Source organism: Caloenas nicobarica, chromosome 17 (assembly GCF_036013445.1).
Source record: "Caloenas nicobarica isolate bCalNic1 chromosome 17, bCalNic1.hap1, whole genome shotgun sequence".
In the NCBI taxonomy this organism is placed as follows: Eukaryota; Metazoa; Chordata; class Aves; order Columbiformes; family Columbidae; genus Caloenas; species Caloenas nicobarica.
Window position 1 is genome coordinate 9,596,922 of NC_088261.1, and position 134,738 is coordinate 9,731,659.

A 134,738-nucleotide genomic window follows, 5' to 3' on the forward strand; every position below is an offset into this window, starting at 1 on the left:
TCCAACCACTTAATCTTGATATTCTTTCTAGATTTGAAATTCAAGGCCAAGTTTTCTGGCAGAAAATACTTTGATTTAAGTGCCTTGGTTTAAAGTATTTTGTATTGCTTGGCTTTTCCCTCTACTAGTTAACCGGCTGGCTTCAACTGCAGATTGAAAGAGATTCTCACACAACTACAAGGCAAGCAAAACATTTCTCTTAAACAGGGGAGCCAGACTGTAAAACTAAAAACATCGGAAGAAAGCAAGAGAATTGATGGTTATTTTTATCATTATTAAAAAGGAGAAATTCCATTTCAAGCTCATAGCCTTCTTATGAAGGGAAATTGAGACCAATACATGCCTTTTTTAAACTTACTTCGTGTCTTGCCATCTCTTTCTCAAAGTGGTTTGTTTCCTCTCTACTCAAACTTACCTACATGAATCCGGGAAGTGCAGAGGGAGAGGAAGGTGGAAGCCCCAACATCTCAGAAAAAAAAAAAAAACAAAAACAATGCAGAATTATATTGTCTTTTATATTTTGTGCAGAGATCAGCCTGTAGCTCCTGGCAGCTATGTGCAAATCTGTGAGACCCTCAAAGCTCACAGTTCCCTGCTGTGCACTAGTGCTTTTATACGTGCATATAGTATTTTTCCTTCTCCCAAATTATTTTTTAATTGCAACTCCCAAAGCAGGACAGCTCCACTGCAGCCCAGGAGCAGCAACATGCTCCTTGTGTCAGAGAACAGTAGTGACGAGGGACCACAACGACACTACAGCGATCCACATTTTTCCAGCATGCAGCTCCAGATAAGCTTATTTCATGCTCCTTTACCAATTTTCCTTTGCTCCAGTTGTCTAGATTCCTGTGCAGTTTTATTTCCCTGAGCTTCTTCTCTGTTGAACAGTAAATAAGGACATCCTGTATTTTTCCTTCGAATACTGTGCACGTGATCAGGCTGATGAACACAGAGGCAGCACAAATATTTGGCTAATAAAGGCATGGGCACTGTATTCTCCTGTCATTTACTCCACTGCCCTCAGTTAAGGATGTTTGGGGAAGTTCAGCAAGGAAGGATATATCAGAATGTCTTGGCTTTTCCCTCCACGTTCCCCCACAGGGATGATCTTAAACCAAGCACCTTCTGTTACTATCAGGTTTAATGACAATATAAGGTCTATAGAGCAGGCAGGAATTCTGCACTGGCTTGTGTACTGTAACTCTTCAAAAGAGGAAGGAAGTATTTAAAAATCATTTACCTTTTCTAAGAGATTATTACAGGGACAGCAAATACACATTTTTCCAAAGATCTGGAATTTAAAAACCAACCAAACAAACCCAACTTGATGCAATATCCAAAATTGCAGGGACCAGCAATAGGCCACAGCAACTCCTAAACGCATCTACTCATAGCACAAAAGAAGTTGCACTTTGAAAATACCCGGCAAATCTGAAGTAAGATGCTTATTTTTTTTGCTATTAGGAGGAAATTAGATCAGGAGTTTGCCAGCGATACCTTATCATCCAAGAGAGTGTTTGGGGGGTTTCTGGTTTGTGTTTTTCTTCTCCTCTTCATGCTCCACTCCAATAAATCTTTGCTTAGATCCAGCCATTGACAGCCAGACCAGCAATCTGGGCAGCTACGTATTTGATACAAATACCCATAGCACTGAAGACTGAAAAGAGAGTCTTGTTTGCAAGTGAAGAAGACAGACCTTTCTATTCAACCTAGATTTCTAGTAGAAGGGAGTTTGGAAGGGGTTTTGCTTTACATTACAGAATGATTTGTCAGTTAAACTGAAAAAAAATAAAAAACGGTTTTATAGAAAAGTAAAAAAAAAAAAGAAACAAAACCAACAAAACAAACAACCAACTTAGGGACTCACCTGTGTTGAGTTTATAGTTCCAGTCTGATCTTCCCAGACACGACCATCCCTTCTCCTTACGCACAGCAGTTGTGATGGGGACCATCTTGCTTCCAAGTTACTTCCAGCCTCCCCGGGAGCTCACACAAACTCCCCATGGCATCCTTTGGCACAGAGTTGCACAGATGCCTCCAGAAAACCTTGATGAACCATCCCTGCACCCTTCCCCTCCTCCTTTTGCCCTCAAAAAGCTCCTGCCCAGGTGCTTCTCAGGGAGGTGTTAATGTGTGGGTTAACGAGGAGCCTCGTTACCCTCCTGTGACCACAGCTGCTACCGGGGGAGATGTCCATCAGTCTTCTCTGCCACCATCTGCCTCCTCCCCGAGCCCACCAACGTCTGCGCTGGGTCTCCAAACCCCGTGGGCAGCAGCGAAATCCCAGCCCCTGCCATGAGAACCGTGAAGCCGTTTTATTAAGATGAATGATCTTGCTGGGGATTTGGCCTGTCCCTTCTAGGAGTGCCCATTTCATAATGTTATCGGGGAAAAAAGTTAATAGATAACTTTAATGATGGCTCATAGAGATTCATTCCACTTAAACATCACCCCTTAAAAAACCCTGCTCATGAAAAGATGTTAATCTTTGCATGAGAGTGCACCAGGTCAGCTACATCAATCTGCCTTTACCCCACAGGCCTGTTAATCTGGGTCGGAGACAGCTGTGTAATACATGCATTTAACAAAAGACTTGGATATTCCATCGGCGGCATCTTCATGAATTACAGCACCGCAGCTCTATCCCCTCGATTGACGCCGGAGCTTCCAGCATCACCCACCATTGCTCCCATCCAGTGGCATCAGTGAGGTTTCTTTCTCTGGATTAGCTAATCCCGATCAATAGGATTACCGGTTTAAACTGAACGGCATTAGAGCCAGTAACCGGAGAAAATAATCCAAGAAATGGCAAAGCGCCAGTTATATGTTATATACAAGTTATACCGGAGTTTTTTATATATCTATACACACACACAAGTTATATGGGGGAAGGAAAACCATGGCTGAAGGTCACACGATTTGCAGATAGATGAAATGCTGGACAAAGAGCCCGCACAGAAACCCGTGCCTGCTTCTCACTGGGACCGCAGGACAGTTTGGTGACAAAAAGCATCCGCCGGGCTGTCCCCCCCGCACCACGTGCTGCTGGAAGGGGCTGGTTGCTGCGGGGAGGCGTGAGGTGTAACAACTGGAAAACAGCCTGAGACTTCGGCATCAGATGAACACTTCAAAAATAAAAATAAGCACCCGAAGAAGGAAGCCAGACCTCCCGCTTGGTGCACTCCTAGTTTCCTGGCCTTGCTGTGCCATCAGGGGAAGGTTCCTCCGCGCCAGCCCATCGAGCTGCAGTCGACAACCCACAATCGCTTCGAAAGGGCTTGCAAAGTGTTTCCTCACAAATGCATTTGTGCTTGTGAATAAAAGCCCAGATGCTGTTTATGCTGTTCTCTAGCATCTCGGTGCACTATATTTTTTAAAAAAATGATGTGAATCAAAGCTCTCATTCTTTAATTAAACTTCATTTAGCTGCCATCTGCCTGGGATCAAAATGGCTTCATGTTTTGCAACTCTTAATGAGGATCGTTATTGGATTTGTAAACACATAAACAACAAAAAACCCCCACCAAAGTCTTTGAAAAGTAATAAATGAGGAACGTGGCTCAAGTGTTAAGATCTGCATCTTCACTTGTCTAATTGTAATGGAGCGGATCCCATTCAGCAGATAATCATGTTATACACAAAAATTGGGTATAAAAATACCCTGCAACTGCAGGATTGAGATTAGGGAAGCTGCGGGAATTACAGCTGAGGGAAAACAGTGACAAAAGCAATATCTGCCTTTTTTCCCCAGTGGGAAGCTCGGTGCTCCCGGGTCACGAGCAAACGCAGGCACTGAGGGCAGCTGTTTCCCAGCCCAGCCATGGAAAACGTAAAGTAGATGTTGCGGCCCTGGGATTCCCCAAGATTACAGCAGGAATTACCCCTATTCCCTCCCCAAAATATATGTTACCAGAACCCAGCGGCCTCAAAACCTGGGGATATTGGAGGTGCAGGGCAGCTGTGGAGCTTCCCGGGCGAGCAGACAGGACAGGGCAGGAGCTGCCTGTTGGCGAGCGGGGCTGGGGGCACACGGGGCTGCAATTCACGGATTGAGAAGCTTAGGGAAGAAAACCAGAGCCTAGAGCTTTGTGCTGTGGCGGCGCAGCCTGCCTGCCCCATCCCGCTCACCACGCTCCGAGCCGGGGACCTGAGCAGGGTCATCACCCTTTGCTGCCTCCGTCCTTCAGCTTCCATTCCCCCCGCCATTTACAGCCCCGCGTTCGGCTTTCTGAACTAAATCATTAGTGCCCAGCGTAGGACCCGTGCTCTAATTTAACTCCGGTGCCCGCGCTGACCCGGGCCTTTCGGCAGCAGCAGGTACAGCCCCAGCCCCGCATCCAGCCTCCCCTCCGCCCCCGGTGTATTCGCAAGGTGCCGGGACCGACCGCAGACCCGGGACAGCCTCGAACATCTCCACTCGTTACCGAACCACGCCACTGCCTTTGCTGCTACGGCATCAGACCTTCGTATTTTTAACGGCAAAAAAAGCCAAAATGTAACGAGCGCGCCCTCTTAGGAGACACCTACTCAGTGGCGTTCGATCTGTGAATAAGCTCATTTCAGACATTTGGGAAGAGAAAATTGTATTTGTACCTCCGAGTCATGTTTCTTTGTTTCCTAATTGGCGATGCCACAGGTCTGAGCATCAGGCAGAAACATGAAAGGCTTCAGATTTTGATGCCAGCCACTCAGATGTCAAACTGTCTCTCTAATTGGGGTCAGGGATACGGATCTTTGCCCTCCTTTCAGTTGCTGCCTTTGTGCCGTCTCCTATGTTTGTTTGGGCTTTTATTATCTCATGTGATCATTTGCATCTAACTCTACAGCAAATGCAAGTCCAGAGCCAGGAAACAAAACTGCAGCTGCCTTGAAACGCTTCCGCCCACCGTCAAAACCCTCCTGCGTCCTGAAAAGACCAGGATTTGAGCAGACCGAAAACCTGTAAAACCAATAAAGCAGCACGTTGCACCCAGAAAAACCATCACGAGTGACTTTGATCCTGTGTCTGCTACCGCCAACCCTCCAGCAGAACACGGCGGCTGCTTTCGGGGCAGGTTTGCTCTGCGAAAGGGCTGTGACCCGTTCTGCAGCGACAGCCAGCAATGGTCGCCCCATGGTTACCCCTGTTTGGGACGAGATCAAAGCCACGAGCCCCAGGGCATCTCCCTTCACAGGGGGTTCCTGCTGGGCTGCACGTACCTACACGCAAGCCAGGATGTTTCTTCTCGTTGGCTTCTTACGCCGCCCTCACGCCGGCATTAGCTCCCACGTGTCTCACCCGTGCACGGCTCTCAGGGGACACGAAGCACAAGTTAAACATGTGGTGGTCGGTAACGGCGCCATTCGCTTCTGCTGCCAAATTCTACACGTGGAATGGAAGTAAAACTGCAGGAATTTCAAATAAGGTCCCTCCATTTACTGAGGTGCTTCTTATACGGGGTGAAGCCGCCCAGGGCACGCGGAGGAGCCCAGGGGCTCCCCCAGACACTCTCAGCACCAACACAGCTCTTGGTCCAGCGTTATGGAACCGCTGGAGCATCAGCCAGATCAGCTTGTACTTACTGCAAGAGCTTCTCCCCATAAGGCATCAAAGCCTTGTAGAAAATCATAAACAGTGAAGAACTTCACCAGATGGAAATCTTTTCCTCGTTCGGAAGCTGATTAAACACGCGCAACTGAAATTGCTTCTTTCCTTGGGGGGGGCCTGGACCCTCCTTCCTGCTTAACCCAAACCTGCCTTTGCTCCAGAACAGCGCTCGCGGACGCAGGTCTGTGATGCTCCCAAGAGCTGGTTCCCTCGCCCGTCCCCGCTGCAGTTTGGTACCACTCCTCCTGCAGCTCCCTAAGTCAGTTTTTACACCTTTGATCTAAATGGAACACATCAGTGGCAAATGAAGCATTAAAATGTGTCAAACCTCTTGGTTCCGAGCACTGGTGGCACTAAGGATTTTATTGAGTAGCCAAAGCACGACAAGGTCCATCCAGGGGTGCACTCCTGCACTTACCTATAAATGCTATTTATCAATAATATACGTAATAAAATAAGTACTTTTAGAGCAAGGCAACACTTTTTATTTTTATTTAAAAAGGCCTTGATGGCAGGAATATAGTGTAAAAATCATTGGAAAAACTAAAAGGCATTGATACATATTGGAATATACACTTTTTACATAAATTACATTTATTTATTTATTCTTTCATTTGAGGTTCTTGTTCGGTATCGAGGTCTAATAGTTAATAGGTCCTGGGATCTGGACGTTTAGACCACCATAGTCTAACATGTACATGTTCATGGGCCATTGCTGAAAGAGAGGGAGAGAAAAAGAAGGCAAAAGTCTCTGTTAGGACACAACACAAAACCGTGCACACATCAAATCTCTGACACGTTCTGACACGGGTTGTTGCTCCCACTTTCCAAATAAGATAAAAGAACCAACCCCAAATCAAAACACCACTTGCAAACCCAACAAAAAAATCCTTCTAAGTTTATGTTCCTCTTGTGCGTTTTTTTTTAAAATTCTATTTTTTAAAAGCATTTGGTATCAGTCACGACCGAAGCCAAGCCCCGAGGGAGAGCAGTTGGATGCATCTCCCTGATTTTTGTTTCCTGTTTTCACAGTTTGGATGCACGTTGGAGCTCCGCATCGCTCCCGGGATGGAGCTGAAGCAACAGCTCAGGCCACGGGGGAACTGCTGGGTCCTGCTATGGGGCCGAGACGCCCCCAGCACCCACGTTTTAACGCCGCGGGGTGGGGCATTTGCCCGATCTGGTCTCGTGCGGCTCCCACCAACACCAAGCGCTGAGCATCCCCCGAGGGCTGATTGGGGAGAGCCCCGAGGGGCAGTGGGCGCTTTGCTCTGCTGACCCCCCCCAGACAAACCCGGCAGGAAAAAGCAGCCCCAAAGCCACGTCCCCTCCTTCGCCAAACCTGCTTGTGCCACTTTATGTCACACTTTACAGCGTTTGTCAGGCAGAGGGAGGTGGTGACGGTGCGCGGAGGGCAGAGCAGCATCCTGAAGCGGAAAGCTAGGTAGGCAGTAACCCCCCTAATATCTGGAAGGCTTTACCACAAGGGAGATCTGATTTGTTGATGATGTAGACTCCATATTGGAAGAGGAAGAAGAGGAAGATGAGGAAGAGGAAGATACCGAGTTCCCTTCGGAGATCCTCTTCCGCTTTCGTTTGGGGACGCTGGTGTCTTTCTCTGCAGGCAGAGGGAAGGCGTGAGGTGGCCGAGCTCTGGGAGCGCTGAAACGTGGGGACTCATCCCATGGCTCCGACCTTGCCTCCCGCTGAGCGTCCCCTGATCCCCTGCACCCTTGGTGACACGGGCTTGGCTTCCACAACCCGGCACAGAGCCGCCAGCTTTCCTCAGGCACCGGCAAAGAAAATCCCCAAAATAAGCAAATCCCAAACTCCAGCACTTACAGAGCCTGACATCGCACAGACTTGTGTCCATGCTGGATGCTTTGGGGCCGTCAAGGTGCCAGCTCTGATGACAACATGCCCATGTCATATATATATGATATACCCATATATACCTACATAAATAAAGTTCCTCCATCTCTTTTTACATCACATGGCAAGCATGCTCATGCTTGCCAGTTCTCCCTTCTCTACCTAGCCACCTATTTTCATAAAATGAATATGATCCTAATTATCTCTGAGGCTGCCAATTCTGACACATTTGATTAACACTGGCTGAAAGTTATTGGGGAGGATGGGACAGGGAGAGAAATGCATTCCCAGCGATCACAGAAACCTTGTCTCCTTAGAAGCTCAACTGCTAAACAATGGCTCAAATCAAGGGCTTTAACCAGTGAGTAAATTGCTAATGGGAAAGGGATAATCAAGTCCTCCAGAATACACTGTTTGATTCTAACAGCCCAGTCTCTGCCCAGCTCACAGAAGTGCAATTGTCTGAGTTGATGCTTTGCTCCTGAACAGAAGCGGAGCCTGACTTTCCTTTTTTCAGGTAGTATCTTCTCCCCAGCCTCTCCTGGGGATGTGGGAGGTTTCAACACCTCCCCACCACCCCCATCCATTTTGCCTGCATATTCTCTCTGCCACGGGGCAGGAAAACCCACGGTTATTAGCGCTCCGCTTACCTGTTTGTTTGGCCTCAGTGCAGATTTCGGCAAACGGCCTGTGTAAGAGACACGCAGGTCAGAGCTGGTAGACCCCATCGTTTCTCTCCTACACAGCCCAGACCCCGACACCCCTGCGTGGGGATGGGACATGGAGCCTCCCCACCCCTCCCCAGGGGGAAAGAACCCGAAATAACTCAGCTGGGTCTCTGAGCTGTCCCACTATCTGCCCCCATGCACCCTCCCAGCATCATCATCTCAACCTGCACAATGAAGAGGGGATAAACCGGCCCCGCTGGTGCTTCCCTGAGCCCATCCCTGGCCAAGCACGTCCCTGCGGTGCAGGACAGTGGCTGTTGGGGATGGAGCGGGTCCTCTGCGGGTACATGGTCCTGCTCCGGTGGCCCCGAGGTGACTTACCCCACTCCTAGCTGGAGAAGCAAGGGCAATACGAACTGAAACATTCCCCGGTCGACAAGCTGGGGGAACTTACTGGAGCTGGTTTATAATCACCATCCGGATGCTCTCCCGGGCCTTCAGGATCTTCTCCAGCCGATGGATGTCGTAGGTATTGGGGTTTCTGAAAGGGATATCATCTGGCAGCCCAGTGACCTCCACGGCGTCAGGACTGTCCCTGATGAGTTTATAGGGCACCATGACGGGCCGGTTCAAGCCCAGAGCCTCTCCTGTAACGGCAGAGCAGAGGACAACGTACCGGCTTTACCCCACAGGGCTCCAGATCTGAAGGACCAAGAGCCCCAGGAGAACTTTGGGAAGCCACAGCTGCTGTGGCAAATGGGAGAGGTTTGTCCATCTCTTGCCTCCAGCTGTTGGAAGATTTGGGGGTCACTGAGGTGGAGATCACGTCCATCGCTCATCATCACATCACATCGCTCCTGCCCATTTTTTAAATCACTTTATCCCTTTGGCCCTCACAATATCCTATGGCAGTGAAACAGCACAATTTAATTCTTTTCTGTATTAAAAGTACTTCCCTCTGCACGATTTAAACCTGCTGCCCATTCCTCTGGGTCCCCCTTTAGTTCCTGCAGGGTGGAGAGCAGCAAACATCCCTCCCTCCCATGCTGGTCCCGACTGTAAGAGCCTGCTCTCACATCGCGTCTCTGCAGCCCCAAACCTGAAGGTGTGAGCGGCCCCTCAGCCACATTTCTGGCTTTCCTAGCAGGGAGTTTGTCCCTGGAGCCCACCTGGCATCTTGTGCTCCACAAACCATGCCTGGACTATGGGAATGCAGGGATCTGCTGTGGGCTCAGCTCCCATGTAGGGAGGGCGCTGCTGAGCTGGGGTGGATGGGGATGCTCAGAGAACAGGCACCAGCCTCCCTGGGGACCTGCACCTGTACGCTGGCACCTCCAAGGGGGCAAATCCCCCCCCAGAGCAGCACAAAGCCTGCACTGCGAGCAGCACCCCGAAATAAACAGGGTTTGCAGGAAGGGTGAGCGGCCTTGACAAGGGGAGACTTGAGAAAGGAGGGGAATGACATTCCCCGCTGCTTTGCTACCATTTTGTCTATTTTCCCTCTCCATCGGGCAATTGTTTTTGGGAGGAAGGCGAGACGCCACACTGCTGTGCGGCCCTGGGGTCTCCCGGGTTGAAAAATAACTGGCCAGCACTCACAGGAGTCATTCCCAAATAGCCTGTACCTGCGGGGCTGAGGGGTGACACCGCTCGGGCTGTGCATCCCCAACTGGCTGCTATTCCTGCTGTGCCTTTTCCCAGCAACGGGGGCGAGGAGGGGTTTGCCGGGCAGCACAAGGAGCCTGCCAACCGCATTTTCAAATCTTCTTCAATCTCCTGACCTCCTTTCCCACTGCAGCTCCAGCGAGCTTTTCCCCGGCCGTGCCCCACGCCGGGCTGCGGCTCCAGCCGTGCTCCCAACCCAGCAGGCAGGGGCCGCTGCCAGCAGCAGCGCACACACCACAGCTCACAGACACCTTAAAAAACACATCAAAGGCTGATGCCAGACTGAAAAAATCCTGCTCCTCGGCTGCATTTTTCCATCCTCCCTCCCCTCGCTGAGGATGAGCTGTCAACAAGAAGGTCACGGTCCCACCTGCCGAGCGCGAGACACGGGAACGTCCCCAGGGACAGGCTGTAACGTGAAGCAGTGGGATGAAACCCGTGCTGAGCCGGCTGCCGTGCGCTCGGCCTATAAATAGAGGCCTTCAGTCGAATTAATTTTAACTATGGCTGCTGTCAGCAAAAACAAACCTGCTTGGCGATGCGTGCAGACGAGAGACTCACCGTATTTTTCATTGAAAAGCTCTTTTACTTGCTCTCGGAGAATCACCTTCTCTCCGAGCCTGTTGGCATCGTCCTCATCTGCAAAGCAAAAAAGGACAGGGAATAAAATACCCCGTTTCTGAGTCCCTGGAAAACCCATTGCGCTGTCACTACACACGACCGTGTCTCTGTCCCTATGCGGCGTGGGGACACCTCAGAGGCGGCGGCTCTGCGCTTACACCTCGTGTCACCTCTTAGAGCCGTGCAAAGTAGCTACAAAATGCTGCCAAATCTGCATTTGCCACGCGCTGCCACGGCTGAGAGCATTTTACATCCACTTTGTGGTGCGGTAAATGACTGCAAAATATGCAAAGCAACGGAGACTCAGGCCCTCAGTGCCACGAATGCTCCCACAAGTGATATCAAGGAATGAGATAGCACTTTTATAGCTGGGCTCCTAAGTAGAGTATTGTTTTATAATATGCCATATAATCAGCTTGGCTTTACTAGCTTTTTTAATTATCCTCATTGTGCCAAACAGTTTCTCCCCCATTCTCTCATTTCAAACAACGTGCCTATGTCAGTAGATTTTTCAGCCAGCTATTCAGCACCCTCAGGGGGCTCCAGGAAAAATGACTGGGGTCAGTACCGGTCCCGTTTGATGCTTTTTCACCCCGTAGGAATGAAGCACCATCTGAACAACTCTTCCCCACCTCTTGCCAGGGTCACCCCTCCAGCCCCGAGCCAGCTGGGGGGTGCAGTGCAGGGTTCCCCTCCCGCAGAGGAGTCACCACGAGCCTTGCTGCACCCAGCGCGGGTATTTTAGAATCATAGAATCGATTTGGTTGGAAAAGACCCTTAAGATCATTGAGTCCAACTGTTAACAATGCCAAGTCAACCTCTACCCCATGTCCCTGAGAACCTCATCTCCGTCTGTCCAACCCCTCCAGGGATGGTGACTCCAGCACTGCCCTGGGCAGCCTGTTCCAATGCCCCACAGCCCTTGGGGGAAGAAATTGTTCCCCAGATCCAACCTCAACCTCCCCTGGTGCAATTTGAGGCCGTTTCCTCTGGTCCTGGCGCTTGTTCCTGGGGAGCAGAGCCCGACCCCCCTGGCTCCAAGCTCCTTTCAGGCAGGTCAGAGATCAGAAGGTCTCCCCTCAGCTCCTGTTCTCCAGCTGAACCCCCAGCTCCCTCAGCCGCTCCCATCACACTTGTGCTCCAGCCCCTTCCCCAGCTCCGTTCCCTTCTCTCAACTCGCTCCAGCACCTCAAGGCCTTTCCTGGCATGAGGGGCCCAAAACTGCCCCCAGGATTCGAGGTTTGGCCTCCCCAGGGCCCAGCACAGGGACGGTCACTGCCCTGCTGGCCGCACGAGTGTTGGTACCAGCCAGGATGCTGGTGGCCTTTTTGGCCCCCTGGGCACATGCTGGCTCATTTCCACCCAGGCTGGCACATCACGGGGTGGAAACCCAGGGTGGTTATCTACAGCGTCAAGGTGAGCCCTGCAAACCTTGGCATGAGGGACCCGAGCATCCTCTGTCCTCAGTCTGCAGCTGTTTAATGTGATATTGAGCAACCACATGATGGTGATTTTGATTATTTTGAGCAATGGCATGATTTTAATTTTGGTTTTAAGCAAACACGTGGCTTGCAGCTTGTTTTAAATGTGAGCTGACGACCTGATGTGAATCCCTGCCTCCCTGCACGGGACCCCAGAGCCCAGCACTCAGCACCCCCAGAAATCAGACGCCTGGGTCACCCTGCTGCTGAGGGTGCTGGAGAGAACCTGGCACCCTTAAATCTCTGCACCCTGCTACTGCAGGGTATGGCCTCAAAAAAGCCTCTTCTCCACCTGGAAAACAACAGTTTTATCTGTATATAACTAGAAAAAAAAAAAAAAAAAAAGGGAGAAATTTCTTTGAAGGAACCTCAGGGCCACGTTGTGCTTCAAATCCAGAAATGGCAACAAAGCAGCTCGAAAGGGATGTAGCAAAAAAATAAATAAAATAGAAGAAAATAAAATAAACGTCGCCAAGGAGCTCTGATTTCTAGACCCAAGACCTTGTCTTGTTCTGCTGCTCCTGAGGCCGCGGGGGGGCAAACCCTACGGGCTCCCTCTGTGACTTCCTTGTCATCGATGCTCAGTTTCTGGGCTGTATACACACACCCATATGGATGTGTAGATGGTAGCAGACAAAGAAACACCAAAATCCAGTGTTCTCACTTGTTTAATTCTCTGGGACTGAAAAATGCAGCAGCTCTTTCCCTTCCACTCATGCCCCGAGCGACCCGAGTGCAAGAAACAAGATCCCAAGGGGGTTTTTTTTGCCATGCAGTGGGCAGGACTCCCAAATTCCCATCTGAGGACACAATCAAATGCCATGAAAAACCTGGAACTGAGCATGCATAACACAGAAGCCAGAGAGGAGGCTCTGGCCAGCAACACCGCTTCCCTGGGTCTGCTCCCCATCCCCAGGCAAGAGGGATCTCCAGCTACCTTGGACTTTATCATTTGGGTTTGGGCAATAATCAACTCAAGGAAGCCACTGGCACCCCTGCAGTGTGTTGAGTCCTTCCTATAAAGCAGGTTTATAACTTTCTGCTGGCTTCAGGCCTGTGTTATTTTTTTTTTTAATTAAAAAAGGCAGCCGGTTGATTGACTTATGTTTTTCCCAATCCCACTTGCCTGACGCGAGGACCCCTGCGCTCCACAGGCACTTCCATACAAGTGGTCATATTTTTAAAGCACCACTTGCTCTTTTCCAATCGGACTTGTCAGAGCTCAACGTTTCTTTTAGAAACACCGCGTCGTATTTAGTAGTTATTAAAGATGGGGTTTAGGCCTGTTCTTCTTTAAAAAACCACAACAAAACCAAATTGAAGGTGCTCCAGGCGATGCGTGTCCTCCTCCCGGCCATCGCGCTTGGAGTCACAACCTCCCGTTACCCAAACACCCGGCCTGAAGCCTATTAAAACCCATTTCCTCGGGGAAACGGCCACCCCCCAACACATCCCACGGGAGAGCGGCTCAGGTCCCTTCTCCGGGCAACCCCCATCATCTTAAGAGGATAAATACCCGCTTCCAGCTTCGGTGGGTGCAATTCAGTTACACCCCCGGGTAAACCCCAGAATAAACCTGCTGACTTTACTGAGGCCATTCCGCAGTAATTCAGGTTTAAGCACAGCTTGATTTAGCTCAACATATGCACGTTTTCAAAGCGGAGCTATAAACTTGCAGGAGCAGGCAGTTAACATCTAGACACACAGCCAGAATCCCAGCTGATGGGACTAAGGCTGGATCTGTCGGAGAAAAGCCATACCCAGCCGCAGATACAAGCAGGCGAGCTCCTCTTTACTCTGGTAAATTAGTATATATCATATTTATAAACCCCCAGAGCCTACGTGACTGCACACCGACCCTGGCCCAGAGTATGTGTTAAAGCAAAGCAAAAAAAGACCTCAACCCAAATCTGTGCAAGCTCTCCTTGTGAATGGCAAGTGGATTTTTATCAAATTAATTGCTTGGATGAGCTGAATATAACGTGGCAGGTTGGCGTGTCTGGAGCAGAACCGGCACTGATGCCAGCAATGGTGCTTAGAAATGCAGAGAGGGTTAATAACAACAACAAAATATTGTTAAACACAACTCGCATCATTCAGTTCTTGGTACCACAGGGAAACAGAGCAGAGAGGAAAAAAAAAAAATACCTGAAATTTGGGGGGTTTAAGACATTTTCACTCCCATATTAAAACGCAAATGCATTTCTTGTCTGCTACCATCTACGATGCATCAACTGAGCTACGTACCATTCAAGGCAGCGTAGGCTTTTTCCAATGACGTTATCCGTCTAGGGGCTACAGTGCAAGTTAAAACAAAAAAAAAGAGAGAGAGAAAGAAGAAGAGAGCCATGAGTGCTGCAGCTTGGTTCTTGGTCACAAACAAAAGCAAAACCCAGGATGACACCAGCCCTAGCAGCTCAGAATTCCTCCGGTCCCGAGGCCCCTTGGCACCGAGATGCTTTCAGTAGCTAAATAACCACTGGGTGAGCTGGGTGGGCAGGCTGGGCTCTTCCCTGGCCCAGGGACCTGTTTTGGGATGCCCTTGAGCCCGCGAGCATCCCTTGAGCTCCGCTGCACTCCTGAGCAGCTCCAGGTCCACGTGTGCCCAGGGACGCGCAGCCGAATCGCAGCGTTTCCAGCACATGCCAACACAGCCGCAGTTGTGCTGCCCGGCTGTGCCGGGGGAGAAAAAGAAAAAACACCTGAGGTTAAGGCAGGTGAAAAACAAACAGGGAAATTGTGTCAGTTCTGCAGCAACGAGTGTCCTGGTTTCAGCTGGGACAGAGTTAATTTTATTCCTAGTAGCTGCTATAGTGCTGGGTTTGGGGTTTAGTAGAAGGATGTTGATAACACACTGACGTTTTGCTTGTTACTGAGCAGTCAAGGACTTTTCAGCTCCTCATATTGGCCTGGCAGTGAGAAAGTGGGGGTGCACAAAAGGTTGGGAGGGGGCACAGCCAGGACAGCTGACCCAGACTGGCCAAAGCGATATTCCACACCATATGATGTCAGGCTCAGTATATATTTTGGGAGAAGAAGAAGGAAGGGGGGAGACATTTGGACTGATGGCATCTGCCTTCCCAAGTCACCGTTGCGTGTGATGGAGCCCTGGGATGGCTGAACACCCGCCTGCCCATGGGAAGCGTTGAGTGAATCCCTTGTTTTGCTTTGATTGCACACGTGGCTTTTGCTTTGCTTGTTAAACTGTCTTTATCTCAACGCACGAGTTTTCTCACTTTGACCCCTCTGATTCTCTCCCCCATCCCACCACGGGGGAGTGAATGAGAAGGAAAACTAACCTGGCTCCTCCATGGGAGTTAAACACTGGGGCTGGGGGGATGAAGGGAGAGGGACACGGACCTCAAAAAGCCACCTGGAGATGGAGCAAGATGCGCTCAGCTCCCATCACCACCCCATCAAGCGCTTTCCTCTTTTCTTTTTTCCTTGCTAGGAGTTTCCAATGCAAGGCACATCTCACCAAAGTCTTGAGGAGGATTGAGCTCTTGTGATTAAAAAAAATATATATATAAAGAAAAGGATGCCTGGATGTGTGGGGTTTTTAATTAAAGAACACTGCCTGCCCTACTTTATTAATTGGAGTACGGGAAATAATCTATCAGGGCGGTAGAGAGTTTGGGGAATAGGACAGATGGAGCTGGTGTACATTTTCAATCAAAGCACATAAAAATTAACATACAGAAAGATTTTGTGTGTGTGTGTCTGTGCTAGATTACTTATGCTTGATTTTTTTTTTTTTCAAAGGCTCAAATTAAGCCTGTTTTGTATCTCTGTGCCTCAGGAAAGAAGCAAAGAAAGGATAAGTGCCATGTTTGCAGCGCTGGCGCTTCACCCCTGCTCGCTCGCTTCTGTTTTAATGCCAAAAGATCATTCTGCTTTCAAAAAGGGGCTTGGAAGGTCTTTTTCACAGAGCAGAGAGCAGCAGTGGGAAAAAAGAAACTGGAAATCGAAAGGAAAATCTTAGGACGCCAGGAGGGTTGTGCCGCTGGGATGAAACCCCTGGGGCAGATAACACATGGGCAGAGGCACCAGTGACCTCGGGGACATCGATCCACCTTTGGAAATGGCTGTAAACCTCCTTCGGGTGCTGGGCAACACCGCCGGCTTTATTTTTCCAAAAAACACCCTTATTTTCCCCCGAAAACACCTTCTTCTGCAACCAGCATCCCTGCACACATGCACCCCCCTCTGCCTCTGCACCGGCATCCTCACCCCCCACACTGCGACCCATTGCAGGGGAGATACCATCTCGGAGAAATTACAGATAATCTGGAGAAAAAGCACGCTCGGTGCCCAGATTATATTGAAATCCTTTTATCCGTTTCTGTAGCACTTAAAAAAAAAAAAGCGGGTGTCCCCAAAAGAGAGAGATAAGGAGGCCGGTCCTCCGTGATGCTGCAGTTATCTGGGATGCTCTTTGCAATGCAGGAGATGCACAACTTGTTCAAAGCAAATTAAACCCCATAATTAAACCTAAAGTCAACTAAAATCACCTCAAAGTGATTTTTTTTTTTAAATATTATGTCAAATTTCCCTTTTCCCTTAGAATGTGCACTTTTCATCTAAGTTTTGGCCAAAATGATCCACAAAAACCACAACTTCCCTCACATTTTTACAGCCATCTCCTGGGCTTTCCAGCTTTTAGACGCCTTTGAAATGCCAACCTGCTTGGGAGCAACTATTGATTTCATTTTAATGCTCCTCTGCGAAATAAAAGTGATTTTCGTTGCCTTTGTTTTAACACCAAGCACACACTTCTGCTGCTGCTCTTCATTTTACACGGCAGGACTTTACTACACAAGATTGAGGTAAAAAGAACACTCTTCAATTTAAATTTTTAATTATCTATGGCTAGCTGGAAATCATTAATTTTTTTAAGGCAGACGAAAAGCCCAAGCAGTGAATGCACCACTGTGTTGCCACCATCCACTATGGTGTAATGGGGTGGAAAAGCAGACAAGAGGTTAATTGCCGTCAACAGGGATTTTGGGGGGGCAAAATACAAACAGCTTTTTCCTCAAGGTGACATTCCATTGGTAGTCTGACTACCAGAAAATAATTATAAGTCCTAAGATTGTCTCCGAAGATTTAGCAAAAGTAGTCTACAACAAATTGAGATGTCAAGTAAGAAAAACCCCTCACCTGCGACTGCTCTTATTTAAAACCCCCGTGGGAGAAGAGATTCTGCGACCTCCTCCCGAGCCCACTCAGGTACCACAATACACAGAATAAAATATGGCTTTGGGTTTGTGCTAGCACAGGCCAGCCCGTGGTGGGAGCATTCAGCGGGAGAAGGAAGAAAAAAAAAAGTCGTGCATCGAAAGGAAAATCAATTTCCTCTACATCTCTATTTATCAGGCTGTGTTTCCCAGCCAGCTGGCAGGTTGAAGTATTTGCCTTCTGATGTGCTCCTTTGTTAATGGCGCGATTTGTGTCAGATCAGCGTCTCTTAACGTAATTATACCGATTACAGCGGAGGAACGGGAAGACAAGATGCGGTTGGAGGAGTGGATACATCCTCGGCTTACTCTGGCGTTATAGCCATCTAATTTCGTGGAAAAGCAGAATTCTGCAAAACTTGCATTTCACTCAAGGCTGGTCTAAGGTCCAGCTGGTGTGAGCTGGCACCTTGCTGCTTAGGACCAAAAGATAACGAGTCTAAATCCAAGGTCTGCAGAGCTCTCAGGGGACTCCCCATCAGCTCGGCTGGGCCATACACAGGGATGCAGAGATCAGCACAAAGACCATGCCCTGGACTGAATTTCTCAGCTCGCCTTTTGTTAGAACCCTATTGGGTGTCTAACACCTTTTTGCTGTTCCCAATAAGGGCATATAAATGTTTTCCTCTCTGTCATATTTGTCTTCCCTAAATTGTGCCATCCCCACGGAGGCTGGCCAAGGAAACGGGAAGCCATCAATAAAGACGACAACGGTTTTCACACCCATCTGTGCTCTTCCAACAGTTGTAATTACAGACATTTAAAACAGAGACAGGTCTTTACCCACGTTTCTGACAGCAGCTCTCTTTTCTGGGCAGCCTAGAAGCGACAGACAGAGCAAGTGCAGCAACGCACAGGGAAGGACGCGGCCCTGGGATGGTTGTTTCTGCAGCTGGGTACAGAGCTCACCCCGGACACCCCGTCTTCTCCTCTCCCATGTCCCCAGTGTTTCCACATGCAGGATGCCCACGGGCCAACAAGGGCTTTCACTGCCACGCTGCTGCAGCCCGATGCGGACCCTGTGCTTAATCACCCCCTTCCCACGACACCAGATCTGCCAGCTCATTGCAGCTCCTATTTATTTTAAGAAAACGCTTAAGAAAGCGGGTTCTTTCTTCAATACAGAACACAGATCCCTGCCCTAGATTAGCTCTTGAAAAGTGCCAGCATTTCAAGGCACCAGCAGCAGTACCGATGGGTGACGCTGAGGCCAGCTGTCCCGGTCAGGGGAGCATCAGCAAATGCACGAAACAACAAAGCCAAAGCGGGAAGCCCAGGAATGTGAAGTCAAGGGGAACTTTCCTCCAGCTGGTAAAATTATTGCTTGCCATCCACAGCTTACAACTCCCTGACCACCACTAAACACTTGGCCAATGCATTGCTTAGGCGAAAAGAAATAATCTCTTACCGGGTTTGGGGATGAGTCCTTGAAAAGGCCTGCAAAAAATAAGGAAAAAAGGAGATTTAAAATGAAACACCATTGGGAAGGCAACACACCTGGACCAAGCATCCTCCTGCAGCCCCGGGGGATGAGGGATCAGTTTGTCCTTCTCTCGCTGTGCCACCACTTGTGCGGGACCACAGGAGCTCCGTGGGGACGGGGACCCTGCTTGGGGCAGCGTGTGTCCCATCAGTAAGCAGACAGATCGTGTGGCCCAGCGAGAGGCTGATGAAGCCACTCTTAAAACCATTTTTTCCCCCTGTCTCACCTTACAATGAAACAGTGATAAAGTGCTTTTCCCCTCCCACTTGTGTCCATCCCATTTGGCTGCAAAACGCACTGGACCTGCCCAAACAGCCAGTGCCCGGTGGCTCTCCGAGTGCTGTGGGACCCTGAGTGCTGCCTTACACCAGCAAAAAACTCAGCAATGTTTCTCCTATTTCAGGCCTCCTCGAAAAGGGGCTGGGATTTCTCTGCCCACACAACCATCACACCAAACACTGTATTTTCTCCCACCGACGCCTTCCCCACCACCTCCCCAGGCACTGGACAGGAGGAAAGAGCAGGAGTCTATTTTATGGTCCCCTCCTTTCTGTGAACCACTAGCTGCCAACTTAATTGCTGTCTTGGGGGCTGGAGGCATTTACAGTATGCACAGCCCTGCCTCCATGGGGTCGGCAGAGCTCGAGGTGCATTTATGTCGCTCCCTCCTCTCCCCTCCTGCCCGGTGGGGTGACCGACACCTTTCACCACGCACCTTGTCACGGTGAACTTGATTTTATCAGCCACGGCCAATATCCTCTCCAGGTTCTGCGAGCCGAAGGTGCACGGCTTCCTGAAGGGGATCCCAGGGGGCAGCCCCTCGATAATCACAGACCCCGGATTGCTCTTGATCCGCTTGTATGGCACTTGCACGGGGTATTTAATCCCCAAGGCCTCACCTGGGAGAGAAGTGAGCGGTAAGCAGGCAGGAAGTGTGCAGGATGCCAAGGATGCCATTTCTACCACGGCTTTGGCTCCATCCCCAGCCCTGACAAAGCACAGCGAGGCGTGAGGAGGCTGCTCAAGGCACCATGTCAAGCTTTAGATCAAGGACCAACATTTTTCACCTGTCTCCACGACGGAGCGGAGCGGTGCCGAGGCAGCCACAAGTGCGCAGCAGAGCTGGCGGGGCCAAAGAGAGACACCATCGTGTAGGATGATGCCCAGGCAGCGCAGTGGGAGGGACGGAAAGCTGCTGCTCTTCGCTTCAGGACATTATTTGGAGATAACTCCATAGGCACACTGCCTCTCTGAGGTCCGGCTGCAGGACTGAGGCTACGCATTTCCTTGCAAGTATAATAATTGCTATTGTGTGTACCTGGGAACCCGCGCAAGTGTTACCACTGCCTAGACAATGGGGATAACAGCATCTCCCTGCCTTGCTTGATAAAGAACAGACGCTGTGGCAGGCAGGTTGTGGGAGCACCCCGCAGAGACCAGGTAGGTGCCCTGGGGACAGGAGGGACAGCATCTACTTGTCCCCCAACCTCCTGCCACTGCCTGTGCTCCCACAGCTCTGCAACTCTCTGCTAATGAATTTACCATCATTCTTCTTCACGGAGGGGGATTAAAAGACAAAACAAAAGGTGCCCAAGGAGCCACCTACACGGCAAACACCTGCAGCGAAGAGCAGCAGTTCCCAGACCTCCCACTCCCCGGCCCCATGAGGTGCTGCCTGTTCAGGAGGGAGGCAAGAAAGCACCCGGCAAGGAGGAACCGGGAGGAGGCAGGAGGGATAGGGAGCAAAAAATGAGGAGGGGATAAGGAGGGAATAAAACTGACTCCCACCCTGGTTTCTCACCGTATTTCTTATTGAACAGGTCCTGGACTTGTTCCCGCAGCGTGTTAGCGATGTCTATTCTAGAAAGCCTGGCGTCATAATTTTCTGTAAAATAAAGAAACAATTATGGACTTCTGCTGGTAAATTAAAAGGCACTCTGTGACTTTTAAGTAATGCCATTTTCTAATTATAGGAAAGTCCTTATCTTGCAATTAGCTAATCTCTGGAGTGGGCCATTCAAAGTCCTTAAAAATAATCTAAACAGAAATATGGTTTTTTTTCCCCGCCTGTTTGCTAAGAATAAAAGCTGCATGAAATCGAAGATTCAGTTGCGATAATTACTGGCGTTAAAATAAAATGTACTCCAAAACCTCTCTGAAAAGCCAAAGCTTTTGAAAAGCCTCCGTCCCTCTCTGCAAACCCTCATGGGCTCCCACGGCCCAAGGAAAAGGATGCTCGAGCAGGGCAGCACTTGACCCCCAGCCCATGGGCTTCTCACCATTGCTCCTTCCCCCGACGGAGCCACCGTGTCGGGTGCTGGTACACGCCGGACGGGAACAGTGTTTATACAAACCTCATCCGGGCGGAAAAAACTCCAGAAAAGGCAAACTTAATTATGCATCTCGTGAGGTCAGACGGCAAGATAAGCAAAGCTGGTTAATTAGGGCACCATCCAAGGCACATCAAGCCTCTTCCTTAGACCTACGGGACTGCCTGCCCTGGCTGCGCGTCTTGTTTTCTGGATGTCTGTCCTTCCCGTCATCTCAACCCACCTCCTCCTCTCCTCTCCTACCAAGCCCTGACACCCTGTGACTGCTCCCTGCCCACACCTATTCGCTCTACCAGCCCCACAATGGGCCAAGGACCCCGTCTCAACCCCCCCGAGGTGCCTCCAGGCCCTCACCTTGGAAGCCCTGTCTCTTCACAGCGTCCTCCAGCAGCGCCTCGCTCGAGTCCCTCTCGCCGGTGGCTGGGACAAGGGACATAAGAGGAGTTAGGATTTGTGGTGCCGCCGAGGGGGATGCACAGAAAGGGTTTTCCGGCCAAAAAACGAGGTGGGGAGGGAAGGCAAGAGACGCGCTGGAGGAAAACGCTCTCACTCCTCTCCTACCTAGTCCTTAACGGCCCGGCTGCCGGGCGTCTCGCAGCCTACCTTTGGCTGCCGGGCTGTCCGACGCCGGCTCCTTTACACCCTCCGCCAGCAGCTCTGGTCTGGAAAACAGCGAGAAGCAGAGGGGACACCTGTGAGCTCCCCGGCCAGCGACACCCCACTGCTCCAGTGTCCCCTGGGCCAGCGCCCCGACAGCCACAACCCACTAACCGTGTCTGGCCAAAGCAATTGTGAAGCTCCTGCAATGCAGCAGGGGAACTTTGGAAGTCATTTTCATGCCAACAGACTCTAGTGAGCTGATGTGATGCAGCTGGTGATGGCTGAGCAGCTTAAATCAGCTGTTACAGGCTTCTAGGACACACGGTCCTGCATGTTTCTTGGGGATGGGAGAAGCTGTGAGCAGTTCCTTTCAACATACAGTTGGCTCCCAAAATTGTCTAATGCTAAAACCACACAGTGAGGTGATAGCAGGGCCTGTTACGAGTTGCACTACAGAGAAAAGGGTCTGGGAGGGGAACAGGAGAACCCCCAAAACGCAGTTGGGTTGGCCTGGGAGCTGCTGGTGTGATGCCACAAAATGTCTGCACTCCCAACGTTTATTTTCCATTTCAGCTGCCTGCCACATTGGTTGCATCAGCTCTCTCCTCTGCAAGGGAGGCTGAGTCAGCATTTGGGTGAGAAACGCCCCAAAACACCTAAAGACCTAAAATCCATCTCTGCTGGATCTGTTCCCTTTTTCAGGGCAATGCTGTTGTGTCACAGCAGTCCGGGCCTCTCACAGGCCCCCCCAGCCCCTGTGACACTCCCTGCTCCCCAGTGCAACGACAGCACCTTCCCTGATGCCCACAGCCTCCTGCTGAGGCACAGATGTGCACATCTGGACCTCGGCCAGAGCTGCTTCCCATAAGAAAACCCTCCAGGCCTTCCAGTCACATTCTTTGCCCCACACCTGAGCAGCCTGAAGGTTAAAGGCTCTGGCTCCTTCTCACCCACCCTTGGGTGCTCCCTGCTCCTGTGGCCAAGTCTTTGCAAAAGTGGAGTAAAAGCCCAAGAGACATCGAGGGAGAGATGACAACACTGCTGCCTCTCGTGGATGGTTCCAACGAGGCAACAACCCTTGGTTGCTTCTAATCAAACAAATGTATTGAAGGTGACCAAGAGATGGATGTTCCCCTGGACACTGCACAGCAGCAGGACCTCTGAGCAGGAACATTCTCCCCAAGGTACAGCTGCTCCACCTGCCTTACCTTTTAATGACAAACTGGATGTTGTTGCTCGCTTGCAGGATCTTCTTCAGCTTCGCAATCCCAAAGCAGTTGGGGCGGCGCAGCAAGATGCCCTCCGGCAAGCCCACGACAAACAGGTCCTCAGGGTACATCAGGAACTTGGAGTAGGGAACTTTGACCGGCTCCGATATTCCTATGGCTTTCGCTGCGTGGGGACCGAACCTCGTTAGCTTGCTGGATCTCCACGTCAGGTCAAAGCAGCAGTGCCGCAATGTATCAGTGGGGGGTTGGAGAGGTTTCTGGAGAGTTTGTTGTCACTCTGTGCCTGGTGGGATGTCCTGATGGCAGACACCAGCCAAGGGACAGAGCCAGGCTTCTGCCCGGAGCTGGCTTTTGCATTTGCTGCGTTAACACAGGCTGCCTTGCAGCAGCACACGTCAAAGGGGCCTCCTATAAAGGCTGCAAGCATCTCTCCACAAAGCCGCGGGACCCCGTGCCCAGCCCTCCATGGATGTTCCTCTGCCAGATGAGGGGACAAGAAACATGCCTGGAGCGCCCTGCAGCCTGTGCAACCCGCAGTGAGGGCTCCCTTTGCTCTGCTAAATATTGCTGATAAGCGACCAAGCAGCCAGTGCCAAGCAGAGCTGTTTGGCTAGAGGTGAAAATCCAGGACAAAATCTCATGAGCGTGGGCGAGGACCCTCAGTCTTTCACAAAAGCGTGGGGTGCACCCAGAGCCATCACGCTGCCGGCCGTTCCAGCCGCATCCCCAGCACCTCACTCTGCCCAGAGCATCCCAGCCCTTCTCCTTCCCCTGGTATCCTTCACCGTGTTTCCTGGTCCTTCCATTGGCAAAGATCTTCTGCCAGCTCTCAAAATGCACGTGTGACCTCACTAGTATTTTTTTCCAGGTTAAATAGCCTTTCTAAAAAGTGGTGAGCAGAGGATGCCAAGTGCCAGCCCCCAACACAGGGTCCCGCCAGCCTTCTTGAGCCACACCATGACCAGCTCAGGTGGAAAACCCTCTCTCATATTTCAAACAAGTGATGGGGGAAAACACTTTGGTCCTTGCCTCCATGGGAGGAAGGCTGAAGGTCATGGCAGCAATTCCTGGGCTGCAGCCAGATGAAAAAGCATTGAGGAAACGAAGGGGAAGAGCTGCGGTAACAAGGCCCAGGGAGATTTCAAATGCATTTGTAAGCCCAGCAGACAGCAAATGAACAAATTAGATTGCACCTTTACTCAGCTGCTGGTTTGGAAATGGTAGGTGACATTTCTGAGCAATTAGGAGCTCCCCACGGCCGAGGCCGGCACTTGGCATGATGAACACGTGTTAATTTTACGACCATCTTACCATATCTTGTGTTGAACAAAATTTCAACTTGTTTCCTCAAATGACTTAAAACATCTCCTATGCCATCTGCAAAAAAAAAAAAAAAAAAGAAAATAAAAAGAGAGAAATGCTCTGAGAAACCGGCTGCCTCTGGGGCCAGCAACACCCAGCACAGGTGAGCAGCCCTTGAGCCCCGGCAGAGCCGGCCACACGCTCTTCACACCTCTCAAACTGATGCCAAACCACCAGCAGCTATTCCAAGCTCATGCCTGAGCAAGGAAGGGCAGCCATGCACCAGCCACAGAGCTCTGCTAGCAGCAAGGAGGGAAAAAAAATGGGGAAAAAGTAAATCTGGGCAAGAGTAGGGAGGACAGAGCCCAGGAACAGGGCAGTGCCCTTCTGTGCTGGGCTTTTCGGAGGCTGAATGCTTTGCTGATCATATAGGAAGCCCACAAAACCCAATCCAAAATACATCTGTGTTCATCCATCTTTCAAAAAACTTGCAGTGATGGGCAATGCTCGGAGTTCATTGTACACTCACCTGAACCCTCCCTCTGCTTTTCTTCATGCCGTGACTCCTCGCTGGGCCCCTTCTCTGTCCCTGCTGAGGAAGAGGAGGGTTAGCAGTGGCCAGCACCAGTAAAACCAGATCGGACGTGGGCAGGAGGTCCCCAGGTTCCCTGCAGTCATCCAGCTCCCTCTCCCCTCACTAAGCTCTGAGCACACATCCCAGTGCAGGCTCGGGCTGGCAGCATCACGCCAGGAGCTGCACAGGCAGAATAAACCCATCACCTACATCCAAGAGATCTGGGAAGGAGCAGCAGCGCTGAAAAAGCCACCAGCTTGTTTGTCAGAGCTCCCAGCTGGCCTGACTGAGGCCACGACTCTGGAAGCAGGTCCCGACTCCATCCCCTTGGCTCATAAATGGTATTTACTCACTTCTGACACATGCACAAACTCCCATGCCTGCACAGAGTCTCCTGGATGCTTCATTTCTGGTACCTGCTGCTGTTTCTAGGATGTAGCTCGACTCCTCTGAGGACACGTGCGTGGGCGCCGGGTCGTGCATCTCATCCGAACCGGGCGATCGGTCTGTGGACAAAACCCCATGGGCAACTTTTGTTTCAATGATGGGGAGGACCATCCCCAAAACAGGGTTCAGAGGGCCCTGGCCCACCAGCAGGGGCTGAGCAAAGGGCTCCCCCACAACACAGCCCCACAGCAGGAGCTGCTCCGGGGGTGCATCTGCCTTCTTCCTCCCCAGGACCACCCGGAGCTCGTCTCCGAAACACACCCAACCTCTCAGCCCAAGGGAAAAGATCAAAAGCTCTTCCCAACCTCCATGGAAGGTAAAGAACAAAAAGAGTTCAAAACTATTTACTTGGCTTAATTCCATCTAGACACTCAATTTTGGCTTAAAAAGTTAATGCTGCTTGGCTTAGATACTCCACCGTGGGAAAACCATTCCAGCAATGCTGCTTTCCTCCCCAAAAATCACACCTCTTGGGCTTCTCTTACGTAACCTGCGTGCCCTCTTCATTTCAACCTGTCTCCTCTAATGCTGGGCTCTCCAGTGCCCTCAAAGAACTACCCAAATTTAGCTTTAAATAAACCTTCAGCTACTTTAAATACTTGAGTCAGGTCACTGCTTAATCAACCACCTCACAGGATAAATAATCCAAATTTCATCAGTTTCTCCCTGTAGATGAACGCCTCTTTCCTATTAATCCTCCTCCCTGCCCTCGGCTGTACTCCCTCTGATTGAACTCGATCTTCAAATAAGGTAAGAAAAGGTGGACTCTGGACTTGAAGTGTGATCCACCCGGCACCGGAGAAGTGATAACACCTCCTCCTCCTCCTCCTCCCACGCACCGCCAGCTTGCCACGTATTAGCTTTCTTCTCCTCCATTAGCTGCCAAGTTGAAAATTAAAATGTTTGATCTACCGCTATACCTTGTTCTTCTCCTTCCCTTATATTAACTGTACGTTAAGTCCATTCTACGATAATCCTGGTGTGACTCCCCAGATATCACTGTATTAAGGGGATGTTATAATTTGGGTGTGACAGAGATCACACTGGTGTGGCGGGGCTGGGTGTCACTGCTGTCCCCAGCCCCGCTCACCCTTGGGCATGGTGGGAGTCCTATTGCTCCCCTCATTCTTGTGAGATTATTAATTGATGTTTGTAAAGCACACTGAAAATGCAAAGTGCTAACTATCCACTCATTAAACCCTGGGGATCATCCTACCATTTGCTGCACTGTCCAGGTCAGGGGAATGGAAAACGACTCTCCCAGCTGCCCCTCAAGCACCCAACTGCTCACCTCCATCGCCACACATCGCCACCGACCTCTCCAGGCAGAAATGCAGAGATATGCGTCAGTACAACCGATTCCAACACATTTTCAGCACGTGCTTAACAGTAAACCTGTTCTTATGAACTCCTCATAACCAGGCTGTTTTTCTGAATTAAGGACCTCACCAAAAGCATCTTGCACTCGATACCTGGGATCCTCCAAGCCTGAGCGTGATGGGAAACAGCAGACCAGGCTCACTTTCTCTAGGGGAAAGGCAGCATCGAAAAGCAACGTAGGAGAGACAGAAACAAGAGCAAGCCCTAAACCAGCCTGCACTGCCCCCAGGAAACCCACTGATTTTTGATATACCCCTTAAAATGACCTTCAGAGAAGAAAGACCAGTGCACGGGCACAGGGGACCTTCTGTGCTGTGAAATATCCCAGAAATGCCTCTTCTCAAAGCAACACGCTGAGATGCCAGGCAGCAGCCCGGCCTGCACAGAGGCCACCACACCAGCCGGTACCCCGGTGCCTACCTGGGACAGTGATCTGGATGATGTCCAGCTCGTCCGGCTCGATTTTGATCTGCCTGATCCCACCCAGATCTCCTGAGGTACCTACCGGGGAGAGGCAACAAAAGGCGATTGCCAAGAGGAACGGGCCATGCCACGTCTGCCCAATGCAGGCAGGGAAACCACAGCTGTGACTTCAGTGCCGGCCGAGCATCCCGCAGCAACCAGACTTCGGCCAAGTGGCATCAAGGCCATGGCATTGAGGTACCTGAAGGGCTCCCACGGGCACAGCCTCTGCAAACAGCTTGGCTGGCAGGAGCTGTTGGTGCCCTCAAACCGGTCGCTGGCTCTGGTTATGTGCTTGTTTCCCGGCTTTCTTCACTTAAACTGAGTCGCCCGTAAGTGTCGGTGGGGATCCAGGAGGAGCCATCTCCAACAGGCACTTCTGGCATTTTTAATGCTCCCAATCTCACATTTTGGACAAGCCTCTCTGCAGAGCCATGCTCTGGGAGGGCTGATCACAGCCACATCACACTGGGGCAGGACCAGCTGAACCCCAGCAGAATTCAGCGTGGTCTGAACCCTGGCAAGTGGGGAACCCACACCAGCCCATGGAGAGGCTGCCCTGGGGGATGCTGCTCAGCCCGGCTGCCTCTTATCTCCAGATAAATATCCTCATTTAGAGTGGGACTGATTCACTGCAAGGGGCTGGGGCAGGCAGGACAGTGAGGCTCTGCATAGCTTCACCTACTCAGTGGTGATTTAAACCCCTAAAACTGGGGAAAAGTGTTTCCTTCTTATTTGCAGTGTGCAGAGCACCAACATTGCTGATTTCTGGGTGATCCAATCGTGGCAGCTTTTAGGGAGAAGGGAGCGCTGAAACTGAAGACTTCCCTTAGCATTGCATTTAAGCATGTGCTTAAGTCTCGTTATTTCAATTTAAGCACTTTTGGGACCCAACTGAAATGTCATAGGATAAGACCCTTTATCTCAGTACCTATTGAATGGGGATAAAATCCTGAGAGAACTGTCCCATGGGGCAAACAGGTAACTGGTTACTACACAGGCAATTTTCTTTAGTGTTTTCCCCCCCAATATTGCTATTTTGCAAGAGAAAATTAATTATTCCTCACCTGGTTCACAGCTTTCAGAAACACTACACTTCTCAGACCTGGAAGGGAAAGGCAGACACAAGAGGTGGTCAGGGAGCAACCAAAGGGAAAGTTTAAAAACTCAACAGTGCCATAGCATCCATGGCTGCAAGGGAAACCCCCGGTCTGCGAGTTTTTCTGCAACCCGAGCCCTGTTCCCAACCTCTCCCTCGGTGTCATCCCTGCCGCTAGAGACCGACGGACGTGACCGCAGCAGAGAACTCCTGAAAGCAAGAGGGGTTTTAAGCTCAAAAACCTGGTTGACTCCATCCCTTTGCGGCAGCCAGCAGTGCATAAAGCATCATTACAATGTGGTTACTCATGGAGCTAAAGCAAACAGGGAGAGAGGAAAAAAGTCAATTGATTTGATAAATATTTATTCTGCCCAAAGCTTTTCTCCCCTGAAAACTGGGCGCTATCCCAAACTCACGTCTGCAGTTAACTTTGCATGCTCAGGAATTTACCCAAGGTGTTCAGCATCCAAATGAGATTACTTTGCATTTCTCAGGACACGATTGCTTTCTGTCTCTCTCTTTCTTAACCAAGAACAACCGCGGCTCTTTGGCAGTAAGGGACCCAGGGAGGCACTGGAAAACGCATTCCTCCATGACGCTGGTCCTTCAGGGGGAAGGAAAACCCTTCAGAGCCAGCACCACATCCCTGTTGCCTCAAGGGGGATGCTCAAAAGCACTTCTCTCACCTAAATCCACTCAGCAGTGTCAGCAGAACAAACTACAGGCAATGTGAAGGAAGCCAGGAGTGCTCTTGAAATGTTCTTCCTAAATGTGGTTATGGGTAAGAAGGATCTCTGGTCTAGAAAGTACTGTATGTATTAGCTAGGAGCCATGGGAAGGGTTTTAAACTCTCTCATTTTGGGTCAAAATCAACCTTTCACTGGGGAAATTTGGGAGGAGGGCTTCCCCAGGGGGTGCGTTACCTCTCGCAGCATCTGGTGCTTCTCCCTGGAGTAGAAAGATAGGGACAGACTTTTGAGCAGGGCCTCTTATGACACGAGAAGGGGTGATGGTTTTAAACTAGAAGGAGGGAGATTCAGGCCGGACATGAGGAAGGAATTGTTGGCCCTGAGGGTGGTGAGAGCCTGGCCCAGGCTGGCCAGAGAGGTGGTGGATGAACCATCCCTGGAGACATCCCAGGCCAGGCTGGACGGGGCTCTGAGCAACCTGAGCTGGTGCAGATGTCCCTGCTCATGGCAGGGGGGGCACTGGGGGAGCTGGGGAGGTCCCTGCAACCCAAACTGTTCTGTGATTCTATGTTTCTGTCTGGCTCTGCTCTTGCCCTAGAACTGGCCCCTCACCTGGGTGGACCAACTGCTATGGAAATGCTCTGCTCCAACCACAGAACAGATGTTCCTCATTTGCAGGAAGAACAAAAGTGGGATTTGAATATCCACCTGCTTTTGCCTGCAGATAGGTGGTATCAATGCATCTGGAGGTTTCGCGACACTTCATTTTACCCCTGCGGCAGGCAGAGCGAGCTGTGCACCACCACCAAACCACCCCCAAACCCTCCTTTGAAGCTGGAGATACCCCGAGGGCTGGGTGCCAAATGCCAGCCCACCAAACTGGGCAGCTTGAGAGGTCTCTGCCCTCTGAAGGTGCCTGTTCTAATGCTGCTGACGGGGCAGGTTCACCCTCCTGGGGCGAGTATGGCTTTGGGGACACCCAGCAGCCACATCCCTGGGGACAAACCTGAAACAGCACTGGGAGAACCAGGAGACTTCAACCTGTGGTGGGTTCATGTCAATGAAGAACCAAGAAGGGAGGGAACCCAGCACATGCTACGGAGGAGATGGGGACAAGTTACAGACCTGCCTGCAAGCATCAGTTACACTGCTATGAACTGCCGCCCCACTTTTATTTAAAGTGATTTTAAAGGTAAATGCTGGGGCTAAAAATTACCTTGCTTCGGACCAGCTGAAGCAAAAAATACAGGAAACTGGAGCTACACAGAGAAAAATCCCTTCTGGATCTCCCAGCACGGGTTGGAAAGCAACACTATATTCTCTGTAGGTGCTGCCAGCAAATTGCAAACCCATCTAGCTCGTGACATGGTTGTACCCGAAACAGGTACTCTCATAAAAAGCCTCCTGCTCTGCTGAACTCTATAACCCCACCTTTATTAAAACATCCGTTAATCCGCTATTAGTCTTCCTGTAGGCTTTATAAACAAGTAATGCTTAATTAGCGGGATGTCGTGTTACAGTGCCGGCTGAGGGCGAATCCTTAGGCCATGCTTTAACATCAGAGATTGCTCCTGCAGATAATCCCAGCCTGCCCGGGCACGGCCTCGATTTCATCGGGTTTGAACGAAATCAATGATTCTAAACTTTGCAGTTTCGGCTTGCGAAATGATGGGGATGCTCAGTCTCCTGTGCTGGCTGTCTGTACCATCGCAGCGGGTTTTTAGGGAGGCAGAAGAATGACGCCCTTACAGCCACGTTACCTACAACATCTCCCCAACGCTGCTGCTGAGTTGCACCCACTGCACCCTCCCCAGCCAGTGCAATAACATGCTGTGCATGTTAACGCCCTCAAAGTAACTCTCTGAGGGACATCACATTGCGGTGGCCGGGGGACAGGAGTGTCACGTACCTGCTGTTGGCCTGGGAGGTCCCCGCCAGGTCCAGCCCGGCCCCGCGGTGCGGCTCGGGGGAGATCTCCCCAGGGGGGCTGGAGGGCTCCAGCTTGGTTGGATCTTTGGTAAATTTGCTTCCTGGTGCCGGGTGCGCAGGGCAGGTTTGGAAGGAAAAGAAAAAGCAGAATTAGCAACCAGAGGTGCCAATAATGCAGCTTTTCCACCTCCATTTTTGCCCCCGACTAGTCCCAGAGCTGAGATCAGGGTGGGGGGACAAGTTTTCAAGAGTCACTTGCTTGCAAAGGCAAGGGCGCAGATTTAATTGGGTTTACATGTTAAAATAATAGCAAGGTGCTTGCTTAAACCTCTGCGTAATGAAGTGTGTTCTGGGAACCCCTGCCAGGGACGGAGCATCTCTGGAAAGGGCTGGATGCTGGGACAGGGTGTCAAGAGGTGGGGACTGTGTTGGGAGAACCAGGTATGGCTGGGGCCATGGCCCAGTGCCGCAGGAGCGAGCCCCAGAGCAGGGACAGCCCTGTCCCAAGAGAGGAGACGTGCTGCAAAGGACAGGAGCTCAGCAAAGCCCAGGAGCTCAGCAAGGCCCAGAGCAGCGGTGACACAGGCAGCCCCGTCCTGCAGCTCCAAGCTCCATGTGCAGCAGGAGAAATCTCTGCTGCAGCGACGCAGAGGGGGACAAAAGCATCTTGTCACCATGAAAAACCTCCCCTCGCCCTTCCCTGCTCCTCAGCAACCTGAAAGGAGCTGAAACGAAGACTCGGCAATGACCTCGGAGATGAAAAGAATGATCTGAAGGCAGGGTAGGAAATGAAAACTGGGCAGGGAAGGTGAGCGAAAGCTAAAGAATTAGTGCTGGAGGAAGGAGGGAATGAAATTATGCCGCGAGGCTGCAGAAACCATGTAGGTGCCTTGCTAAATAGCTGCTGCTGAAGGCCCTTTGCTGGTCTCAAAGTGCCATCGCGACATCCCCACCCTTCCAAAATACATGTTGTCCGTGGGAACATGAAGTCTTTTTCCTTTCTGCTCCAGCCTGCAAGGAAGGGCAGGGCTCTGGCAATGGGACCAGCAGCAATACGGAGTCTTAAAGTCACTATTTATCTAGCGACAGTCCAAAAGACTCCTTTGAATTTGTGCTTTCTATGGACCAAATCTTGTTCTTGCAGCAGCAGAGCCTGCCTGTAGCTGCTACCCAGGGGAGAAGCAAAAAATAGGTTTCCCAGCAGTGGTGGGTATTTTAATTAAAGGGTGAGCAAAACTGCACGGGGAAGCTTTGGGATATTTTGCAGTCGGCAACTTAAAATACAGCTCCACTCAGAGAATAGTGTCTTTGCAAAAATGGCACCTCCTGACTCAGCAGATGCTTTTGCACAGTCAGATGTGCTGATGCGAATCACAAAAAGCCAGGTTTAATGTGTTTTGCTTCTGGTAGCCCTGCAGGGACCAGGCAGGGGTGGGGGAGATGACACCAGCCCTAGTGCTGCTGGCTTTGCTTCCTCATCCCCTAATTTCCACCTGTGCCACCCTGCCATGGACCCCCCGAGCTCGTAGCACGGTGCTTCCATCAGCAGCTCTTGAGCTGATGTACAGACGTGTGCGATGCCTCCCCCCAGATACCGCACAACCACGGTGGATTCGCAAGGAAAATCCAAGTATCCCAAGGCACAGTTCAGTGCTCCATCCCTTGGGAGTGGGTTAGAGCTTAAAAAATCATTTTCTTGAGAAAAAAAAAAGTTTTTCTTTTAAAAACAGCAGCTGGATGATGCTAGCACTTCCCAGCCAAAAAGAAAAAGAGAATAATTTCCCAGTGAGGAACCCAGCAGTGATTTTTCTTCCTTCTGAAAGCACAGAAATATGCCATGTGCTGCCTGGAGCTGCAGCTCAGCCCTGTGCAGGGAGCCAGCCCAGCCTCACGCACTGGGGATTTCTCACTTAAACATTCGAAACATGATTTAAGGGGCGCACGGTGCTTGCACCGATCCCAGGCAATGGCGGTGTCAGCACAGCTGCGTGCAGGGCACGGCCGAGGCTTCTCCTCATGGAGCGTAATTGCACGTGTCCTGCACTTTTGCTGCTTACAGGCGACATTATTTCAACTCTGCTTCTCTGGATAATCCTGCAATTTCGTGGGCAATAAATCAAACGTACCTGTAAAAATTCTCTCGTCAAACATCCTAGGAGGAAATGACAAAAAAAAAGGGATTAGAAATAGGTGCTTCTAATGACTGAATTTTAGGTTTTATTAATGAACAGCATTAAACCAAGCCAAAACAGTAATTTTATTCATTCCCTAAAATAAAGGGAAAGAATTTTTCAGCTAAAAAAAAAAAAACCCACCTTTTAGCCTGTTGTGCAACCAAGCAATCTTACAGCATATGCTCTTTAACTAAAGCACCTTTAAATCTGCTTATAAGCCTTTCTCTTCATTTAATTAACTTATTAAATGAGGCTGCTACAGGCTGGCTTTACCAAAAGAGACGATGGGACCAAAGGAGCTGTTGCTGGACCTTCACGACACAGATCATCAACCAGATGCCACCAGCACAGAGCTGCAGTATTCACACCCTCTTGCTGTGGCACGCATACCCTTGGGGATGTCACCTTCCTTCCACATATTGTATTTTAGAGCCACACACAACTTCTATGCAAAGGTACTGTGCTGTAGTTTCACACCTCTAGCAAGGGAACAACACGAGCGCTATAGAGGCAAGGACTGAATAAATAAATATATTATAAAGCAGATTTTCCTGACGGGGAAGCGAAGAGGGGTTGCACAGTGCAGAGATAACCGGGAAAGCGTCTGGTCCTCCTGCTCCAGTGCAAATACGGACACCAAGACACAACGCCCTGCCCTGTCCTATATACAGGACACCCATAAGCAATCACTGCAAAACGAGGTGGAGGGGAATCCCCGTGCAGCGTGAATATGGATGTTCCTCCTCCCACCCACCAAATGCCATTAGAGAGAGTTGTGCCGTGATCAGGGGGTCCCGATACCACCCAAAATGCTTAGGATGGCACCGGTAATGTCTGCATGGACTTACAACAGGGTGGCGGGGCTTGGGGGTGACCATGGTATGGCCAACCCTACCACATCCTCACAAAAAATGGAGAGAGAGATGGAAAACAGGTTTGGCGTGGGGGGGAAAATTATAGCTCTTTTCCATAAAAATGGGTAAAATGAATTTTAGATGTCAAAATAAACCTTCTAAGCATGGAGGGAACAGAGCTTAAATCCTCAAGCCCCTTTGAGCCCGTGCAGTCCCCCTTGCCACCCACCTTTTGATGACAAAATGGATGTTGTGCCTCTCCTCCAGTATCCGCTTGAGCTTGGGGACGCCGTAGGTGCAAGGTCTTTTGAAGGGTATTTTGTCCGGGATGCCGATGATCTCCACCGCCTCGGGGTCGCAGGCAATTTTCCGGTATGGGACAGGGACCATGTGGTCTAACCCCAAGGCTTCAGCTGAAAGGTGAATGCATGGTTTGCACTCAAACACGGGCTTTTCCTTTTACAGATGATAAAATGAAGGCGTAAAGGCTTCAACCTGAGGACAGTGAGTGCCTCCTGCCCTCTTCTCCTTTGCTTGTCCCACAAGATGAGCCCCGGGAGCAGCTCTCTCATGGGAGATGGGACAACATGGAGACAAGGCAGCTGCAAACACAGCTAACGGTGTCCTCCAAACCCCGCAACGTGCCTGGCATTGCTCAAACCAGGGGCAAGCTGGCCCACGTGCCGTCCCCAACCTCCCCGAGACCACGGCAGGTCGCTGAGCTATTTAACTTGTGAGTTGCAGAGCACATATAGAGATTATAAGTTACAGAGCTCACCTATAGCCCACATATAATTCAGGAGTTGCACAGTGAATTACAATCTATAAGTTACAGAGATCATTTATAGCCCATCTATAACTCATGGATTCCACAGCCTGATGAAGATGGTTCAGGAGACAACCTCCAGCCAATCCGTCCATTCCCGAGCAATTTCCTGAGCTTACAGCTGCCCAAACGCCCAGGAACTAACCAAAAAGCACTGCCTGTGGCAAGGGGAGCACCAACGACACCTGTAAGCCGTGCAAGCGGAAAAAAAGCAGCTGCAATAATGAAAACCTTCTTTTTTCCTGCTGTATTAATTTAAATCCCCCTCGCACCCAGCGCCGGTGGTGCCCGGGTGCTCCGACCTGGCGTTCCACGTTTCCAAGTGGGGCTGGTTTACAGCCCAGTTATAAATTCCTCGACGGCGGCAGGGGCTCCTAATGGAAATATTGACATAACCTTCAGCAGACACTCAGAGACTGGGAGATGCTGGGCTAAATGTGTTAGGAAGAGAAGGGAGCTCTAGCATATGGCTTCTGCTGCTGTGTTAGGGAACAAAAATGATTGCTATATAATGATATGCAAACCACAAGCACTGCAGATGCATAATGGGATATTAACTCCTACTCACCATATCTGCTGTTAAACAGAATTTGCACGCACTCCCTAAGGGTGTTGATATCTTCAGTTTCTTTTATAAAACTGTCCCACTTATCTATCAAAACAAAATATAAGAAATAAGGAACTTCCATATGGTTCATACACAGCAGATGCACTTTTCTGGTGCAAAGCACTGGGAAGCAGGAACAAGACTTTGCTGCTTCGACAATAATGATTTCCCTCTTCCTGAGCGGATTTTGCCAGGCTGGCAGATAAGGTCCGGCTTCCCCCGCCCCAAGCACCCTCCTCTGCAGCCGTGCATGTGCAAAGCAGATTCTTAAGAAACGACCCCATAAAACTTCTCAACCCTGAAATGAAAGACCCTCTGGGACAGAGCAAACTCAACCTGAAATGAACCTCTGAAAGGCATGGCCGTTTCACAGAGGAGCTTTTTCATCTCCTTTTCTTTCCCAGCTTTCCCACCCGTATTTTTTAACATGGGCAGGCGAGGGTTTTGATGTAAACACGTCAGAATTTCAGGTTGCATATCCCTTGGGTGGGGTGGAGGTGGGGAAGTGGCAGAGTCTCCTCCCCATTGCTGATCCCCCCGGGCATCACTGCAGAATCACGCCGGGGTTAGTGGGTTTCAGTTACTTTGAAATAACGCCAAGTTTTGGCAGGTATTTGCTGTTTGCAGCTCAGGTGAACGGCCTCACCCAGAGCCGTGCCTCGGTTCCCCGGGCACGAAGTGGGGATGGGATTTTCCAGCTGCCTGGCATTGCTTAAGGTCTGAGCATCGTGGAGATGGCAGGGACAGGCCCGAGTGGGGATGAGGCTGTGACACTGAGATGTTGCAGCAAGTAAAGGGTATAAATCCCCCAGCAGAACACAGAGAGATGGGGCTGGGGGGAAACCTCTCCCCAAGAGGTGGCTGCCGGCCACCTCCAACAGCAGAATGGGACACGGACCTGTCTTGTCGTGGACGATTGAGAAGAGGATGCGCTTGGACGAGTGTACATTCTGGATGAGGGGACCTCCGGAGACTGACGATTTCTGTCCTGGACAAGAGGGGAGACAAGGAGAAAGGGCTGATGAGAGCCTGACCGATGCTCCGGGCACCCGAACAAGCCCCCGGGTGCTGTCCCCGCCGGTGACATCGACCCCATCAGCTCTCCTCCATGTCCCCTGCCCTGTGACAACCCAGCACGGTCCTGGCCAGACCGAGCCCCCACTGTCCCCCCGGCTGCCCCTGCAGCCTCGGGGCGCAGCACTTGGTGTGTCGGGGCAGCGATAGAGGGGAAGGGCCAGGGCAACACAAAACGGCGGGGGATCTGCTCCTCTCCATACAGGCCAAGCTTTGCACCGATTTTCATCCGAGGACCGCCAAAACACCCCGGCCTGTCCCCTGTCAGCGCCGGGCGGGGTGGGCTTCGCCCAGGCCCTCGTCTGAGAGCAAACTCCAGGCTATTACCACAGCAGTCGCTGTACTCCTGTGAGGAAGGCACCTTCAGCTCTCCCGCCGGCCGGGGCAGCAGCACCTCGCCGGCCGCCTTCGGCCCGGACACCTCTTGCTTTAGGTCGACGGCCACCTGAGTCGGCAGCGAGACGCCGTATAAGAAGCTGGTGACGGCGGAGGGGGGGTCCTGGCTGGAGGGTTTGGCCATGGGGCCGTTGGCACCAGAGTCCCGGCCGCCCTTGGGGGTGAGGGAGGTACAAGTCAGCTCGGCGCTGGGGTTCGGCTCTCGGCTGGGCTCGTCCGCTGGCCTGAGGGGAAGGGAGGGAGAAAAGGAGGAAAAAACCAGATTCCTTTGAGTCTGTGGCTCTGCTAAGCCAGGACGAGCAAGGATGTGGAGGGAGGAAGACAGCCGTGCCCAGGACTGGGGGACATGCCGCACTGCCAGGCTCTTTGTTGCAGAAATTACAGCCATCACCCAACCTCTGCCAGCTTCTTCAAGCGCCTGCACCATTTTGGTCTTCTTTAAGCAGAGCAGGTTGGTCTTATAGTAGTTCAAAGCGTTTATATTAGCTGGGGCAAAGCCGCCCAGCTCAGTGTGTTTAAAGAGTAAAACAATTTGTGTGACCGTAACCACCGGCCCGCCCTGCCTGTCCCAGCCCCAGGACCCACGGCACGTCCAACAGGGACCTGTCAGCCCAGGGACGAGCTGCAGACCGAGGAAGCCCACACGCTTCTCATGAGACAGGCGGCCACGAGCTCACAGACGGCTCCAGTTCTGTGTGTCCTACTTTTAGCTGTCTCAGCCTGATTTTCCAGAAGTGCCGAGCCTTCAGAGCAGATATCTGGTAGCACTCAGTATTTCTCTGAACAGATCCGAGGTGCCGCCCGCCGGGCAAACACAGAGGAAATGCACCCAAAACCGCAGAGCCCCTGGCGAAAATGTGGCCAAGATGGGGAGGTCGCCCCGCCGTGGTCTCCCGCCTCCCCTCCCTCCTTGTCTGCTGTTAAAATCCCCATTTCAGCCTGGGAAGAAGCTCGCAGCGTTTACACTGGAAATCCCTCTGGAGACCAGAAAGCACTTAGCTAGCCGCAGTGGAAATTTTGGCGGCGACACGATGCGGTTAATGTGCACGTTTACATGCAATTATTATAGGAAGGAGTCCAAAACGATCTCAAGCTACCTGACACCAAAGAACCTCCATGCAAGGCTGGGTTTGGCACGGTTGGATCCAGGTTTCTGGGTCTAGGGGAGAAGCCGGGACATGGGGGAGACCCTCCTGTCTCCTCTGTGCAAAACCTTTGTCATCCACTGGCGTTACAGGAGCGACCACCCCGAGGGCTCACTGCCCTCCTGCCCCTTCGGGGAGCCCCAAAATTACCTTTTTAGCCTGAAGCGGATGCTGTGGCTGTGCTCTAAGATGGCCATCAGGGACTTCACATCGTACTCCATGGGTTTCTTAAAGCTGATCCCCTCAGGCAAGCCGGCCACCGCCAGCGAGCCCGGCTCCTTCAGGAACCTCTCGTACGGCAAAGGGACCACGCTGCTCTTCCCCACGGCTTCACCTGGGGAGGGGGCAGAGTTACACACCGACAGACACCCCGCACCCCCACCGCGGCTGGAGGAGCAAACGCCAAAGCAAGACATCCCAATGGAGACATTATGAGAAGACAACTGCATTCTACCTCGGCACTTGGCACGCAAGGACTTGCAAGCTCTTTCTAAGCGCTAATTAATAAAAAAGCTCACAAAAGCCAATAAGCAGATGCCTCATCTTTCGGGTTGCAGAGTAAAATCCTTGGCTGGGGTCACTTGGCACAAGCCCAACCCCTGGATGCCCGGACATGTGCCAGTGAGGGATGTGGCGACTGGCAAGCTGGGAGGGAGCCGAGGGCTGACGGAGGAGGCTGAAGGGCTCACGCAGATTTTTGTCATGTTTACTGAGATATTTTGGGAACCTTATTTTCAGCCGATTTTCTTATTTTACCTCCTGGAAGAATGTAAAGTACTTCTATTGCTAGTGCTGTCAGGTAGCCTCGATACACTTTGGAAGACAAGAAAAAAAACCAAACCAACAACAGTCTCCCTCCATCCCACCATAGGAACATGGACACATTTGACTGCACGATCACCTCCAGCAGCCCAGAAATCTCACCCGCTCCCCTTGATGACAGACACAGATTCCCCCTGTGTCCCCAACACACGGGGCTGGCTCCGTTGTACCTCTGAGACCAAAATCTACCCCGGGAATCAGGATCAAACTCCTTTCCCTTCCCTGGCAGCAAAAAACAACCAGCAAAAATCACAGCTACACAGAGATTTTCCTAAACCAGCTAAAAAGCCCCAACCTGGGATGGTCTCCAGACGAGACACTGTCGGAAAATCAGCCCACTCTGAACGGTTTCAAGGAATGGCCCGAATCCTTGAGCTGCTCTCTGTGGAAAAATTACTTTGGACACCAACCCAAGTCACTGTGACCAATAAACCTGGTGCTGAAAGCACGAAGCAGAAGAAACAGCCGTGCAGGAATGCGACCTGTCTGGCAAAGAGGCGTCCAGATGCAGAACATCTGGCTGCGTGGCAAGGTGTCTGCACCTTCATCTCCAGGCTGAGGGGCAGGCAGAACAGATTATGGGACCTTTAAATAGCTGAGGGATTTTATACTGTTGATTTTCTTTAAAATATTTTCTTTTTTCTCTTTTCTTTAAAAAAAAAGATCTTACAGAAACCCCAGAAATCTTGTGGCGCTGTCAGCAAGTCCTTATTAAAAGTGATTTCTTCAACATGTTCTTTGAAGCAATGTGTGATAACTACGATAACTAACGACGTGCGAGTTGTATGAACCATCAAGGTTCCTCATAGGCGGGATGGATAATATTTTAATTAAGCAAATAACAGAAGTTTCAAACCAAACCTTTGCACTGCACCACCACTTTCTGCAAGCCTAGAGGGTACTGATCGTTTCCTGGCCCCGATGCACCGATTCTCACAGCTTTCACCTCCCTCCATCACCTCTCCTCGTGATGGGGAGAATCTCCCGATGCCCACGGCAGCTCCTTATCAACCCAACGCTCAGTAACTCCCTGAACATATTTTTATGGGGAACGCGTTACTGCCAAAGTGACCTTCACCAAGCCTCGTGCTGCTGTGCAGAGGCTCACAGTTTAGCTAAAGAGAGACAATAATCATCATTAATGCCTGTTTAATAGAAGCCGGTGGTAATCAGTCATCCTGTTGGTGTGGAGATTACCCAGCTCTGGAGGGAATACGCAATCTTTTTGACTGAGCATTTTCTAAGATTTTTTTGTTTCCAGTCCCCATTGATGGGAGGCGACCGAAAGGATTAAAAAACCCCAAAAAACACAGAAGAAAGATAACTGCTAATTTCTGATAGTTGTCTTGGTGTTGGAAACAGAATCACCCTGGGACATCCACTATCTCCTGCGGTATTTCTGCCCGCTCCACCAGGAGAGGCTCTTCCCACTTAGGTTGAGAGAGGTTCTCCTGCCCCTCTACTCTGCCCTGGTGAGACCACATCTGGAATATTGTGTCCAGTTCCGGGCCCCTCAGTTCCAGCAGGACAGGGAACTGCTGGAGAGAGTCCAGCGCAGCCACGAAGATGCTGCAGGGAGTGGAGCATCTCCCGTGTGAGGAAAGGCTGAGGAGCTGGGGCTCTGGAGCTGGAGGAGAGGAGACTGAGGGGTGACCTCATTCATGGGGATCAATATGGAAAGGGGGAGTGTCAGGAGGATGGAGCCAGGCTCTTCTGGGTGACAACCAATGACAGGACAAGGGGCAATGGGTGCAAACTGGAACACAGGAGGTTCCACTTCAATATGAGAAGAAACTTCTTCATGGTGAGGGTGCCAGAGCCTGGCCCAGGCTGCCCAGGGAGGTTGTGGAGTCTCCTTCTCTGCAGACATTCCAACCCGCCTGGACACCTTCCTGTGTAACCTCATCTGGGTGTTCCTGCTCCGGCGGGGGGATTGCACTGGATGAGCTTTCGAGGTCCCTTCCAATCCCTAACATTCTATGACTCTGATACAGCTGATCCTACTGAATCTGCCACAAAGGCAGAATTCAAGCCAAAGCCAGAATTACATCCAAAGCTAGAACTACATCCAATGCCAGGACAAAAGCACTGGCCCAGGGATGCCCAACCTCCTCCTGCCACTGCCACTGGCCGTGACGATGTCACCACTCTGGGCTGGGGACCCGGCCAGCGTGTCCACACACACAAGAAGGTGAAGAGCATCACCAAACGCATCCCACTGCGTGGGCCACCTGGTCTGTACGTCCCCACGCAGATGCACCCTGGTCAAGCGTTCTTATGCAATTATATATTTATGGTACGTCATACATGGATAATTCTCATATTCCCAAGAGATCCGTAGAGCCTGGCATTCTCCCAGCAGGAGGATGAGACCCACAGCTCAGAATGGGATCCAACCAGCGCCAAAACACCGTCCTCAACCCGTTCCCTTGGCTCTTCTGCATCGCCCCTTCCTTCCCACTTGGGCCAAGCCTTTTAGAGGCAGCGAGAGGATTTTATTACCCCTGCTAATGGGAATATCACCTCCAAATTCTTTACATGGTTTCAGAAAACCTCAGTGACTGTCCATCCCCAGGGGAAGGGCTGCCATCTCCCCTTTCTGTCTGCGAAGCAGGCGCTGGCAAGGCAAGAGTGGAACAACAGCCAGCAGCAGCAAAGCCAGCGCACGAGCCCGGGGCGGTTGGTGGGGGCACTCGTTATCCCCCTCCCGCTGCAGTGGGAGAGCCTGTTCCTGCACTTTGGGCTCAAGGAGACCCACAGAGCCCCGGCAGGGCTGGGTGGCTCACCCCAAATCTCAAATGGTGACGCGGAGCTGCACCCAGGAAAGCGAAACGCCTGGTTCTGCAGCTGGTCCGGCCACACGGCCCGAACTCCCCGCAAAGCGTCACGCTGGGCTAATGCAACCCACTGAGCAGCACAGGGGAAAACACCGCCCCGTTTTCCCAACCCAGCCTCGCTTTCCTACCCAGGCCAACACAGCCCCGGAGGTGCTGCCGGGGGACAAGCCAGTAGCACGACCGGCACCTCCAGCCGCTCCATGGGGGCTCCAGCGGGGAGCTCCCGAGAGAGAAACAGGCGATGCTGCAGCTCGAGCCTCCGCAGATTGAGCTCAGGGGGAGCTCTGCAACCCACTGGGTTACATATCAACAGCCATATGGTCATCTACATTTTAATTGCAGAAGCTTTATTGCCTGGGATGATGCATGTGCTGGAACGGCACCAGCTTGTCTCTCGGAGCCGAAGCTGTGGGGCCGCCTGCTAGAAAAATCATCTTTTTTCCTTTTAAATAGACTTGCCAGGGAAAGGGGTGAGAGAGTCTCTGCAGAGCCCTGACACAGCGCTTGTGAAAGAGGTGCTGTAGATGTGACACCAGGGACAAAGGCGCGCTTGAAAATCACACTCAGGGCATGGCAGAGGCTTCCCCTGGCTGGGGGCATAGAGGATGCTGCCCCCAGCACAGGGATTTTTTTGCCCAGTTTGGGGCAGGGGGAAGTGAAGAAGCAGCAGCTGGATCCCATCTCAACACAGTGCAAATCCTACGCAGGAGCACGTCCCGCCGCGCCGCCCCTGCCAGGCGCCTGCTCCCTCGCTGGGGACAAAAGCCACGTCCGTGGGTGGCACCGGGCGGCTCAGCGAGCCCCAGTGGCAATCCAAATCCCCAAATGGAAGCGTGAAGGTTCTTACTATAAAGCACATCAAACACTTCCTCTACCATCTTCCTGAGGAGGTACACGTCTGATCCCTGGTCCGGGGAGACCCTGAGCACGCTTCGCCCACACTCCTTTGACTTCTTCTGCGCCTCCACGTCCTGCTCCTTCCTCTGCTGGACTCCTGCGGTGGGGAGAGGAGAAAACGGGAGATGCTGTGGTGAGAAGAGGGCTCATGGGCGATGCCACGCGCGCTTTCGAGTGGCTGTGAAGTGATCGAACCCACCAGCTGGGTTACGCCAACTTCAGCCAGGCATCCCTGGGCCACAGAGATGCTGAAGGGAGTGGAGCATCTCCCGTGTGAGGAAAGGCTGAGGGAGCTGGGTCTCTTTAGCTTGGAGAAGAGGAGACTGAGGGGTGACCTCATCAATGTTTATAAATATATAAAGGGTGGGTGTCACGCGGATGGAGCCAGGCTCTTCTCGGTGACAACCAACAGTAAGACAAGGGGTAATGGGTTCAAGCTGGAACACAAGAGGTTCCACTTAAATTTGAGGAGAAACTTCTTCTCAGTGAGGGTGACGGAACACTGGAACAGGCTGCCCAGGGAGGTTGTGGATTCTCCTTCTCTGGAGACATTCAAAACCCGCCTGGACGCCTTCCTGTGTAACCTCACCTAGGTGTTCCTGCCCTGGCAGGCGGATTGGACTAGATGATCTTTCGAGGTCCCTTCCAATCCCTGACATTCTGTGATTCTGTGATTCTGTGATCCCTGCCCCCCAAGCCCCAACGAGATGGGGTCCTGTGTGTGCCGGGCCCCTCGCTATCCCCACGGCATCAGCAAAGTCCTCTGGGCAGGCAGGTTGGTGCCCCACGTCTCCCACTCACCCCAACCCCGGTTCGGACGGGCCCACGGTAGCCCGCGGTGTGCAGGGCAAGGTACCGGCACAGGCAGCGGTGCCAGCAGTGCTGCCGCGAGCAGGGTTTGGTCATCCAGTCTGTGCCCCCCCTTCCCCGGTTTTACCCGCTCAGCTGCACTAAAACTGTTGTGATTAATTGGGCAGCGCATTTCTTTTCTCTGGTTTCAATCTGCTTAGCCTCCAATCTCTCAGGAAAAGAAAATCCGCCTTTCTTGGAGGCTTTTTTACCCTTCAGCGTCACGTAGCTTGGTAATACCAGCTATTTCCTGCTAATTTCCCCCATTAAACCTCAAATAAAGCATATCTTCGGCAACGACTTCCTTCCATCTCTAAACGCACAGAAAATTAAACACTACAAGTGCATTATTGCTGTTCTATCCGAAGTGATTCGCAAGGGATTTTCGGTGGTGAAGGACTAATTCCTTCAGCATCCTCGACAGGCTCCTGCCAGCGACTGGCCCTGGATGCTGCTCAAGGAGGAGCTCGTGGATCCCTCCCGTGGAAACAGCCCGTGGCTGGGACATCACTGGGATGGGGGCAAGAGCCACCCAGGGTCCCCACACAACCAGCCACAGGGCAGGGGACAGGACCCAACACCGCGCGACCCCCGGCAAGCTCCGCATCCCTGCCACGGCACACGGAAACAGGCTCTGGAGAACTTTTTTTGGGTGTTTTACCAAGGTGGTGAAATGCACCCACACCGACTCTCTCCCCGGGCCGGGCGCTCACTCTGCTCCGTTGACATTAATCCTCATCACTGTCAAGTTCCCCCCGTGCGCCAGGGAAGGCTGAGCCAGGGGTACACGTAAAGCAGCGCGTTCAAGCGAGGTCTGCACACCCAGAGAGATAAGAGGCTTCTTACATCTCCCAGCGATGTCTGCTTTAGATTATTTCCGATCTTTTCGAAGGGGGCAGCTAGCCCATAAATCAGAGGCACTTCCAGGGATGCTTTCCACTGCGTGCCAGTTGTAAGAGCTTTATGGAGCAGAGTTGAGCCTGAGCCATTTATAATTCAAGACAGAGTTATCACGTTTCACCCTGTCTCCAGCATCAGCCGCTTCGCCTGAACCCCATCGTTTTGTGCTTTCAACCAGACGTGACCATTTCATTTTGCAAAAGTGTAAATGAAACCGCAGGAGAGAGGAATCACAACCTAAAGCCGAACGCCTTGCCCCAGCACAGTGGTAGGTCACCAGCTAGGATATATGTATATGTATTTCTAAAAGTGACATTTGCAGAAGGTCATCAAATATTGTGAGCTCTAGGGAGACACAGTTGGCATTTAGCAGCTAAGAGGGAGCTCCGTCCCGTTGGCCACCCTGGGGCACCTCCCTGCCCCTCGTGGGCAGTGGGAGGGGAGGCAGAGCTACCTGCAAACGCAGGAAACACCCCCAAAATGCCTCCTGTCCTGCAAAACACAATGCACCAAAGCAGAAGATAAGTAACAGCGGTTCCCCTGGGTGTGCACGGTGTGCTGGAGGTGGCGGGCAGGACGAGAGGCAGCGCAAAGCCCGGGCAGGGAGCTGCTCCCGTGCAGCCGGGCCAGCTCAGCCTGCACACGTGCGGCGACTCGCCTGAGCAGACAGGGACCCTGGCAGCTTCACAGCGCTAATGTTTGCACTGGAGCGAGCCCTTCCTGAGCCAGATCTCCAGTGGATTAAGCACCAATATGGTTTCCGTCAACACCACGTGTGTGCACACACAGCCGGGTCATTTCTCTCCACTGACATCCCACTGTGAGCAGCTTGTGTGAGCGGGTCTGGGGTCTCCCTGGCTCTGCGGTCCCCAGCATCACCAAAGCCAGAGCCCGTCCTGGCTCTTGCATGGAGCCGGGAAAGCAGCAGTTGGCGTGCCGGGGATGACACCATCCAATGCCTCATTTTACACGGAGGGTGGTGAGAGCCTGGCCCAGGTTGGCCAGAGAGGTGGTGGCTGAACCATCCCTGGAGACATCCCAGGCCAGGCTGGACGGGGCTCTGAGCAACCTGAGCTGGTGCAGATGTCCCTGCTCATGGCAGGGGGGGCACTGGGGGAGCTGGGAAGGGCCCTGCAACCCAAAGGGTTCTATGACAAGAAACACAGGTCCCTGCTTGCAGAACCATTCCTATTTTCTTCTCAGCTCCCAGGCTGGTTTTTGGGAGCTGGCAGAGGCACAGAACCGGCACAGAGGGCTGGGTGCTGGCCTCCCTGCACACAGGGCTGCACCAGTCACACACACCCCTGCAATATCTGGTGACCCCAACGTGAGACCGGAGGAACCACAGGTCTTGCTCAAGTCAACCTTTCAGCACTGTTAGCCCCTCAAAACCAAGAAGTTCCACAACCAACACTCCCAGCTCCCAAATCCATCCCTGTCTTCCCAAAACCAGGAAAAAAGTCCTGGCCCAAGAAAGCCTCTCTGCTTCTGGGGCATCATCAGAACAAACTGCTTTTGCTAAAAGTCCTCAAAAACCACTCCGGCACACCAGCAGTGCAGGCCAACAGTGCCAGGGGACCAGCCCCACAGGGTCATAGAATCATTTTGGTTGGAAAAGACCCTTAAGATCGTGTCCAACAGTTACCCAACCCCTGGCACTACCCCATGTCCCTGAGAACCTCATCTCCGTCTGTCCAACCCCTCCAGGGATGGTGACTCCAGCACTGCCCTGGGCAGCCTGTTCCAATGCCCCACAGCCCTTGGGGGAAGAAATTGTTCCCCAGATCCAACCTCAACCTCCCATGGCGCAACTTGAGGCCGTTTCCTCTGGTCCTGGCGCTTGTTCCTGGGGAGCAGAGCCCGACCCCCCTGGCTCCAAGCTCCTTTCAGGCAGGTCAGAGATCAGAAGGTCTCCCCTCAGCTCCTGTTCTCCAGCTGAACCCCCAGCTCCCTCAGCCGCTCCCATCACACTTGTGCTCCAGCCCCTCACCAGCCTCGCTGCCCGTGCAGCCACCCAGCCCCGTGCCACCCCGGGGCTGCTTTCAGAGAGGAGAGCCCGGGGTGTGCGGTGCCTCCAGCCACGGTTCCCATCCGCTTTCTCCATCGCTCCATACTCACTGCAAAACTTCTGGAAGTCGGCTTGCAGCTCCTTGCGGGCGCTGAGGAAGACCCGTCCCTTCTCGGTGCCCACCACGAAGGCGCTCTCCTCGTGCACGGCGATGCAGGCCACCTCCGCGTTCAGCTTGGAGAGCGCCGAGCACTGCGGGGAGGCAGCGGGTCAGGGCGGCCGCGGGAGCAGCCGCGCTCGGCACCCCCTGCCATTTTCCAGTGGGTTTTTTTTTTTCTTTCCTTCCCATCAAAAGATCCTTCCATCAAAAGCAATGTTTTGGTTTGGGTCAGAATTTCATGGGGTTTATGACATCCCCTAAACGCTTTGGCAACTTTACAGCTCCGGAAAGGTATCCAGCTGAGCTGTGCTTTGCTGGAAATAAAGAACTATTTACCTATCATTTCAATTTTTCCTATCCTAAAAGTAAACATTTTATAGCATTACTTTAAAAGAAAACATTCACGTAAAAACCAGCCAAACAAAAAAATCCCAACCAACAACAATTTCTATTTTTCTACAAACTCTAATGAAATAAGGAGCACGGGAATCTTATTTCAGCCGCAGAACACTAATATGGTCAAAGTCTGGATTAGTCGAACGATTCCTCTTGTACAGTTATGCAAAACATGAAAGAGATGGAAAAGACTTCCTCTATTAATCCACTTTATGTAACGTGCGCTTCCTGCTCTACATAATACACATGTATATGCACTTTTATTATTATTTTTTGTATTATGATAGTTACGCAGCGCCGGCAGCCTGAGTCATATTCCCATAGCTACGGCACTGACGCTATGAAGACGCTACCCCCAGGTCACGATTTAAATGGGTAAAATGGGGGGATTTTCCCATCGGCAGCTCTGGTTAGACATGTCACCCGTCCCCAGCACCACGGAGGGGCCAAAGGATGCTGGCAGCTGGGGAGGGACCATGGACCAACCCCCCCGAGCTACCTTCAGCTCCCTGCATGCATTCCCAGCCAGCTTGATTTGTGTGGGCTCAAAGCAGGCTCTATATCGGGTCATTTTACCTCCTGCTCACCTTCTTCAAGAAGGAGGTATTGAATCACATCCCCCGGTATAGACATTTTTAAGACATCTCCTTTCAAAGAACCCAGCAGCCGATGGGAGAATTTTGCTCAAAAAGCCCGACACTTGAAAAATAAATACAAAATCTAGGGGATGCGCGATTTGGAGGCAGATCGAATCCAAACCCATGCTCGGTGATGTGCACGTGGCCCCATGGTTTATTTATCACACCTGCAGGCAGCTGGGCTTCCGTGGGTGCAGAGCCTGGCACTGGTGAAGCGTTGGGCTAAAAGCTGAATTTCAGGAACAGCCTGGCCCCCTGGCCCTGCTTTAAGCACCTGACAAGGACTGCGGAATAATGTATACTCATTAAGGAGCCAAACTACGGTAACACAATTTGCTGTATGGGATGGCACGTATATAAATCATCAAAGCTGCTTGGGGTGCGTCAGCTCCGGGGAACCTGCTCCTTAGTGGGGTGGTGATGGGCAAAGAGAAGGAAATCAGTATTAGTGAAAATAACCCCTACCTGCGCAGAGAAAAAGAGGCATCCAGGATAAATACATTAAATACAACTTGGCTTTGAAAAGGGAGGGCTATTTAGCACGTCGCATTGCATTAGGCATTAGTAACCACACACTCGCTTTCCCTTCTTGATCACATTCACAGTTAAAAATAAGATTAGCTCTGGTCCACAAGACTTAATCCAGACAGTTATTTTGTTTATGTAAGCACGGCTGACTTAGGCAAGGTTTCCACCGGGAATTCTACGTCAAAAGATATGAAAGTTATTTTCTTTGTTCTCGGAGATAAAAGCCATTGTTCTCCTGTTGTGTAAAAGCTCACGGTAACATCGGTAAAACATCAAGAAAAAAAAAATCCCAACCACCCTACATTCAACTGATACCAACATAAATATTAATGGGAAAACAATACACATCTGAGATTAACTTGGGCCGACTTTATGATCCTTACGGCTGTCAGGGCAAGAGAGGATTTTTATTTCCCAGCTCTTCAGCTCCTGGGGTTTCTGGCAGCGGAGGGGAGTGGGATGGGCGCGACAGCCCCGCTAACAGGGGCGAAACGATGGAGGGGGATGGGGACGCCACCGGTCTCTTACCATGGAGTCTAAGGCAGACACTAAGCTGGTGATGATTTCATCTTTCTGGGGAAAAACCATATTCCACTGGTCAGCTCTGGAGGTGCTGAGCGTCACGTCTAAAGGTTTCCCTGCCAGGGCCATATTCACCTGGAAATAGAAAAAAAAAATGGTATGTGCATTGCTGTTACTGATGGAAAGCCGGCGCTGAGCATCACCAGCGCAGCCCAACACCGGCGTGTGCCACAGACTACGGTGCAACGCCGGCATGGATAGACGGGGAAACTGAGGCACACAGAGAGGCCAGGGCCAGCCTGAGACCCACGTACCCCACATCACTGCTAAAAGCAAATAATAGTGGACGCTGCTGAGCCATAACCAAACCCTGGGGCTGATGCTGCGTGTCCCTGCAGTGGCCAGGTCACCTCTGCCATTGGGAGCTCCATCTCTCACAGCAAAACAGGCAAAAAAGGAGGAAAAACGCCTGGTTCTGGCCACACGTGCAGCAGCTGGGCCAGGTTTCTGCGCCCCAATGTCCGTGTCTCCATCCATCAGATGTGACCCACAGGGATGCCGATGCTGCAGGGGAAACTGAGGCAGGGCTCACCCTGCACAGATTGTCCCGCTCCTGTGCTGGGGCACCCAGACCCAACACAGCATCACCCCTCGTCCCCAGCACGGTCCCTCCCAGCTATCGCACCTCCATCCGCAGGGCAGCGTCGTGCCGCCTGGCTTTAATCCCGCGAATAAAGGGTGGCAAATTAGCCGGCAAAGCTCAGGAGCCACTCGAACCGGGTAGTAAATCATGTGCTCGAAGCCGCGAGCGGATAAAAGAGGCCGGAGAAGAATTTCTAACGAGGCGAGACGGGCAGGAGACAGGGAATATGAATGAAGGCGCCTGCGTGTAACTCGATTTGCAGCTCAGCTGATAACCACGGCCGCTCAGCTGCTGAAAACAAGGGTTAAAAGTGAACAGCAAAAACCCAAATTCACTTTCCTGCCCCGGTTTGCACCTGTGCTCAAGCAGAAGGAACGTGCATGCAAAGTGGGGCTGGGCTGCCCCATGCAATTGGGGAAATGGTGGATTTTGGCCCAAAATAACAAGCCAGTCCCTAGGCTGGCAGCTCTGCAGGTGCCCAAGGACACACAGGGCAGCTCCGCAAAACCTCCCTGTCATTTGGGCATGAAACAAGCCAAGGGTGGAGACAAGTCCCTATTAAACAGTAATGACCAAATTTCAGAAATCACTCTCACCAGGACCTCCAAGCCAGCTCTGAACGCTTCTTAACAGCACCCACTGCCCAAATGAAGCTGACAGCACAGTCTTCTCCCCCAGGATGATCTTGGGGAAAAGAAACCCCAAACCAAACCATGCGTCAGCTTGGAAAATAAAGCAGGAAAGCAGCTGCATGGTCCTGCAGCCTGGGCACTGCCGCCCACCGGCACAGCCCCCGGGACGTCCCCGCGCTGGGGACAGGGCTCTGCCTGGCACCTCCAGCTTTACCATCACGAAGGGTCGCAGCAGCACCGGGAAACCGTCCGCCTCGCTCCAGCCCTGCATGGACAGACGGACAGACAGACGAGGGACAATTTCACGTGCAAGCTCGCGAGCAGCTCCCTGCGCACAGCTCTGCGGCTGCAGGGAACTCGAGATTCCTGCTTTTAATCGATGCTGTGTTAATACGAGGTGTCTCGTTGCAGCTGGCAGGGAGCAGCGAGGCGATGGCAGCGCCGGTGCCGGCCCTGAGCCGTGTTCCCAGTGCACAGGACACCGGGCAGCTGTGACACCGGGCTGGGACCAGCCATCGCCTGGGGATCCCGCCAGGGAAGGACTCGGTCCAGGGAGCATCACTCCCTTCTTAACCTCCCCACAAGCACTTGCTTGGAGAAGAAGCAGCACCTCATTTTTATGCCCATACGGATTTCTGAGTGCCCTAATTATTATTTAATATGACTCCTACGACATGGATGTTCTTGTTGCCTCCCGGCAGCGGTTTGGGGAGCTGGTCCCTGGCTCGGTGGGGGTGGTCACGGCCCCTCGGAGAGCTCAGGCGGCACCAACCTGCTTGGCCATGGTCTCCCATGGAAAGCGATGCTTATGAAGGAGAGATACTTCTCCCTTGGCTACAGATAACAAAGCCATAAGCTGGATCCAGCCCCAGACGGGGAACCGAAGGGAAAGCTCGGGATAACATCAGCGGGAAGTGGGGCCAGGGTCCCATCACCCTCTCCCTTCCATTCCCTGCTTTGCAGGAGACCAGGACAAAGTAATCCCTTCCACCTGGCTGATTGTTTAGTAAGGAAAAGGGAGAATCACTCAACAAGAAAAAAAAATCATAATAAAAATATGACCTAAGTAACATAACAGGACATTAAGGGATGAGGGGAACAATATTTCTGTAAAGCTTTTAATCATTTATGGTCTCGAAGAGCAGCGACAGAGGATTTAGGAAAGGGGGGAATTAAAAGGAGGAAAAAAACTTCACGGCAAGCACTAGGCTTATTTAAATCACATTAAGACGTACGGCTTGAAGTTGTTTGTCTAATCAAAGGGAAAGTAACCTTTAGGAAAACTGGGATAAACCATCCTTACAGCAGTTAGGGCTGGTGGCGGGGAGTAAGAGGGGTAGGACGGGTGCAGAGCATCTTACTCCCCTGCCCAGGGCACCACGCACCCATCCTGCTGAAATCCCACCCCATGGCACCCACCATGGGGTCGATTTCCCCCTCCCGGCCCACAACAGGGAGACGGAGGCTCAGCTCCAGCCCCAGCGCCATCCCACCCACACACCCCAAGTCACATCCCCGGGGTGACTCAGGGACCGTCACGCCGCTGTCGCGGGGCCAAAGCGAACGTTTGCAGATTGGTTTTATTTTTTTAATATTTAAAAAAAAAAAAAAAAGAAACAATTAATATTTAATTCTTTCTCCCCTCCAAATGAGTTTGGTGGGCACAGGACAGGCAGCGCAGGGACAGGGGTGCTGTGCCCCAGCCGGCGCGGGACACGGGCAGGGATCCCGCACAGGACGTCACCTGCTCGGCTCTTACGACACCTCCTTCCTCGCCTCCCTTCATAATCCTGGGAAAGATGATAAATTTGGCCCCAAGGGAGTTTCACTTGTGAATCACCTGGGCTGCAGCGAAGGAAAAACCAGGCGCACAGGGAGGTTCCTAAACCCCTGCAGCAGTTCCCCCAAACCTCTCCATCCCCCCGACCGCTGCTGCGGGGCAGCATCTCTCCCCAAAATAAACATCCTCCAGTCTTGTGCGCTGCGTCACCATCTCCGAAGTGTTCAGAGCAAACAAAACAGTGAAAAGAAAAAAAAAAAACCACACTAAAACAACCCAACCACAAACAAAAAACCAAGACAACGACAACCCCCCAAAGGAAATTTCTGAGCAGAAAACTGTTGTTACTGTATCCCTGAAATTATAAACAGGTTCAATTAGGAGAAACCGGGGGGAGCTTGCACGGCACGGCTCCGGCATCGCCTGCCGAGCTGGGGCTCGGTTCGGGGTGAAGATGGGTGCTGTAACCTCCTGGTGTTTATTTAACAGCTTTCGTCCCCCTTCCTCTTGCTCACCTTTTCAAGCCCTACAGCAATTTCCAGCCCCATGCCACAACCAGAAGCAACAGTGTTTTATTTATGAAGCTGAGCTGGTGTTTCCACACTGCCCTGGTGGAGCTTGAAGAAGGACCTCTGCTGCCATCCTCCCCACCGCTTTCTCCTACAAAAACCTTATTTAGCATAAATCCCAAAATCCAGTTTCCCAAAGGGAGCCATGCACTCACCCAGGACTCACAAAATTCGGCTGAACTTCTTGCCAGCTCTACCCATGCCCTTTGCTCCTCTGGGCTGCCATTGCCATCATCAAAAAAAGAGGCAGTAAGACATTTTTGGGGAATTACCCATAACCAAATCCAACGCAGAGCAGGAGACACCGTGAGATGGGAACAGCCAAATGGCCAGGAGGGACCGAGGGCATCCTGCATCTACATCTTCTTATATTGCTTTCTACCAACCCACCAATAGGGTGATTTATTTCTCTTTTTTTCCTGCAGCTCTACTGTATCTTAGAAGTGTAACCCTGGCAATTTTCATCGCATGAAGCATCTCCTGCAATGAGGACACCAGAGCACTCAAAACCATCGCAGGGGAGCAGCACGGAGAGCCCCAGACAGACAAACAGACACTGCCGCTGCTGCCCTACGGACATCGCAGCATCACCACGGAAATCCCCCCGCGCTCCCGGCCGGGATGTTTATAAAGCCTCTGACAGCGTGGGCTGGCTCTCAGTTCAAGGAGCCAAACAGGAATTTAAATTACCGGGAGTTTGGACCGTTCAGCACTTTGGGGAAAAAAAAAAGAAGGAAAAAAACCCAAGACCATCACCCTGGCCCTGCCTGCAGCTCCACACAAGAGTGGCTGGAAATTTGGAAATTATTTGCTTATTCGTTTTTGCAGGAAAATTCTGCTTGTTGCTTCAGCCATGCTGGTGACACCGTGGGAAGCCCAAGTGAGCCAGCCCAAATTCCAGCAAAATAGTAAAAAAAAAAAAAATAATAATAATTTTTAAAAAAATATATACATAAATATATTAGAGGTAGGTCTTGAGATGGATTATGGGCCATCGATCCTCCCAGGGAGAGGAGGGACAGCCTGGGGGTACATTAGAGCAGGGGAAGGCACTGCCGGGGCGTTTTTGAAGGTGGTGTTTGGGCTTCTTGGGCACCCAAAACATTGGATGAGCCGCGGGACGTTGGGCACCACATTCAGGCGCCTCCGCCCCCAGGACGCAGGGAGCAGGACCAGCACCCACAGCCCGTCTGGCGGGAGGTGGCACCCCCAGCATGTGACTGGCACCGTGACCCACACGTAACGACGAGACAACAGTGATTTTATTTGTAATTGCCTTTTACTCTGGGAGGGTGTATTTAAAGGAGATTTTAAAAATTACACCAGCCCTGAAGGACATTTAAGCAATTAGCCTTGACTATAATTAAACACGCTTTAAAATCCATCAGGAGCCAGAGAGACAAATAATGTCCTTTGCTGGTGCTGGGACAGCATCCTCCCTCCCAGTTAGGGGACCGTCCCCTGCGTCCCTGCTGGGGACATCGCTTTGGGGCAGGACTCATGCTAAGGATTATCTCCCCAATGAGGAAGGGGCAGCGACTCCAAAGGTATTTCTCTGTCCGCCTCCATCTCAGGGACTTCTGAGGTCCCTTTTCCGGCAGCCGGCTGTCAGCAGCGCGGTGCCCAGCGAGCCAGAGTCGCTTGAGCAAAAAGCCCTGGAAACCACACAAACCACGGCAGGGCGAAAGCCAGGGGTAGGGACCAGGCTTGAATTTCAACTTGCGGGTTTTCTTCTAATCGCTTAAGCAAACACCAGTATCAGTGGAGCCGGTGGATGCGACCGAAGCCATCCTGGGTGCGGGAGCACCGCAGCTCAGCCCTGTGCTTGCCAAATAACCAGCCCGGGGTTTTCACCGCAAAAGTCGAGATTTCTGCTCCATACGGGCGACTTGCTTGCAGCACGATGGCTTTAACCCACCTGGCTAAACCCTAATCCCTTAGCCTAATTCAGCGCCAGTCTCCAGCCCCTGCAGCCGCATCCTCTCCATCCCACACCGGCACAGGGTGAAGCTGCACAACTTGTGCCGGGGCGGTTTATTCCTTCATTAACGATGCTTTGTTAGCAGGCAGCCGGTGAGCTGCGCGGCCAGCACCGATGCCAGCGGTACAGCAGATAACCGGGGCATTTGCAAAACACCCAGAAAGCATCTCAAACGCCTAAACACACCCAACCCTGCCCAAAATTCCTAATCTCTGCCCCATGTGAGGGTGCCCCTGTGGCGCAGCCCTCCTGGGGCGGGCGAGGGGCTCTTTTGGGGTACCCCAGGTGTTGCGCTGCCCTTGTACCCGCTGTGCAAAAGCATCCGCCAAGGCCACATCTGCATCCCCCAGCCCCAAACCCTGGTCCGACTGCTGCCCCATAGCCACTGCCACATCTCTCCCCACATCCACAAATTGCCTTGTTTTTGCCGCTTTGCAAGCTGATACCTTTTTGCAAAAGTCTGAAAGCAGCAGAGTTGGGGGCAAAAACCCTGTGGCATGGGACAGGGAACCCAACCGCTCGTGCCCACGTTCCCACTGTGCCAGCAGCCCTTACCTTGCCGGGTCTGCTGGCTCCTCCAAACCCCGTATTTCCCCTCGTCTCCTTCCAGCTGGGTGCTACCAGGCAGAACCAGCTCCCACCACCAGACACCTCCTCCCCTGTTCTATTTTACCGACAAAACCCAGGGCACCTGCTGGAAAAGCTCCTCACGTACACGCCAGCACCACAACGACAACATCCACCGGCATCACCGCCTCGGCTCCGCATTCCCGGATAATCCGGCGCCTGCCGCGGTTTAGTCCCGCTTATAAAAGACGCAAAGAGCAACCCAGGGGCTCCCGCGGGGGGACGTTTCCACAGGAGGAATTTAGCTTCCCCCCCCAACCAGGGCGTTGCATTCTGCTGCCGCCTTCATTTTCTTAAGCCTGGCCTAGGCGCGCACACAAATATAATATAGTAAAATTATAGTAGGCTTCTGTCTAGTGCAAAGAGAGACACATGAGGATCAAGTGCCCTTCAGAAGCTGCGTCTCATCTCCCCCGGGATAAACACTTTCAAGTCACGGCGGCTGCTGGGGGGGATCGCTCTGCCTGCAGAGCTCGAGCAGCGCGGCTTGCAGCTCCAGACAAGTTTCCACGCCGCAATCTCATGGCAGGCAGGCGCAGAAGCGCTCGCTTCGAGCAACTGCCACTTCATTTATTAAAGAAAAGGGAAAAAAAAGAAGGGGGGGTTGGGGGGGAAGTAAGTGTTAATCGGAGCGTTGCCACTGTTGCAGGGAAGGGATGCTGTGAGTATTGTGCCTGGAAAGCGGCCAGGGCTGAGCTGGATCCTGCTCCAGCAGCGAAGCTGGAGATGAGCTTTACGGTGCCCGATGGGCGAGCAAAGGGACCTGGGTGCTTGCAGGGCCCCCAAGGCTGAGCCTCCCTCCCTGGCCCCAAAACCCATTCCCCAGGGAGCCCAGCACCCCTCCCCATGCCGGCACTGGGGCAGCCTGGACAAAACCCAGTGTTTGCAGTTCCTAGAAGGAGCGTTGGGCAGCGAGGGCCGGGATCCGGCATCCCAGCGCTGGGGCTCGGGTTGCACTTCCCAGAAGCGGGTGGCCGGGGTGGGGAGCCAAAATTAGCAAGCGACTAATTCTGCCCCTCAGTACATCCCCTGCCCCTGCACCGCAGTGACTGCTGGTGCTCGCAAGATGCCGACGATCCCTTTCCTAGAGAAAAAAAATGAGATGAAACAAGCCCAGAAGCCACAGGACGACCTGCAAGGCAGGTCCTGGGGTTGCGCCAACCTCCATTCCAAGCCCCATATGCCTTCGCACCCCTTTATTGACGCCGGGTCCAACTCTGCACCCCCAAATGGGCACTGGGCTGGGGGTCAGGAGGGCAGATACAGTTTCCAGCCTCTGGTTTGGCAGCGCGTAAGCTAATGCTGGGGTTATTTAAAGCCCGAGTTTTAGCAGCATTCAGCTACTGGTTGCGTGATCAGGATAAAAAATCGCAATCCTAATTCCTGGCCCCCCGGTGCCTATGGCAACTGGTATCCGTCTCCTTGGAAACTAATCTCGTGGTATTTGAACAATGTACCAAGGGCCTTTAATCTCCCAAACACTGTAAATCTTTATTCTAGCCTGCTCTCCTCCTACCCCAAGAGCCAACATAAAAAGCCTGTTGTTTTCCATGCAGTCACTGAGAGCCTAACTTGAATTATATATTACACAGGCACATCGTCTTTTTGCTTCCTCCCCCTCGACTTTTTTTCCCCTCTAAATTAAAGAGAGATCCCACGTGCATGCTGCCCACAGGTGCTGCACCACCAGTCCCGCATCCCAGTACAGGGTTTGCTTTCTCCGCACGGCGCCCGATGCCCCGTCCCGGCTGTCACCCATCCGCATGCCCAGCTTGTGTCTGCCTAACTGGGTGCTGCTCCAGTTAATAGCAATAATAATAATAACAATTCTGAATTACCTAGCAAAAAAAACCCAACCAAACTGCAAATATACAAAGACACAGACCCGAGCCTGGGGAGAATGAGTTGGCAAGGGCTCAGCAGAGGATGGTCTACCGCGGTCCTGGCTGCGGGAGCGGATGCTGGCGGACACCTCGTCTTGCTCCTCAACACTCAACCTTGATGCATTTTTCTTTCGCAAAGCTGCTTTTGATGGCACCTGTGGCCCTGTCCCCCCCACACCGACCGCAGCCCACAGCCAGCACTGCTCATCGCCCGCTTTCTGCTCGGCCCAGGTAATCACCTCTGCGTAAGGAGGTCTCTGATAGAAAGCCGCTGCCTAATCTCATTATGTTTTAATTCTATCTCTAATATTTCTCTCTGGTTGCTGCTGTCTCAGTATTGAGTATTCCCTGTTTTATGGGACAGGCTATTTGCTAATCCCAGGCCTGACTCCCCAACACATAAATAAGCTCAATAAGAAAACCAAAATGGCTTTCTAAGGGGAGGAGAAGAGGCTCAGAAATGGGAGAACAGAATCATAGAATGTCCTGAGTTGGGAGGTACCCACAAGGATCATCAAGTCCAATTCCTGTTCCTGCACAAGACAACCCCAAAATTCACACCCGCACCCCGAGCTCCCCACTCCTGCCTGTTCCCTTCTCCCTCATTTTATTTTTATTTTACGGAATGAGAATCGGGCATCCCGCACAGGCAGGGCGACGTGGCGCTGCCCAGGCACCACCACCGCCAACGGAGGAGCCTTTGGTGCAGCCGGGCCTGCGCCCGCCCCGTGTCACCCTTCCAGCGCGCAGGGATGCTGTAGCAGCCGCCCGCCCCGGCCGGAATCCCCATTTCCTTCCCAAACAGCCTCTGGCCGTGTCACCAGCCCCAAAACCTGCTGCGTCGCACGCAAACCCCACCATTACCGCGCGCTATCAGGGCTCGGCATCGCCACCGGCTGCCAGACACAAACAGCGTGGGTGCCGCGCGGCCCCCACCCACCCCAAGCAGCCGTCACCCTCGGCCGTGAGGTGACGCGCCAGGAGCCGCCGGGTCCGGCCCAGGCTTCCCCAAGCCCCAGCATCACGGCTGGGGCTGCGGCGTTGGGCCCCGATGTGCCGCTCCTGCGCCCTGGGAGCAGCAGCTCCTCAGCTGGGGGGGTCTCTGGGGGTCCCCAATCTGCGGTTGGGCTCCCCAGGGGCTGGTAGAGCCCATCTACCCGCAGTGAGGTGCCCTCGCCAGCGTGACCGTCCCTACGGCTCTCCAGGGGACATTCGCCGGTGTCTAATGCAACTTGGCTGCACATCACGAAATTTCTCCCCGCCGTATTCACAAGGGCTCAGCCTTTTTTAACGCTGTGCCCCAAGCACCGTGAGCCCGGCCACGCTGGGCGGCAGCCGGCCGGCAGGCAAGGGACAGGCAGACAGACGGACGGGGACAAGCGCGCGCCCAGAGACGGTGATCACACCCCCGTGGGTCCCAAATTGCTGATGTCCCAGCGATGCCTCTGCTCCTCGGGGCTGCCCACGTGCATCGGTGCCTTCACTTGGCAAGGGCAACACAGCGTCTTGGGGGGATCCGCGGTGGTGCTGGGGTCCCGCCTCACCCCGCAGCGGGGCGTGGGGTGGGGAGGGCGGAGGCGGCGGGAGCAGCTCTGATAGCTGGCGGTTCGAGCCGTGACTCAAAGGCGGCCGGGCTGGTGTCAGGGCTGGCCCCGGGGAGCTCTGCGAGGGTGCCCCGGGCTGGGCAGGATCCAGCCCTAAAATACAGCCCGGGCCTCTCCCAGATGCTTCTGCTCAGAGTCACCCTGGGACAAGGTGACCTGGCCGCTGCCACCTCCTCCCTCCTGGGATGCGCCGGCACTTGGGCCGCAGCGCGATGGCCTGGGCCAGCATTTCCCTGACGCCTTGGCCACGCAAAGCACATGAGCCCCTTCTTTCCCAGGGGAAAACTGACCCCGGATCCACCCCGGTCCCTGTGACTTTGGGGGACACCAGCCTTGCTCAACTCACTGATCCTACGGCCAGCCACCCCTGTCCTCTTGCCCTGCTCACCCCATTTCGGGGTGCTTTACCAAGAAAAATCGGTCAGCAGGAGCATCCCCCAGCACCAGCAAGAAGGGGCCACCCCAAAAGCACAAAGCCCCCGCGGTGTCAGCACCACCACGACACGGCACACGGGCACGGCGGAGCCCCAGGTCTCACGCAAACACGTGTTCCCCCCTGCTAAATTCCAGCTTAATTCTCATTTCCATTGTGTTATGAAACACATTATCTGCTGAAACTAAGTCAATAGTTGTTTGCATTTACGTGTAAACACAGTGAATATTAGGAACAGGGCCAGCATTATATTTGCATATGAAATGCTGCCTGCACTACCCTCTCCATCCCCACAGTTAAAGACACGAGGATGCGGGGAGATGGTGAAATCTAAGACCAGAGCAGCCTGAGAAGCAAAAAAACCTTTTTTTCCCCTCTCTATTTTTATTTTTGTGCAGCAGGAGAAAAAACATCCCTTTAAACCCACATAACGCACCGACGCGCACACCCCTTCATCTTGAGCCCAAACCAAAACCACTTCAAATTCCCAATGATACGCATATCTTATCAGGCCCGCTTTGCATAGCGCATAAATATTTATTTGCTTTTAATCCTGCAAAGCAAACCTGCCTCGTGGCACATTTCCCTTAATCGGTAGCTCTGGCACCCAACGAAGCGCCAAGAAAAGCGGTGTCCCAAATTTGGTGCCTGTTTTAGGTGCAAGGGCAGGGAAAGAGGAACCTAAAGCACCCGCTGTCTCTTGGGGTACCTTGTGGGGGGCTAGGGGGTGCCAAGGCAGCTGTAAGGCTCCCTGGTTCCTCACTGCCAGGGAAAGCAAGTTCCCAGCTCAGATGCCTCATAAATAGAAAATAAATACATGTGCCTCACGGTTTGGGTGCTGGGAGGAGGCTCAGTGCTGATGTAGCTCTGGGATGGTGATGCTCCCAGGAGAGGTGATACCAGAAGTGGGGACCAGCCCCTCAAAAAAAAAAAAAAACAAAAGAGATTTTTGGGGGTGAGCAAAGAGAGATCACCTTGTCACGGGAAAGGCAGAGGGTGTAGCGTTTGCTCTTTGGGCTCGCAGCTTATTTTTTCGCACGTGCACTTGTCGGCTTGAAAAATGGAAACCCTCTGATGTCTTCACCCATGAGATGGGAAATGAGGGGCCGCACTGCTGGGGACCAGCTCAGACTCTCCATCACCCCAATTCAGGATGCTGCCAAACACAGACCCATGCCTCAAACCTCACCAAGACCCGCACAGCCTCATATATCACAAAACTTGCAGAAACTGATAAAAATATGAGAATTTTCGAATACCAAATCACCCCAACACCAAAAGTCCCCTAATTACCTCTTGCTTCAGCCAGAAGGATGGGAAGCAGCGCACTCACCTGCATCCGTCCCCACTCTGCCGCAGTCACAGCATTCAGACCGGGACCCACGGAGCCTGAGATCGTGAATTAATTTTTTAATTGGTTCCCCTTAAATGGATGGCAAGCAATTAGGCAATGGACCCGGCGAGCTCTCGGCACGGCTCTTGGTGCCACACGCAGCCACCGAGCAGGTAAACACGGAGCTACTCTATAATGGGCAGGTAAATATTTAAATAGGCAGGTTTATTTTGGCTGCTCTGCCACTGTGCCTTGTCCTCTACAAAGCTGCTGACCTGGGCAGGGCCCAAAAACCTGATTAAAAGCAAAATGCTGTTTTTCCCCAAGATGTGGAGAAGCACCTTAACCTCTCCCTGAGGCCAGTGATGCAGGACCGGGAGGAGAAATGGTCCCGGTTGCCTTACAAGAGGCTTTCCCAGGGTGCCAAGTGTGATCCTGCATCTCTCCAGCATCTTCAAGAAGTGGTTCTCACAGCCCAAAACCAGGACCCCCAGGATAACAGCACCCCCAAGGAGGGGCATTGCCCATCCCCACAAATGCCTCCCCCAGCCCCCCTGCTCGTCACCTCGCTGCCGGGGACACGAAGCCCCCGAAGAGGCAGCCTGGCTGTCCCCAGCATCCTTCCAGCTCCTCAGAATACCAAGGGCAATACAGAGAGTCAAGCAGAAAGCAAAATCAATACCAAGAAGGAAGGTTCTGGGCTGAAACGCCTTTCGCGGCATCGCCGGTAAAAAGCGGGTTAGTGAAGGAGCCGGGGGGGGGAAGGAAAGAAAACCCCCCACACACCCACAGCATGTTTTCCACGGGCATCACCAGGGGTTTCAAGGGGGGAGCACACAGCAGGGTGCAGAACCAGCCCGGCACCCCCCGAGCCTGATTCGACTACGAGTGAAGAGTTACATGGAGGAGGAAGAGGAGGAGGAAGAGGAGGGAGACCCCAGCACCCCTGGCTCCCATCCAGGTGACACCAGCGTACAAACAGCTGCTGCCTTTTTGATTTTGGGGGGTGCGGAACTGCAGGGAAGGGACACACAGGGACAGACAGTCAGCCGGGAAAGCCGGCATCCCCGAGCATCCTCAGCAGCAGCTACCCGCAGCAGAGACAACCTCTGCATTATTTTTAATTATCGGGCTTAAAATAATAAAGGATGCCTACGTGCTCCGGCTCATCGATGGCAACCCAGCACAAGCCCAGCTGTTAAAAATAACCTTTTCCAGGAGCGCGGCTGCAGCCACTCACAGGCATCCCTGGCCCCATGGGATGGATGCTCTCTGCTCCATCCATCGGCATCACCGTACCGGGTCCACGGTGCCAGAACATGAGTGAGTGTGGAAATATGCACATCACATGCAAAAAAAAAAAAAAAAAAAAAAAAAAATCAACCAACCAGAAGCCAAAATATAAATAAATAAATAAATAAAAAATAAATATTCAACAATACCTAAACTGCTGTGAGAGGAAGAAACAAATCGCGAAAGAGAAAATTTATTGGCGATGAAACCACAACTCAAGCAGCCTGCTTTCAGAGAGCATTTCAAGACGAGGGGATTTGTGTGCTACAAGGTGTGGAGGGCACGCAAGCATCGCCCTCGCCGGCAGCTAAAGCGGACGAAACTTTTCCATCGCTGTGGCGGCAGCGGAGCCAGCTTTTATGGAGAGCCTCGCATCATGCAGGCAGTGATAGGGCTGGATTTCGGCAGGTGTAATTCCCACGGAGATAAAGACCTTGTTTTTCAACAAGCAGCAGCATCGTACATAAATTACAACAGTAAACATGGGGAAACAAAGAGGTTTTGAAGAGAGTGCATAATCCTCGAAGGGGCAGCTCAGGGAAAGCTGAGGGAAGACGACGTGGGAGAGATGCGGGGTTAATCTCGGGCTCTCCCACCTCCCCATAAAGGAGTAAACCTTCGGGTAGGTGGGGAAAAAAAAAAATAACCCACCTGAACAATAAGTATTTGAGGAACACGGGATGGAGGTGGGATTTCTCATGACAGATGCTGGGTGCCTGCTCTCCCCTGCAGCAGGATCCATCCCGGAGCAGTGGGAAGGGCACGGGAAGATGCTGGATCCGTGGGAAGGGCACAGGAGGATGCTGGGGCCATCCCGGAGCCGTGGGAAGGGCATGGGAAGATGCTGGATCCATGGGAAGGGCACGGGAAGATGCTGGATCCACGGGAAGGGCACGGGAAGATGCTGGATCCATCCCGGAGCCAGGGCTTTGCTCCGGGAGCTCACACGATGCGGGCTGGGGATGCACCACGATGGGTCAGTCACCTCACGGGACCCTCAGGTCACGCTTCCCTCTCCTGTGTCTTTTTTTTTTTTTTTTTTTTGCCTTCCTCTTTCTAAATAAATACATAAATACAACCTGACGCTAATTCTAACGGTTTTAATGAATGTTTAATGTCCTGTTAAAGGTCGCCTGCCTCCCGCTCCCACTGCAGACCTGCACTCAGAGCACGGGGGCCGCTGGGTTTGCACCGCGCCGGTCCCTTGGGGTTCCAACGCCCGCGCGCTCCTGTCCCCCCCGCGAAGCATCGGGCAGGGGTGGCAGGGACCGGTGGGTGCCAGGACAGCCCACGGGCCGCTTGGTATCCAGCAAACCATCTCGTCCCCAGGAACTTGCAGCGAACCCCAACTGACCCCCTGCTCTCAATGCAAGCCCCCAGCTGAGCTTCACCTGCGGGCACAGGGGGTGTTTGCATTTTGGGGGGCAAAACCATTCACGCTGTAATGCAGGGTAAAATGCTGTAATTTAACTCCAGGGGTTTCTAGGCATTTTTCTCCCAGAAAGAAGAGATGAAATTACAGTGTGACGATGCCCCTAAAGGGTGCGGAGCAATTTATTTTCAGTGATCCTCCTCTAATGAAGCTAATTTATAACCTTGTCAAAAGGCGCACGCAGACTTGGGGCACCGGCGCAGCTCCCTTCCCCCCCCCGCCTTTCCCGGGATGAAAACCTTCAACCCAAACCCCAACCAGGATGTTTATTTAAGGCCCAAAACCCCAACGGCACTCTAAACAAGCAGAGTTCTTCACATATTTTGCCAACCGAACACAATTCCAACGACTGCAAAAGGGCTTTCAGCACCCGGGGGGGAGCAGGGTGTCCCTGCTGCCATCGGGACAGGGGTGTCCCACTGCTTGGATGGCAGCAAGGATGATGCTGTGGGACCCAGGGACCTGGTGGCATCTTGGCGTGTCCCTGCAGACCAGAGGGCCCCCACGCATCGGGGTTTCCACAGCTCGGCAACGTGGTGACCCAGTTTTTTGAGGACTTGCCAATGACCCCGACGCCATCCCAACAGCTCCGATGGGAATCGGTCCCACCAGCTGGAAGGGCTCAACAGCTCATCGCCCAGCTGGTTAAATGGGAGGAAACCGTAGGAAAAAGCCATTTCTCCATCCATACCAACCGCTCATGTTTCTCCCAGGACATGTAAGACCCGCGGCAGACACGGCACGAAGGAGCCGGGGAGCTTCTGTGGATGGTGGATCATCACATCGTTGTATTTACCTAACGAGATTGCTTTACTTTACTTTAGCCCTCCAACAATAAAGCAAGAGCGCTCAAAGGCAGAGGACAAGTCCTCGGCTTCAACAACACAGGTGCCCAAAGTATATATATTCGATGTATATATAAAAATCATTATTTCAGAGGTCACGTTAATACGCTGAATTTTTTCCACATGCTAAAACACATGTGACTTGTATGCACCAAAAAATGCATACAATTCAATGCTTTAAATCCTTCTTAATGCTGGGGTGTGGCCCAACCCCAAATCTACCTGTCCCAGGGCTGTGCCAGGGATGGTGTTCCTGCGGCACGGACTGTCATTCGCTGTTTGCATGGCAAACAGGGTCCTAGCCTGCTAAATACTAATGCAATATAAATAATAAAGATAATTCCCACATATTTAATCATTCCCAGAGCTCTGGGTAGAAATGATAATCAGGCCCCTACTAATTAGGGAGACATAATCCTGCCTTTCCTACAGGTTTCTCCATCCCTGGCTCCTACCCTGCAATAAAACAAGCAGAAACCGACCCGATGGGGTGGTGCGTGACTTTGATGGGAGCCCCCAATTGGTCCCCAAAGCCCGACCGCAGCGGGGACAGCCCCGTCATACCGGTGCCAGAGGAGATGTGCCCAAATACCCATCCAGAGGGGCTCAACCCTGAGAGCATCACGTCCTTCAGGGTCTCTTTTGGGAAGGTGTGAGCAGCAGCATCCACCCAGGGCGAACCCAACCACTGCAACAGGGTCTCTGCCTTGCAAAGGGGTAAAGACCAGCACCCAGAAACTCAGCCCAAGCCTCGTCCTAAAGCTTTCAGCATCCTGGAGGCTCTACCCAGAGGTGGGCAGGCAGGGGAGGGCAGCGCCTGCCTCACCAGCACCGCTCGCGACTGCCACCGTCACCGCCATGTGCCACACGTGCTCCCAGCACCCAGCCCTTACAAAGTGGCCAGGCTTAATTTCCGACGCAAGGATTGCCGCTAATTAGAAGCAAGGCTGGGTTTACCCAAGGGGCCACCTCCATCCCCGGCATGATGGCTGGAGCTGTCCCCTCCACCCAGGGACAAGCCTTTGGTGCCACCAGGCTGGAGCTCCAGCAGTAGATGAGCAACCTCGTGGCCCGTGTCCCATCACAAGGTCACCTCACGCGGGCACTAAGGAGCGGGTGGTTTCCCACACAAATGCAGCCGGAGGTAGAGGCAAGATGCCAGCTCGGCTGAAACCTCAGCAAAGGGAAGGCCTTGAGGATTTTTGCTTTTTTTTTTTTTTCCCCACTTCTTTTAGCAAAGCAGAAGGAAGCCAAGGGCTCCTCAATGGCCTCGCCACTGGCATGATCATGGGTGGGATCCCGTGCATCCATGCCCTGCCCCGGCTAGGGACGGGGCTTAGCTCCAACCTGTCTGCCAAACAGCTCTGCTCATGTAAACGCTTTGCTCAGCTCTTCTTCAAACTACCCCAGAAAGCTGAGCGCCACGCATTTCACTCAGAAGTGTGAAAATCCCTCCAACCTCTATCGACCCGTTACAGGGGGAGGTTTCTCCTCCAGGAACATCGAATTCCCCAGCTAAGCAGGACATGCAACCCCTGGCAGCAATCAGCATGCACCAAAAAGGGCAAGAAAGATTCAAAATCTCAAAAGTTACAAAACATCCTGCCCACCAGATTCCTCTCTCCTCATCTTCAGAGGGACCTGCGCCCCAGAGCACCCTCTGAGCCCCCAAGTTCTCCAGGAGCAGCTCAGAAACGAGTCCATGGTGCCCACCATGAGCACTTGCACCCTTTGCTTGGATGGGTCAGGGGCGCAGCCAGACCCCGGCACATGCCATAGGAGATGTCACCTGTGGGCAGAGGACATTCAGGTTTGTCCCCTTCAAGCTTCAGGGGTGAGGAACCAGGCGCACAGGTAGGTGCTGGATGACACATTTCCAGGACTGTTCCCGGGTCCACATTGAACTCCCTGTGGGTGTTCGCTCCTTTTGTTATCGCGGATTTAAAGAAAATGAAGATGAAAGCACCTCATCCCTCACGTGAGAGGTGGAGATCAGCTCTGGGGAGGGAAGCCCTGGTAAAGGACGATGACATTCCTGCAAACACGCAGTGGCAGAAGGATGCTCCTTGCTGGTCCCCTCCTCAACCTGCTGAGGTTAATTCTGTCCTCAAACCAGCCAGACCAGCACGGAGTGGAAACAAGGCAGCGTGAAGCCAGAAAACTCAAACAGAAGCCGTTTGCCTGCAGGAATGTAAACCCCACCGTGGTGCAGCCTGCGCTTGAGGAGTGGACTTGTGTACCGGGCGCTTTTCCTCACAGCATCCTACCTACGGGAAGCCTTGCTGCCGCCGTAGGTAAGTCCCTCGGAAACCACCGCCAAAGTGTTTGCAAAGCAGCATTTGGCAGCGGCTCCCGAACCAGGACGAGACATGAGGGTGTCCCACAGCAGCTGCTTTGGGAGATTTCTCCGGCAGCGGCCCCCCCTTCCCAGCCCACTGCTCCACCGCCACCGGGGCACCGCGCGGCTCCCACCTCCTCCATGCACCGCCCAGACTCGCTTGACATTTTTCTCTTGAGCTCGAAGCAAATTCAACCAACCAGGCTGCATTAAGAAATGAAGCATTGAACCAGTCCCAAAACGGTGAGCAAAAAAAACCCCAAACCATAAAGACCACCTGGACCGCAGCCACCGCGCAGCCCCGAGCCTCCTGCCGCTTCTGAGCAGACGGAGGGCTCCTGACCTCTTTTTAAAGACGATGCTTCAAGAGATTTAAATAAAACATGTCCTGCAAAGGGAAGGGCTGCAACGGGGTAGAGCGAGGTCCTGGGAAACCTGGCTCTCATCTGCAGACCTGCCGCCTCCCCAGCAAACCTCTGGCCGGGGCTCTCGCTGCCCCCAGCCCCGCTGCTCGGGCCAGCATCCAGATGGACACCAGAGGCCCTCCCCTACAGCTTCCAGCTGGGCTCTTCCCAATAAATGAATCGATAAATACATTTTTAGCTCTTGGAGGGCATCTCCATCATTGGAAAGGGCTCCCAGTAGGTCCTTTCCTCTCCTCCTCCCTGTCCTTGAGGGAAAGGTTCCTGGTGGTGGCAAACCCACCCCATGTGCCTTCAGCATCCGCCTCCGCTCCCCCCAAAGCCCTGGATGAGGTTTGTCCTTGCTGACCAGGTGCCACACAGGCAGACGTGGCCAAAGGCCCAGGAGCAGAGCACGGACACCAGCACAGCCCCTCGCCCACACGTCCCCTTCCCCAAACCATCACCCACCGCCCCCACCCAAGCTCAGTCACCCCGGGAGCAGTGTCCCCATTCACACCTCTCCTTCCGTGACCAACCACCTCCACAGGCATCTGCACGTGGATGCTGGCGGCACAAGGAATAACTGCGCCCGTCAGCCGATGGGCAGGGCAGGGAGCTGCTGCCCGAGCCGGGGACGAGCGGCGCCAAGCCCTGCGCCCAGCAGGGGTCGGTCCCGCAGCGGGTGACCGGCTGGGGACGAGCCTGTCCGGAGTGTCTCCGCATTCCTAGAGCTGCCGAAATTCCCAAAGGAAGTACAGGGCATCGATAATTGCTGAAAAAAATCTGAGCTATTTCCTGCGGGGAGCAGCACATGGGAATCCCCCAAGAACTCCAACGCCCAGAGGTCACTTGTTTTGGTCTGGGATTTTTGGGTTTTGGGGTTTCCCTCCTTCCTTTAAGCAGAGTATCGCTCAAGTTGTATGTGATGCACGCCACGTGGGACAGTCAGACCTGTCCCCTCCGTGCTGTCCCCAAAGGCCACTGTCCTCACCACCTCCTGCTCCACACACGGCCCCAGCGGACGCCTCCCGGGGCAGTGCCCGGCTGCCAGCGCGGGCACCGCGTCCCTCGCCCAGGCTGGTAGGGCAGGTTGCCAAATATGTCCCTGAGCAGGTTCCTTCCCTCCTCTCCCAGCTTCTCATTAGCAAACCTAAACGAGCAGCGACCCACAGCAGCACCAGTCCTCCTGGGAAGGACAGCAGAGGGACGCGGTGGTGGCCACTGCCGCGTGTCCTCTTTGTCATCCCACCGATCCTGCAAGTACCCCACGAGGCCAGCTGCCCAACCCCTTCCCACACCCAGCGGCGACACATCCCGGGCAGGGTTCACCCCAAAAAGCAGCAATGCCAGCTCGGACAGCAGCGGTGCATGGGAAGACCAGCGGCACAGCCCCAAACTGGGACACCCCATCCCCTGGCCGTCACCGCCACCCCAGCAGTCACTGGGACCCCAGCTCTGCGGGGTGACGGAGAGGAGCGCGGGGCCCGTGGGTGGTCGCAGAGCCACACCACGGTGTCGCGGCTCAACGGCACCCGACCGGCTGCTTGATATTGCCCTGACAGAGGCACACGCCGCTGTGCCAGGGATCGTGGCTCTGGCACAGGGGCCCACGGGACACAGCAGAGGCACCGAGCCGTGGCCTTTAGCATCCCAGCCCCTCGGCCGCTGGCGGGGTCAGGTCTGACACTGGCAGCCACCACACCGCTTTTTCATTTCGGAGTGAGCGCTGCAGCGGTTTCCACAGGAGAAGGAAATTCCGCGGGCTCAGATGAGCAACAGCCAATGTAGCAGGTCCAGCCACGCCGGAGGGGACCTGAGATCCGGGATCCTGCAAAATTAAAGGCGCTTGCATGCGCAGGATTATTCCCCAGCTGCAGCACTTCCAGCAGCTCCTCCGGCAGGAGCGGCATGGGGAGCAGACACCCCGAAGCCAGGGGCTCCCATCACAGCAGGCTCTGTGCTGACATTCCCGGACAGTCACTCTGTCCGGAGCAGGCACACCAGCAGGCAATGGATGCAGCAGGAGGCCGAGTGACCGACCCCGAAGTGCCCACAACACGCGGCCCCGCGGCTCTGCGGCGATGCTCGGCAGCACCAACACCTCCCGAAGCACTCACGCCCCAGCCTGCCCGGCACCCATCGCGAACACCCAGCACTACCTGCACAGCGTCGCCAGGTCTGAGGCTCACTCCAGCACAAGACGCATTAACAGGATCACTCTGATTTATAGCTTATCCTGCATAAACCCACCGCCAGCCCCACATGCTGGAAGGACAAGGGCACCGGCTCCCCGGGGAACAACTTTCTCCCCATCACGGTCGTCTCCACATACCAAGAAACCTCCGCAAACTCCTGCCAGCACTGGGGAGCTGCAGAGGATGTCTGTCCCTCCGCCCCACGGGCCGCGCTGCTGAGGCTAGGTTACCAGCCGAGCCGAAGCCCCGAGCGCTTCGTCAGCTCAACTCTGCATTTCTATTTCCAGCCGCGCTGCCGCCTTTCCCCGCGCCGGTGGAGCGGGAGGCGAGCCCTGGCAGAGCCCGCAGCTTCCCCTCCTGCCCGGCACCGCCACATCCAGCCGGGGCAGGTGGCAGCCCCGGAGCTGCCTTTGGGATGAGGGACATGGTGGTGGTGGTGGGCACTGCGGGCCAGCCTGACATCCCCAGCACCCCCCCAGTGCTATCAACACCCTAACACCCCCAACATCGTCCCCCAGCCCTACTGCTCCCTGCATCCCCCTACCTTTCCCCGCCCCAAGCACCTCTGTACCACCATCCCCCTAACACCTAATGTACCCCAACACCTAATGCCTCCCAGCATCCCCCCCCAGCCCGGATGGACCCTGCCACTCCCAAGCCCCATCATCACCCCCAGCCCTAATATCCCCCCCATCACTGATGAGCTCAGCACCCCCTCCTAGCCCTAATATCCCCAGCATCTACAGTCCCCCCAACATCCCCTTTGCCCTAATATCCTCCCCAGCATCCCTGCCAGCCCTATTGCCCTGCAGCATCCCCCAGCCCTCGTGCCCCCCCCACCTCCCAGCCCTATCGCACCCCAGCATCCCCCAGCTCTATCCTCCCCCAGCTCTATCCTCCCCCAGCATCCTCCTGCACTCTCCCAGCTCTAATGAGTCCAGCATTCCCCCCCAGCCTATCGCTGCCCCCGCACTCCTCCAGCCCTAACAAGCCAAGCATCCCCTGGCAGCGCTACTGCCCCGCAACACTCCCCAAGCCCTGATGCCCCCCTGCATCCCTATCACCCCCCAACAGCCCCCCAGCCCTATTGCCCCCCTGCACTCCCCGGGCCCTAATAAGCCCAGCATCCCCCCCAACCCTAGCGCACCCCCCAACCCTAATACCCCCCCGCACTTCCCCAAGCCCCAATGCCCCCCTGCACCCCTCCCAGCCCCATGGCACCCAACCCCCGCATCCCCCCCCCGCCCCCGCCCCCCCCCAGTACCGGGACCCAGCGGGGGTAACCATGAGGAGGAGGGGGGGGGGCCAAAACTTTTCCTTACCGCGGGCGGCTGGGGCGCGGCGCTCCTGCCTCCCCCGGCGAGGCTGCGCGGGAGCGGCGGGGGCGGGCGGGCGGGGGCCGGGATGGAGCCGCCTCCCGCCGCCTCCCGCCGCCTCCCTCCTCCCCGGGCGGAGCCGGTGCTCCCCGGTGGGGGCTTGGAGGAAAGAGTCGGAGAGGAGGAAGGAGGGAAGCGGCGGGGGGGGGGGGGGTAAAAAAAAAAAAAAAAAAAAAAAAAAGAGGCTGGGAATGGAGAGCAGCTCTTTGTTCTGTAATCCCAGTAAAAGTGCCAGCCATTCGCCCCGCCGCTAATCCCAACCCCGCTCAACGGCACCATCCATTGGCTGCCATTTACATACGGGATTAACCAGCCCGATAACCGGACGGGGGGGGTTAAGGGGGGGGACGAGCTGTGTTAAATCGTTTCGTGCCGCGCCGAGCCGGAACGGCCCCGGAACAGCGCGGTGCAGCCCCGGCTGGGGGTGCGGGTGCAATGGGGACCTGTCGCCACCTGTTGGTGTTTGCGTGGCTGGGCTTGGCATGGTACAGCTTGGTATAGTGTGGCCTTTGTATGGTTTGGCACGGTTTGGCTCGGTATCGTGTGGTTTGGCTCAGCATGGCACAGCTTGGCATGGCCTGGTCCTGCACAGATCGGCACGGCACAGCACGGCTTGGCGCTGCCTTGCACTGCATGGCTCGTCTCAGCTCGCCATGGCTTGGCACGGCCTGGCCCTGCGTGGCATGGCATGGCGTGGCACAGCCTGGTCCCACACAGTGTGGTTTCGCACGGCTTGGCTTGGCTTGGCTTGGCATGGCACTACATGGCTCAGCAGGGTATGACACAGCTCAGCACAGCCTTGCCCTGCCCTGCATGGCTCAGCTTGGCTCAGCAAGGCACGGCTTGGCACAGCCTTGCCCTGCCTGGCTTGGCTCAGCACAGCTTGGCTCAGCAAGGTGTGGCTTGGCCCTGCACAGATCAGCATGGCACAGCGTGGCTTGGCACAGCTTGGCTCAGCATGGTGTGGCTTCGCATGGCACGGCTCGGCATGGCTCAGCACAGCTCAGCACAGCCTCCCCCTGTATAGCTTGGCTCAGCTTGGCTGGCATGGCATGGCATGATGCTGTATGGCATGGCATGGCATGATGCTGTATGGCTTGGCATGGCATGATGCTGTATGGCTTGGCATGGCACAGCACGGCTTATCACAGTCTTGCCCTGTGTAGTTCAGCTCAGCACGGCTTGGCTTGGCATGGCCCAGCTTAGCATGGCCTTGCACAGCTGGGCCCGGCACAGCCCGGCCCACCGTGCCCGTTTGGAGCGAGGCCGCGTTTGCCGGCTGGGAAGATGACCCGCAAGGAAGAAATTATTATTTTCCAAGTTCCTCACTGCATATTAAGGAATGGCAAATTAAAACAAATGAAAAACTATTAAAAATAACTTGACAGCATTTTAACCTCGAAAGTTTGGAAACTGCTGACATTTTTTTTTTCCCTTTGAAGCACACATTATGCAGCTGCTCCATTAGCTGGGTTTTGTTTTAAATAAGTGATGATTTATTACCGCTCCGGGGCCACGGGGAGAAGAAAAGATTTTGAGAGCAAACACTTTTTTCCAGTTCCTGGAGAAGCGGGGAAGGGGCTTTTTGGCGCTGCCGAGCCCCACGCAGGCACCCAGCACCCCCTGCATCCTTCTCCATGGCATCAGGCCTGGCCAACTCATTGCACCAGTAGCGTTGGGCTGGGGGCTGTGCGGGGTCCCAGCAAAACTCTAAGGGGGATGAAGGGTTTGGGGGTTCCTCGGGCAGGGTGGGTCCCACTGGGGTGGCCAGACCTGGTCCCCAATTTGCACCTGGCATCGGCTGTCCCTGGGAGCATAAATGGTGAGCGACAACCCACTTGCTGAGTAATTAAATGGAAGATCTCGCTCTGAAGAAAGAAATCAGGGCATCTTTTGGCTAATTATCTTTAAGCCAGACCACAAAAGAAAAAAAAAAATCCACCAAAATTAATTTAATTGGGTCACTCGAGTGCAGGAGCCGAACAAGGGGGAGCTGCCTGGGAAGGGTGTGATGCTCTCGCCATGGTTCTCCAGCCCCTCTGTGGACACTGCAGGCTCAAACCCAGGCTGCACCAGGGAAACCTGTGCGATTAAAAAGAGAAAAAAAAGGGGGAAAAAAAAGTGTATTTTGATGCAACATCCATCGCAGTGGGCAAGTTTGGGGAGCGCTGGGTCCTGCCTGTGGCCACAATCAGCCTTGTGCTCATTGCTGCTCCCCAAATCCGCCCTCCCTGGGGCTGCCCCCCACTTGCAGTCCCATGGGGCATCGGGGGTGCCAGCAACCCCCTGGGAACATCTATGGACAGGTCAGAGAAGCACGATGGTGTCAGTATTTCAGGAATCAAGCGACCCCCCGCATGTGTTCAATTTGTTGCTGCCGCAAATACACTGCAGGGTGACAATCCTTGGAGCCCCCTGAAGGACACCGGCCCTGGGAGGGGACCTTGACAAAGAGAGTGTCCAAGGTCCTTTGGCCAAAACCCAACGTCTGGCTCACCCCAAACACGTGGGGAAGCCTCCTGCCCCTTTGCCTTGCCCCAGCAGAGACCCCAAGAGCTGGTCACAAGGCTGGGACCCCAGGAAGGCTCTGTGCCTCCCGGCTTTGGGGTCCCGTTTTGCTCCTCGCCGTTGGGGACCATGAGCCAAAACAAGGTTGGAGACCTGTGGGTGTCACCTTTGGTCACTGGTGTGTGACGGAGCTCAGCCCCACGGCCACAGCAGCTCCCAATGGGACCTCTGCTTTGGCTGCTGTTCCCGTGTAGGGCTGCGAGTGCTTGGGAGGGGGAGAGGCCCAAATGATCCTGAAATTTGGAGAAGGAGCCTGGGGAGATGTTGGGGGTGAGGACGGGCTGCGGCTGAACTGCAGGAGGTACGGGAGGGACGGGCTGAGCCGCAGCTTGGCTGCGTGGGGACGGCTCCGGGGGCTGCTGCCAGATGGGGGCTACAGACCGTCTGGTGGGACCCCAGATGTTCTCCAGATGTTCCACTGAAACTGAGTCCACACAGGTGGGCTCAGACCCCCTGGGCCCCCATCCTCTGGGGATGCTCATGCTTATTAAAAGAACAGTGGGTCCAGCCGGGGGACAGATGTGATGGCTTAAACACTGACAATTGTCACATCTGTGCATGCCTCTGAAGGAACCCACCACAACAGGGTAAAAGTGCAAGACATTTTTATTTGGGGGGGGGGGACAAAACAATGAGCTGCACAAACTCATCCAACCAGGCGAACGGCGTGAGAGGGATGGCTTAATCTGCTCTATCTGCAGCAATAAAGAAGTTCCTTGTCACAGCGCTGACAAAAGAAAAGGCAACATCGCCAGGAAACAATCCTATCTGCAGAAAGATTTCGTTTTTTTTTTTTTTTTTTAATTTGTTAATTAGTGACTGCTGGGCATCACAAGAATCGTTGTTTTCTCTGATATGCTGATTTCTTCTGTCTCTCGGTGGAATTGGAGATCACAAAAATTTAAAAAAAAAAAAAAAAGAAAAGCTGCTTCTTTAGAAGAGGGAATGGGGAAAAAGTTTTAGTAAGGTCAGGAGAAATTTAATTGAAAGAATGAGTTTATTTCTTCTTTCCTAAAGGGGTATTGTGTTCTTTCGCTAAAGCAAATTGCTGGTTAAAACAACCAAGGCAAAACAAAACGGTTTTTAAATTATAGATCAAAGAGCGGGACGTTTCTGGAAGCCCCTGACTACTCATGGCTGCTGGGCACCTCTTGGGGAAGCGACAGGGACACGGGGACCTGGCGGTGCCGTCCGGGGCAGGGCTGGGAGTGCAGGATCCACAGCAAGAAACCCGGCGAGGACAAGCCCAGAGGAGAAATTCCTGGGGTCTGTGGCTCGGGGCGGGAGCTTTGGAGGCTAAGTGGGAAAAAAGAGCTTTTCAATCCAGCTCTTGCACTTGGAACGACCGGAATTCGTACGCACTTTGCACGCAGCACCTGAACCGCTGGGTTTTTGGACTGTATTTGCAGTGAGTCCATTTGCAGGGAGAGCTGTGCAGCCAGAGGCAGCCAGAAGTGTTATTAGTTCTTTTGCAAGATATATGCTATTGAGTAAAACTGGCAAGGATTCCCTGCAAAACCCAAACTGATAACTATTGATCGCAAACATATTTGTAGAAAGATGAAAAAAACCCCCTTCTTTGTCCATTGCCTGCCTGCTGGGGCACCGTGGATGGATAATAGTGAATATTTACTCTGCTTATCTGCATTTAGCACATCTATCTGCATTTAACACATTGATCTGCAGTGCCGGCTGCCTCCAGTTGTGCCATCCTTTGAATACAGCACTGCAAAAAGAGTTTGCTCTGGCACAACTGGTAAAATGCTTTTCCAGGTGTCTTGCATGTGTCCCATGAATTATTTCCACGCTAACGAGAGCCCTGCGAGGCGCTCCCAAACCGCAGCCTCCGGACAGTGTCATGGGGAGCAGAGTGGGGAGACTGAACTTGATGATCTTAAAGGTCTTTTCCAACCAAAATGATTCTATGATTTCTGTTTTCCGAGCGCCCAGTCCCTCCCAGTTCCACGTCACCTGGTGGGAGGAAAGGCTCTTTCCTAAGCTGACACTGTCACCAGGGGTTTTTTTTTGGCTCATCAATGCAAGGGACAGGGAATCCTTCACAAATGGCAGCATCCCTGGGGGGGTCTGACCTCCCAACCCTTGGCCCTGGGGTCCCCTCTCGGACTTCAGGCATCCAAAAGGAACCTGGGAGGCCCCATGTGTGGAAATCTCAGGCACTGGGGTTGTCGCCGTGTTGTGTTTTGGACAAGAGTGTCACCTCCTCCCACCGGTGGGGGACAAGGGGCTGCGGGGGGTGCGCTGGCCCGGAGCCCTGCCCAAGGTCGGGCCGATCTTCACTCATTTTTAATCAAACCCACAGCTAAGCTTGCAGCCCCAGCCTTTGAAATCACCTCATAATCTTGTGGTGAGCCTCCAGCTTTGCCCACCAGCACCTTCCCCGTGGGGCCGCAGCCCCCCATCCTCTGCCCAGGCTGCTTTTAGCCTCCGAATACAACCCCCTACTCACCACCCGGCAAAGTCGCCCCCACCAGAGGACTCGTGTCCTCCCAGCCCACCCGCTCCCCGGCCAGGGATGAGCCGAGAGCATCAGTTCTCTGCAGGCCTGGGGTCTCGGTGCCCCCGCGGCGCTGCCCACCCAGCGCCACCTGCTCGCGCCCTTGAGGCACCGACGCCAAGGGCAGGAGCCATCGACATTCCCGTTGGGTCTGCACAGCGCAAAAGTAAACTTAACGACATTATCTGCCGATCTGGTAATTAATACTCTGGATGCTTTTTATTGGAATGAGCAAGGGCCGGGACATGCCAGGGGTTTTAATGAGAGGCCGTGCTGGAGAGGCGCATCCCCCCGGTTTCTCCTGGAAGGGGCTGTGCTGGGGGGAGGCTTGGGGCTGGTTTGGGGTCGGGGGGGTTGCGGTTTGTGTGCGGTGCCTTGTGCCCCATTTTGGGTGCCCCAGGTGGTCCCAGCCCTGCACCCACCTCAGCACCCGTGCACCCCTCTCTCCCTCCCCGTGCTGACTGCCGCGCTGGTCCCCACTGGGTCTTTTTTTAAACGAGACGCTTTCAAGATGTTTCAATATTAGGCAAGAAGCGTTTTCCCAGGCTCTCGCTGTGCCACGCTCCACAGAGCCCGTTCGGGGCAGAAACCCGCTGCCCGACAGCGCTGGGGACACGGGGAACCTTTTGCTCCAAAACTGCTGTATCTTTAGTTGATCCCGCTGCTATTTTTAATACAGATGCCTTATTGAGATTCAAATGAATGTTTCAAATCCTCTCTCCTTTGCATAATTCTTTTTAATTAACACTTCAAAGGTTTGAACATGAGATCCATGCTATTTCCCTAACGAACTTGACTGAACCTCCTTTCCCCCAAAGCTCCCCCGCGACGTTTCCGAGGGCTAAAGCTGGGGACGGGTCTGTCCCCCGTGTCCCCTGCGTGGGGGGATGACAGGGTGTGGGCTCAGGCTCTGCAGAAATTGGAGCCAAGGGAAGAGATGGGGTCGACGGTGGTGGCGCTGGGCAGGGGCTGCTGTGCCATCACCCACTGCCCTGGACAGTGCCGGGCAACAAAACAGCCTGAGCTTGGCACAGAAATCGTGGCTTTCGAAGTGAATGTGGTCACAAGGCTGCTGCTCTGCCATCCCCTGTCCCAGCATTGGCCACTGCTATAACCCAGCCGTGGACCCCAGGTTGAACAAAACCTCCCCAAATAGGAGCACCCCATCTCCAGGGTGCATTTTGGACACATTTTCAACCTTCTCGGCACCTAAAAGGCCTAGAGATGTCTTTCTTCCTTCTGAAATTATACTGTAAAAATAAAACCTACCATTGTCGCACTGTCACACTGACGAGTAAGAGCTGGAGCTTTTCCTCAGCTATCCCGAGAGCTGGGAATGATGCAAAGCTCCAAGGATACAACCCAGACACAGGAGAGAATGAAGAAGCCCAGGTCCCTGTCTGACCTTCCCAGGTCTCTGTACCCCCGGGGTTCCCTCTGTCTTGAGTGGGAGCAGCCTCACTTTGCAGGATTGGGACCCTGAAGAACAACATGGTGCAGCAAACGGGGAAATGAGCTTCAGTTTTAATTCCTGCAAGTGCAGAAATGATTAGAAACAACAAAATTGTATAATTAGGATTTAATAAGAGACCGTCCCAGACATGCAAAAGAAGTAGGTTAGACAGTGGCCTTTGTTCAGCTACAAAAGACATTAATTTGCAAATACCCTTAATATTCATTTTTTGTTATTTAGACTGATATTTTGAAAGTCTCTGATAAAATGAGAAATCAGGACTAAGCATTCCAGTTGTATTTCCAAGCACAGGAATCCAGCTTTGATGTTCCCCTTGATAACATCTTTTTAGAGCCTTGACTGCATCAAATTAAATTCTGATTACCCTGATAGTGCAATACAGCTTCCAAATGTATTCAGGTGACTTTTTGTTCTGAAAGGAAATTAGCTATTTTGACAAGGATGCTTGTTAGGCAGCAAAGAGATGGGGAGGAAACAGCCTTGCCAGGGAAGCAGCACGTTCCCAGCCCCGATTTCGGCACTGGGGCTGCTGGACTTCTCAGCACTGGGGCTGCAGCAGGGAGGGGATCATGGGCAGCCCCTGCAAAAGCAGAATTGTCCCTTTGGTGGCCCACAGATCTCCCAGCACGAAGCGGAGACCTGGTACATTTGCCTCTCCAAAGCGGACACCCCAAAGGGACATGCCCTTGGGTGACAGGCGCTGGTGGAGCACAGACCACGGGTGGCTGCAGGATGTGTGGTCAGAGCAGGGTGGCCACATCTGTGCAGAGATGTCCCATCTGTGCATGTCCCTCACGCAGAGAGGCTGCTTCATGTCTCATCCCTGGATTAAACCCGTCCCCAAAGCACCTGTCCAGGTGTGGGCACAAGCGCTGCATCCCAGGGGGAGGACGTCCCCAACACAGAGGAGGGAGGACATCCCATCCGTCACCCAAGAAGCAGGTTGAGATCCTGGTCCATCCTCACCCCGTCCATTTGTATGCGGTACCAGTCCCCAGCCCAGGCTCTGCTCCTTGGCTGGATGCTGGGATGAAAATAAAGTGCAAATATTATTGTTGGCAGAGATTACCAGCTCCCCCACTGTGATTTAGGCATCTTTAAACTTCATGTTTTATTAATCCTCGCCGTACGATTAACTGCACTGAAATGTGATGTCTACAAACAAACATATGTGCTACAGTGTTATCTCTACGAGATACCGGGGCTTGGGCACTTGATTGTAAATATGCACGTTAATGAATTATATAGTGAAACTGCATAGAAGATGGAGCTGGAATCACCTGCCTTTGCCTCCTGCCCCAGGCAGCCCCTGCCCAGAGGCCAAGGAAGGGCTGGTTTGATGGAAAACTCAGTTTTCTGCCAGCTGTGCTGGGGAGAGCCTCCTGTCCCCCAAAACCTGTCCTTCCTGGGTGCTCCCTCCAGGAGCGGTGGCCCAGCTATTGTAGGAGATCCTGAGACCCTGCACTGCACAAAGCCAGGGAGCCGGTGAAGAAAGCGTCACGTTATTTGTTTTTGACAGCAACTCTTACACACTTTGTAAAAATAAAATAGCAGGTTATCATGGACTGCACTGTCCAGACCATGTTACAGCTCTGAAATAAGGCTACTGCTAGTTTTCGTGGGTTTATTGTCAGTCATCTCTAATTTCCTTGGGGACGCACTTTTGGAACCACCCCATCACCTGCAACCCTCGCCAGCTGTGCAGAAAGAGTTTCAAACTCTCAGGTAATCCTGCTGGCAGAGAATTTTGTAGAGGTCCAGAAAAAGCAGCCAGGAAGCAACAAAAGAGCAGCACAGTTCTTTCTTAAATCCTAAGACATCTGGCAATACTGGGAAACCCCTGTAAAGGATCTACAGCCCACAGGGGTGGGAGAACACAGGAGGATGGATGTTTTACTGCTGTATGGGGTACTGCTGAGCTGGGGCACCAGCCATGGGCAGTCAAGGAAATTCCCAAATAAGAGATTTTGTACCATGAAAAAAAAGCACCAAGCCCTGGGGTAAATTCCTCCAGACTTGCCCCATGGGGATGGTGTAACCCCACGATGCTCAGAGCATCCATATGGGCACAAGGTGGGAACATGGGGGAAGAGGAGCAGCGTGGCTCACCTGGACCCACACCAACCCTGGCAACAACCGCTGCACCCCCAGGACCCATCCAGAGTGATCCGCGCTCCCCCATGCTCTGCAGTGAGCCGGGAGGGATGAGGATGACCCAACCACCATCTTTGCCCTGCAAAATCAATGTGGCACCGCTCACATGAGTGTGTGCCAGTCTTGAGGTGAGGTGGGTGCACCAGGGTGCAGCTGGAGGGAGAGGAAAAATAATAACAGATTAATAAATGGCACCGTCACTCCACAGCTCAGGAGATACCTGACAGCAGCAGGGTGGGAGACACCCCGGGAAGGAGCTGATGTTTGGGCTGCTTGTCCTCACCTCCAGCCCAGGCTGCAGAAGAACAAATAGGATGTGGGGGTCCCGGCCCATCCCAGTGCAGATCTGCAGCGCCTCGGCTGTTTGCGAACCTGCTCTCTCCCTTGCTGGTGGCTCCAGGTCACCGCCTGGGCTCAAGGGAACAGGGACTTCCCAAAGCCACCCCTGTGCCCCCAGCCATTTCCATCTCAGCAGGGCTGGTGCGCTGCAGAACACCCGTAACACACCCCCAGCACCCCGGGGTGCCCGACTTCAGCCACAGATTTTATTGTTTAGTAACGAGCTCACCACACCAGCAAGCCAGGACAGGGGTGGATGGTACATGAATACATTATCTGTAGTAGTTACACAGACAGATTTGTACAGCTTTTGTACAGAGGAAGAAATAAATTGAATCAAATAACAAAATAGATGTTAGCAGTCAAACATTTTTTTGTCCTTTTTTTTTTTTATATCGAACTAACAAAATCTGATAGCCAAAAATTGACTAAGCTACAAAATTGTAATACATACTGTACAGTTAAAAGGTTATCATCCATTTATACATCTAGTATCGCTTTTATTCTGGTAACTTACATGAGGCCTATAGGATCTTAGTGTATTAATAATTCCCTACAAGATAGTGTTGAGCTGCTAAAGCTGCCGAACAACAGAGTACTGGAATTTTTGTTAAGACTTCTACAGCGTCATTCACATTGTTTTGTTTTAAATGAAACCCTCATGCATCTCTCGTGCAAGCCAGAGGAACCGCTGGTGGCTGGGGGGAGGCAGGAGCTGTGAAGCCTTGGGCAGCTTGGTACCCAGCATGGTGCTGCCCCTCGCTCCAGCTCTCTGGATGCTGTAAGAGATAAAGCTGAAATCACCAAGACAGGTTCTTTTCCCTTTGGTCTAGAAGGTGAGAGAAGAAACCACTAAACATGCAATAGTCTCCATTTCAAAGACCCTTCTTTTGCCGGGTAACGACTCAGCCTTCAGCAGAAAAGCATCGCTAAGGCGGGGGTGAGGCAGCTGGCACTGAGGGATGGTCCCACATCCCGGTGCTGGGGGCTGCAGCAGGATGCTGAGCATGTTCGAGGTCACCTCCTGCTCCCCACCCTGCAAGCTCCGGCCCCAGCTCCGGGTGCAAAACCAGCACGGCACACAGGAGCCAGGAGAGGGGCTGGGGAGAACACGCAGCCCCCCTGTACCCACTCTCGGGGATCAAGACAAGAGCACGGCTGAAGCCAAAGGGGAGTGAAGGCACAAACAGGAACCAGTCCCTGACCAACAGCAGGAGACGGGGGCATCACTGCTCCAACACCCTTGAAAATCTCCCCCAAAGAACCAAGCCAGTAAGACCAAATATTGTGAAATACTTTATACACCACCACATAGGCAAAAATAGCACTTAAACTTACAAATAAATAGAGAGGCTGGGGAATCTCTTCTTGTCCTTTCCAAGTTTGTCCCTAGTTTGGTCTCCTACAACCTCTGAAGGGCAGCCAGTGCCGATTTTGGAGAGAGAAGACACAGCTGGTGCCCAAACTCTCTCCTGGCCACTTTAGATGGGGTTGAGCTGAAACACAGATGACATGTGTGGTAACATGTCCTGTCAACACCATAGTCCGTCCTGTCTGTGGAGCTGCTCCCATGGACCTGCACCCCAAGGGTGGTGGGGACACAAGGGACCTGGCTTCACCCCACTGCAACACAAAGACCACACGGCCTCTGCAGAAAGCCAAGAAGTGCCATTAGCTCCTGGCTCATCCTTAGGCACCAGCACAGTGATTTACAGGCAGAGAAGACCATCAGCACTGACTTTAAACCTGCTCTGACCCATTTGCTGTTCTGCATTGTCACCTGAGCTGGCTGGGAAGAGCCACAGGTCTGAGCCGCTCATGGGGGACAGTCCCTGGGAGGAGACAGGAGACAGAATCCCACTCCAGCCTGAACCAGTGCCACCCCGACAACTCCAGATCTGTTTAACGGAGCCAAATATGTGGTCCCTGTAACTGCTCCTGGGGGATCCCACCTCATGCAGAGCCAAAGGTTCATCAAGGGAGGTGGAAAATTCAGGTAACCTTCCTTCTGTAGATGAAGGCAGCTGGTCACAAGTCGCTAGTAAACCTATCAGGGATAATAAGTTACAAACCAGAACAGGTTTTCTCACCTGCGGGTGCCCGGGAAGGCCTGGCCTCAGAGACAGGTCCACTCATGCCAACAAGAGCTGTGGCAGGGACTTGAGAGACCAGCCAGCCCACAGGAGCCCTTTGGGAAACACCAGCCCTAAATTCTTCAAAACAGCAGCTCCCAGTGAGGTATTCACTGTCACAAGCTGTACCAATGATCGCTCCCTTCGGGATTTTCCTAAATCACTTGAATACACTAACCAGAAGGATTTTGGAGACCACCCCTATGATCCTTTGGGAAAGTCTCAGAGCTAGGTAGAGATGTGGCAATCTTCCTGGTGATTTGTAAGAGCTGATTAAAGACTTCTACAAGGCAGGATGGGCTTGAATTATTTGCAGCCAGTTAGATCCCAAGCTCTGTCTCCCCCTGCTGTCAGCCAGATTTAAGCTGCGTTTTCTGACCTGCTTTACTCTCAAATTGCCTTCTCTCATCCTCCTTTTGAACAGAGGCACAGACCACCAATCCTGGATCCAGTGAGGAGGGTCCAGGATGGTATCATAGCCCAGATTCAGCAACATCCTCCTCGTGGCAGAACTGCAGTCACGGAGCCCGAGCCGAGCCCAGGCTGCTTCTGGCTGCCCATTTTTCAAGGAAATAAGAACCTGGCAACCCACTAAGAAAAAGCAGCACAACTTCATAGGAAATCAGGGCAAAAAACAAAGCAGCTGACATGCTGTGAGGTTCACCCACCTGTGGTCTGGGCTCAGATCTTCTCTCAGCGGTCTCTTCTGTTTTGCCTTCTTCCACAGATGCCCCATCATTACACAAGAGCTTCTGAAGCCTGGAGGAGATGGGCACTAACTAGGGAAGCCTGGTAAAAAAAAATACTGCTGTGATTCTTGCCTGTAGTGCTGCTCAGTGAATCTGAACTGGACTTTCCCACACTTTTAAGAGCACGTTGTCCCCTTCCTCCACCCTAATGTTCCTTGGGAGCTGTGGTGCAGAGTAAAGCCTTCAGAAGAAGGAACAAGACCCTTGCCCAGGCCCGCACTGCTGTGTACGGACACAAGAGCTGTGTGGGCTCCAGTCTTGGACTCTTTCTGCCCCAAATGCTCAGGTCACACACAGGTTTCCGTACCCATCAAATACAGACAGCCACCACTGCATGAGTACTCACAGCAACACCTTGGCCTCCTCTGTTCCTGGTAGTAGTGGATGGGCCGATGTCAGCCCTGCAGAATGGCAAGCAATCCCCAACTAGCTGTTTAATTAAATAGGCAAGGAAGGAACCATCTTCTCAAGGCATCTGTCCCACACCGACTGCAGCCAGCTTGGAGCCCTCAGGCCAGTGACGCTGAGATTCATCTGTCTGTGGAGTCCTGTGCTCAAAAAAAAGACCAAATAAAACTCACACGAGTTGGGGGGAGCAGGCCGGGCAGCCTGGCTGTGGCCCGGGGCAGCGCCAGCCCTGCTCAGTGACCTCTCTGCAGGAAAAAAGGACAACCTGAGTGAGGTGTGCCTGTCCTCAAACTCAGAGCCACCACAGCTCCTTCCCCAAACTGCAGTGGCTGAGAAACTAAATAAATATCCCCCTGAAACCGGATTACTTCCCATGACATGATACGATACAAGTACTAAGTGCAGCCTCCATGCTCTAAAACAGCGATGTCTTCTACAAGGTGAGGAGGGACACACGTCCCCACACCCCGTCTTACTCAGCCTACGCGTGCCGGTGTGAACAGTCAGCCCAGCCGGTTTCACTTGCTTGTGCAGGTCTTCAAGACACCAGGCTGGGTGGAAGGGAAGGGACAGACCATGTGGGAAGTGTGAAGCCTCTGGGTACGTGCTTTGGAGTTCAACACCACAAGCAAATCCATTTGCAGCTCCTGTGGGGCTAGGGGGACTCAGTGACACGTCAGGCACCGTTCGGGGCAGCTGTCATCCAGACCAAGTTGGCTGGTGGGACAAAGGCAGCTGGAGCAATACAAATTCCACGGTCAAAACCAATACAGGGGAGAAAACCAAACCCAGAGAGATCTTTCTGCTCCCTCCTGGAACAATGGCTGTCTTGGAAAAACTGGACTCCAGGATTGTCCTGATTATATCAGTTAGTATGTTATGAACATTGTCCTGCTTCAAAGTGAAAATACTGTGTCTAGTCTTTTGGAGGTGCTGAAGCCAGATGGGGTATTGTTTTTCTGACTGTGCACAGGAGCTGATACTGGTGTGAAATGATCCTCTTCACCTCTTCTCTATCAGAGCTTCTCCTGGAAGAAAAGAGATCTTGTTAGGCAAACTGAGGCCAAGCACAGAGGTCTCTTCACAGAAGAGGAAACTGAGGCACAGATTGGGATGCCAGGACTAGAGAACCCAGGCCTGCCACGTCCTGACCACTGCTCTGCCCAGTAAGCCACATTGTCCCTTCTCCAGGCTGGCCATCCTGTCTGCGAGGACACGAAGTCCGAGGCTTCAGGTCCTGTCCTACATCACGAACACCAGGGGACACCAGGACAGCATGTCCCCTGAATGCCATCCACGTAAAGGGGACTGCAGGGACCCGAGACCAAGCAGGTTCTTCCTGGTGCTGCCCGGAGCAGAGTCACACAGGCACGGACCCAGGAGACTGAAGGGAAACTCCCTCTCCACTGCTTCTCCCAGAGCAAGCGCCCATCACACCTCCTTGCACATCTCACCAGCATCTTCTTAATGGCTTCAAATGTTTTTACTGGTAAGATGACATTCCCACCATGCTTTGGGAACCAGAGTTGTGCACAGCCCCTTGCTTTCACTGTGGGACTTTCACAGTCAGGCTTTGCTGGCCAAACTGCCTCCATCTAAGAGCTGCCCCCAGCACAGGCAAGAAACCACACAAAACTACCACTGTTTAAACAACATTCTGCTTTTAACTTACCTCTTGCTTGTGGGATTTATCCTGCTGGTGAATCCCGTTAGCAGACCCAGAGTTTCCAACAGTCTGCAGAGAAGGGACGGTCTTTACTGAAGAGAGATACAGAACTTAGTGCTTTTGCCTACGAGCACTGAGATCTGGTAAAACTGCCATCTCCTTCCTTAGCAGCCCAGCACACAGTGCCCACTCCTCACAAGGAAAGGAGAATGCAAAAATTCCACCCCACTTAGGGCAAGAAGCTTCCTGCCATCTGCACCCTGGCCCAGTCCTCACTTGCTGGATTGCATCCTTCCCAGCTACAGAACATCCCCTGAATCCTCACATACACAGTTACGCGTTCTTCACTTCTGACTCTTAAATCCCAATAAACAAACCCTCAGCCAAGGGCAGCATTAGCTGAAGAACATGGCACAGAGAACATCCCAGCAGTGAAAAGGACATTTGCCATTCCCCACCTCTGAGGACAACTCTGGCAGCCAGGACAGGCTGTTCTATCTTTAGAAAGCACAAGAACTTTTAAATGTTTATAATGTTTCCTTAGCAGGGAAAATATAGAGCCCTTTGGCTTCAGAATGACAGTACAACCCGCACAAACGAGCAGAAAGCTGCAGCCTCAAGCCACAGCAAGCCAGACATCAGTTGCCTGGGTCCTGGTAATCAGATTCACAGTTGCTGGCAAATTGCTGATGTCAACAAAACCAGACGTGATGGGGAGACAAGACTTCAAGGTTTAAAACCTATCATTAGAGAGTGCCAGCCACCCAGCTTCCACTCTTACCATAACCATGAATGTGCTTAATAAACCCTACGGGACAGAGGCCTAGTGTGGGCAGGAAAAACAGGCAGAGATTCAAGCCGAGCTCTGCTTTGAGAGCCTGTTTGCCCGGCAGCAAACCCCACCTGGGTGGATGGCAATAGTAGCGCTGCTGTAGTGACTCAGCCTTGGGGTCTGCGCCCACGGCCACAGGCGGTTCAGGCCTTGCACAAGGCAACACGACCTGCCGTGGCTGCCGCACACCCCATCTGAGCGCCTATCAGACACCAGGAATTAGGTGCGAAATTCTGTCTCAGTACATGGTCACAATAATGAACACAAGGTGGTGTAATTCACCTCAAATTAAATAAAAAAGCTCCCAGAGCCTGACAAGGCCTGACAAGGCCTGACAGAGCCTGACATGGCCCGACAGGGCTCGACAAAGTCCGACAGAGCTAGACCGAGCTCGACAGAACCTTACAAGAGTCGTCAGAGCCCGACAGGGCCTGACAGGGCCAGACAGAGCTCGACAGGGCTCGACAGCAGTCAACAGAACCCGACGGGTCAACAGAGCCTGAAAAAGCCTGACAGAGCCCGACAGAGCTCGACAGAACCTTACAAGACTGGACAAAGCCTGACAAAGCCCGAAGAAGCCTGACAGGGCTTGACAGAACCCGAGAGAACCCCACGGAACCCGACAAAATCCCACAGAACCCGACAGGGCCCAACAAAGCGCAACGGGGCTCGACAGGGCCCAACAAAGCCCGGCAGAGCCAGACAGAGTCCGATAGGTTCAGACGAAGCCCGACAGGGCTCTACAGAGCCTGACAGGGCCTGACAGAGCCCTATAGCGCCTGACAGGGGTCGATAGAGACTGACAAAGTTCGACAGGGCCCAACAGAGCCCAATAGAGCCTGACGGGGCGCAACAGGGCCCAACAGAGCCCAAGAAAGCCCAATAGGGCTCAACAGAGCCCGATAGGGGTCAGTAGAGACTGACGAAGTTTGACAGAACCTGACAGGGCCCCACAGAGCCCAACAAAGTCTGACAAAGTCTGACAGAGCCAGATAGGGCTTGACACAGCCCAATAGGGCCCGAAAGACCTTGACAAAGCCTGACAGAGCTCAATCGGGCCCGACAGAGCCCAACAGAGTGCTAGAGTCCAAGACCAGAGACACCATCAAGCAAAAGAACCTACAGAGAGGCAGTGGCTCTAATCCAGTCCCTAAAACACTAGTGAAGGGACTCTCCATTCCCCTGGCTCATGGCTACTCCATCCCACATGACTGTACAACCTTTGCCTACACGATCTAGACATGTCAACAGATTAACCACGGACTCCTAGGGCTAAGTCCACGCTCCCTGACTCTACATCTCTGGGCAGAGCAGCTCCAAGACAACCGTGCACATGCGCAGACCCACACTCCACAGAGTGCTATAGTCCACACAACTCCAACAACAACAAAAACACTGAAGAATATGAATGAGTTCAAGACCAGAGATGCCATCAAGCAAAAGAACCTACAGGGAGGCAGCTGTGAGGCAAGGAGCCTCCACTGCAACCTCAAAAGAAAAAGGAGCCGAACATGATGCCTCCTTACAAGATGGTACTGGTAAAACAGAGACGACGCAAGCACAAGAGGCTGGCTGCAAGACTCAATAACTTTGGGATGCTGAGAGGAAGTGCCAGTCCCTTAAACAGGGTGGCTAGAGAGCAGAGCTGCCGATGCAGCCCAAAAGGGCGCCAGAAAACACAACCGACCAGAAACATCTGAGGCACAAGAACCAGCCACGCTCTCAGCTGCTGACGCAAAAAAACCAGCACCCAACTGGCACTACACTGATCAGCATGGGCATTCCAGGCCCTGGGATGGCACCCCAGATGCCTGCCGTGCCCCTCAAGCACAACGAGACCCCAGGATTGTCTAACAGGTGCAAGGCAGGCTTCCCAAACTACACAACAACGCAGACACACAGGCTGGAGCTGCCCTGCCCGGCACAAGTGGGCATCGTGCTGGGAAGCTCCCTGCCCCCTTAACCTGGATGCCCTCTCCCCTATGCACTCTGCTTCTGAACAATGCGGTAATTAATCTGTCTCCTCTTGTCCTGCAGAAGGATCTAAAATGTGAACAAAATCCCTCGTTTTGCAGGTGCTCAGAAAACGTTGATCACGGTGATTGGTCAATGGTGGCTGCAGCTTCTGTCAATCACAGTTCAGGCTAATTGAGCAGCTTCTCTGCAGGGCTTCATCCAGGAATCCCCCAGAAAGACCTACGGTCACCCCAGGACCCCCTGGGGCCCCCTGTTGTGACACCAGGGTCACCTCAGGCCACCCCATCACAACACAGGAGTCACCCCAGGACCCCCTGTTGTGACACTGGAGTCACCCCATCACGTGAGACTCCAAAACCCCCCCAAACAGATTCCAAAACCCATCACTTTTGGGGGTTTGGGGGGGTCACTGGCAGGGTGGCGGTTTCATTAGCACCCCCTTGCTGCCCCATAAGTGCAGGGGGTGTACAGGGGGGACTGCGGGGTGGTTTCAGGGTGCTGTGGGGCAGTGCTGTGGATCTATGGGGCAGCATGGAGGAACTATGGGGTGCTTTAGGGCAGTGCTGGGGGGGCTACAGGGCAGTTTGCCGTCCCTATGGGGCAGCATTTGGGTGGCTATGGGGCAGTATTGGGGCTGTGGGTTAGTGTGTGGGCCACTCACTTGCAGGGGGTTCAGCCTCTTCTGGTGTGTTTCACCCCAAAACATCCTCATTGAGCCCCACAGATCCCGTGACCCGCCACAACCTCCCCATAGACCCTTGTGCCCCCTCCCATTATGGGCGGGCGGGGCGGGCGTGGCCGGCGGAGGGGGGGCGTGGCCGGCGCGCGCGGGGGGGCGTGGCCGGCGGAGGGGGGCGTGGCCGGCGGAGGGGGGCGTGGCCGGCGGAGGGGGGCGTGGCCGGCGGAGGGGGGCGTGGCCGGCGGAGGGGGGCGTGGCCGGCGGAGGGGGGCGTGGCCGGCGGAGGGGGGCGTGGCCGGCGGAGGGGGGCGTGGCCGGCGGAGGGGGGCGTGGCCGGCGGAGGGGGGCGTGGCCGGCGGAGGGGGGCGTGGCCGGCGGAGGGGGGCGTGGCCGGCGGAGGGGGGCGTGGCCGGGGCACATCCACCGTTCTCTGGGCAAGAGCTGCACCTGTAGTTGTTATAAAAAAGCCGAATTTGGTTTCAAAATCCCAGGAAAAAGCGCCCCGAACCCTAATTAACAGCTGCCTCGGTAACTAAAGCCATAGACCCCCTCTCCCCTCCCGTTAATTAATTCAAACCGCTCCTCGCTGCTTCCGGGTGCCCCTAACGGGTCCTGTGCTGGTTAATCAGTCAGTGAAGTAGCGAGATCAATTAAGTAGCGGCAGCGCCCGCCCTCAGTGGCGTTGGCCAATCAGCGCCTGGCTACTACTGGCAAAGCTCAACAGCAACTCAGAGACCAATCAGCGCCTTTGTCTCCCTCGGAGGCGGCCCCCCCCGGGGCTGAGCCAATGGGAGGCTTTCCCGCTGGACGGCGCAGGCCAATCAGCGGGCATCTACTCGTCCCCCTCAGCGTGACGGGGGGAGAAAAAAAAAAAGCCGAATTTGTCCTCAAAATCCTGTGAAACAGCCCCATTTCCCCCTTCCTGCTTAAACATCAATTTAGTAAGTTATTGGTAAGTTGATTTTAAAGTATATTTTTGGGGTGCGAATCGGCCTCAAAACAGCCCAGAACTGGGATCCCAAACTTTAAATATGTTAAATAAAGGGAATTCAGCCCCCAAATCCCCCCCAAAAGCGACAAAATGCCCCTCCCGAATTTAAATACTCAGTTAAAATAAAACCTCCCAAGTGACCCGTTTAAATATAATAATATAAGTAAATAAACGGTTCAAATAAAAAGCCAAATTTAGACTTATAATTACGGGAAACAGCCCCAAATCCTCCCCCCGCTTTCAATATGAATCTATTTAATAAATTAATTATCAAGAAATAGATTTTAAAAGCTTTAAAGTCACAAATCGGTCCCTCAAACTCTAAATGCGTTAAATCTTTTAAAAAGCTGATTTAGACCCAAACAGCCCCCAAATGCCCCTCTCAACTTTAAATAATTAAAATAATTAAGCAGCTTCAGGAGCCTCAAACCACCCAAAACCCCCGAATAAAAGAAAAAAAAACCCACGTTAAAAATAGTTATTTAAATCAATGCGATTAAAACAAAAAATTTGAACTCAAGATCCTGACAAACAGCCCCAGGTCCCCCCTCGCTTAAAATATTAACTTATTCAATCATTTAATTTTCAATAAATAGATTTCTAAAGCTTTAAAGAGCGGCAATGAGCCGCAAAGTGGATGGGTGGTCTTCTTTAAGTTCCTCCTTAAGCCCCCGTTTCTGTTAGTTAAGCTGATCACGTTGCATACATTCTTAACTGCAACTGAGTTATACAATACGCAGTAAATTTCTACTAAACTGTCTATCACACCTGGAAGCTGGTTTGTCCCCATGGGCACAGCCTGGCCAGTGTCTGACCAGGACGCGGTGCCCTCAGAAAGGGTGGCAGCCCTGCACACCCCCGCTCCTGTGGCCCCTGCGCTGCTGCTCTGACCGGGGACAAGTGCAACCCGGTGTGAACCCCCTCACAGCCCAACTCCGGGTGCCCAGCTCTGCTCCCCTGGGAGTCACAAAAGCCGCTTCCATGAGGCCGAGCAGCGAGGTGGGTCTGCGGCAGCAGGGTTGCAGCGTTGAGGAGATGGTGCCTTGTGCCTGCGTGACAGGGAGGGCAGGAGCAGCTCAGCCCAGGGCGGGCCGTGCTGCCCCACGCTGGGCTCCTTCGCCCGCCTTGCAGCGTTATCGTCCTGGTGGTTTGTTGTCACTGGCGTCACGCTGTGATAGTCATTATGGTTTTAAATGACTCATTTCCCACTTATTGCATTATTATGGCTTACAGAGCATCTGGAGCTTTGCAGCAGTAAATACATCACTGAATCCTACAGCAATATACTAATTGATTTCTTTGAAGCATCTATTTAGCGAAATACAGGGTGGGCAGGTGCGTCTGTGGTTCCCGGCCCAGCTCACTGGGCATCTGTTCTGGTGATACCACACTGGCACGGTGCAGGAATCCATCCGTCTGGTGACATAATTGCAGAAACTGGTTGATTGTCTTTAGCATGAGTTCATGCCACCTGAAGCTGGCATCCTTTTATGAGAAAACGAGAGATTCCTGTCAGAGGAGACCCCGCGCTGGTGCTCGGGCAGCGCGGCCCGTGAGGGGTTGGAGTCCCGGGGAAGACGTCGCTCTGCCCTGACCACTCCTTCCCGGCCGGAAAGACCCGCCTGAACTCTTTACCTGCTGTTGTGGTTCTAGTTTTGTTTCTTTTTCCTCAGTTTGAGCCTTTCCATTCGAGCTGCAGAGGGCAGTGTAGGACAGAGAAACCCCCGCCAAGATGGCGGCCGCCAGAGGGAGACGCCAGCTCAGCTTTCTCGGGGAACCTTTTTTTCTCTTTTTTAAAAATATTTTTTGTTACTGGTGTGTTTTGGTTTGGTTTTTTAACCCTCAAACGGATCCTGTGCCCACCCTTAGGGAGGGAGCAACTGGTGCCCCTCGGGTGTTCGTGTCTCTTCGTCCCCACAAATTCCAGGAGCCCCCACTTCTGATTTTTGGCTTGCAAGGTGTTTGCACAAGAAAAGCTTAGGTCGGGAGTTATTTTGATAACGGCATCTTGAGAAACTTACTGAGGAATGCAGCAAGCTGCAGTAAAGCCTGGGGAAAAAAAAATGCACCAGCTATAAGTTTGTGTGTTGCCTGTGGAGATGGAAAAGTAGGAAAAGGAGCAGGTATGATGGACTGGGCTCCTGGAGGGGCAGAAATGCTGGGGAAGGCACTGTCATGGTAATCTGCAGCTCCATCTGAAACTGGTTAAAATGAAGAATTTAAGAGGGGGAAAAAAGCTTGTTTAAGGAGGCGAAAGAAACTTCCCAACAACTTTTTTTTCAGGTTTTCGTTGCTCATATTCATATTGTTGCTGCTTCCCTAATAGCCTACTTAATTCCCCTCTTTTATCTCAAATTAAGAAGGCAGGATGCTGGGGAACAAGACCAACACTTTGACAAAAAAAGAGCAACCCAAAGTTGAGTTTCATTAGACAAGTTTTTGTGTGGGGAAAGTTTTTTTTCAGATACCATCCTGGCAAGTCCTTGCAGCACGTCAGGATGGCCAGACAGCCGGACAACAGGGCCAGGGAGCTTGTCACCAGCAGTCACCCCATTTCTGCATCCTCTACCTTGGGTGTAGGAAGTGAGACCTCCAGAAGAGTTTTTGAATTGGAAATTGTGTGTGCTCCAGCAGAATCCATGAATTCTGGTAACATGGGGATACAGCCGTACTGTGTAGAATTAGAGGTAAAAATTGTTCTCACTCTTGTTGTGTGGGGGTAAATTGTGTGTCTAGTGTGTTTCTTCAGATGATTGCATGTTTTAAAATTGTATTTCAAAGCAAAAGATGAGAGTCTTCAGATTTGATTTCTGTTCCAGGCTGCTGGGGAGTCTTAAAGTCATATTGAAAATCTGTGGCTCTGTTTCTTTCTCTGTGATATGACTCCCCCAAATCCCACCCTTCTGTAAAGAGCTTTGAGGTCTATTATTAAAACTTCTGTATGAGAGATTTCATCATGGTGGGGGGTTTATTTTATTTCCCTCTTCCCTCCTCCCCCCCCCCATTATGTTTTCTAATATCCACTAGCAACACAGCAAGTCTATTTTGGCAGATTATTTAGTTTCATCTTTAGGCAGACTTGAATTTGGAGGGATTATGGTTCAAGGGCATCAGATTTTAATAATTATTCTATAGTAATGGCAATAGCTTTATATCAATGCCAATTCCAAACTCCATTTACTTGGAGACAAGTTATTTTTTTCCTGTGTCTCCACAGCTTTGACTTAGTAAACTTTGCTCTGAATGGCACCAGGACTGCTTGATAAACCAGAGAACAGTCTGTCTCAAGTAAATCTAGCACAGAGTAGTTGGATCTCTCTCTAATTGATCGTTTACATGAGTTTCCATGAAATTCTGGTATCTAGACTACAGTGGGATCAAACTGGACATTGTTTTTGTCCATGTACCTTTGACAACTTTAGTTCTATCCAAACATGCAGAGCTCAGTTTTCCTGTCGCTGAAGGGCTAAATCCTGAATGTCCTTGACTTGCACTTCTGAAACACCTTGCATACAAATGCCTGCAGCATTTTGGTGTGTGAGCTTTGCTAAACCTGGAAGCACGACTGAAAAATAAGACTACAGCTCTGCAATGCTATGCTTGTCTGTGATTCAGGCTTTTGGTTTTCATTTTAAACACATATCATCAGTGAAATTGCAGTGAAAGACTATCATGTTACATGCTTAATTCATCAAGACAAGGAAAAGACCCTCACAAATACATGTATTTGGGGGAACAAAAGCCAAAACGTGATGGTTAAATACAAGATCGTAGGCTTTTCTTTTATCTAGAATACTAGATTTGGGGGCTGGCTCTTATAAAGGGAGATTATTTTGCTGTTTTCTTTTTGGCGTGTGGCTGTCTTCAGGAATTTCTGATGGATTCTTTGGATGGCTTAAGTATTGGCAAATATGGAGTGAGTAGCCTGTAAAAATATATGATGGGTATGAAAACATGCTTTAATGTTAGCCTGGGAGAGGATGTTTTATGAGGATATTTATGTTTTTGAGGAAGGGACAGCGGATTGTCTAATGGGGAGATGAACAGGAGGTCTAAAAGGAAATTAATGGGAATGATTTGGACATAACAGAATACTCAGTTCCAAACTAAAATGGTTTTTAGTGTGAATCTCTGAACCTGAAAGTGGTGCAAAAACAGGTTAAAGGGCTGATGGTACTTGTGAATCTTTTCTTCCAGTAGGTAGCTGAAGACCTGTTGACAGTGATAATAAACTTTTGCTTCTGAGCTTCAGAGAAGTCCCAGGAGTTCCTAAACTTGCCACAGGTATGAAAAGATGTATTAGAGTTGTTACTGTTACTCTCAGGCTTACATAGTTTACTTAATATCAAAATGAACCTAATTTTCCAAAATCTTGTGTCTATTTTACATTGTATTCTATCTCTATCCTGCAGAACTGCGAAAATATAAACAAGAAAAGTCACTTTTCTGGGTGGAGAACAAAACTCTCCTGATAACTTTAAAAGTCAAAACAGGAGATGTCATTTTGAACTGTCCTACCCAAAATGAAGTAATGGTTTCTAAAACTGTAGCACAGCCACGGTCTGAGTTTGAGAGCAAACAGAGAGCTGGGACCCTCCCAGCCTCAGGGAGCAGAGCTCGGCTCTCTCTGAACCCCAGTTTTGTTGTGCATATTTCCAGAGCAGGATGAGTTTCTCAGGTCTGTTAAGTTGGGAACTAGGACTTTGCAGCACCCAGACTTTCAGGGTCCCAAAATACTGACACATATCAGTCCAGAGGAACCCAAAGTAGTTTCTAACAAAGATATTTTTGTTTTGAAATCTGAGCAAACACTCATTTCTCATATTTTTCCAGAGGGGTGCACAGACCACAGATTTGAAAGCACTGCTATCTTTGGAAGACACAAGTTTCCTCAGGCTGCTGATCCTGTAGCAGTGAAACCAAAAGCCCTTTCAGGTAGTTTATGTGTCTGCTCTGCTTGTGATGTTGTGAAATCCCTGCAGCCTACAGGAGAGTGTATGGGGAGCCTTGCTGCTGTTGTTGTAAGCTAGTACATTTCCATGAAACATTTTCATTTTGCTTCATTGTCTTTTTCCGGTATTTTCCTGGAAAATTTTCAGCAGCTCTAATTCTGCCTTGTGCGCTTAGGTGGCAAACACCTCAGGGAACAGCCTGGCACACAGAATGTGTGTATGTGGTCCTGGGCCATTTGCAGCTGAGTTTTAATGCCCAAAGGCCACCACAGATCTCCAAATAGTCATCCTTGTGTGCTTGGCTAAGGTGTGTGTTCTACCATGTCACAGATAACACATCATATTGAGCTGAGAGGGCTTTGATACTTTGCTTAAGACCTCACACAGCTCCAGAAATAAGATGGGAAGAAAAATTGCTGCCAATGTCACTGGGAGGGTGCTTTACCTCACAGCAGCTGCTGTGTGTTGTGCCATGATGAGTTCAGCTGTTCCCTGTGGGGCCATTTGCTTGTTTAGATTTGCTTAATCTTTGATCTGAGTCACCTGTGCTAGACTCTGTGTAATGCAGGAAAATGGGGATTTGGTGCCAGAGCTTTGTCAGTGGTTTAAGTGTTGTCCAGGTTTTTCAGGCAGTAAAGAAGCACTTTAAGGTGGAATTTGATGGATGCTCAGACCAGTAGTTGTGCCAACTTTTCAGGTGAGCTTCTCCCAGAGGTGGGAGACAATAAAATGGGAGAAAGAATGGAGGTGTTTGTTCATAGGCTACAGCTAAAGCTGGGAGAAAAGGAGGGATGGGATATTTGCTCTGTTCTTCTCATCAGTTGTCCTGCGCCAGGTCAGGGTAAAGGTGAATAAATTTAGCAACTCATTGAATGACAGAGAACAGTTGAAGACTAGTAGTTACACACTGAATGCAGAACTTTGTCCATCTTATAGAGAGCATCTCATTCCCAGGGGTCTTGGTAAGTTTTGGATTTTGCTGGTATCTTCTAGTATGTGTTGGGCTGATTGTCTAATGATCAGAATGGCCCCTGTTTGTTTAGTATCTCTGCATCTCACAGACTTAAATGTTTTTAGTCATCATGTTTTTAGGAGGAGTTTTATAAATGGGGAACCTAGTAAAATAAAAATGAAGTTCAAGACTGCATGGAGCTGGAAAAGGAGGAGGGGATGCGACCTCAGCTGTGGTTTCCCAAGTTCATTCTTTTCACCAGCTTGGTAGGCATCATTAGCAGTGTTGTTATTTTAGAGACCAAGTAGACAGATGAATTTTGAGTTAGGAAGAAGGGATGCAGGATAACATGTGAAGCAGCAGAGCTGGTCGCTTCAAAACATGAATGACTCTTGGTTTTGAGGAATTTGTTCTAACACTACTAGTGCTCAGGCTGTTCTTTACATGAACAAAAGACTGATCTCTTCTGTGCTGCAGTATAGCATTTTTTGCCTACCCTGAATTTATTTAATTTTAACTTAATCGCTCCATATTTTTTAATGTTTCTGTGAGACTACCATGTTGCTGTCTCAGCAGTAACAGTGAGAAGTTGAAAGAAGTTAATCGTGCTGTGTAGCTCAATGCTTTATGGTTTATTATTAAGAATAAAGACAAGCACTCCACTATTTTATCTCTAATGTGCAGTTAACTTAATTCCTAATCCTCTGAAGAGATGGTGTTCTTCCTAACAATTTGGCTTCTGCCTTGCTTTCAAGCTGCACGCGAAACTTAGAAGTTGAAATGCTCAGAGCTGAGAAAACTTTAATATATGCATGCGTAAATCAGTCTTCATTAGCTTCTCCTTAAACATTCTGGGAGAGAAGTTGAAATTAATTCTTAGTAGGCTACTTTCCTTTTCCTCCTGCACATATAATGGCCATTGACTTGTGGTGTGGTGCAAACAGATAGCCATGGACTGATATAATGTTAGCTTAGTTCTCTGCTTTAAATGTTGGTAACTGTCTAAAATACCTGTTCTTCCTCAGCTGCTATTTCTTTTCTTAGCCTGGCCGCCTCCCCTTCCCCATTATTCCCACAGTTTCTGGCTGGATCTGACTGTTTGAGTATTCTCTGAGGACATGTGGGCTGTGGTACAAGTTAATAAGCTTCTGCAAGGAGCTAGATCTCTACAATGACAGTTTTCTTTCTTTTCAATGTATTACAGTGCAGTGGTATTTAGCAAACAGCTTAACAAGCTTCATCTGCAGAATTTTGGCATTATTGTGTTCTCACTTGTGGAAAAATGTGTACTTTTGTCCCTGTTCACTCTCTGTCTAGGATACAAGCTCCAAAAGTGCTGAGACAACATCTGTGCTCAGTGAAGTTTTCGAACTGCACATAGTCACCAAAGCCCCATTGTTTTAGAACATTGTTTTCGTTGCCCCTCTCTTTTGGGTATATTTAATTTTAGCCTCTTGCAGTCTTCCTGTTTCAGTAGTATACCCCACGTTCATCTTATTCCACTCAGCTAATTGGGTTAACACACTATATTTATTGTACAGTATTGGTTTATAAATACCAATCTTCCACTCTTAACCATAACCTCATATTTTCTCTGGCCTCAAACCAGCCTTACTAAATGCCCTTCCTCCCCACCTTTGCACTTTGTATAAAATCACAACAGTGATTAAAAGCTGTGAAGCTAATCATGCTCTGCCCTGTGTGGCTGGCTGACTCCGTAAGCACAGAGGGCTATGGCAAAGGTGTTGGATAATGCTCCCACATCTCTTAATAGCTGCTTCATGCTGACACAAATGACTTCCCAAAATTGGAAGCTTGTATTTGTGCAAGTGGTTAGTCACTTGAGTACTCAGCTTTGGTACCTTCAGAGGAGGTTAAATACCTCAAATATTTGCTTGCCTGTGATTACTCTTCAGTGTTCAAACTTCCGGCAGGAGCTCAACATCCAAATTCCCTGGTGACCTGTGAAAATCTGTGCCTAAGTGTCTAAAGCATATAAATCTTGCACTTTCTTAGAGTCGAGAAATGTTTGCAATGAGGCAAAGTCTAATTCACAGAAATTATCAGTAGCTTTCCAGGAATTGTGGCAAAACAGAACCTGTGTTGATGCTCTCTGTAAAGAAAGTCTTTTGTTTTTTGACAGTCAGATGTGCAAGTTCAAGTAAGGAAGGACTCTGCGGAGTTTTCAGCTTCATGTGCATCTTTATTTTGACTCCTGATTCCTGAAAACATGTTCATTATGTAGGCTGCATTCTCTAAAAGCCTGAAAATGTGTGCTGGGCTGGACAGTGGTTGTCCCCAGGTTCTTTTCAAATAAGCTGAGGTTTTGTCCTACCTGACCCTCCTCTGCTTGGCTTTGTGTGGCTCTGGACGTGTCTGAGGCTTCGTCCCTCCTGCCCCAGCAGGGCTGTGTGTGCTGCCGAGGGAACAGGGTGTCCCAGGCTGATCCTGTGCAAGGACTTACTTACACTTGGGATCCTGGCAGTTCTCCTGTCTCCCCCAGAACAGTACTGCAATAATGACTTATCTTGGCACAGGGGAAGTGGGAAGCAAAATGTTCTGTCTGCCTCTTTTTGCTGTTAATCTAGCATTTTGGAAATTGGGCTTGTCCCCACTCAAACTGGCTGTACGGTCCAGAGCAGAGGCTGATGTGCTCACACACAGAGTACAGTCTCCAGGTGAAGGCAGTTTCATTTTCTGGCTCACTCTGCAGTTGTTGAAGAGTTTTAAAGAATACTTTCATTATACTATGGCAGTTTTAAGACACTTCCTCAGTTTGACAGCTTCTACACCAGCTCACTACTCTCATCACACAGATGAATTTCTCTTTCCTGTTCAGTATCAATATTTCACTTTCCTGAGATCCAAAGCTGTAGTGTAAGTGAGGAGAGGACAACCATTGGAAAGTAACAGGCCGTAAACATGAGGTGTGTGGGGATGCTGTCACAGGGGTACCAAAGGAAGATGTGAGTATGAGTGGATTTTTTTGTGCTATTTGGCATTACATTGACTTAAATTTTAGTTCACTCTTTAAAGAAATTCTCCTGAGGCTAAAACCACAACCCAGAACAGCAAACATCTTGTATTTTGCTGTCTTTTGCTTGTCTTGGTGGGGAGTCAGGGCCTCCAAATCTTCCTAGAGACTGTGTTGGGGGAGTTTTTTAAAAAACCAAAACACTCTGGGGTCTGTTCTTGCCCCTTTCAGAGACAGGGCAATGTTATACTGCCTGTAGCAAGAGAAGTAGGGGTAAAGTAATTTCTATAGAGGCAGTTGCACCCTGGGGTTTTTAATCCTGGTCTTCTGAAGCTTGTTTTGGGCTGCGACCCACTGAGTGCCAGACCCAGCACGGTGGCAAGTTCTGGTGCTGCTGTTTGCTCCCTTGTGGCCTTTCGCATCCAGGAAGAAAATGCCAGACAGTGGTTCATCTTGCAAGCTTGGTGTTTTATTTGCTTTATCTAGCAGATGGATCTCTGATGAGTGCTCTGAGGTACTGCCTGAAGTGCGTTTCATGGCAGCTTTGAGAAAGGAAACCTTTGTATTGCTTTTTGGTGTTAGAAAAGTGTTCCTTGGGTAAAAGTAACTCCTGCTCTCTGCAACACCTCTTCCAGCTTATCTAAAATTCTCACGTATGCTGTAAACAACTTTTCACAGAATCGCAGACTTTCAGCAGTCACTTTGTTATTTTTCTCTTTTATTTTTCCAGTACTACTTCAGTAGTGTTTTCCAGATTCACTTCCTACCACCTCTGTTTCCCCAGGGTGGCCTGGGTTTGCCAGTGGGGTGTTGGGGGTGATTGCTGAGAATTTCCCCACAGCCTGGAGGTCAGGGGTTGGCACACAAAGTTTTCGTGCATCCAGAGGGCTGGAGCTGTGCCTTAGGGGACAGGAGTTGCCAAAATAGTGAGGGGAGATGCAAATGGAGCAGCAAGATTTGGGGAGCTGTGCATGGGCAGGGGCTGAAGGGGCTCAAGCTGGACAGTGCAAGTTGTGGCTTTTTTTTAAGCCTTAGTGCAAGTATTTCAGAAGGCACTGTGTTTGGAAGAGTCTGGAGCTTTATGGATGAGGCTTAGAACAGGCCTGAGAAAGGTGGGGAGGGGGTGGCCTGTCTGTTACCACAATAAAAGGCTAATCCCTAATGCTTGGAAAAAATCTGATTGTCGCCTGAAGTGAGTTAAATGCTGCGTTTCTGATTTGATTGTGTTTGCTGTCTGACTTCAGCTTTGTTGCCATATGGGGTGATGTGCCCTGTGGGGCAGGAGAGCAGTGGCCTCGATTAGAGCTGTTGGATTTATGGGGTTTGAGTGTGTCGTGTAGCTTATGCTTTAATAAAATTGCTTCCTTTTGGACTGGAAAGAAAACAAATCTTAACTGGTGCTTCAACTGCTTCAGCACGTCTAAACTTCATTTTGCAACATCTCATTCCATGTCCCTTGTCCTCCTGAATGGTGTCAGTACTGCTGCCGTCCTCTGGAGCAGGATTGTGGAAATTGTTAGCAGGGGAGTTACTTTAATACTGAAAAGCAAAGTGTCAAACTACTGCAGTGCAGCACAAATGGCTTTTACTAGAACAGAATTGAAGCTAAGAGACTCTTGGATGTGGGGAGAGATATGACGTTAGCGCTAGTTGTATTTATGTATTTGTGTGGTCTTACTAGTGTAACAGCAGGTGAAATATTTTTTTTTTCTCGAGGAAATCTCATGTTTTCTGTGGTGTGTAGTCTACAATGATCCAAGCCTGAGGAAATGGGTTAGTCAAAACAACAAACTCCTGGTTTAAGGATGTCTTTTTGATGCTCTAGTTCCCACACCAGGTTGCAAAGGAGGAGGATGTGCTGTTGCTGCTGCTTTGCTGTGAAAGCACCTGCGTGGCCCTTGTTTCCCCTTGACCACGACGGTAACCTGTAGAACTCTACTTGAAAACAACCCTACTGCGAGCAGCTTTTGATGCCAAAAGCTGATTCTCAAGTTGTGCATTTCACTATTTCCTATTCAGGGATTGTGCCAGAGTTGTCTTTCTGCATGTGATCCATTGAACCTTCCTCTTTTGACTTTTTTTTGCTAATTTGCCTGTTGCTTTTCCACTGTGCACTCCAGAGACTGGGTGGAAATAGCTGGACTGCTGAGACTGGGTGGGGAGAGAGAAATACAGCAGGAAAATTACAAGTTGTATCTGTGCAACCTTTGCCATTCTTTGACAAAATAAAATTTTCTTTCACTTCCTTCCTTTGTGACAATTTATCTCTGGCTGAACTTTACTTGTATTTATTAACAAAGAAATAAATTTATTGCTCAGAGAAAAGGATTACTTGTTACTCTAACTTGCTAATTCCTCACTCTTTTAACAAGCAGTGCAGTAGCTGGTAGCATGTGGTTTTTGGGAGGCCCAAACAGGCTTATTATGGTCTGGCAACATCCACATCACTGAACAGAAAAGTCTCTGCTAAATGGCATTGTTGTGTAGTGGGTAGCTTTGTTTTTAAAAAAAGAGCTTGTAAGTTAGGTTTTATTTCGCATAGAACTTAAGTCATGCTTGGCAAATACCTGAGGGTCATGGGCATCCTCTTGTATAATTCAGCATTTTCTATGGCAGTTGAGTAGTACTTCATCTCAGAGCAGCAGAAAAGCAGAGAGTCTTTTGTGGTGGTTAATCAAGGGATTGGTGTTAAGAGCCAGGTTATGATAAAAATAGGGAAAGTTTCTATAAATTGAAGTGTCTAGTTGTGAAAAAATAACAGCTAACAGGTGGCTAGTACTAACCGGGCAAATAGGAGTAAATTGTGATTTGGATACAGAGCTGTTGCCTTGCCGAAGGTATCCAGCAATTTAATCAGCTCTGGGAACATAATAAATTCCTAAGGGCCCAGTCCTGCAATGCACTCTGCAAATGGACTTAATTGAGTTGTAATGAGGCTACTTATGGACAACTGTTCCCCTTATATGCAGCTCATTGCAGGATTAGGTTCAAACTCATGAGTGCAACATATGTTAGAGCATTACTTTAAAAAGAAAATTTCCAAGTTGTCAGAAGGCCATCTGAACGCCTTATTTATGCTTTTAGCTTCAGGTAAGACTTGAAACACCTGCAAATGGGCAGCTAATGACCTGCTGAACCCAACCTGCAGTGAGAGGGATGGCTGAAATGTTTCCAGTGAGCCCTGTGAGTTCATCATGTTGTGATCTGGCACGAGTGCTCTTCTTGAGAAATTTGTCAGTCTTGAGCTAAACATGACCTGCAAAGGGGTTTCCATGAGGAAAGGTTTGAGTTGGGCCTCTGGGTCTTCAAAAGCTCTGAAGCCAGTTGCATACAGAAAGTGGTGGCACACTCTGTGCTCCTGTAACAAGTGAGTGATTTTTATTAATAAAAAATAACATGTTCTGACATCCTTAAATATTAATAGCCAGACTTCTGAGTGTGAGAGAGATCATTCTGAACTTTAATTTTTTTTTTTTCCTGGCAGTGTTTATACATTGACAATTTAAAAGCAAATACCTTCAAATGTTTATTTAGAAATAAAATTGACTATAGGGCTGACTAATACTGCTGAGGATTGGGATCCAATTATGTGACATATCAAAGGAGGCTGACAAGCACAATTCCCTGAATGGGATTGTGGAGGGAAGATGTGGTGCTGCAGTGATAACTTGTGCCAGACAATACAATTATCATCCTGAGATGCTTTCTCTGAAAGTGAGAGAATAATGTTTTAGTAAAATGTATGACTTTTATTTCATCATATTTTGGGTGGAAATCAGGCAAAGTTTGAGGCTTCTGTATTAAGAGTGAGTTGAAGTTATTCAAACTGCATCCTGCATATCAAATTCTTTCCTCCACGCTGTAGGCGCAGTACTTGCCCGGTTCTATTTAACTTGCCCTCAGGATTACATATAAATCTCTACTGAAATATAATGCTATAATGGCTGTCTAACTATTTTTAAATAGGTAAAAATGACCTATCAATACATAATAAACAGAGATAATGGGATTTTTTTATTCATGTTTTCTGAAAGCTTCAATTATTTCTATTTGGAGATCAATTAGAGTTTGCTTTTAAACTGAATCCAGAGTAGCAGCATTCAATTCACTTCCTCTAAATTAGATGGCAGTATGTTTCACTTAATATAAATTGTGTGTGATTATTTACAATCAGTTTAAATCAATAAGTTTGTGATGGATTTTTACCCTGTGCTGTGGTTTTTCAGTAATAAATCCCTTGTTTAGTCCAGAAGGCATCACTTCTTTTGGCAGCTTTCCATGCATTTCAGTAATGAGTATTGGATAGGCATGGTTTCAGCAAATCAGCATTTAAGGAAAAAAATAAGTCCCTATTGAGGATAAATGCATTAAAAAAAAAAAATCAATTTAACTCAACTAGTCCCAATTCAAATGAATAGAATACTCAGCTTTGAGAATCTTAGAGTCTGTTCCTTGTAACAGAAACTTGTACATATCCTGGCCTAATAATTTAAAGGTGGGGAATCAGAATGTGGTCTGTAATTCGAGAGTTGAAAGCTTTGTTACAAAATCTGTGGGCAATAAGTGAGGAATATTTTAATGTTTGGTTCAACCAAGTCACAAGGTGGGCGATGAAACTGGTGAGGGGCTGGAGCACAAGTGTGATGGGAGCAGCTGAGGGAGCTGGGAGGTTCAGCCTGGAGAACAGGAGCTGAGGGGAGACCTTCTGATCTCTGAACTGCCTGAAAGGAGCTTGGAGCCAGGGGAGTCGGGCTCTGCTCCCCAGGAACAAGCGCCAGGACCAGAGGAAACAGCCTCAGGTTGCGCCAGGGGAGGTTGAGGTTTGATCTGGGGAACAATTTCTTCCCCAAAGGGCTGTCGGGCATTGGAACAGGCTGCCCAGGGCAGTGGTGGAGTCACCATCCCTGGAGGGGTTGGACAGATGGAGATGAGGTTCTCATGGCCATGATTTAGTGCTAGAGTTAGGTTATGGTGGGACTCGATGATCTTGAGGGTCTCTTCCAACCAAAATGATTCTATGGCTTGTTCCTGAGGTTGTGCCCCTTACCTGCAGAAACCATTGTCTTTACCCCAGGAGAGAACACTCTGAGGAGCTAGAGGAAGAGTTGATCTGGAGAAACTGTGCAGTGGTCACAATGCAGAATAAAAGTTACTGCAAAACTGTTTGTAGTGGAATTTTAATGGGAGCAGGGAAAGAACTCCAAGAGGTGATCGCAAAGCAGCAGGATTTATGGATGGTGACATCCTAGATTTTGTTGATTGCTGTGAAGTGTGCCTTGCTGGTGAGATGGGTAGGGAAGTTGTTTGTGAGTTGGTTAAAGACAGGAAAATCTGGGGATGACAGAGCACAGTGATAGCCAGCCTGGCTGTGGCACTGCTACAAACAGCAGCCTCCAGCTGGAGCTGCTGGTGGAAAATCTGTTGGTCTAAAGCATCTACTCAATCACATGGGACTGGCTATAGTAATTAATTGAACTAGAGTGGAGAAATCAATTTTTATCTTCCGGAATGGAAAGCTGTTCCTAGGCCAGCAAGCTGTTCCCCATCTCTCATGTGACCTCTACTCTCCAACTTATTTGTGCTATAGTGTGAGTATACGGATGCTCAGTCGTTCTCCCATTTCACGCTTGAGCTCCTGGTTATAAAAGGCACACATGAGCGCTGTGTTGCTTCCCACGGCTGAGCAGACTTCACGAAGGAATTCTTAGACAAAATAAAGCATGGAAATGAATTAATGAAATCCTGAGCTTCAAAGACCACAAGAAATGTCAGGGAGTGCCAAATATTGCAATGTCTGGCAGTGGGGAGGCAGTGAGGAAGTGATGTAGTGAAGGGTCTGCAGGAAGAGAGCAACACAGTGTGGAACAAGCATTTGCTTTGGTGTAGCATGGTAGGTTAGGGATAACTTGCGTAAAATCACTGACTTTAATGAAAGCACCAGGGTTATAGTTATGTACTATCGCTTGCTGGATGCTCTGTTCCTTTGTATCAATTGGCCTATTTTTTGTTTCTTTTCTGGAGCACTCGGGTTGTTTAGGAAGCAGGTGGCAATTGTGGAGCTCCTGCAGCCACAAAGGTGGTAAAGAGACATTTAACAGCATGGATTGCCTTTTGTTTTTGCAGGATCTGCAGATTTGCTGACTGTCTTGACAAGAAATAGCAGCTGTTTATGGCTATTTCTCTTGAGCAGAATGAAGCGTACTGGGTTGGGTGTTCTGGACCTTCATCTGCTTTCCCTGCGATGGCACAGAGGTGCTTAGTGTTTGTTAACAGACTAAGCCGCAACCTCTGCGTATGTGTTCTCTGAGTGATCACTAGGCTTGTGTCCCAGGCCTTCCTCCTGCTGCATTTTTAGAAACCTGTTTGTAGTTCACAAACATGATGGATTATTTTGTGTCTGGGCTACCCGAGTACTCTGATTTGTAAAGAAATTGCCACTGGATTCAGGCCTTGCATCAAGACTAGCAGCAAAAGGACTGTTCGAGGTGTGCATGCAAGTGTATAATTTTATGCTTTCAATTAATTTGATTTAGAAGATCATAGCAGATTATAGGATGGTTTGAGTTGGAAGGGACCTTCAGGGTCACCTAGTTCCGTGCCCCCACAGTGTGACCCTGACATCCCCATCCAGTGCCTCGTCTGACTTGCAGCCTCTGTAGCAGAATGGAAACTAGTTTTGAGAAATACTTGCCTGTGAGCACAGCTGAAAGTATAATTATAGCACACGGGGACACCATGTGCTATAATTGAACTGTTGCTGATAGGCAATGAAAAATGACCATCCTTTGAAGACCGTGCTCATCCTTTTCTCTTTATCGCAGTATCTGTGTTTCAAATCAGTTTGTGGCAATCACAATAGTTAGCATTTCTCATCTTTAGAGCCTTTCAGGTTTCATCATTTCAATGCAATAACCACTTGGACTGCTTGACCTGTGCTTTAAGCCACTCTTGAGGTGCTCCAGGGAGATAGTTTAGTGAAGAAATATGTTCATTATACTCACTAATATCATTGCACAATAGCAAGAGCTACAGATCAAGTGCCCCGTGATCTTAAAGCTTCTGGTGTTACAGTGCTGAAGTACACAAGCCTGTTGCAATGGTGTCTCAGGGTTTGCAGTTACCCTCAGCATATTTACCACATCGAAAGTAGGGCAGATGAAGGTAGCTTCTTGTGACGAATATTCACCTGACCCATAGCCATGCTCCCACCTCTGCTGCTTTTTATTGCTCAAGACCGTTTGCCAGTGCATCGCAGTTCAACATGCTGTTTTTCTTGTCTTTTGGGCAGATATTTGAGCGATCCAACGCCTACAAAAACTGTTATGTACCTTTTAGCAAAATTCCTCTCTGTAGCCACCTGCACCCCCGCTGCAGCCTCTGGCCGAGCAAGCCTGTCGCCTTCAGTAGGAAAGGGTGCTAATCCTGAGAGGTAACAAGGCTGAAAAAAGGCTTTTCTTTAAACTTTCCACTCAGGAATGGGTGCTGGTGTTGCAGCATGGGTCTCCTCTGCCATCTCCCTTTGCAAACTACTGTGGAACAGTATAATTGGCACATCGTTAAGCACTTCCAGTCACACAAAGTGGGTCCTTCGCACTATAAAGCTCTGTGAACAGGTTTTCCCCGCAGCCTTTGCATGTGGCTTGAAACATGTGGATGGTTCTGGTGTAAGTGTACGTGAACACCCTGAGATTTGCCATTTGGAAATGTGGTTTCTCTGTGCCTTTCAGAGCAGCAGTGCTTTGCAGGGATCATCAGTATGCTGCTGTGTCACTTCTCAAATGCTTTTCATCTTGGGGTTACTGTGCTCACTACTTCAGGCTTGCCAAACATCTTAGATCTTTGCTGCTGTTCCAGCTGATCTGTATTCCTATGGATGGTTTTGCATTTCAATGTTAGGAAATTTCAGAGGGGACTTCAACTTGTTTTGGCCTTACCTTCTGCTCATGAGTCATTTCTGGGAAGGTGCAGACTGAACCCTGACAGGTAATGAGGCTGCAATCAGAGGAGGCAAAAAATGTTCTCTGCAAAACTTCTTCCCCTTGTTCTCTTTTCTCTGAGGAAAAATGTGCAAGTTGGCAGATGCTGAATGTGAGCAGCAGAAGATTTTGCCGCCTCTCACGTTCCTGGGAGAATGAGGAGTGATGAATCCAACTCCGTTTGCACCCCTGGCTTGCTGGAAGAGTTGAGTGTCACCTGGTGTCAGAGACATGGGAATCCACCCAAATCCTGCTTGTCTGATTGTCTGACAAGTGCACCGTTCTTCTCATAGAAGTTTGTGTGAGGCCAAACTGCCTAAAGAAAGGAGTGGGAGTGAATGGAAGTTTTGCTCCACCTGAACTTGGGAGGTCTCCACTCACTGCTTTTATTTTTTTGGTGCTTTACAAAGCATGGACAGGGAAAGTGAGAGAGATAGTGGGCCACTCCACTCAGAAATAAAACCCTTCTGTAGTTTGGAAATACAGGCAAGTAGAGTAGTGTTCATTGAGTGTGAAGCTACTGAAGAGTCAGAGAATCAGTTGCAAGTGCATTCAGATTTCCCTCTCTCCAGTCTTAAACAGTTTTTTTTCTCTTGAGGAAGACATGAAGATAACTTCTTGTGAAAATAACCTGCTGGTGAACAAGACAACTGCTGAAGAAAATAAGGTTGTTTTATGATTCTGTTTTGCATCTCTCTGTAAGTACTGTTGTTTGAGACTGTTTTCTGCAAAGAACTTGTAGTTTCTTTGGCAAGAGATGACTTGACAAATGTGCGTTCCTCTTAAACAAAACTGTTTTGAGAAACCGAAGTATTTTGATCCGTAGAAGGGACAGATTCTACTCACCCCCTACTGCATTCTTAGGTTAAATTGCAAGTCTAATGGATAAATTGGAGACTTAGCCTTGAATAGTCCCATCCCTGCCTTCCTTTGGCTCCCTGTCAAGGTCATGGCACTGAATTTCTATTGTCAGTGAAGATTTGGCCAGTGACTTACCCTGTGTGTGTCCAATGACCAGTGAACTTGTGGTGAGTGTGGAAGCTTTGGAAAGCTGAGGTTGAGTTTGTGGGTTATCTGTGAGACAAAGCTGCTCATAAAATGTTTGAAGTTTTTTTGCCACAGCTGTGCTTCTTGACATCTAGGAGCTTGCATCCTACCTGTACCCTCTGACTTACAAAATGGATTAACTGTATGGTTTCTGCTGCAGTCTTCATTTCAATTGCAAACCGTGCCTATTAGTATTCCACAAATAACCATGTAGGCACTTGGGTTTCTCAGTAAAAGGAGAACTTAAAACAAGAATGGACATGGTATTCAGGAGAGATATCTCCAGGAAAGCTTGTGGGTTTTTCCCGGAGGCTGTCAGAATTCATCAAAGACCTGGGCTTATAATTGCCCCCCAATATTAATTCCATGCATTTTTTATCTTTGTAACAAAGGTGGACTTTTGAACTTACTTTTTATTCTATGCTTTTTTTTCCTGGTTGGGCACAGGGAGGATTCCTTTTGCTTAGCTATCAAACAGCAAGACAGAATTAGGTGCTTTCTCCTGGAGGATTTGGGGTGGCTTGTGCCCTTGGGGACTGGGGGTGCAGGGAGGGAGCCCACTGCTCCCCTTGGCCAGGGGCAGCGTCTGCTGGCTCTCCTTTTCCCTCCGTCCTGTCTTCCAACTCCATCCATGTCAAATCAGCGTGGATAAAGCTGAATTACCAAGTTGCTGGGACAGCAGCAGGGTCGGTACGGAGCAGTTAACTCCACTGAGAAGAGGAGCAGTTGGCGCTTGCCATGGCTGAGTGCATCTGAAGAACATAAAGGAATTTGGGACGTGTAGGCTGTAATGTCTTTCATCTTGCCAGTGTATTACCCTACAGGATCCTTTCCGGATGCTTTGAAATTTTTCAGGATTAACCGGGCCTCTCCAGTGACATAGTCGCTTGCCCTCCCGTTCCTGTGAGGGAAGGGCATCTTGGTTCTCTGGACTTTTAGCAGGATGATGTTTTTAATGCAGAGAAGTTGTTTGTTTTGGTTTTTTTCTCTTTTCTTTCTATTTTTTTATAGTTGAACTGGGCTGGTTCCAGCCTAACTTTATAACAAAGCCCTTCTGTCTGTCATGAAGGGCTGAAGGCATAATCACTACTTTCTCATTTAAATTCTAAAATTGCCTTTCAAATCTTACCTTTTCATTTCTTTTGTAGAAGTCTTCTCTGGCCTTTTGAGGGATGAGCAAACACAGTTTCAGTACTGCAGTTTCAGTAAAAGGCTATATATCTCTCCCTGTGCTCTTAACACAGAATTTACATAATTCCAAATCATAGCACTGGAAGAGTAACTTCTAACCACTTAACTAAATTTAACTTCTGTGAAGCTGGATCCATGTCCAGGGCCGGTGGTTCTAGCTGGGGGGATGTGGTTTGCTTGTTCACTTGTCGTGGTTTGCTTTATTTTTAAAAGCTGTGGTTGGCTGAAGAGAAGAAGAGACCCCTGTGCTTCTGTTCATCCCCGGTTTGATCCTGTGCAAGAGGGCTGTTTCCTTCATGGAGAGCTGAGATGCACGGCAAGAACCCCCCACATAGCAACAGGGGACAGCAAGGGGACAACAGGGGACCAGACCCGCAGCCCAGCATCAGATAGACTGGCTCCTGGAGAGGCTGAAAAGGTGGTAAGGAGAGACAAGCCCCTTGGTTTATCCCTGCCCTTCCCCTTCACATATTCACCTAGGTCGAGAGAGGTTCTCCTGCCCCTCTACTCTGCCCTGGTGAGACCACATCTGGAATATTGTGTCCAGTTCTGGGCCCCTCAGTTCTAGAAGGACAGGGAACTGCTGGAGAGAGTTCAGCGCAGAGCCACGAAGATGCTGAAGGGAGTGGAGCATCTCCCGTGTGAGGAAAGGCTGAGGGAGCTGGGGCTCTTGAGCTTGGAGAAGAGGAGACTGAGGGGTGACTCATTCATGGGGATCACTATGGAAAGGGGGAGTGTCAGGAGGATGGAGCCAGGCTCTTCTTGGTGACAACCAATAATAGGACAAGGGGCAATGGGTGCAAACTGGAACACAGGAGGTTCCACTTAAATATGAGGAGAAACTTCTTCATGGTGAGGGTGCCAGAGCCTGGCCCAGGCTGCCCAGGGAGCTTGTGGAGTCTCCTTCTCTGCAGACATTCCAACCCGCCTGGACACCTTCCTGTGTAACCTCACCTGGGTGTTCCTGCTCCGGCGGGGGGATTGCACTGGATGAGCTTTCGAGGTCCCTTCCAGTCCCTGACATTCTGTGATTCTGTGAATGGCGGTACTTGTTTCAGACCATTTTATTTGAATCCGTCATGCTCGGTGCATTTCTGGTTCTGCTGTTGCAGAATTTGACCCGCTCTGGTTGGTCCTCTCCTGAGCTAGCTCTGGAGGTTCAGTGCTCTTTTGGTATTTTTACTGTGTTCACTTTCAAGCAAAGGTGTAGGCAGATCCAGCTCTAGTTGTTGCAGGATACTGTCACATAAATCAGGACATCAAAATGTGTTTGCTATGGAGGAAGGTCTGCTTTTTGATTGTATGAGCTTATTACCAACTATATTGCTGTGGGGAACCTTTTCCTTGCTAAAGGCTATGTAGACCTTTCAAATAACTTTGACAAGCTATACATTAAAACACATGGTTGTGGTTTTTACCCCTTATGTTACTATTGAACAATTTTGCTGTGGGCTTTATGAAATAAGTAGCTAGCTGTAGTCAGCCCGAGGGTTGCAGATTCACCACATAGGCTTGACAGACTAATAAGCTTTCTCTTAATTGTGTCTATAAAGCTGGTGCTGCTAGAGGTGTAATATATTTTTTCAACCTGAAGTCAGATACTTCCAGCTGTGCCTGCCATGTTTTTCCAGCCACTGCAAAGCAGCCATACCTTGTTGGAAATGTCAAGAACTGAGGGTGTCTTCTATAGGGGGTTGGCCAGAAAATAGCCTTGAGCAGCAGCTCAACCCCTGTCGTAAGGGGAAGAGAGAGGTGGCAACTGCATCCATGTATCAGGATTTGGAAGGCAGGAAAAGTAAAAATTCCCTTGTGAACAGAAACTAAGTTTTGGCCGATATCCTGTGGGCCATGTGGATTATTTTGAAAGAATCAGACTTTTTTTTTTTCTTTTTTTTAAAACGGTCTTGAGTAAAGTCAAAAGACTTCAAATGTGGCAAAGCTTTGATGTTAATGACTGAGTTAATGAGTCACTGCAATGATTTGTCTTTGGAAGTAGCAGCATCTTCAGCACTGGTGGCTTCTAAGGTCCCATTGGGGAAACACCTTTTGTGAATGGTGTGGGTCACAGCTGAGCTTCTTTGGGGCACGGGAACAGATGAGGCCAACTTAGTCTCTTCCTGCCCCCTTGACTAGTGTTCTAGGACTTGCAACTTCAAAAAGTAACAATGGCCTAATGCCAATGGTCCATGCTGGCCCCAGGCCTCAGCTTTTTCCCTTTCCCAAAGCAGATTTTGAGCAATGTGCTCCTGTTGACTGTGTCAGTAGTGAAGGTGTCCCAGGCCACGAGGTCAGCAGCGCTGTTTGCTGTTGGGGAGCAGGGCTGGGAAAAGATGTTTTGGGATCTAAGGCTCTGAAGGGACTTCTCTAATTCAAGTTTTTTTGAGTTTGCAGCTTGTTAGGAAAGTGAGTCAGTTATGGGTGAGGCCTGTAAATCAGTGTTGTATTAAAGCTTATCTCCCTCAAACGTTGAGGAAAATGTCTCCCTCCAGTTACTGCAATCTATATGAAGGAGGAAGTGAGTATGAAAAACACCAATGAAAGCATGTAATAGTTTTTGCGACCAGTTAAGTAGGAGATAGTTGTTTGGCTCTGGAGAGAGTAAACAGCTAGAAAATTATGGTCATTTGACGGCAGGAAATCTATTTTTTGTCATTACTGTATATTGGAGAGATCAATAAATGGGATTGTTTAAACCTCCCTCAGTCACCAGCCCACACAGTATCACTTTCTTCTTTCCTCTTTCTCTTCATTTAATTTCATTGCTGAGATTGACAGATTCAAGCATGAAAGGCTTTAAATATGTGATTGTTCCCATCTCAAAGATTTGCCTGGCTTTTTAGTTTTCCAATCTCATTTCAGAACACATTGCTTTAAATGACTTGAAATTACCAAGCACTTTAATTACCTTTTTTTTTTTTTTTTTAAAAATCAAACTGTTCTTATCCATTGCTATTGCTTACGGATTCTATGAAACAGAAAAGTGTAGTAGTTTAGGGATGTGATACTGCATTCCTTAATTGTGTTACGCTTGAGGACATGAAGTTCCTCACCCACAGCCCTGTGAACTTTGGAAAGCACAATGCAACTTCCAGTGCCAGAATTCCAGCTTGCTGTAGGACTCCTTCTTTGGGAGTATCTCCACATCTGAAGAGGATCGAAGAGCCAGTCGTGTCTCTTGAGCTGCTTTTGCAGAGGAGATCATCAATTTGGAGATGAAGATGAATGGGTTGTGTTATATTTCTAGGTGTTGCTCCTAAAACTGTCGACGTTGACTTGCTGCTGATGTGAAGTTTTGTTACCTGGGAAGGAGAGGTGAAGGAAGGCAGAGGAAAATGGAGCGAGGGATAAATTTACAAAGCTTCTAATGAAAAAGAATGGTGATGAGGAAAGAATTGTTGTCTCTAATTGGAACGGACAGTAGAATCTTCCCATACGAATTACCATTTCTAATTGAGTTGTAGGAGAGTGCTTGCTGTGGTATTTCTGCAGTGGTGTTGCTAGGAAATGTTGCTAGGCAACTATTCAATGACTGAACTGACCTTTAAGATAAATATATGTATTTTTCCCCATTTTGATGCTGGAGAGCAAGCCTCTATTTTGTCTCTTGTACTGGCCTTTCTCTGGGCAGTAGGAGCTATTTGAGCATGGGGATTGCTAAATAACAGTCTGCTGAAGATTTGTCAAAGCTGTTTCATAGGCACAACCTTTCTGTGTGTAACATTCTCTGGAGCTCCATTTCTTTCTTGCAATGTGAGCAGCAAAAGCTGGTAAATAACGTATTGAATAATTTATCTGATTATTTTTGTGATCTTTATTGAATAAATCATTGAAGAAACACTCTTCACTATTCACCTGACTACATGGTGCTGGGCAGGGCAAAAGGAGAACACGGGATGACTGCTAGTGCAGGCTGACAAATAGGATTTTAAAGACTCTGGTGTTGATTAGGCCTTCTCATACGAAGCCTGGTGGCACAGCACAAAGCAGCCGCTGGGACCTAGTGGGAGCGTTTGGCTTTTTCCAGCTGTCTTTGAAGCAAATCCCTTTATCGTGTTCAAATGAATCATGCTCATAATTTTTGGCATGCTTTTACCTGTCCAGAATGGGTTATTATGTTTTATTATTTTCTTCAGAGGGACAGTTTGAATAAACTGTAAGGCTTGTAATTTAAAAGTACCTCTGAAGATGACTTGCAGAAAGCTACAGAGATATTCTGGGTGTTTCCTCGATGAAGGCTGAAGTCTCAAAATGCAAAGGCTGAGTGAGCACCGAGTGCAGCCGTATCAGAGTCCTGTACTTTGTACAGTCGTGTTGAGAGCTGATCTGGGGAGGGGCAGCTTCTGCTCCGTGGAAACGCAGACGGAGTTTCGCATCCTTCAGGGCTGGGCTGTGCAGCCCCTCTCAGTACACAGCAGCGAGCAGGAGGATCCTGAAAGCCAAGGCAGGGCAAGTGATTTTGTTGCTAGGAGCTGGATGGTGCTGTTCCCTCTTAGGAACCCTTGAGTCTTGAAGTTGCCAGCTGAAGGAAGAGTATAGAAGTCAAGGCAAGGGAAAGGATGATGTACCTGGACTCTGCTTTTCCAGAATTTAGACATTCAACCGATATGTCTCGATGTATGAAAGAGAGATGGACTCTTCCTGCTGGTGATTTATCCAATATCTATCATAGTGGGAGGATTTACTTTCTCCTCTGGTCACAGCTGTGTCTGAGCACAGCAGTGGAGAGCGAGACTGCCAGGGAGGAGGAGGAGAGTCTTGCAATGAATAACACTGCAATAATTGCTGAAAGGAGGTGGCTTTTGCAGCACTCGGGGCACAGTAGGACCCATTCCTACTACATAGAGCAAGGATTCAGGATGATTAGCATGAAATTGAATTTAATGCTAATCAATATAAGGCAGTAGTAGTGCACAGAACTGACTAGTACATAGTTGCATTCTTTCCCATGCCTTAAATAATGATAGAGCTTCAGTTCAAATTTGAAGGGGAATACTTGCTGGTGAAGGGATGGAGTCAATGCTATGACTGGCTTTTGTAAAGGAACAGAAACTGAATTCAGGCAACTGAAAATCCTGACCTGCTCCCAACAGTCGTTGTTGCCTCCTCGTGCCCCTTCCAGAGGCTTTTAAGACTCCCACAAAACATGGGTTTGTACTGTTTGAAAAAGCTGGTGTTAATTCCATCCTTGCTTGCCCAAAGAAAATAACCTTGCTATGAAAGGGGCTAAATGTTTCCAACCACTCCCAGAAATGAAGAAAGCTCTTGGTTTGTAATGGCTGTAAATTTGTAAATGCAGGCAAAGAAATAGCTGCTACTTGTTGGGCAAAGGTTCAGGGCAGTCCTTCACTTTGCTTATCTCCTGATCTTACAGGAGTGGTAAGAACGCAGTGTGATGTGCAGGCAGATGTAGGGAATTGAAGTCAGAGCGCTGTGTACGTGTCTGGGTACGAAGAGCCTCAGGTTGTACCTGTTCAGCAAGAAGGGAGCCCTGATGGGGTGAGTGATGCAGCAAGAAGGTAGCGTTTAGAGGATTCTTCTGAAGTACAGTTTTATCAAGCACTATCTTGTCAGGGATGTCAGATTTTGCAATTTCCACTTCACTTCAGAAATCCTTGCTTTTTGGATTTCTTCCATTTCACTCTCCAACCCAATTCTTATGTTTTCCAAGGTTGTTTCTCTAACTGGGGATAAGTGGTTTCACTTCAGGTTTTGTTAGTAAACAAAACCAATGGGAAACTTGAATTTTCTAGTGGGAAATCTTCAAAAGCTCATATCTGCATCAATTTCTCCCTTTCATAAAAGTTCCATAAGAAAGGAAATAAATGACCCTTTTTGCATAAACTGAATTCATCATGATAGTAAAAGAGGAGTTACTAGGGAATTAAATTGTTTTAGTTTCTAGACGGGGTGTTTAGTGAACAATCAGTATGAACATATTGCCTGATACTACATTTTAATACTAGATGATAAAATTATTTCCTGCCAAAAACGTTTAAATGTGGGAAACTAGAAAGTATCTTTAAGCCTAAAAATGTTATTTTGGTATTCATGAAGGAATATCGTAAGAATGCTGCAGAGCATATTGCTAACTCTGCTTTCCTTTTTCAATGAGAAGTCTTGTTAGTTGGAAGACCCAAGCGCTCATTTTGCTGTTAAAAGTCAAAGAAGGTTTTCCACACTGGATTAGAGTTGCTTCTGGTTTTACAAGTCCATGTTGAAACACAAACAAATATATTGGGTAAAACTGAGAAACTGGCTCCAAGCCTCCAGCTCCAACATCTGTTCGAGAATGAATACAACAAAGAAAACATGATGACTGTGAACAATATGAGGGAGATAGTATTCTTTCATTTCTCAATAGGATTTTCTTGTACCACAGCCACTACAGTAACATTCGAACACTTCCTGGTAGTAAATTAAATAATGGGGCTAACATCTGTGTTCTTTTTTTTACTTTGAGATTGCAGAGAATTAATCTCGCTTGCACAAGTGGTTATCTTTGTTCCCACAGCCACACAGAAGACGGTTACGTCTCGCATTACTGCGATACGCCATTAGATTTCTTTGAAATGGCCTTTGTCTGCCTGTTTGCTTTTGATATGGTTGTTTGTGGCACTATGGTGGGAAGCGTAGAACAAACACGGGGTGACCGTGGAGTTTGGGAAGCAGGTAGGGCCGGGGAGGCTGCTTGAATGTAATTTCACCTGCACCAGCATCTTATCTGAGCAGCATCTCCTAAAACAAACCTCCCAGTAATGTAACAGGGCTCCCACGTGATTCATGTTGGAGCTTCTCCTAAACATAGATCCTCACATGCAGGTAAGTGGAAAGAGGACAAACGTGTGCTAAAAAGCACCATATTCTGTAATGAGATCCCTACAGTTCTGTTAGGCTGTAAGGGGGGAAAGCTTTGAAAAGTTGAAGGAAAGTGGCTGTGCTGTTACCAGCAGTTGTTTCCTTCCAACTTCAGAGATAAAGTGTAATGACCCTTTTATGTCTTCAGTAATCTACCGAAATACATCAGTAGTATGCAGGGATGCAGCAGATCCAATTTACTGTTGTTTTTGTGCTTTTGAAGAAAAAGAAGTTTGAAGCGCTTTGGGTTTTTTTGCTTTCTCTTTAATCCCCAGGGAGAAACTTCAATGACCTGTATCCACAGTGTGTGTAACAACTTACTATAATACATCATATTCATATTCTTGAGTCTGTGGAGAAATATTTTAGGAGGCATAGCTAAGGAAGTTAAACAATTTTTTTCTTATCCACAAGGGACTCTTCTGCCTCTGGAAAGTGTGTTTCCTGGGTTAAAAATGAGACATTCTTTGGCTGTATTTGGATAATGTTGGTTACATAGACTCTGTGACTTGCTTATGAATGAGCTTGGAAATGAATCTTCTTAAGAGGATATATAGATTAGAGGAAGCTTGAGATATTATTATGTCCTGTTTGAGGACGTATCAAGTGAATAGAGCTTATATTATTCGTAACCATACATTTCTCTCTGACATTAGTATAATATACCTGTATGGAAACTTCAAAATCTCTTACTTTATTAGTGAAGAGCATTCACATGTTTACTGTAACGCTTCAAACTCCCTTTTGGCTGTGGCTCAAAGTACAAATCGGTCGTATTTTTGACTGAAGGCAGCTGAATATACTGCTAATAATGCCTGTTGTATTAATGTGTCTCTCTTTGAGAATCATCTCAGGATGAAGCTCCTGTTTAAAGGCTGTAGCTGCTCAAGTGAGCAGCAGGTGGAAAAAGCAGGACAAATCTCTCTTATTTTGCTAATGAGGGAAGAGTTCCTTGGCTTCATGGGTGAACAGTGGCTTTCTCTTAATTGTGGCAACTGAATATATGAACCTCAGGATAAATGGGCACATTTATGCCTCTATCTATGAAAAAATAACCGGGGTAGCCATCTCTGTTTAACCTCTGTCGTCTTGTGCTCCATTATTTTTCACTTCTTGTGGTTTTGTCAACACTACATCTACAGAAAACACTGAATTAGTCATTGCTCCAAATGCATTGGGTAAGTGTTGAGACTGTCTTGGGTTTTCCCCCTCCTCTTTCTCAATACCTAACTGTGATATTAATTAACATCTCCAGCTATGACTTCATCTTGTAATTAAGGGTTTGTGTAGCTGGGAATCTGCAATTGTTGGGAAAGCAGGTTTTAGAATCCTTTAGGATTTATTTTCCTTTTTTTAAAATCGTAAACAACGTTGGTGTTGACCTACATAGCATCTGATTTTTATTTTTTTAATCTAAATTGTTGCAAAGGCTGCTAATTATAGTGTATTCAAAAATAAATTAGTAAGTAGTCAGTAAAAATTACATTAAAAGCAACATTATTTCCCATAACTTTAATAAGCGCTTTTTGGGTATGATTTATTTTCTCAACAATTACTGTAAAGCCTTCTGGAAGATGTATTTCTGTGTAGTTAATGTAATATACATGTATGCAATTTTCCATTTTAGTGCCTATTGATTGCTTCATTTTTCATCTGTATGAGGCTATTCTTATAATTTCCTCTGGGCTCTCAGAAATGGCAGACGTCGAGGGAAATTTGCAGCGGCACGTCCTGTGGGAAATGCAAAAAAGCAAATAGATCAGAGCCTAACAGAAAGGACTGAGTTCAAGTGCACTTCCATCGTGAGAATTTAAACTGCCTCCCAACCTTTTAGAGATCCGAAAGTATTTTATTGGAGTAACTTGGCTTTTATGTATTTTACCGAGAAATGAATTCTAATTGTGAGCGGAGCCCTTGTGCGTGTGGCCATTCTGCTCTGGTTGGCAATCTGTAAGTTCAGAAGGTGAATATTTCTCTCTATCAGCTGTATTATTTATAAACTTAGGTTCAAGTTAGGCCTAGTTTAGGGAAGATATATCAGAAGACTAGTTCACAAAATTCAGATTTGCTGCTTCAAATGTCCAGAGTTGTAAGGCACACTAGTATCAAGATTTATATAAGAGAAGGTAAATTCACTTGTATCCTGCACCTGTGAACTTAAAAGCAACTGTTTTGGTTCAGAATAAGAAAGAACGTTTTCAGCTGCCATCTAAATCCTTGTAGTTATTTGGTTCTTCTTGGTTTCACCTCTCCTGGCCTCCCCGTGCTCGTGTGCTCCGAGGGACAGGCTCTGTGTGCAGGTCAGGTGGTGCGATGTTAATTATAGACATGAATTTATCTTCACAGCTCTGAGCAAGATAATTAAATATCTTCTTATTAATATAGCCTGACTGCCACAGTATGTAGCTGTTTGTAATACAGGCTGAGATAATGTAGTTAATTTATGTGACGTTGGCAGTGGTAGCTATAACTTTTTGCTGTTTTAATGGTAACTTCTGTTTTTACAACCACTTAACAAAGCGGAGAGTCAGGCGAAGGATTTGACTGCAATTGATAAGTGCAGGAACAAAATTAGAGGAAAGGAGCTGACACTTGATCCTTGAAGACCATGTTGCTCTGCTGGGATCAAAGGTGTTGGTGAGGGGCATGGGTGAGAACTCCCAGCCAAACCTGTACACAGCTCCAGTTAAACCTCCATCCTAAACTGGGTCACTGGATACAGTTTGTATTTAGCGGGGAGAGAAGCGTTATACTGGATGATTCACCCAAACTATTTTAGGAAGTGCCGAAATTTGGATGAATGAGAGCAGGAGAGAGAGAGAAATCCAATCTATCCAGGTCCAGCTCTGCACCTCTGTCAACTTTTTCAGTTTCGTCACAGAAGACAGCAGCATTGGAATTAATAACCTGGTCCAGCCGTGATGAATATAAGATTTTCAAAGGCACTAATGGAGGAGTTATCAGATACCAAATTAACCCTTTTGGAGGGATTTGCATACCTGACTTCTTTAGCCTATTTTGAAAATCCTAGTAGCTGTAACTACTCTGTAGTTAGGACCTTTTCTTGTGCCTTTTTCATTTCATGCACTTCTTAGTGCACAAAGCAAAGCAATTTAAAGAGGAGTTTCCTTGTGAACAGTAGTTTGGAGGTTTTATTTATGCCTTTCCAGAAAGGTCAGCTTAAAAACTCCCTTGCAAGATTAAACATGGGGCCCAAATCAGATACTAAACAAGTGGTATAAAAGAGAGAAGTTCAGTTCTTTTCTTTGAATTCATTTAAAACCCTTGGTTGAATCCTGCCCTCTGCTCATGATTTGGCACCATCAGTGCTTTCTACCTTTGCTATAACCTCTTCCACTGGCACTTCAAATACAGGTAGGTCTTCTGAGGCCACTTACTCCCACTGTCTTGGGGGGAAAAAAGCTTCTAGCACTGAAACGTTCCAACTGAAATGAAAATAAATCTTTTTTTATTGTGGCCTTATCTTTTGTGAAAGCTCCTTTTTTACCTTGATCATCCACTGGCCCTCCAGGCTCTCTAGCAAGCTACTATCTAGGACATTTTTGATAAAGGATTTATTCTTAGATATTACAATTTTTGCAAGCTTGTTCCTCGAAGTATTTTGACCTGGTTTGTACTAGCTTTACAGTCTGCTGGAGTAGTACGTGCTGCTTTCTATTTGGAGTACAACTTCACCTTCTTGAAGCCTCTGTGTAGTGTCATCTTTACAGAACACTTCTGCCATCCACAAGGATCTTGCTCTTTCTGACTGTACTTCTGAGGTGTATGGGGTCTTCCTGAACTTAGTTCAAGTTGTTCTTGATTGCAAAAAGAGTTAATCCAGGATGGACTTAGAAGTTAAACACACAGTGGTCCACGGGCCAAACTGGATGTGCGTGAACAGACATGAAGAACTGGATCCTCAGTGCTGGCCAGGGCCAAGTCAAGAGTTGCTTTTCCTGTGGTCCCCTAATTAACTATTTTGTGAAATAGTCATTAGTGGTACTGAAAAAACAGTCTTGGCATTATGCCTGGGTATGACATTTACTTGATCCACATGGGGGCATCTGATTCTCCCATTACAGCTGCATTTATGGCTCTAAGTTTCTCTAGTCTCTCTGAGCGCACCAAAGTCATGGCTGCTACTAGCAACAGGCGGTGGATAATATACATTTGTTCTTGTATTTTGCTTTTTAAGACCTTGAGAATGCTACTGCTAGCCATATGTGCGGGAGTTCGTTTGTGTTGAGAACAGGCAGCTGGGACAAGTGTCTGTCCAGATCTTTGTATGATACAGTATCTGCATGATGAGGCCATGTGTGTGTAAAGTAATTCTACTGGATTTCTAACTTCCTATAGAACCTATTTTCTTCACCCAGGTCCATGCATGTTAAGGACAAGTTTACATGAAATACTGGATGTTCTCAGGAAGAGACATCTTTCTAGCTGAGCCTGGGAGGATGCAGCACTACAGAGCACACTCTGTATGTACCAGCCTTGAAACCCTGAGCAAAACTCCTGAGAAATCCACGCTCCTTGAGCTGGCTGTGCCGTTCATGTCATAGAATTGTTTCGGTAGGAAGAGACCCTCAGGGTCAGAGTCAAACCACAACCTGACTCTAGCACTAAACCATGTCCCTGAGAACCTCATCTCCGCGTCTGTCCAACCCCTCCAGGGATGGTGACTCCACCACTGCCCTGAGCAGCCTGTTCCAATGCCCCACAGCCCTTTGGGGAAGAAATTGTTCCCCAGATCCAACCTCAACCTCCCCTGGCGCAACTTGAGGCCGTTTCCTCTGGTCCTGGCGCTTGTTCCTGGGGAGCAGAGCCCGACCCGCCCTGGCTCCAAGCTCCTTTCAGGCAGTTCAGAGATCAGAAGGTCTCCCCTCAGCTCCTGTTCTCCAGGCTGAACCCCCAGCTCCCTCAGCTGCTCCCATCACACTTGTGCTCCAGCCCCTTCCCCAGCTCCGTTCCCTTCCCTGTACTCTCTCTAGTGCCTCAATGTCTTTCTTAGGATGAGGGGCCCAAAACTGACCCCAGGATTCAAGGTTTGGCCTCACCAGTGCCGAATCCACGTGATGCAGATGGCAACTGACCCTTTTAGTGCTGCTGACTCTTCCAATGTTCTCCACTCCTGCTGCAGGAATGTGCCAATTCCAACTGCATAAACCTCGCTTTTGCTCCCTAATGTGTTGTGTTTTCCCTACCTTTGGTGGGCCTAAGGAGCTTTGTGATTCCATTTACTTGGTAATTTTTAAGCAAGTTTCCTTGAGCAGGGCACATGTGTCCTGTTCTCTACTTTTGTTGAATGTGATACAACTAAAGAGAGGATTTCTGCTGAGGAGAAGATAAGCTCAGAAGACCTGAGAATATCTAATGAGCATTCACTCAAAGGTGACTACAACTAACAACCCTAAGTCGGGCTATTTTTCTGAAGCAGCTGAAGATATCAAAGCCTGTCTGGCATCTTTCTAGGCTGTTTTTCTGTGGCAGTCCCTTTATTGGGAAAATATGATGTTTACTAAAAATTTAATATGTAGGACAAGGTAAATTTGCTGAGATAAGGCTGGAATGTTTTAGCAATGGTCTGAAAGAAGGACTAAAGAGGAGGGTAAGACACAGAAAATTAAGTAGGCAAACTGTGTCTTTGCTGGTCTGACACAGCTCTTGGGATTGCTGAGACTTTCTTCCAGCATATGGCAAGTTTTATAAGGACAGAGACTTGGGCAAAAAGCAGAGCAATTCAGAGATCATCTCTCTTCTAGTGATAATAATTTCGTAGCTTTTATCTCTCTCTGAATCTAGAAGTGCTTGGAAAGGAATTGGGATAATTTTTCCCCATTAGCCTGTGGTCAGCTAATAGCTGAACTAGGAATTGAACTTGAGCACGGTGAAGCGCTAGTACCGGGGTCTTTGCCCAGCTCAGGAGCAGCCACTCTCGACTGGCAGGAGTGGGAATGGCACTGGACTCTGTTCTATTGGAGCTTTTGAGCCAATCTGCCTTTTTTTTTTTTTTTTTTTTTTTTTGACTGGGCAAAAGGGTGAGGAAGGCAGGTTTTGTACAGCAAGGCTTTCTTGTGGCTGTTCGGATTGCCTTGGGAAGTGAGCAACCCTGGTAAATGATTGTCTCAATATTGTTATTGCTTTGCAGTGGCGTTGAGTGAAAAAAAAAAATTTTTTTTTTTAATGATGATTTCTTGTTGTAGGTCTCAAATTTATTCGAGAGATCCGCAAGGAAATCTTTGCAGCTATAGTTGTACTCTTGTGTGTCTGAAGTGTAAGCTGGTTGTTTTAGAAGAAATAAAACATGACAATCAGAAGGTAGTTAAAAACTAAGCTATTTCAATACATGAGATAATGTTGCAATCAATGACTACAGGCTAATTAGCTTGTTCTCATCTCCTGGATCAAGTTACTTACACGTAAGTAAACCATTTCTGAATCCCCAAAACAGGTTTGGATAATTGCAGTGGATTTAGGCAACCTGAAATGCTCACAGTAGCATGAAGAAGTAGGTGTTCTGTCTTTACATGAGAAGCAAATAAAACCTCACCCTGGGTATGGGCAGTAGCACAAATGTATGTCATACCAGTTTCCCTTCATATCTTCTTACTCCAGTCGACAAGAGTCAGATGTAACAAATGCTTAATCTGGAAAACAGTATCAACAGTATAAATTTTTTCTCTGCTTTTGTATTTCCTGCACTTATGATACCCAAACCTGCTGATCGTATTTCTCCTGGCCATACTTCTCTATGTGCTCTTTTCTGATTTCTCTTCTTCTGGCTTTGTGCAGCTCATTGTATAGAAATGTACACATATCTACCTTCGCTTTGTTCTGTAAGGAAAAGAAACTACAATAATAAATGAAGTCTGGTAGGTGGAATGAAGGTGGAAGTAATGTTGCAGAGCACATCGTGTCTATGACTGAAGGCTACTTAGTGGTAGATCTGTGTTTATTTTACAAGTATCTTAGTTGCTGCTGGCTTTCTTTTACCTCTTCCACACTGTAAAAAAAAAAAAAATATACTAATAATTTTCATGCAGTAAATACAAGGGTGGCATTTTATGGCTTTAAAAAAAGATTGGAAGAGAAGCCACTTCTCTATACTGAAAACACTGTAAAATAATAATAATAAAAAAACCCTATCCATCAGAAATAACAATTGAGATCAAAAGACTTTAATGCTTTTGAGAGGAAAAACTTGTAATTTGAAATGTTGAATTGAAGTTTTTCTTCTACATTCAATGTGAGAGCCTTAATCGCCAGGTTGTTGATTAGTTGCAGGTTGGTACAACATAATCTCTGCTCCGGAAATTTATTCCACTTTGTGCAGTTTCAGTTAAATCTCCGATGTGAGTGGGCACGCTCAGGTGTGTTCCTTAGATGGGACTTTGCAGTAGCATCACAAAAGGGTGTACGGACCTTGCCAAGGTTGGGAAACAGCTGTTGCGATGGTGGAGATGCTGGTTGATGCCTTGAGCAAAGTTTTAACCTCACTGGTCTGTCTTCGTGGTGTTATTCTGAGATGATGCTCAGAAAGTGTTTACAATGGATTGTATTCTGGAAGGTCAAATGGAAGGTGATGGCCAAGCTATGAATGTGGGAGAGGGCAGCGTAGGGAGACATGGGAGTAGCTTCAGTGGTAGAAATGGGTCTTTCAGTTTGAATTTATGCTTAGCAACCATTGTAAGGAAATTATGAGGAGGTCAAGGTCCAGTTCTTTCTGTAGAAGGACACCAGTCAGGAGTAGAAAGTAGATCTTGGTGTAAATCGGTGGAAGGAATTAACACTTAAGGTCTCTGGAAAGAAGGGAAGCCAGCGGGTGGGCTGGAAATTGCATGAGGATTTGAAATGCTGCGAGCAGATGCACTAAAGGGGCAAGACCCAAGAGGGCATGTGCGGGACCACCAATTCAGGTATTTCTCTTGAGGAATTTGAGCCAAAGCTGGAAAAGCAACGAGGGCGAGGGACCGTCCCGGCTCACCGTGGGCCTGGAGGGCTCGTAACACCCTTGCCCAGACTGCGCTGCCGAACAGAAAACCTCAGCAACACAACCACCCCTCTGATCACCACTACCCATGCCTGCATGTCCTCATGGTCTTTGGAATGAATCAGCTTTAAAAAGCAGAATTTTATTTTTTTCTGCCTGAACCTCTCCCCTTTTTTGCCTTACCAGAACAGGCACTAAGCAGTTGAAATGACAAATACAGAGACTTACTTATATTAGAGGGCCAACCTATTTGTTTCTGAATGGAGAGAAGAATTTTGGGGGAGAACTTCGTTGTGCTTGTTTATAATGAAGCAAAACTGCATGTTTACATAAGGAAAAGGAACTAGAGAAGTTTTAACACTGGTATTTTGTTTGAAAACCAATTTTTCATCTTAATTAAACCTCTGCAGAGCAAACCTTATATATGATGCTTGGTGTTAGAGATGGCATGGGCTGGCTTTTGAGATCTCTGGTTTGAATCATTACCCCTGTGTAATATACCATGGGCCAGCCATGTGTGATACTCTTGACAAGGATAAACCCAGCTGGCTCATATTAGCAGAAACCAACATTTATTTCTGTCAGCTGTTGAATGATAGTCCTTTCAATGTTGCTGTTGTTGCCAAGTCTGCTTTCCAGAACCCCTAAGGACCTTGCTGGATGTTGTCAGGAGCAGCGATTTTTCACACTTGTGCTCTTTCCGACCGTCTCAAACTTACCCTCACTTTCCAAGTGTAAAACTGTTTTCTTCATCAGCCAGGAAGAACATTTCAGATGAATTAATATGGTAAAATAAATCTTGGAAGTTCTTCCTGCCTGTTCTGGAGAAAGCTGCATTCCAGACATTGTGGGATGGGTGTGCAAAAGGAAAAGTATTTTGGTGCATGTGATTTTTTTTTTTTCCTTTTTTTTTAAACAGCTTAAGAAAGTACATGAGCAAGAATGCAGAATTTCAGCTCATGAGAACCAGAAACTGAAATGGCTCCAGGATCTGTGGGCCATGGGGGAAACTCGGTGAACTTCTGTGTGTAAGAGATACTTTCCTAGTGCTACACTGGAATTTCTCCTGTCCGAAAATGTGAACTGTGCAGGGAGAGCCCAACATGTGCAGAGACATTGAGGAGGAAAACAAATGCAGGGGGAGGTGTGTGTGGGGGAAGTAAATGTATTTAGGCGGTGAAATGCTGAACAGTTGGCATTGACTTGGACTGCGCAGCCTGGTTTGGTCCAGAAGGGTTCGTCAGACCCCGTCTGACCGAGAGCTTGTAAACAGCGCTCTTGGCTCTTCTCATCTTGTCTTTGGCTTGATTGATCTTACCAAAGAGCAAGAGATGTCTAAAGAAAATTCTACAAACCCGAGGGAAAAAAAATGGTTTTGCAGTAACAATATATCTTTTAAAAAGGATTTTATTTCTTGAAGCATGGCACTTTATTTTACCATTTCCTACATATTCAAGAAATGCACATGTATTAAATCCAATTTGCCTGTAAGCCTGTTGAATATTGGCTGTGCATTAGTTTGAACATAAAAGCATTCAATTGACCATTATTTACTGTTCTTTTTCTCTTCCATTATTGTCTGGATTTTTTGTTTTCCTTACTAATACTCAGTCTCTCATTCATCCTTCTTGACTGACCCTTGTAATCTGTGAGTACATTTGGATTTTATTGTGCACGCAGAATTCCCGGTGACTGCATTTGAAACACAACCTGGGTAGAGTCATTGGAAATGTGCACAAGGTGCTGAAAGCTGAATTGCAGGGGGAATGTGTGAGGAGTCTCTTGGCCCAGGGACACAAAGCCACTCCTAGAGAGACAGTCAGACGTTTCCGCTCCAGAGAGACAGATGCTTGAACTGGGGACGGTTTGCAAATAATGTGGAAAAACTCTGGTGTTTGGTGGGAGTGCATGTCACCGAGAGCGTTGTCTAAATGAACGCTGCTTGACCCATTGGCTGTGCTTCTCTATAACGTATTTACATAAGTGCACCCAAAATAAATTACATTCTGATTACTTCATCACTGTGCAGTTATTGTAATTGAGAAGATGGTCAGAGAAGAGTAGCTAAGAAATTAACAGCCTGAAGGATTTGATTAATAAGGAAAATTACTAGAAGGTGCTGAGGGTGATGGAGGGAAGGATGGAACGTAATCCACTATAAATATTTGAAGAACAAAAATATGAAGAGGGATTACTCAAGACAGAAGGAAGGTGAAACTCGAGGGGTATGTAATAAATGCGAGGAAGAACATTCCCGGCAGTGAGATGTTTTGTGCTGTGTGTGCAGAACCTCAGAGGGACACTTGACCAACAGCACATCTTAAAATTAAACAGAATGGACAAGGAATAACAGCCCATAGCAGGCAATCCTCTCTGGTATGGCAGGAGGTGATGAGTGACTTGGACGTTCATGGCAAGACTAAGTACTGATAACATGGCTGGTGCTCATATTTTCAAGTCAAGGTGTCATGTAGGTGTACAAGTGGGAACAGGTTCCTAGTCCTCAGGTTTCCGGAGAAATATTATTACTGTCAGTACAGCTTCTAATTTCATTTTGAATTAAAGAGATTTACTGATAGAAGACTCATTTTTTTAATTGCACATTAGCTATGATTGTGTCTCAGACCTGTCCCTTTTCTCCCCAGCACTGCGACTGTCAGAGGCGTGTGACAAGTCCCAAATCTGCATTGCGGGAGGAACCCAGCGCTGTCGGCTCCCTCAGTTCTGCTGCAGGGTAAGAGCAACCACCACTCATGTCTGCTCAGCACACTTAGAGAAAGCATCTTTGTAAAACAACTCAAGCAACTTGCAAATGCAAACCAGTAGGATTGCAAAGTAAGCGTGCAACCAAGTTATATGGCTGTGGATAAGTTCTCTTCAACATTCTCTCCCCTGGATTTGGGGAATAAGGTCTCCCTTGATCCAACCAGGGTCCTGCCACAGCTCTGTTCTTCCCTCCTTCAGCAACCTCCTCTCAGTTGAATCCGGGCTATCAGGCAGCATAAAATAAAAAAGGATAAATTCAGATCTATGTGATATGTCTTTATATTATGTTTCCCAGTTGTCCAAACTCCTCTGCAGGGACACATCCCAGTAGATCTATAAAACTATCTTCAGTATTTAGTATAAATTGTCAGCAAGAAAGATCACTTACAACGCTCACATTGTATTTTACTTTTAGTGAAGCCATTACTGAGTCATATCTTTTATTTATATTAACATGTTGTTAACGGTAACCTAATAAAGATGCAAAATGCATGAAATCAATTACCTACAGATTTAAGGAGCGTAGGTACATAAAGGAAATTTTCTGATTTACATTCGCATTTGTTGAATGTAGACCTTGCATTAGTCTGAACATGAAAGCATTCAATTGACTCTGTTTAATTCCCTTAATTAATTTCTGTTATCGTTTTCCTTGCCTCTTTATTTCAGTTTTAAAATGCTTGGATCCCAGTTAGAAAATTCCCTTAAGTTGTAACAATTTCGAATTATAAGGTTTATTAAAAAATATCATTTGGGTTCTAAGAGCTTATTAGTTAAAACCTATGTTCCAAGATAATCTTGAACTTCATGGAAGGATTTCAGGCTTTTAAAAATATTTTTGTTTCTGGTTTTCATTAATTTGTAACTTGAGAAGTGTGGAAAGCCTCTTACTCAATAGATGGAACTTTCTGAAACATGCCCAAGCTTATAGTCTTTTTTGAGAAGGGAAAAGCATATCAACTTATTTTTTGCAGTATTCTGTCTAAACTACTGAGAGCTCTGTGTATAAATGCTAACCAAATTAGATCTGGTAGGAATCTGATTTTTTTCCTGCACTGTCTTGTTGTGAACCAGATTTCCATAATGTTTTGTTGTTGTTGTTAAAAGCTGTTGCTGAACTGCAGAGAACCTCAGGGTTGCAAATAGTGGCAACTGCGAAGCATTTGGGAAACTTGTTTTTTGGATGTTTGTTTGGGGTTTGTTGGTTGGTTGTGGGTTGGCTTTTGGGTGTGTTTTTTTGTTTGTTTGTTTGGGGGGTTTTTGTTAGTGTCGTTGTTTGGTTTTTTTTTTTTTGAACTGGCCATGGACATTATGCACGTTCTGTAACTTTACTGACAAAATAAACAAAAATGACTCAGTAAATTGTCTGGAGATCTGTCCTGCGAGCGAGTCATGTGAAGGGTTGCAAATGCTGCTGTGCTGCTCTCGTGCAGATTTCCGTGCAGTGCAAGTGGGCCGGGTTGTGTTGCTGGCCAATTAATCTCTTCTCCATCACACAGAACAAACGAGCAGAGCTTGGTCGCTTCGGTCTCCTGGGACTTTTATTCCTGCCAACCCCTGGGGACCTGCAGTCAAAGGAGCCCCGTGTTTGCTTTGTAGGAGCCTTGCTGTCCTACTTCTGCTCTAAACTTCATCACATTTCTTTCTAAACTTCATCACATTTCTTTCAGATTCCGTACCAGAATCGTTTGAGGTTGTCTCTCCCCAGATGGAGACTGTTGTTCAAGGGGAAGAAGCTCTGCTGTCTGTCCGGTGAGTAAACCTGGTGTACAGCAGGACGTGACACACACTCAGCACCCTGCTCTTTGGAGCTGTGTGCCCTTTTTTGTATGCACGTTGCAGAGTGAGGATCAGGCCAGTGTGGCTTATAGCCTTTGAAACTTGGATCTCTGATGCATTGAATACTCTGCAGCAGCCGCAGAGCACCTGAGCAATGTTTAAATTTAAGAATGCAAGTTTTTGCTTCCATGGGCTTCACTGGGGCTTCTGTGTGTTGAATTTAGTAAATACTGAAGTGATGATTTAGGAGCTTGGAGACCAGGGCTCCTGCGCCAAACAGTTACAGCCCTGAGCCCCCAGGACAGCTGACAATCCTAAAACCCATAAGAGTTTATTTTTTAAAAAGGGAAAAGCTCATGAATAATGTATGTGGTCAAATCAATTGTGCACATTCAGAACATCAGGTAATCACAGAAAGAGAATCAGGCTGTGTACTGTGCTTTAATGTTCCCTATTGGGAAATTAGTGGGGAAAAGGCCCCTTATGTTCATTTTTTGACAGTAACAAGCAGCAACAGCAGCTGTAGTTGGCCAGGGCAAAGGCTTGTGCTATGAGATCGCTCTGGAAAACAGAATTAGTAATGGATCGAAGTTGTGAAGTTATGGTCTGACCCAGGGCTGTGTCATGAGAATTTTCAAGGGAAGTTTTTTCAAATGTGCTCCTAAGTTCTCATCATCTAATGAGACACACAGAATAAAGAGTAATTCTTTAGGGAAAGAGTGAATAAAAACATGACAGATATGCCACTCCACTCAGTTGACAGTACTTGGGCAGAAAAATCAGAGTTTCTAAAAGGCATTGGGGGTATGTGTATTGGTGTGCTTAAGTGATATATGCCATGTCTGGGATAATGCAAGTTTTTATGTCTGCTGGGGCTCTTTACTGCTTGAACTCCTTAGCTGATACAATGAAAACAGATTTGGGTGGGATTTTGTTTGTATGTGGTTTGTTTTTTTGTTTTGTTTCATTTTGTTTTAAACCAAGTGGGTTATTTGGGCTTCCTTCATGACAGCTAGTTGTACCTATCAAATCGCTCCCAGTTAGCATGTACATCTTTAAGCTGTAACTGCGTTCGGGGCCAGCAGAAACCAAGGAACCCCACAGCTGGGGGTGTTGTCTCCCATTACACCTGCAGGCAGTGGAATCTTTGGGGATTAAGAGAAGAATCCCACCAGGACCTTGCTGCATCGTATGAAAACCAGGCTGTAAGTGACTTTCCCAGCATGTGGCTAAAAGTCCCTTGGCACAGCAGAGAGTTGTCATGGATACTCCAGCTCTGGGACACTATAAAGCCCATCATTTGTTACATTTATAAAATCTTCAACGCTTTAAAATCTGCTCTCAGTACCATTACAAACCTACATCAAAGCAGATGGTACGATGCTACAAGAATAACCTGTTTACCTCCTCAGGCACGTTGAGGACTTGATTGCTCACGGAGCTCCGGCAGTGCCCATGAGCCACCACCTGAGCACTATTGGGACACTGATGTAAATAAAGGTAATATTTGTCATGGTTTCACTAGAGATCCCTCACTACTCTGGATGTGTGACTGCTTTTTTCAGTCTAAAGTGTTCTGTGTTCCCTTAATTGAGATAAATGATGTCGGCTGATGAGCCCAACCTGCAACCCCAGAGCTGTTTTGTAGATTTTTGGAAGCTGGGGCAAATGCTAGGATAAAAGGTTGGCTTGGTTATTTGCTTCATGGTAAAGATGTGGGGAGAAATTGTCGTCATGTTAAAGCTGCAAACTAGAGAGTATAAGGCAAAGTTGAAAATAAGCCCCATAATTAACCTGCCTTGGCTTTGGAGTGGGTCTATGTTTCATAGCCTGGCAACCTCTACCCTGTTTCTCTGCTTAATTGCCAATTAGTGCAATAGATCTCTGTGTATCTCTCTTGAATTAATTTTAGCTGGGTGCTGACAGATCACAAGGACAAGCCAGGTGAATAGAGGGTGGATCCTGAAAGGCAACTTCTTTGATATTTACTTAAATATTCAAGGTCCTGCCGAGGGCCTGTTGAGAATGATTGCTGCAAGAAAAATTCTTATCACTGCATTAAGCCCTTATTCTATATATGCAATGTATTTCACAGGAGCACTCAGTTATCTCTGGCTTTGTCCTGTGCTGTGATGCTATATTCTATACCCGAGTCAAATCCTGCACTGCTTTTTTCCATCTCTTATGCAGAATATTTGTCTGGTCTCTCTCAAGTGAAGGTGAGCAACAATATAATATTAGAGGGGATTAGGCGGGGGGCAAACCCTCCCTTCATGCTGTCAAAAAAAATATATCTTGGTGGTGGTTTTGAACTTTAAGTGCAGGCCTAAATGCAGGAAGTCAGCATTTCTTTCCATCAGTGACTGAATTGAACTTGGATGAATCATTGATTTTATTTTTTTTTTTGTGGGAGAGATGTACTAAATTGCATCAAAGAACATCTGTGCCATAAAATTAAAAGTAATGGGTTGTGTACGTGCTTATAGAAAATGGTCTGGTCTTATTCAGAATGATAGTAATAAATACTAAAAGCCACACACCCTGCTAGGAGATAAGACAGACCTGTAAAAAGAGCTCTGATTGCAAGTCTTGCTGCTAAAAACCTGTGTTGGTGTTTGGTGACTCCGCTGAGGTTGGTAGCGGTAGAACAATGTTGCATTCAGAAGGGAATCAGCTTCTTGAGTTTTGGTGCAGAAGCTGGGAATGACCCAGTGTAAAGGTGCAAAATCCTCTTGTAAAGCAAGAGGAAACTTTTGAAGAATAGTAACTTTTATAAAATAGTTGTGCGGTTTCAGACTTTGAGGGGTTGCAGCATTTTTTCTTGAACATCCAGGGGAAACGGTAAAGCTGTCCTTGTGATGGGGTTGAAAAAGTGATGATGGTACATCTACACTTCAATGGATCTCCAGTCATTAGCTTCAGCCTCAGGTACACTCACTTTTCAAGGAGAATAAATCAAAAATGCTTAAAAGTTTTAGATACGCTGAAGGCAACACCCACTTTGTGCATAGTTAAACACATCAAAAGGGAAGGAGAGCTTGATCTTAACGAAGTTTGGGAACTTAAGAAATTATAGAGGTCACTTTGGATCCCATTAGCCTCAAGGAAAACTGTTTTGAGGCATTTTAGTTTTCTGACCACCTTTGTACATATTTGAAAGCCACAGCTTTTTACCTAAAGAAGATTAAACAGCTTTTTAACATCTGCTATGTTCATTGTGTGTAGGAAGAGCCATCGGTTTTGGTTGCTATTAAGATGGATGGGTTTTTACTTGGTTTGGAAGAGGTGTTTAAACATCCTTTGGTTTATGTTTTTGTGTTCTGTTATACTCTGAAAATGGGGAGGAGGGAAAATACGTTGCTTTTATTTAGTGACTTCCATTCAAAACAAAATGAATGCTTTAAAAACAAAGCACACCCACATCTAGAGGTCAGCTCTGCAGGCATAAGTGGCAACATCTGTTTAACAGCAAGCAGCAACTCTGTGTAATGATGTGGTATAGAAGTATTTCAAGACAAAGGGAAACTGGAGAAAAATTAGGGGGTAAAAACACCCAGGGACACTAGGACTTGGCACATCCATACTTGGCTCCCTGTTGGCTACTGGGTCAGACTCGCTCCAGCCTGAACTGGGACCACAGAACTGCGAGAGGTCTTTGATCTGGAAAGGAAGGTGAAGTGAGGCCTGGATCAGGGGCCTGAGAGAGGCACCCGGATCTTTGGAGGCACAGTCTGCTCCAGAAGGAGCTTGTCATTTAGGTAAGGGGACTGCGTATGAGCACATCGTGGTGACAGTCATCACTGTGCGATGGCATCTTCAATTCAACGAGTAGCATGTTTTGAGATGATGGTGGCTTCTGGAGTCTTCTCTGGAGACATTCAGAACCCGCCTGGACATCTTCCTGTGTAACATCATCTGGGTGTTCCTGCTCCTGCGGGGGAATTGGACTGGATGATCTTTTGAGGTCCCTTCCAATCACTGACATTCTGTGATTCTGAGGAACTAAGACTCTGAATGAAAAAGGTCTCAACTGGAGCAAGCAGCCGTAGTTCAGAACTGGGGAAACTGTAAGTACCTGGAGACCGTTCATAATGAACAGGACCATATTCTTGGAGAAAGGTGCCAGGCACAGGGCCAGGAGGTGCAGGTGAGAAGGACTGAGAAGAGTCCAGCACTGCAATTCTCAACCCTTTGTTTTTATTCTTCCATGCTTCCTGCCCTCCAGTTGCATCAGGGGAGGTTTAGATTGGATATTAGGAAAAAATTCTTCCTGGAAAGGGCTGTCGGGCATTGGAACACACTGCCCAGGGCAGTGGTGGAGTCACCATCCCTGGAGGGGTTGAACAGATGTGGAGATGAGGTTCTCAGGGACATGGGGTAGTGCTAGAGTTAGGTTATGGTTGGACTCTCTGATCTTGAGGGTCTCTTCCAACTGAAACGATTCTATGATTCTTTTCTATGATCCTTGTTTTCCTTTGGCTCTTCATCTGACCTCAGTCAGCAGAAACCTTCTGGCTGCCTATAATGTGTGGAAAGCCCCTGCACTTGGCAGGTGATCATGATGGTGTTACCAGGTCTCTCGCCTACAACAGAGCTCCTGGCAGCACAACGCGCTGATCTTTCGGTGCGACTGGCTCCAATGCAGCAGAGGAACTGGGTTCCCTTGCCGCAGCAGCTTCCAGCCTCAGGTGGGTTTTCCTCCCCAGGGACTCTCGTTCCAAGCACAAATCTGAATTCAGGGTTGTACTTTGCTCAATTTATAAATTCCCCAGGGAGCATCTCATAGGGCAGAACAGCGGACACTGAAGGGGACATGGTGGTGTTTGCAGTACACTCTAGTGCTGCTAAATACAACCAGCGTTGCAGCGCTCTGAATGCTTGACGTGCACATAAATTCCCACTTGGGGTTTCTAACCCAGGAATACGGCCTTCCTGCTTGAAACAGCCTCGCAGTCAGATGTGGAGAAACTCCTCTGGAGAAATAACTGTGGATTTTTGAACTTCAGATGAGAAGCCAGTTGCTGAATCTCTTATTTATTTGAATTTCCCTCGACTTTAATAAGAGATTGAACTGAGCAGAGGATGCAGAGATTCAGCCTGAGGTTTCTGGGACTCAGATTTGCTGTTGCCTGATATACATTGCCTTGCATGAGTCAGTTAGCCTGTATTGAGGATCAGTTTTTCTTCCTGTTTTATATGTACATGATTCGCTCAGAGCTTGCCTCTGCTGGGATTAAGGAATTGCTTCTTTGTGAATGTAATTCCAGTGATGAGTATAGAACTCAAGTTGAGCAGAGCTCGTTTCATGTCTGGGCTCTGATAAAAATAAATTACAGCAGTGGTTCTCTGGGCAGGTTATCTGCACGTGTAGGATGCTCCTGGTGAGGAGCAGGAGGCTGATGCATCTGTGTCCAGATACTTTTGTACCCTCCGTTTTTTGGGACAGGATTCATGTCCAGCTGGATGGGGCTTTAAATGCAGGTTTGAACTTCTTGGAATATTCTTGTTGTTGGAGCCAGCAGGACGAATCATGCTTCCCTCAACTCTATTTAATGAGTGTAGCACATCAGAGTTTGGTGTGCTTTGTCCCAGGGATAAAAGCTTTTCTAGCTCAGTGTATTTGCTAAGATCTCCATTGCTGTCTCAAGGAAATTAGTTGAGGAAATAAGTTTTGTTCCCTTAGGAACTGTGGTGTGTTACCAGTTTGTAAATACACAGATGCCATCATAAGAAAAAAAAATCAAAATATTATATCAAGCTGTGATCTCTGAAATGCTGTTTTATGTTCTAAAAGACTCTTGCTTTGATATTCAAGACCTATATGTCACAAAATTGAATGTGTATGATTTAATTGTTGCAGCTAAAGAGAGTGGTAAAATTCTAATGGTAGTTAATGTTAGTAAAAAACCAAAACATCTTCCCAATGTAAACTTCATGCTATATTTTCTGGAGTATGTTAGTGACAGTCTAACAGTCCACAAGAGGGGGGAAATAGGAATATAACCAACCCTCTGTAGCCTCAAACTAGCCTGGATAATTGCACATCTTCTCCTTTTGCCTTAGCTTGACTGTCCCAGATGATTTTATTCTTATGCTCAGTTGGAGGAGAGGGAAGCTGCCGGATATTTTAATGTGGCTTTATATTTGTCACGAGATGTTTGGCTCGGAGAAACAGAATCCACAGTTTTTTTTACTCAAAAAAGGAAAAACGTGCAGCACTGTGAGTGCCATGAGGTGGCTCAAATTATCCGATGCCTGAGTTTTCTTTCAGATGACAGTGCAACATGAGCCTTCTGCAGCACTCTTCCTAAAACTCAGGGGCAGGTTGGCCTGTTGGTGCATGAGATGCCACCCAAACCATGGACTTGGGGACCTCGTCCCCTGCGTTTCTGCTTCCCTCTCACCAAGCAGTAGGTCACTGCTCAGTTACTTCTGGTGCTGCTTTATTAGGTTCCCTTGTTCCTCATTTTTTTTCCTCTGAAGTGTGGGGGAAAAAAAAATACATGATTTGCACTAATCTTCAAGAACTGATGCAAAATCTCAGTGTTGATACATGAAAAAACGAGGCCATGTGAATCTATGAGAAACTGTGGTGTAAACATGTGGATGATTCAGCAGAAACGATAAATTAAATGAACATATGGCATGTATTTTGATGCCATCACTGGCACCTAAAAAGGTCCCTGCTGCAGTTTTGACATAGGGTTGGTGGTTTTGGCCTTTATTGCCTTTTTTTTTTCTAGTTGCACGTAGGAACAATATTGCGGAAATTCATACATGCGGTGGCTGCCAAGCTAATCCAGGCTGTTTTCTGCATCCAGTACATGAACTGCAAGCTCTGCTGATGCTGCTGCACCATGTCCCGCAGTGCTGCTGTTTGTCCCCAGCCCTCCTGGCCGTGTCCCCTCCCCTGGTTAAAAAGCTCCAACGCTTCAGGTCACTGCACTGCAAGGGACTCTGCCGTTTTCTGCCACTCCAGAACCTGCAGGTAAAAAGCCCAGACTCTCCTTGCAGACATATTTTAATGGTTTGGGTTTGTGATATTCATCAGGAAATGTAGATCTGGGGAGAAGAGAAAGAATCTTTCTCTGCCTCATGTTTTTAGAAGTCATAAATAATACAGTATAACTTAAACTTTCCTGGAAAGCACTTTTGTGCAATCTGAGCATTTTTGCCCTAATTTATCATCTCTGTAAGGCATCTTGTTTTCTTGTAGCTTTGTTGTTTTCCCTTGCCCAGTAATTCCCTGAGCCTGTCAGTGAGTAGCACTGTATATATAATAAAGGGCTTGGCAATTAAAGAACAAACAAAACCACCCAGAAAATGCTTTGGGATTTGGTTATTCAAATCATTGCCTTGTCCCTGTGGAGTGTCCACAACTGAGACAAGTGAAATCTTTCAGGTTTCATGTGGGGACAGAGTCCCTTGGGGAGGGTTTTGGGGAGGAGGAGGAGGGTCTGGATGAAGTATCTTGGGGCTGGACTCTCCTGCTCTTGCTATACGATGCTCGGGAGACCTCAGCACATTGTTAAGAAATGAAGATTTGATATCCAAGAAGTCCTGCTTTAGTCTGTCAGATTAATTAACGTTACGGACATGATCCTTTAGTAAAAGCGTGAGAATTTAATAGGTAGTTAAATCTGATGAGCCGGGAGGCCCTTCCCTGTGCTGTGAAGTGCTCTGTGGCAGTAGGAAGCTGTTGAAGTGATGCTGAAAGATGAGGTTTAACTGGGGTTACAGGGGCAGCTCAGTGAGGATGCTGTACAGGGGACAGCACAGCAGCGTTGGATGTTCAGTGGCATCACTAGTTTGGACTTTTGCGTTCTCTGAGTTTATGTAAGCCACAGAGTCAGGCAGGCCAAGTGACAAATTAAGAAGAAAATATTCAGCCACCTTGGATGAGTTAATATGCACGAGACAAATACATGCTCAGACTGGTCAGATCAAAGACAAGTGCTTGATAATGTCTGAATTATGCTGCTCTTTGAAGGACTTGTGCTGAACTGTGAGGTTCCTCCCAGGACACGGGTATGGGCTGATTGCCTCAGGCGTAGCTCCCACCTCACACTTTCTTCTCTGAACAGAACCAAGACATTGCGGTCACAGGCTCTTC

At 49.5% G+C, this 134,738-nt stretch overlaps 1 protein-coding gene across 6 annotated transcripts; it reads right to left on the bottom strand.

Annotated features, from left to right (window-relative positions):
- Positions 1-6,102: 6,102 nt before the first annotated feature.
- GTF2IRD1 (GTF2I repeat domain containing 1) lies at positions 6,103-69,755 on the bottom strand. Of its 6 annotated transcripts, none has more exons than XM_065647164.1 (28): positions 69,603-69,755; positions 48,295-48,423; positions 46,155-46,296; positions 42,238-42,384; positions 37,882-38,065; positions 36,518-36,810; positions 36,015-36,104; positions 35,078-35,161; positions 33,913-34,096; positions 32,782-32,807; positions 30,636-30,756; positions 28,006-28,043; positions 26,897-26,977; positions 25,066-25,155; positions 24,605-24,667; positions 24,085-24,150; positions 22,753-22,936; positions 21,548-21,606; positions 21,299-21,364; positions 20,416-20,499; positions 19,330-19,513; positions 18,540-18,568; positions 14,142-14,189; positions 10,354-10,431; positions 8,582-8,774; positions 8,110-8,147; positions 7,069-7,205; positions 6,103-6,302 (listed from the first exon to the last, which is right to left on the bottom strand). In XM_065647164.1, exons 2-28 carry the CDS (start codon positions 48,415-48,417, stop codon positions 6,228-6,230), a joined length of 2,907 nt encoding a protein of 968 aa, XP_065503236.1. In that variant the 5' UTR covers positions 48,418-48,423; positions 69,603-69,755; the 3' UTR covers positions 6,103-6,227. The 6 variants fall into 6 exon arrangements, with proteins under 6 accessions (XP_065503236.1, XP_065503238.1, XP_065503239.1 ...); XM_065647166.1 differs by lacking the exon at positions 69,603-69,755 and adding an exon at positions 68,418-68,472; XM_065647167.1 differs by lacking the exon at positions 69,603-69,755 and adding an exon at positions 54,585-54,668 and having other exon boundaries at positions 7,150-7,205.
- Between the last annotated feature and the right edge of the window lie 64,983 nt (positions 69,756-134,738).

What these genes read in the sequence shown, in the direction of transcription:
- GTF2IRD1 (XM_065647162.1), bottom strand. Translation starts at nt 54,632, where the DNA reads ATGTTGTCGTTGTGGTGCTGGCGTGTACGTGAGGAGCTTTTCCAGCAG. An exon ending in GTGAGGAGCTTTTCCAGCAG is followed by an intron (nt 48,424 to 54,584) that starts GTGCCCTGGGTT and finishes TTCTATTTCCAG; the next exon opens with GTGAATATGGCCCTGGCAGG. An exon ending in ATCCAGTTTGTCATTAAAAG is followed by an intron (nt 21,607 to 22,752) that starts GTAAGGCAGGTG and finishes GCTGTTTTCCAG; the next exon opens with ACCAGAGCTGCTGGCGGAGG.